This window comes from Ambystoma mexicanum, chromosome 1p, assembly GCF_040938575.1.
Source record: "Ambystoma mexicanum isolate Mex_15411 chromosome 1p, UKY_AmexF1_1, whole genome shotgun sequence".
Lineage (NCBI taxonomy): Eukaryota > Metazoa > Chordata > Amphibia > Caudata > Ambystomatidae > Ambystoma > Ambystoma mexicanum.
This window is the reverse complement of record NC_090921.1, coordinates 1,314,132,894-1,314,277,072: the sequence shown is the minus strand read 5'-3', so window position 1 is coordinate 1,314,277,072 and position 144,179 is coordinate 1,314,132,894. Positions and strand designations below refer to the sequence as shown.

Sequence of the window (144,179 nt, the reverse complement as noted above, 5' to 3'; positions counted from 1 at the left end):
TATTGTTATTTATAGTTTTTTCGAGAATCCTCTTTCTGTTTGCCTCAGTAATTTTCTGTTTGTCCAGCTCTTCCTTAATCTTCGTTTGAGCATGTAAGAGTTTCTTAGCGAAAGCTTTTTGGACATTATCACAGTCTTTATTTGTAGGTTTTATGGTTTGATCAAGGGCTTTAGGCTTCTCCCATTATCTGAACAACTTAAACAGTTCTTCCGTTTGAGTTTCTGCTGAACCAATGCAGTCACTGAAATAATTTCTTTTTGCTTCAATTATTTTTTCTTTGAATTTTGAATTTTTGAATTTTGAGGGATTTATACTGCACACCTGACAATCTAAATCGTATTGGGCGCTGCTCTATCACGTGCCATTATAATGCCATATTTACATTTTCATCATATTATTGTTGATGCCATATCCTCTGATCCTAATCTCTAACAAAACAGATGGGTCTTCAGGGCCTTGCGAAATCTTGGGAAATCTCTCAGGGTAGTTTATTCCATAATCTGAGGCCGTAGACACAGAATCTATGTTCCCCTTTGTTCGCGCACCCTATGCATGGTACTTGGAGCAGGTTCTTATCCCCTGAGCGCAGTTGCCGCATTGATACATGACTTTTGATTTTGTCTGATGGGTATCTTGGTGCGGTTTTATTAACACATTTAAATACCAGACAAAGAATTTTAAAGTCAATTCGCTCTTTCACCGCTAGCCAGTGTAGGGATCTTCTTAGGTCCAAAATGGGGGCTGATTTGTTTGCCCTACTTTGGACTGTCTTTTCCTGGTTTTCCATAATGTTTTGTTTTTGGCAGTTCTATCTTTCATCCATACATGTTCTGCCAGTCTTTTACAGGCTTTTAGATGTCCGGAGAAAACCATTTTTGATTATTAGGCGTATCTCTGACTTTACAAGTTTTCAACCGGGCCAGTGTGTCAAGCATGATGCTCAGGTCATTGTTATAATGGGTGACCAGGGTGTCTGGGTCATCTGAGTCATGTGTTTCCTTCATCACTTTACCTATAAAGTTAGTCAGTTCGACAGCCGTAATAGTCTGATCATTTCTACATTGGATTTTACGCAGGGGTGCGTGCTGTATTTTTATGGGTTTCGGGAGTTGTAAGTGACAGAATATGGATGAATGATCCGACCATATGCATGGTTTGGTGACAACTTCTGTCAGTGTTGTGTGGCTACATCCCACCCAGTCAAGGACATTGCCATTTACATGTGTTGGCTCAGTATTAAGAATAGTGATGTTGTCATTTTTTAGATATTTTCTAGCTCTAATGCTTTCTTATCCTTCGGGTTCCCCTTCCAGAGATTTAAGTCCCTTAACAGTATGATGGCAGAATTAGAAGTGTGTAAAATGAATAATATGTGAGTGATATTTTCATTGGAATTTCCCGGGTCTCTTGGTGGTCTATAGATCAGTATAATATTTATACTGAAGTTAAAATTGAACATCAATTTAACATGCAGTATTTCATAGTCCCCACAATTTATCTTGACCTCATAGATGCCTAGTTCCTCCTTACAGATAATGTCAATTCCACATCAAAGTCCACTCTCCTGATGTTTACCAATAAAAACATATGCAGGTGGAGTTTCTTGATCAATAATGGGACCATGTGCCTCCGAAAGCCAAGTTGCGGTTATGGACATGATATCAACCTCATGCTCTAGGATGAAATCATGAACATCTACGGTATGCTAAACAAGTGATCCTGTGTTTAATAGGGCTATGTTCAGATGTGGCACTAAGAGCCATGTAGATAACAGGCCCTTTACCTGTGGCTTTTATTTTGTTATGGTGCCAATGGGCTGGTGATCAAGTAAGTTCAGACTACTCACAGTTGTGGTTTGAGAGCAGAAGGCAGTGGTACTGCATCCAACCACAGCTGCGGGGGTGAGTAAGTATTCCGGCGTAAGATTTACAGAACTATTTTACATATCAGTCTGTTTCTTTTCAAGTAACAGAGGGACAGCGTTGCCGGTCGGCAGTATGCCTCCCTGACAACTCTCTTCTATTCCTATGGACGTACTATGGTCCCTCTTTATCTTTCTTCCAGACGGGGAGGGCTCGTTCTGAACTGACTTAGTGCCTTTGGTGCTTGTCATATCTGCCTGCTGCATCCTTAGGACATCATGACCGAGATGGCTGGTAACTGTATTGTCACATTGGGAGTGTGACACAGTGGCCTTCTCCCACATCATTGTATATGACCTTGCTGGATGTTCTCTTCTCTGGAACTTTAAATGGAGTTAAGGTACATCATTATCTTCGTCCAGGGCTTATGAATAGGCCATGTTTTCGAGTTATGAATCAAGTGTGAAGTGACCATGATTTTGTCAATTTTGCCTTTTATTTAATGCTATTTGATTTAATTATCTCGGGCGTCATTACCCTCTTGGGCCTCAGGAGACATGGTTGTTCCATCTCACACAGGCTTTTCTGCATCTTTTGTTGTCAGTACTTGGCACCCGTAAATATTTGCTCATTTACTTAATCTAAGAGAAATCCTCGTTAACTCCCCTTGCACCCTTCAGTGGCTTCTTGCTGTGGCATCCTTGATCTCTGGCCAGCAGCTATTCTTTGTACATGCATGAAATTGTATTTGCAGCCTCTGTCAGCTTTGCAGCTCTGGTCTCTCTCCTTCAAGCTCTTTGTTTACTATCATTGAAAGCTGGTGTCCATCTTTTCCACATGGCCGCTTTACCCGTGTTAGGTTTTCTACTGCAGCAAGCTTCCATGTGACTCATCTACCTTGTGTTTCTGCATATATACATTCACTACTTATCTGGTAATGTATCTCTTTGTATATGTGGTTTTGTCTTGCTCGTATATTTGTTTACTTTGTTTCTTCATTTACATATTCATTCTTTAAGTATGTTCATATAGTTTCAGTGCATGGTTGTATCTTCTCCTTATGACATCACTTTGCAGCTATCAGATCTTCTTTACAACTCCTTGATATTCAGTGGTACCTGTAGATCTCCTGCTTTCACTTTAGTTCAAGGGTACATTTGGTAGGGTTGTCTGAGTGCATAACATCTCTCATACACTTAATGTGGTATTGGGGTGATACCTGGTGTCATGCACACTGTCTTCCTATTATTCATCCAATATGATGGAGGTGAGGGGGCGGAGTCTATCGGTGGCACACACATCTGCTCTGTTACAACATACATGATGTCACCGCAGGGATCAAGACTGACATCAGAATGACATCACACGGGACATTTACCAGGGTGACTCAGAGTTAAGGTTTTCGTCACTTATCACATCTGCCAAATTGCATGTTTTTTTGTGATGAATTGGATCATATTAACTCCGTCTTACCTAAAGTTTTTTTTTAAACTAAATATATATACTATATATTAACATATACATGTGTATGTGTGTATGTATATATATATATATATATATATATATATATATATATATCATGTTTTCTGCGTATGTGGGCACCTAAATCACTATTTTCAGGCACATATAATGGAGAATCAGTATGTCATTCTGGGCCAACTAGACCGTGATCACTGGAGCTATAGTGATGACAAGTAGAAAGAAGGCTGTACTATTGTAAAATGGTGCGCAAATAGCAAAGTGTTGGTGGTATTCATTCTACAAATGACTAAGCGGACACCATGCCTATAAGTAGGCTGTGATCAGCAAGTTAGGTTGCATCAAGAAGGCCTTGACGCAAAGCATTCCTGCTGGGAAGAGAGGATTGCGTGGGCCCCTTAAAGTGAATATTTCATTTTCGTGACTTTATATTGAAATAATAGAAGTCGTGAGTTGGTTTTTTTTTATGTCGGTTCTATTTTTACTCTTCGCATTATTGCACAGTGTCTTAAGCGACAGTTGCCTTGAAACCACTGCAACGTTCTGTGTTATTAGTGTAAATATATAAAGGAATCAGCCATAGCTGCGCCGAAGTTAAGTTCCATTCCTGATTCTAATGATGTGTGCAGATGTGTGGCATTCTTCCTTTAGGTTCCTCCTGAGAACAGTGTCGGAACAAGGTCTTGGTGTGTGGGAGAGGGTCAGGTGCGATGTGCGTATGCAGGGGGAGAAAGGCTGCCACGGGGACACCGTGGTAGTAGCACATGCTTCCCCTACGCTGCTCTATTCCTGTGCACCTCTTTTTGTATTTGTATCTGTTTAATATTCATAACGCGCACCTCACCCTAAGGTAACTGGGCGTTGCAAAGGCTTAACATGTTACAAATAGTACATACATAGGTAACCACAGTTGGTACGTTACAAAGAAGTAAATACATAGGTAAACACAGTTAGTACGACCAAGGTTACAGGTAGGTCAAGCGCAATAAGAAGGGGATTAGGTGATGGCATGGCAAGAAAGAATAACATATGAACATAGCTAGGGACGGCAAGAATATGAGAGCCAGATATAAACATCTAGGTAGGAGTGCCTGATGGGCCTCAGATGTTAGCTTTCTCTGAGAGCCAGCTTTTTACTTTTGTTCTGAATATCCCAATGGAAGGTTGCATTCTAATGGACGGTGGTAAAGAGTTTCAGAGTTTGGCGGCTTGAACTGGGAGCTAGCGCCACATGCGTTTTTTATGTTGAACCTCTGGACTGTGAGGAGATGGGATTGGGAGGATCTAGTGGGACGGGCTGGTTGTTATTTGGAGAATTTGTCGGCCAAGTAAATGGGAGCAGAGTTAGACAGGCATTTGTGGGTGATTGCTAGAGCGCGGAGAGCTATTCTGTCGCTACCCTCCTCTTCTCCTCTGTGCAACTCACTCCCCAATACCGCTGTCCCCACAACCCAGTCTCATCTGCCCCACTCGGTCTCCTCGTGCACCTCTCAGTCGCGCAGGCCTCTCCCATACGACTTTCTCTTGCTCCCATCCCAATCTCTCCTCGAGTGCTGCCTGACAGGTAATCTCACCGTGTGCAGGGCTGTGCATTCATGGGCAGTCTTTCTCTCTCCCTGCCCCATTTCTATGTCCTTGCTTCTGTAGCCCCTATTTCTCCCTGAACACCTCCGCCTACATCCTTGCCCCCTTGAGACACCTCCCTCTACTTCTCTCTTCCAGAACCTTTGTGTCCCCTGCACTCCTCTGTCTCTCTGCATTGCTCCTTTCTACCTGTTCCTCTTTCTCACTGATGCCCCTTTCTCATCTGCCCCCACACCTTTCTACCCTTAACCAGGTGCCTGATTTCGCTGTACTTTTTCCCTGCAGCTTCCGGCCCCCCCTCTCTTCCACATTTTCTGGCTGAAACCCTGAGTGGATGTTCTCCCCTCCCTTGTTCCAAGTATTCTCTGTACACGCTTATGTCTAATTAACACTGGTTTAGTACCTACATGCTCCGAGTACAGGGCGACAAAAGGGCAGCTGCCCCCATACTATTTTAGCAACGGGGTTAGGAACCACGCGTTGCCCGTCGATATGTTTGCACTTTTCAGCTGCCTACTGTTCCCAAATGAGACTGCACACATTGTCAACGCTGCAGGAGATAATACTGAATTCCATTATAAAGTTCAGTGAAACTCCACAAGGCAGAAAGCTGCAAAGAGGGAATGGGAAACTGGGGGAGGGGAGGTTAACACGTGGAATGGGCAAAGTTGTGAGCGTGGCCTAAATAGTGGGGTGTGTGCATTCCCAAAACATACCAAATAAACACAAAAGAACTAGTGGTTTTCAAGGTCAGAACATTGTGTTACTTTGTTACGTAGTCCATTGTACAGTATTCTGCTTTTTTAGGGAGTTGCAATACAGTATTATCAAGATGAACAGTGCACAGTTAATATATGTAATTGCATTTCAAAAGATTAACTCTGAAGAAACTGCTTTTTAAGCAAACATCTCTGCAATGTTCATATTGATAACACGTATTCCAACATCTTTTTTTTTCAACAGACTAATTAGCTGACCAAGTAAAACAACTGAAAGCCAGAAAAATTGTGGCCTGGAGCAGACAAAACAGAGTCCTCAGTGGAATGATGGGGCCTAGCAAAAGCAGGTGGGAATGCCACGCCCCATCACGCTGCTGAGGGCTCTGCTTTGTGTACTGCTGCCTGCAGTTAATTACTGCCTTAGAAACCAAGAGGCAGCCACATCCCCTGTAATCCATGACTGCCTGTTGCTTGTTCATGTATCCTAATAAATGTGAAGTAGGATTCAATACCTAAGCACACTTTCAATTTTAGCCACGGGATGGCGATATATATCTTCTTTCAGCATTGTCTTTTGAAGACATTGGTGCTAGTGAGTGTTCGAGGGGTGCTCAACAGACCAGGCTTCCCTCCCTCCCTGCTGAAAAATAGATTTTGAGACTGCCAGGCACAGCCTGGCTAGCCCCTGCCCACTTAAAGCCCGGAGTTCAGCATATAAAACCTTTAGGTTTTTGGAATTTCTTCTGTATAAGGTGGTCTAAAATGTATCATTTACACCTGAGAAGGTACTTGAAATCTCTCCTTTCTGCATGTTCTGCCAGCCTCTCACTCTCTGCACTTTCTCTCTGTTGCACCTCTCCTCCTATATATGATCTCTGTTCAGACATCATGGGCCAAAAAAAAAGGATGCAACCTATTGAATGCCTACTTCAAAACACCAGAGGAACTGGTCCGTAACTTCTTTTCTGGTAAGGATTTTTATGTAAATATTAACATACAATGCCACAAGACAATCATGATCTGTTATACAAAATAGAACATGTATTATTATGTGTATTATTTAAAAATATTCAGAACAAAGTCTAAAAGACACCATATCCACAAAAAATACTGATACGTCAATTGATCAATTTAAAAGATGTCGACCACTCATCCTGCAATAACCTCATAAAACATTATAAACAGACATAGCCCCTTCACCACTTTGTGTTGTTCCGTGATACATAGTCTATCGTAGTAAAGCTTTCAACCATTTATTTAAAAAAAAGTCTCGGCTTTTTGTGCAGCTCTTACACACAGCTCGATTAGCTGTTGTGATAACCCTGCATGCACACGTTTCTGTCCTTTTAGCTTTCATTTGCTGGGCATTCTTCAGGGGGTGAGCTCCTTTTCCAATTTTTCATTGAGGCTTGCAGAGACGAATGCCATGGTATGAAAGGGAGCGTGGTATCCCAATATGTATAACTAGTAGTCGCTGTACTGTTTGGGGATGCATAAATGCACCTATGTCATTTTGTCACGTGAATGTATGAACATTCTATGTTCACGCAGTTACTGCTACATTGGGTAAATGGAGAGCATTTTGGCAGTTGAAAACGCAGGCCTCTGATAAACAGAGGGCAGGTAATATGAGCTTGCTGCACATTGTTGCTGAGGTGCCAAATGACACCTTTTGCTTCTCGGTTTAAGTACTCCATAAACGAGGTGCATATTATACCCCCAAACCCTTATATCCAAGGAAAGGATTGGAGGGCAGCGAATGGCCCGCCACACATTGGGCCAAATTCGCAGAAGTGTTTAATAATGGCAAAACCCCATTGGAAAACGCTCTGTGAATTAGGCCCAAGGACTCTTAAGCGTCGGTACAGATGGAATTAACAGCTTGTTTTTACAGCACATGGCTTGTAAGTGGGTCTGATCTAATGATTGCGTTTTTGTTTGGGCATCCATAGTACTTCACATCTGTTGGCTAAACCATGTATTTTGTTCTAAAATGGCTGTTGAAAGTGCTCAGCAACTTAAGCACACTTTTAAGCACACTTTTAAGAGTGCTGTGTGTAAAGTGCAATCACAGATTCCTTTCCCATCACGGAAGACTTAGCCTGTCATTATAATTTATTTATTTTATTTTCATATTTATAAAGTTCACTGCAGCCCTGTAATCTAAGGTCAATCGAATGAGTACAATTGAATTAGGTTAAAAAAATACGTATTATGCAGCCCTGAGAAGTGAGAAGAAGCTAGCATGAAATGGTGCGCAGTTTATTAACATGATTTTACAATAAATATATCAGTTCTTTTCTGAGATGTGCTAGGTAAATGTTTCTCCCGGAGCTTTTACACAACTAAATCTGTTTTTCATCAAGGGGCCTCATTACAAATTTGCAACAAAGATACCAGTGATTCCGTCGTGCCGATAGCAACATTTCCGGCTATCAAAGTGATGGAATCCCTGGCATATTCCAACCTTGTGGGCGTGCAAAGCCCTTATTGTCGGAATTGTTGTTACTGGCATTATGGAAACACTGGCAAACCAGGAAATACTGGTGTTTCCGGAAACCGAAATGCCGGTAACAGCAATTCCGGCATGTAGAATGACAGAAACACAGGAACTGGCGCCACCAGTGACAGAAACACCAGCAATGGTAAGAGCAGAACCAGAAACAGCGGCATCACAGGAACTGGAAGTTCACCGGTGGGAATTTTGGAAAACACAATCCATTCAAAATTGGGCACTTCCTGTTGCCATCCATTCACGCAAACACCGGCAGCATGGCAGGTCTCGTCTTCCTGACGTCCGACAACGGACGCCCCTTGACTGAGCCAGAACTGACAGCATTGACATATAACTTGTGGCCAATGCAGATGACATTTTTGGGAGTGACAATCAGCAAACCAGCCAGCGGCGCAAGACTGCCATATGGGAGGAGGTAGCCCAGAAGGTCACGGCAGTGGGTCCCATCCCCCACACACCCCAAGACTGCCATAAGAGGTGGTATGACCTCTGCCTCCGAGTGAGAAATATCATGTTGGTACATCAGAGGGAATACCTAGCCACTGGAGGCAGGACAGCCTCATCCCTTAAACTAATGACCTGGGAGGAGACCTGTAGTTCAGTGATGCATATGGAGGGGATCAAGCAGAGGCTGGAGCAGGGAACCAAGGAGAGGGCAGTGAGTAAAACAAGCCACATCCAAATGCCAAACATGAGACAAACGTGAAATGCAGCATACACATTAGGGAGACATGTCCAGGTAGATGTGAACAGCTCTTGATGACCACATCAATATGGTCCCTGCATAGACAGATGCCAGATGTGGGGACCAGAGTAAGACATGCACAAGCATTGTACTCAAAATGCATCGACACACGCATGGGCACATGAGTACTGGTTATGTGCGCAAAGGGATGACATGACAATTATCACATCCACAATGCACACACCACTGCAACCCAGCGTGGCAGGGTAACAACCAATGTGTACTCATACCATCACATCCGCATGCACGCATCAGAGCAAATGTGACTACCAGACATCATGCCCAGGCCATGAAACACACAATGTTGTATCTGTATAATGCAAGTCTGCTGATGTGTCACACAGGTGACTGACTGCATGCTCATCTCACCCTAACGGTCACATCCTCTGACAGTGACAATGCTGGACCCTTCACAACCCGTGCAACCTCACATAGGATGGCTAAACCACCACACAACACCACATCCCAGACAATGCCAGCTCCAGCACAACAGCCAATCCGGCCCAGCACCACAGCTAACCAGCCGAACACCACAGCCAACCTGCCCAGCACAACTGCCAGCTGCTGCACCACAGCCACCCGCCCTGCCAATGCAACCAGTGTATGCACCCACCCAACACCAGGCACCGGCCAATCCCGGCACCTCCACTGATGTTGATGAAGTGGTGGATGGAGGCAATTGTACGGATGACTCTCAGGACCACAACCATTACAACTGCCCTACCTTCAGCCCCTCAACTCTGCACAGCCCCTCTCCACCACTAATGCCCAACTAAAGGGAAATGGACACCAGCATACTTGGGATTGACGCAAGGCACAGGGAGATAGTGGGCATGGCCTGTCAGCAACTGATGAAATCCTGCAGGCAAGCAGCTGGTGCTGTGCAGATGCTCTGTGCCGTACAGCCTCCTCCCTAGTGGTATTGTTACAGAGGATCCAGAAGGGAAACAAGGGGGTGTCTGCATTCACAGAGTCACTAACACACACCCTGCAGATTGCCCTGAATCGCATGGAGGACCAGGGATCTGACACCCACTCCAAAGCAACCACCCGGCAAGCTACCACCAGGGCAGTCAAAGGCACTGCTACCAGCAGCTTTCGGGTTAACCTACTCATGCCAAGGGCCTGACAACAAGAAGCACAGGAAATGACACTGATGCACAGCATTTATGACACTTCTTTATGGGGGGGGCAAGATGTTTGGGGAGGGGGGTTGGGTGTTTGAGGAGGGGAAGGTAAGTGTTTGGGGATGGGGAGTTGGGTGTTTGGGGAGGGTGTGTTTGGGGAGAGAATGTGTGGGAGAGCAGTTCAGAGGGTGTTTGTAGTAGATACGACATTTAAATAAATGCATCTTGTTTAACACTTGGAGCAATGAGTGGACATTCCTTATTCAAGTGCCAGAATGTATTGATTGTGCACTTCAGATGCAGTAGAGGTCATGGTAAATGTAATGTGGTGGGGGACTCAAAAGAAGTTGTCAGTGAGATCTCAACAGGTAATTCGCCCATCACTGGCATCCATGCACACAAGTCCATTCCTGGCTGATGCAGCCTCACCATCTTCACCATCTTCACCTACTGGCAGTGGCATGTCCAGATCTAGGGGCAGGGGTATGTTGTGTCTGACACATATGTTGTGCAACATTGCAAAGGCCATGACTATCTCCCCCACCTTCTCTGGCCTCTACATCAGTGCAACCCCAGACCTATATAGGCATCAGAAATGCGCCTTCAATAGCCCAAAGGTCTGCTCAATGGTTGTCCTGGTTCACACATGGGCGCGATTGTAAGCCATCTCATCATGCTTCTGGGAATCTCTCAGTGGGGTCATCAGCCATGGAAGCAGTGGATATGCAGAATCAACCGCATGGGGGAGGACACAAGGTGAGCCATGTCATGAATGTGGCAGGACAGAGTTTTTCACTAAGCACGCCCGTGTCTATTGTCGACATCATTCATCTGGTACAGTGGTATGGCCATGCATCATACACCCTGCTACACCCTGGACAGCCACTGTGTGACATCCATTCTGTGCTGGGTTCTGCTCCCTGGTATGGATTGCTGGGGGTATGACGTGACTTGCTACTGACGGGCCGTAGTGAGGACTCCCCAGTCTGCACATGTATCATCATAGTCTGGTGTGGACATCGCCATACCCCTACTACACCAGTGGCTGCACACACTTCTTGACACCCGCAATGCAGTCTTGACATCATTTCACCTGCATCAATGCCAGGTGATGGTTCACATGCACAGAAGGCCCGGAAAACCGATTACCAGTTTGGCAACACTGAAACTGGCAATGGCACAGCATGGACATCATGCCCCTCTCCCTTCCAATCCCACTGACTTTCAACCCCTTTGCCCTTTGCTGCTCACATTGCAGAACCACCTGAGCACCAACTTTCTACAAAGAGGAAACAGTGCACCTTGTGGTTAAGAGTGACGTTCACAATGACAATGACACTGACATCTGTGAGCGATGGTGCACGACAGTGAAGAGGCCTGTAACTGCACATTCTACGCAGTCATGTGTGCATGCATGCACCATGTCTAACCAGGACATGCACTACATGGGTTTAAGTGGGACAGTGTACTCAGTGGAGTGGTGGTGTTGCATTCTGGTACCTGTAGTGCATTGCATGTTTCAATCCGTATGGGTTAGGAATGGATTGGCCATTGAATAATACTACTCCAGTCTTATGGTACTTCTTTGAGTTGTGGCTAGTCAATTGGGCATGCTTTGGGTGGTCATGGATATGCAGGGTGATAATGGACATGCATTTGTGTCATCACCGCCCACCCCCCTTATCCTGTGACCCATGCAGCAATCATTTCTCCTCTGTAACGCCCCATGTATGCCGGAAGGGTACAGTTCCGTAAGAAGCATGGAGTCGTGGGTTGATCCTGGGAAATGGGCACAGCATTGCGTGATGGTATAGTTGGTGTCAAAGGTCACCTCGATATTGAGTGAATGGTACTTCTATCGGTTCCTGTCTACCCTCTCGAAGGTGTGGGGGCCACCAGCTCTACATGTGTGCTGTCCAATGCCGCCAACACATTGGGCATGCCCACACTTGCATGGAAGTGGCCCTTGGTGGCATTTACCTACGCCTGGGTGGTTGCCAGGGCAATGTGCTGGCCCACATGGCACAGGATGGCATCCAGTACCTGCACCAGCACTCTGGGGAATGCAGCCTCTGATATGCCATGCAGCTGGCTCACAAAGTGCAGGAACATGCCTGTGGCGAGGTAGTGCAGGCATATGCCTGTGGTGAGGTAGTGCAGGACTGACACCAGCTTCAACAGAGTTGATATGGCTGTCCTGATGCCAATCCTGCTCCCAATGTCATCCTGGATGAGGTTCAGCAGTTCTAGTATTGTCTCCCTATTAAGCAGTACAAGGTGTGAATCTGTCTGTCTGGTGTAGCCCTTGAGCGGGGAATCACACATGCCTTTGCATCACCACTTGCATCCCAATCAACATCCTCCTCCTCATCCTCCACTCCCTGTGCTTGAGTCGCCACTGATACAGCTCCAGCTCAAACAGCTTCACTCCAGCATGCAGCTCCTCCATGTCCATAGGTACACGAATGAGTGTCAACACGGTTGTGTTTGGGAGTGTTCTTGGGGTTAGTGTGGCGTTTTAATACTGTTTCTGTGTGTATTGGGTGTGCAAGGTTGGACTGGGTGCACCTGTGGCCTTTCTTTCCCCACCAGGGCCCATTTTCCAGCTGCTCTGTGGTGCCAGTATTTCCAGCATGGAATTGCCAGTAGTACCAACATTTTTCTTCCTGTATTACTAACATGTACATGCTCAAAATAGGACTGTGTTTCCCTGATGCCAGCGTTACCGGCAAGTGCCTGAGAAGGTGACGCTACTACCTTTGCATGTGCTACCGGTAACGGTAGCACAATGTGCAGTATTACCTGTGCTGGTGTTACTTTCAATACAACTCAGGGTAATCTGGTCCAGTAATAGTGCCAGTATACGGTGTTACCGGCACTTTATTAACAGACTGTCACATGTGTAATAACCCCCAGGGTGTTTCTTTGTATTTGTATGGTTGCATTGTGTATATGTGTGTGTGTATCTGAGGGATTATGTGTGCTTTTTTGTGCATACATGTATTTCGTCAGATAGTTGCAAGTTGTGTGTGCCTGGGATTTATCTGCCAATTTGTGCACTTCGAGCAAATATGTTTTCCATTTTTTGCATAAATATTTTGTGCGCACATGCATATATGTGCATCCGTGTGTGTGCGTGTGTGTGTGTGGTTGGCTTGGGTGTGCTTCCATATATGAGTTTCTGTGTTTAATGAATATGTTCACTTTTGTCGATACCTATTTTGCTGACATTTCATTTCTATGCCTCCTGCTTCTAAGTGCTGTAATAATGGTAACTATTAAACACTCTAAACATTCTTCTTTTCTTATTCCTCTTGATTTATCTGTTGATCACGTTTGCTCTTGGACTCTCTTTCCTCTTTTGGTCTTCGCGGTTCTGTTCTTTCATGGTTTTCCTCTTATCTATCTAATAGAACCTTCTCAGTTTCGTGGGGTGGAAAGACCTCCTCTACGTTTCCTCTTGAGCACGGCGTTCCCCAAGGTTCAGTCTTGGGTCAGTTTCTTTTCTCACTCTATACTTCTCTTCTTGCTCCTGTGATATCCTACTTTGGAATCTCTCATCACTTCTACGCTGATGATACACAACTTTGTCTATCTTTCTATTCTTTCACACCTGAAATCCACTCCACTCTTACTTCTTGTCTTTCAGCTATTAAATCTTGGATGGCTTTGCACTTCCTTACTCTTAATGCTGCGAAAACGGAGGTCTTATTTTTCCCTGCCAATACATTCTCTCCACCACCCTCTGTTTCCTTTCCACCATCAACTCTGTCTATTTCCCCCAATGCTTGTAATCTTGGTCTCTATCTTGATTCTAATCTTTCCTTCACCTTTCACATTTCTTTAACTTCCCGTTCTTGTCGTTTTCACTTGCACAACATTCGCAAAGTTCGTTCCTCTCTCACTTTTCATGCGACTAAATTGCTTATCTCAACACTTTTACTGTTCTGTTACGCTCTTTGGCATTCCTTCTTTTCGTCTTGCTCCTCTGAAATCTATTTATCATTCTTCTATTTGCGTACTTTGCCTTCTCTCTTACTGTGATTCCATTTCAACTTCACTTGCATCCCTTGGATGGTTGCCTTTTCAGTCCCAACTTAAATTTAATTTTCTTTGTCTGGTTTTTAAATCTCTCTATGGGCTTTCCCCAGACTATCTTGCTGCTCTGCTCAACTTCTATACTCCTTCTTGCTCTCTTTGTTCTTCTTCTCTTTTTAAGTTGAATGTCCCTCGTCCACCCTGTGCCCAATCTCGTTTTCGCTCTTTTGAAGTTCTATCCCTGTTTATTCTTCTTTCCGTGTCTCTTTGAAAAATCACATATTTCACTGGTCATGATTGTTTGTTTTCTGACTTGATATTTGTATTATCTTATTTCAATAATGTTGTACCGTTGTTTTTATACTATGTACAGCGCTTTGGATAAAAGCGCTTTATAAGAATGAATAAAATACAAATATTATTAACCACTTTAATGATGCTCAATGGATCTGAAAAGGGCAGAGGCAGAGGATGTAGAAGTGGAGGGCGGAGACAGAGGATGGGGAAGATGAGGGACAAGGCACAGAATGGAGAAGAAGAGGAACAAGGAGGAGGATATCAAAGAAGAGGGCAGAGGTATAGGATGGGGAAAAGGAGGGTAGAGGATGGGGAAGACGAATTTAGAGGATGGGGAAAATGAGGGCAGAGGCACAGGATGCAGAAGAAGAGGGCAGAAACCGAGGATGGGTAAGAAGAGAGCAGAGGCATATGATGGGGAAGAAGAGGGCAGCAGCAGGGGATGGGGATTAAGGGGCAGAGGGCGGAGAAGAAGAGGGCAGAATCAGATGATGAGAGTGAAGGGGAGAGGATGGGGAAAAGAGGGCAAAAGATGTGGAAGAAGAAGACAGATGCAGAGGATGTGGAATAAGAGGGAAGGGGCAGAAGCTGGGGAAGAAGAGGGCAGAGGCAGAGGATGGGGAAATTAGGGCAGAGGTTGCAGAAGAAGGGGGCAGAGGATGGGGAGGAAAATGGCAGAGGCAGACAATGGGATGTAGGACAAAGGTAGAAGATGCAGAGGATGAGAGCAAAGACATAGACTATGGGGAAGTAAAGGGTAGAGATGCAGGATGGGGGAGGAGAGGGACAGGGCAGAGGATGCCAAAGAAGAGGGCAGAGGTAGAGGATGGGGGAAATGGGACACAGGTATAGGATAGGGAAGAAGAGGGCAGTGAATGCAGAAGAAATGGGCAGAGGATGAGGATGGGGAAGAAGAGGGCAGAGGCAGAGGATGGGGAAAAGGAGGGTAGAGGATGGGGAAGACGAATGTAGAGGATGGGGAAAATGAGGGCAGAGGCACAGGATGCAGAAGAAGAGGGCAGAAACCGAGGATGGGTAAGAAGAGAGCAGAGGCATATGATGGGGAAGAAGAGGGCAGCAGCAGGGGATGGGGATTAAGGGGCAGAGGGCGGAGAAGAAGAGGGCAGAATCAGATGATGAGAGTGAAGGGGAGAGGATGGGGAAAAGAGGGCAAAAGATGTGAAAGAAGAAGACAGATGCAGAGGATGTGGAATAAGAGGGAAGGGGCAGAAGCTGGGGAAGAAGAGGGCAGAGGCAGAGGATGGGGAAATTAGGGCAGAGGTTGCAGAAGAAGGGGGCAGAGGATGGGGAGGAAAATGCAGAGGCAGACAATGGGATGTAGGACAAAGGTAGAAGATGCAGAGGATGAGAGCAAAGACATAGACTATGGGGAAGTAAAGGGTAGAGATGCAGGATGGGGGAGGAGAGGGACAGGGCAGAGGATGCCAAAGAAGAGGGCAGAGGTAGAGGATGGGGGAAATAGGACACAGGTATAGGATAGGGAAGAAGAGGGCAGTGAATGCAGAAGAAATGGGCAGAGGATGAGGATGGGGAAAATGAGGACAGAGGCAGAACCTGCAGAGGAAGAGGGCAGAGGCAGAGGATGTGGAAGAAGAGGAAAGAGGTTGAGGATGAGGAAGAAAAGGGCAGAAGCAAAGGATGGGGAACAAGGGGTAGAATCAGAGGATGGTGAAGAAGAGGGCAGAGTCATAAGATGGGGAAGAAGTGGACAGAGGCAGAGAATGCGGAAGAACAACGAAGAGACAGAAGATTGGGAAGAAGAGAGCAGATGCAGAGGATGCAGTAGAAGAGGGGAGAGGCAGAGGGTGTGGAAAAAGAAGGCAGAGGCAGAAGATGGGGAAAAGTAGAGCAGAGGCAGTGGAAGTGGAAGGACAGGGCAGAAGCAGAGGATGGGGAAGAAGGGGCAGAGGATGGGGAAAATGAGGGCAGAAGATGGGGAAGAAGAGGGCCAAAGCAGAGGATGGGCAAAAAGAGGACATGCAGAGGATGTGGAATAGAGAACAGAGGCAATGTATGGGGAAGAAGAGGGCAGAGCAGAGGACGGGGATGAGGGGGCAGAAGCAGAGGATGGGGACAGAGAAGACAGAGGCAGAGGATGCGTAAGAAGCGGTTAGAGACAGAGAATGGGGAAGAAGCAGGTGGAGGCAGAGGATGCAGAAGAAGAGGGCAGAGGCAGATAATGGGGAAGAAGAAGGCAGAGGATGGGGAGAAAAAGGGCAGAAGCAGCAAATGGAAAGAAGACTAATGTGTTAATTACAAATGGAACAAGATCTATTTTCCAATGTTAAGCCTTGAGAAGGACCTAGATGGGTCGAAATGGCTAGGACAATTGGCTAGGGCCAAAAACTGTTTGGTACCACTATTCTTTATATTAAATTATTGTGTCATTTACGACCTGAGTTTTGGTATTAGTAGGATATGCGCAGAGGCATCAGTGTGTGCACATTCTCACGTTATATTAAGTAGGCGCTGGGCTCAGCCCATCACACACTTCACCACGCTGCATACCATTTCTTCATTGATTAGAGCAAGTATATATATACATATATGATCACACACCCTAGGTGCAATCTAGCCTCATTAGCCCGTACCTTTTTCGACTTAAGTTATTTATGGCTGGATATAAAATGGTAATCGCCTTTTCTTTCAACTCCTCTGTCAGCAAGCTTGCCTCCAGCTGTGTACATTCAGGGAGATCCCAGCTATCCTGAAGTTCGGAGTTCGCTGCATGCCTTAAACGTATATAAGTGTATGTATCTTTATTGATCAAGCTGTATTTGATCACTAGGCTCGGGAAGGGTATTAGCTCCTTGCATTGAATGGTGTCCCCCACCTTTCTTGTTCCCTTACAAATACAGCGTGGCTGGTTGCCTAGGTTCTTCATTGCAGGCAAATCGGGGTTTTCCCATCAAGGTGACACCAGCGTTGGTTTCCCCTTCCACTCTCTTGCCTTAGACACTTCCCTTCTTATCTGAATTCTCTGTCCTGCAGATGGCAACCCTTTCCGTTGGGGGCTTCCATGCAGTTAGGGGGTGATCTTTTATCAGTTCCATCTCCAATCTTGTATGGGCTTTCGCAGGTCCCCCAAACACCCATTAATTTGCTGTCAGAATCTGCGATGCCCAAAAATACCTCTGCATGTCTGGTAGTCATAGCCCGCTGCCCAGACTGATCAAGTCAATGGGCCTCATTATGAGCTTCGCGGAATGGGTTAACGGGTCTGCTAATGGAGGCGGACCCTTTAAACCCGTTCCGCGAAATTACGAGGTCCCCTCGCGGGACCCGGTAAGGACGCCTGGTAAAACCAGGCGTCCTTACCGGGTCCCGCGAGAAGAAGAGGGAGCTAACAACGTGACGGTCGTAATCGGCCTGTTGTTAGCTCCCTCTCCCATTCCCATTGAGCCCTATGGGGGCTCAGATGGGAATGGGGAAGGTCCGGGCCCGGGTTCCCCGAGGGAGGAATTACCGGGCCCTCTGAACTCGAAATGGCCCGGTAATTCCCCATTCTGGGAACCCGTTAAAGGAGCCCGGTTTGGCGGCAGCCATGGAGCCAATAGCTAATAGCTCCATGGCTACCACCAAACTCGTAATGAGGCCCCATGCCTTAAGAGCCATTTTCAGAGGTTAAAAAGGTTGACGCTACCAATGAGCGATATAGGTAAGGCAGCCCAATGTTTAGTGTCGTCCTGTAATTTGGAGGGCACCAGCTCCAAATTCCCCCTGAGAACATCAGCCTCATCTGTGCCTATATTAATGCCCATGTATCAAAAGGGTGCCATGGTGATTTTCAACTGGCAGTCTTCAGGGATCGCTGCTGCAGCTCCCGTAACCATGAATAGTACCGATTTCCCACAATTAATCTTTAGTACTCTGTGTATACCCAAATCGTGGATTATCTCCATCGCCCTTGGTCCGGAGTTCTTCAGGAACCCTAGGTACATTAAAACATCATCTGCGTACAGTGATATGTGGTCCTCACTAGCCCCAGGCCAGAGGAAGGGCTTAAGGATCTGGTCCCCTCCAATTGTCTCTGCTAGTGGTTCAATCACTATCAGGAGCAACAGCGGTGAAAGAGGGTATCCATGGCACGTGCCCCTTTGTATTGGGAATTTGCTTGGCATGTACCGATTTATCCCAATTTTAACCATGGGTTTAGTGTGGCTCAAATCCCAATTTCCCCATGATCACCCAGAGAAAGTCCCATCTAATGAAATCAAATGCCTTTTCTGAATCTAAGACTATGAGAGCATGAGGACCCTGTAAGAGCGAGTGCCTGCCCGGTGGATTGCGTACTCTCTGTATGTTCACCCTAGTTATCCTTCCCAGGACAAACCCGCATTGGTCTGGGTATATCAACGGGCCAATCACTCTGATCATCCTGTTTGCTGGGATTTTCGAAAGTATTTCTGTCTCTCCATTCAGGAGGCATATTGGACGATATGCCACACATGAATGTGGGGTTTCCCTGCTTTATGAACGACCACTATCGTGACTAGGTTCAGTTGCCTCTTTTGGTAACTTTCTTTGAACATTTTTAACATAGCATTAAATAACTTTTCTCCTGCCTTTTTCCAGCACTCCATTGGGAGGTGGTTTGGGCCAGGGTTCTTCCTGGACTGTAGTTGGGTAATCCCTGTTGGAATTTCCTCTATGCTAATTTAATCTTCTAATTCCTGTCTTGCCTCCTCTGCTATAACAGGCAGGTGGATTGCATCCATATATCCTGCACTGCACCCCATGCTGGGGCCTCCCATGTCCCTTCTCGGTAGTACTGGGCAATTACTCCTGCAATCTTATTTCCCCTCCTACTGCTCACATTATCCATATTGATCATCTTTCCTACCCCTATGGACCCAAGATCTCTCTTTTCTAGCCAAGCTAGCATTTCCCAGACTTATCTCCTAGCTCATATAGTCTCGCTCTCTTGTCCCAAAAAGCCTGCCTAGCCTCGTCTGTAGTCACTGTCATGTATCAGGCTGTTGCTTTAACTAGTTCCTTTTTAGACTGTTATGTATTGTCCCTTATATTGTATTCCTCCTTTCTCCCAATTTCCTTTTCCAATTCAGCTAGTTCAGATTGTCTCTCTCTTTCTTTTTGTCCTATTGCTCCCATTATTGCTGTCTTTTACGACTCCCAACTGGTGTTGTGGCCGTTGACCATCCCCTCATCATTCAAGGCTAAATATGTTTCCGTGCTTTCCTGTAGCCTATCTATAAATATGGGCTTGTCATAAATAGGGGTGCATGGTCTGAAATACATCTCGGTAGGTACTCCGTCTCCATCACCCTCCCGATAATTGTGCCGGGAATAAAACGATAGTCTAAACATGGTAGCGACTTGTGAGCGTTAGAGTATAAGGAGTATCCCAGTTCAATGGCATGAAGCTCCCTCAAACGTCTCTCATCCCTGTCACCTCTACAAATGTTTTGAACTTTGTGCTAATTGAGTCCGGACTCCCTTTGTGTGTGGATCTATCATTTCAGTTTACATGGTGTCATTGAAGTCTCCTCCCACCACTGTTATATCTGCCCCATGTTGTGTCAGTAGTGATTGTATCGTGTGTAGCATAGCTCCATGCAGTGGAGCTGGCGTGTACGCTTTTTAAATAGCTACTGATTTTCCTGACAGTTCCCCCCCGACCAGGACATAACTCCCCTCTGCATCCTCTTTAGCCTTAGAAATCCTCTGGGGCAGTGTTTGTCTAAGAATTATGGCCACCCCCTTGAACCGCTGTAATACCCTGTGTGTTCTATCACATTATACAATGTACTGCCCAGAAAGGCGTATGCTGTTCTGTTATATGAGCCTCTTGTAGTATCACTGTGTCCTCCTTTTGTCGGCTGAGGAATTTAGTGACCAGTCCCCTCTAAATTTTAATGTTGAGCACATTTACATTGCAGGTCCGGCACTTTAGAGAGATTCTAACCCTGTTTTCCATTCCCATTTCCTATTTTCCGATCCAGGATCTTACCCCCTTTGTTATCCTTTCTAGCAGTGGCAGATTTATTTGGGGGTTCCCTAGTCAGCTGGCATAGGATTTACGAAACCTGAACATTTATAGTTTCCCTTTGAACTCACCCCTCCCCATACTTCCTCCAACTAGAAGCATCTGTCACCCACAGAACATGAAAACCTTCATCATCACTTGTAGGTGAGAGTCTTGGAGGATGACTGCTTGGATCGTCCCGCCCTGCTTGGACAGTCACTGAGTTTCTCGATAAATGTCTAAACCATACATATTGGGTGTCAGACTGTTTGTTTCTTCTCTTTGCTTCATTTAATTCCTGTTCTGCAGTGTCCCCATTTCATCTCTTTGTGATAACGTCCCCTGTCTCTTCTAATGTGTCATGTTGTTGTGGATCCAGGACAATTTCTGCAGCATTTCCCAGAGCTCTGTGGAGTTTACTTTGTTCTTCCCACCATTTTTATGACATAGTGAGTCAATCCATGTCCCGTGCCTTCGCTGGATCAGTGAAGAATCTTACTCCTTATGGGCCTATCACCTGAAGCGTAGCTGGATGCAGCATTTCTTACTTTCTATTGTCACGTAACCTCCTTTTTATCATTTGAAATGATTGTGTGCCTTCTGAACAGTTTTTATGTAGTTGGGGTATATGGCCACTCTTGCTCCATTCACGTTCAGTGCCCCTTTCTGTATTATCATATCTCGATCTCTAAAGTTGAATAGCTTAGTTATTATCAGCCTTGGGTCTTTCCCTGGCAGTGGTGCCCTGCCTGATACTCTGCGTGATCTTTCCACTGAAAAAAAGTTGGAGACGCCATTTGTGCCCACCCATTCCTTTATACAGCTCTCCAAATACAGCTCCATTGATGGCCCTTCTATTTTTTGGGGGAGGCTTGTTATCCTTATGTTGTTGCGCCTGGTCCTACCATCCAGATCCTCCTTTCTGTCTTCCAATACTTTCACATTGGAGCGTAAGCCTTGTACTTCCTTTTCAGAGGTCCCAGTGTATCTTCCATTTCTGAGATCCTCTCCTCAGTTTCCCCATCTCTGACAGATACTTCATGCAGGTTCTGCCTCAGTAGGACCACATCCAGTTCTATTGCATCTATTTTTTGTTCCAGTGTGTTCATCGATGCCTGGATAGCATCCACTTTGAGAGAAGCTGGCATGGAGCTTAATCGCTGCTGCACCTTGATCTTCCCGACCTGATGGATGTATGTACGAAATCTTGGTGACGAACATGTTGATAAACAACGCAATACGGAAGAGGTGGTGAGAAAATATAAGGCAGAAACAAAAACGGTATAAAGGAAGTGACATGTGGAGAAAGTAAAGTTCCTGCTGTGAAAAAGAAAGCTACCACCCCAACCGTAAGGAGCACGGAGAGTGGAAAAACGTTGACAGATGACCCGCGTTAAGACGATAAGCAAAACAACCAGGTAAATCAGCAAATAATCACTGTAAATAAAATTTAGAAAAACCGGGGTAGACAATGTAAGAACAGCGGGCCATACTTAAACAATAATGTCTAAAATAGTCCCCATGTTGTTTTACAAGACAGGACTTTGGTATGAGGCAATCTGATGCCCCATAGCTGACCCACCAGTTAGATTGAAGACCAACATCTATGATAAAGAGCGGTGTGGTTTAATGGTCTCAACTGCCCTTAGTACAGTCAAAAGCCAAAGTGTCTTAACATTGTTTAGCATGTGGTGACTCTTAACATTGTTTAACATGTGGTGCCACATCTCCTCAAGGGGAAACCTCCTCCTTTGAGGCTAGGGTGGTGAGCCCACTTCGCAAGACCCTCCCTAGGGTTCTGAGCATCTGGGATCTCATGGGAGAGACCTTGTCCCTTAGGGGATAAGGACTCTCGTTTCTGTGAGTATCTTCCTGAGTCATTTCCCATGGTGACATACATGGTACTTTCAGAGGTGAAGAACAGTATACAATACAGAGACTGGGCTGGAGATAAAGCTGAAGATAAAAACTAACATATAATGTTATGAACAAGAAAGAGGATCTGTCTCTTTAAAAAGAGAACTCCCTTTAACTGAGACATGAGACTGCCAAGGTAGCACACGCTGAGATGAAGTAGAGAGATACCTACGCAGGCAGGGGAAGCGCCCTGACAGCCTAACACCTGAGAGAACGGGTCTGAGAGAGAGTGCAAAACTCTGGAGGACTAGCATTCACGGTAAGAGAGAAATCGAAGATACAGGAACACAAATCCTGGTTGAAGCATGACCCCAACAACTTTGTGGTGGGCAGTGCGCCCATCAAGTGATCACGGCACCACAGTGCTGAGAGGTCAGTGAGCCCTCCAGTTACTGGCAGCGTTACCTGGCCGCACAGAGAGAAAGGACCAAGAGCAGGATGCTCGCGAAAGCGAGAAGGTGGAGAAGTGGAGAAACTGAAGAGAAACCGTGCAAGCACTGGCCTCAGAGACATTCCCCCACCGGTTCCAAGGTAACATGGGAAATGTGAAAACCGGGAGGGCACCAAGGTATCGTTACACAACAAAAGAAACTCATCATGAAATTAACAAGACATTTAATGTAAAGTCAATTGGGCCTCATTACGACCCAGGCGGTAAGTTACCGCCTGGGTCGTACCTTTACCACCATGGCGTAAACTATGTTTACGCCATGGTGGTTGGTGAACTTACCGCCCCATTCCGAGGTGAGTGGGGCGGTAAGTCCCCATTAACCCATTTACCCTTCCCCATTCCCATTTTTGCCCCATAGGGCATAATGGGAGTGGGGAAGGCGTTAATTACGCCACCGTAAATTACGGTGGCGTAATTAACAACAAGGTCCCTTAGCGCCATGGATTTTAACACCTGCTAAAAGTAAGGGTCGCGCTGTTTACGCCGCCGTAAACCCCTTACCGCCTGGGTGCTAATGAGGCCCAATGAAATGGAACTGTAATAATGTGAAAAAGAGAACAGTTATTAAAGCAGGGAAAGAGGTCATTAAGACTGAGGCACAAATAGCCCTCGGAAGAGGGGAAGGTATTCTAAATGTTGGGACTTGAAGAGGGGTACAAATCAGAGAGAGAGAATATCTTATTGAGAGAAAGTCAATTCTATGCAGTGAAGACAAGTGAAGCCCATACAAGAAAAGAAACACAAAGCAACCCACCCCAGGAGAGGAGGAGTATTAACTGCCAAGAAAGCAAATCCCAACTAAGAAAGTGTACGTTACAAAAGTACAAAAGGCATACCAGTGTGGAACACAGAATAAGACAGAGAGTTGTTATAGATTCCTGGAAAATAATCCCTAATGAGGAGGCAAACCCCAAATAACTTGTGAAAGAGTTACAAGAACTTGTAGCGAATATGATCAGAGACTATTTAAAATTAGCCTACTAACAAGAAGGTTGATCAAAGGAAAAATAACTTGAGAAAAGACAATCAGGAGATGACAGACATTCTCCAGACCTTATTTTGTTGGAATAGTGGTAGGGTCAGTTAGAATTCGTTTTTGGACAGGGGGCTTTTTCGTTTACAACTTCCTGACTGTACAGGAGCAGATGTACACTTCTGCAGGAGATCGGACCCCCCCTACCTCTCCTGTATTAGAGCCATGAGACCATGTCCTGTCGAACCTCAGCTACTATAACAGTAATATAATAATACAGCGAGCATATGGAAGTTGGTATCCATTAAGACGACCATATCGAAAGTACCCTTGAGCTAATGACAGACTACAGGAGGTGCTGCCTGAAGGAAAATGAGAAAGAGCTAAGAAAATGAACTGATGACTTCATAAGAAGAGTGTGCACAAAGTCCTGAAATACCAAATGAAGACGATGTATAGATCCTAGAGGAGAAAGGACAAAGTAAAGAATCAAGTGAACTCTCAAGAAGAAGAATATTACACGGTAAAAAGCTCTGCAGAAATCAGAAGAATGAAGAATGTACAGATGCTGATACGCAAGATTGATGAAGTCATCGTATAGGCTAGCTATAAGTAGTAAATAGAATCCACGCATAGCTACCATTGAATAGAAACTGGACATTGGTATCATGAAATAGTAAGCCAAAAAATCATCGAGAAAGAATGAAAAGCTGTGTAACAGTAGAATAGCACGTTAGTGGAGCTGTGTTGATAGGCTGTCTGGCCTGAAGTCAAGAACTGAGAAGTCGAGGTCAGCTATCTACGCTGAAGTAGAAAGTGTTTTCGGAGGATGAATCCTCTAACGTTAAGGTGCAAGAAAGAACACAAAGGTTGCCAAGTCTTAATTCATATAAAACATTTAAAAGCTTGCAGAATGAACAGAATCGTGATCTCTTGTCATGTGAGTCAAGGATGGAAATTGGGTTTGAACTTGGAGTTCCAGATATGATAGCGGGTGCCCGCACTCCTGTTGCATTCCCAGGACGAGAATACTATGCAAGGCCAAGTATAAAGAGCATTTCATGGCAGAAGGCATGGCTGATGAGAGATGCTGGGCTAATTGGGTGGTAGTTCAGCCTTTGGTTCTATCTACTTGCACCTGGGTCTTGGCTAACATACTGCTAATTTAACCAAATGTTCCAGACATGGCACAAGCCTGCCAAACCAATTGTTTTAGTCTGTATGACGAAGGACCTTATAGCTTAAGAAAACAATGAAACTCTGTGTAACTGATTTTTCTTAAATGACACATATGAAGAGGTAGGCATAAGTTGTCCACCTGATATCGGACAGTCAATAACAAACCTAGCCCTTATATGATTGTATATCTCAATGCGTCCCTTAACCAATCCCAACCCCTGATAGGTTTTTCACTACTGCCACATAGTTTGTCGTCACTCTGACGCATAAAGAAGTATATAATTGTATTGTTTATGGAAATCACTGAGAGAATGAGCGTACGTCCATTGATGTTGGTTGTAAACTCTGTGTTTAAGATAATTGCTAATAAAACAGCAATTTTCCATCTTCTTGATTTTGTCCGCATTATTTGGACTCACAATTACTCTGGTGTAATCCCATCCAGCCATAAATGCATGTTCCAAGAGCCACAAGCTCATGAATACTGACAAGCCCCTTAGTTATTTACATAGGCAGGGAACACGCACATAGAAATACAGAAAGTTAAGTATTTTTCTGATTATTTCATAAATAAGGAGTAGAAATGTCAACATAGAATTTGTCTCCTTCTTCTGACCCACCAACCTTGGCACCATGAAAATGCAGTTAGGAATGAGGAAAATGGCCGCAGGAATTTGGCCCACTGCGAGTAAATCGAGGTCCATTTTAATGAAGGTTAGCCAGGGCCACCTTGGTGCTAAAGCATAACCAACTCTTTCTTTTACTGAATAATGGGGTAAAGTCAATATTAGAGTGTAGGTGACATAATTGGTTAACATCAATGAGTTATCCTTGTAGAAGGGCACGAGATTGAAGAGTGTGCAGCTGGCACTTTTATAGATGCATCAGGCAGCATTGGCCTCAGTGTCATTCTTGGGTAATGGTGTGCCACAAGCTGGCCAAAATGTAGGATGGGATTTGAGTTGGCCACGATCATTAATTTCCTCGAGTTGTCCCCCATTCTTCTACCTGTAACTATATGAATACACCAGTGTGCTAAGAAAGGCATGGTGTTTTGACAGTTGGTCTATTGTCCCCAGGATGGTTGCATATTTTGAGATTTTTAAGGTATTTGGTGAGAGAGCGAGCGAGAGGGATAGAGAAAGAGAGAGAGCAAAATAGTGATACAGAGAGGTGTGGCATTGGGAGCTAGATAAATTGGACCTGTCTGCAAATAGCCAGTGATTGGAGTGCAGGGTTGCAGGTTGTTTTGCTTTTAAGGTCTACTCCTGCTTTCCCCCGACTAATTGACACCTCTCTACGATCTCCTACCACCTTACACTATGCACACAAACCCTCCATAGATGGCCACCACAGGCCTATGCGGTAGCACTTAAACACTAACCGAGCCACTACAAAGCTTTCCAGTTTAGCCCTTTTGCACTCTCCCACAACAGTGTCTAACCAGACCCAAAGTGCTATTGTCTATCAGATCTTGGGCTCTTCCCTATGGATAACATACTTCCATATTTCTGCAAGAAATACATAGAAATCAGATTGGCACTCAACGAACCGGGTACTTCTGACATGCACCCATTAACACCACAGGTTGAGCATCTGCCTTTCTTACTGTCCCACTAATTTACCCCACCCCCTTTAATCTTACAGACCAAGCGGGCCGATGCCACCAATAGTGGCAGATGGGAGCTGTACAAGACCACTTTCATTACAATGCTCTGTTTAAAAACTTTAATTTCTCTCTAAGATTTGTTGAAGGTTTCATGAATGATATTGCTGAGGCTTTGTCTCATTGCGATGGTGAAGGAATTTGGAGATTGTTGCGAGAAGCAAAAAGGTTGATCAAACTACCTCCCCACGCACAACCTCTGGAACAATGGGTTTGTCACCTAAATGTCTTATGATTTATAGCACTTTCAAAAGCCACTAAAATGAGATACAAAAAGCTTATACCTATGATATCAGGCAGCGGTGATACAAAGAGAACCTAAGAATATATCACTGGTTTGACGAGGGCATATAGGCTGAATGTATTCAATGTCAAGGGAAAAGAGGTCATTGAAATTGTTGTGGGCTGTTAGGGTTGTGGCAGTGACATTCATAGTGAAAGCATGCGAAAGAGCATCTGCATTGTGGATTCCTAGTGAAAAGAGATGATGGCTGGATGGGCAAGGTTTGGTGAGAAGAAGCAGTTTAAGCTGACAGAGCCATACCAGGAAATTCTGGAAAGGCTTCGGCACACCTTACAGGACATTGAGGAGGAGGTTTGTGAGATCTGATGCATGTGGGGTACATCTATAGGCCCAAGACAGAGGCCCCCCTCACCTGAACAGCAGCATTTAAATACTGCCCCAAAAACGGCCTTTCTTTGCTTTTATTTCCTTTGAATGACAAGAAGTTCTACATTGCAACCAAAAAAAACTGCCTTGCTTTACTCTCTTTTCACCTGAATGACCAGAAGTTATACACTGCAACCAAAAACAGCCCTGCTTTACTGTATTTCACATGAGGGGCAAGAATTTCACATGAACAGCAGCACTTTAAAAACTGCAAACGGAAAATGGCTTGGCTTTTTCTTTGTGTTTATGTCAAATTAAAGACGCATGGGAAAAGGGGGCCTACCCCTCATTATCAATGGACCAACAGCAAATGCAAACTTACTCAAAAAGGAGAAATCAATCAAAGAATCCTGTAACCTGCAAGACAGGATTTTAAACATTAGAAGCAAAAAGTCTGCACACATGTGAAAATAAAAAGAGCTTTAAAAAGCCACAGTGAAAAGATGGCACTGTTCACGCAGAAAATGGCAAGGAAATATGATGTGGGCGGTTGACCAGAGCCAATGTACATTATGTTCAAACCCACAAAACTCCAGTCACCTTTGCAGAGACACTTACTGCCAGAAAAAAACAGTTTAGGCTGAGGCAAAGCTTCAAATGAAAAAGCCCCACTTCCTGCTGAATATCAAATGTATCCTATAACCATCCCACCATAAAATGTGATGCTGGAGAGGGCATCATAATTCCCTGCTCTACAGACATGAAGGCAGGAGCCCAAATATTTCAAAGGAGGCAAAGTGTGGCTAGAGCCTGACCAGGAGGTGTGAGCTCCTTGTTGCACCCCCTTCAAAAGAACCTGCACCACCTCAAAGAGACTTAGAAACTGATGGCTGTGGGTGGATAAAGCAGCCGTCCCCCCAGGTGGAACAAGACCCTCCCAAGTTACATTAAAAGACTGATTTCATTTTAGGCATTTTCGCAGCAATCAGAATAAGATTCAATTTCCTTTAATGCTATGTTTTCATGTAATTTCCAGGTGGTTTTAAAGAGACTAATTGCATTTCCCTAGGACTTTGGGGACTGAAATGCCCAGTTAAGACTAGTTGCTGGCTGATCTGAACAGGTGACAAATATGACTGTTGATGAAAAGATGGAAGATGAAATTAGGAACATGCCGGATCATTTACAGAGTCATAACAGTTATACATTGTATGAAAATGACAAAAATGTGCCAAAGGGCCATGCTACCTCGTACGGAATTGTCCATCGGCTTACCTAATTCCCTATGAGCAACGGAAACCACACATCTATGTCACAAGTCTAGGCGGAGAGTACAGGGCAGAGGCTATCTCTTACTGTATGCAAGTAGATTAAGGGAGATTCCGGAGACAATGCTAGAATATAACAGATTAAAGGTACATACCAAGCTGTTAGTTGAAACAAATATTCACAGGAACTGCAGGAGCAGGCTGTAAACAAAGAGTCAGAGAAAAGGCAAAGACAAGCAAGTACGCTGGGCAACTTGGATTAATCAGAAATAAGGGTGTACTGGAATATGATAAGGGGTCTCCAGGGATTAAGGAAAGTCCTTGGGATAGGTACCGGCAGATTACTCTTAACAGTCATATAGCAACGTCATGACTTAGGCGTGCCGAGGAAACTGTTGTACTCAGTGCAAGGGTAAAACTGAAAGACCATATACTGAGGCAGGTACGACTTCAACGGACTAGGTGAAGGCAACAGAAGTCTTCCCTTATCTGACCTGAATGGAGAGCAACCCAGGGTGGCTCTGTAAAACGGATTCAAGTGGAGACACCACAGTGGACCAAGATGTATACAAGTAGAAAGCAGTGTTGAAAGAAATAACCAGGTACACACACAGGACAGGATATCAGAAGTTGGAACAGGCAGGAAGCAAGGCAAGGAACCCAGAGGAACAGGGCAGAAGGCAGAGGAGTGTGGCAAGGCTGCCAGGCAGGGAAGCCCAGAGGAGAAGGGCAGAAGGCAGTGGAGTGCGGCAAAGCTGTCAGACGGGAGCCCAGAGGAACAGGGCGGAAGGTAGCAGAGTGCGTCAGGCGGGAGCACAGAGGAGCAGGGCAGAAGGAAGCAGAGTGTGGCAGAGCTGCCAGGTGGGAGCCCAAAGCAGCAGGGCGGAAGGCATCAGAGTGTGGCAGAGCCACCAGGTGGGAGCCAGAGGAGCAGGGCAGAAGGCTGCAGCAGACTGGAGAGGGAGCTGCAAGCATCAACAGCAACAGGAATCAAAAGGCTAAAAGAGGATTTCCAGGAAAGGTCAAAAACTGGTAACAGGAGCAGCAGCACGAACTCCCAGTGGAAGCAGCTGACTGACAACTGCTTCTGTTCAAAATGAGCTCATAAAGGCCCACCCAGCCAACAGGCCAGCAGGGTGGAGCTGATTGCAGACTCTGGCAGCTGTGTTCAATTAAGTCCAGCCCTGGCTTCAGTAGCACGTAGCAGTAGCAGCAGTGGTTTCTAATCAAGTGCTCTCCAGCCCTCTGCAGCCTAGCCTGCACTAGCTTGGAACAGGTGAATGCAATCAAGCCCTCTGCAGCTCTTAGCAGCTTGCTGCAAACACATGTATTTATTAAGCCTCCTCCAGCCCTCTGCCTTTTGGACAGCATAAATGTCCCAGAATGCATTTGCTGGTTTAACCCAAAAGCCGGAATGGAACATGCAATTAGATCAGTCCAAAACTGCAGCGGTAAAACAAGGAAATAAAGGCAGAGACGCATGTAGCGGTGCTGGGTGACAGGCGGGTAGGATCGTGACAATCTATTTCATATGGTCGAGGCTAGTATAATTATGAAGTTATGAGGCATAACTAGTTTTTGCCAAAAAGTGGTCATGAGAACAAGAATTGTAATAAATCCAAAAAGACAGATGGTGCTCTCTTCCCTTGAACCAATCATGCCAGGGGGCTGAGAGAGGAATGGTAAACTGTCCTATCTGAGCGGCAGGGAAAATTACAGGCTACTCCCCCTAGATTGTGAAGTTAGTGATGTCATTCATGCTATATAAGGGGGAGTGTACTAGGTTAGACGGAGACAGACACAAATCTGGGGAGACAGGAGACGGAGGACGGAGAGAAGTCATCTGAACCTTACCATCTTCGAGAGTGCAGTGACCAGATCCCTTGCCATAGCTGTCCAGAGTGTCCTAAGATCCAGCTGGCTTTCGTGAATGCAAAACCAACTTGCTTTGTAAGTAACATATACCCCAGCCCTAAATTACATAAGCCCTTAATTTTTGTAGCATTGCATCCAATATTTCTCCCATTATAAACCCCATTGAAAACCCCGAAAATTGCCAGTGTAATTCAGTGACCTTCCCATAGAAGAATCTCTTATTTGCTTGTGTATAATAGCATCTCTATTTTAAAAAAAACCTCTCAGTTGTCTATGTAAATCCTTAGTATTTTCTTAAGTAAATCAATTCATTTCCCTATTTCAAATTCACGGTGCAAGATCGTTGCCATTTGAAACCAGCCATCTTGTCCCTGGGGTTGTTTTTAATTACTATAGTCATTACAGTGTTGTCTCATTGTAACTGAAAACCAAATGTGTCCATGTATTGTGTGCTTTACCCAACGAATTCCTAGTTGCATCTGTCCTATCAAAAACTAAACCGTAGTTCCATTGTGAGCAATCCCTTTTGCCTACAAGTCTACCTGTATGTGCCTCTGTCCTTGTCATTGAAAACCGATTTTCCTATTGTGAGCTAAACCCCTTCCCTGAGCTGCCGTCTTTGTAAACCCAGTGTAAACGAATTTCCATTTGCCACTGTATTTTCCCTTTGGATTTGCTTTCTCCCAAACCGATTTTCCCATTTCATTTCCATTTTGGCCTGGTGTGCTGATTAGTATTTTCTAAACTTTCCCGATCTCCTAAAGTGTAAGGAATACTAATGTCCTTTCATTCTGTCCCCTAGCAGTTGTGAGTAAGAACCAAAACCCCATTCTGCCATTTTTCTCCAAAAACTGGTTTTCACTTTCTTTGCTAGCTTCCCATCTTGTGGTGGTGGGCTTTACCCAAAATCCTATTTTCTCTCTCTATTCCTACTTCTTGCCACTGCCATCTATTCAAAGAAATCAAGTTTAATTGATGTTTGGGGGTGAGTGCTAAATCTGTGGCGCTATCACTTTCAACCTGATGGAATTTTCCTGTTTTGTTATAAAAAAAGAAAGGGTGGAACGGTCCATTTCAACCTGATTGTATTTTCCTGTTTGTCATTATAACAAAAGTGAGTGTAACAGCCCATTTCCACTTGGTCACTCTAGATAGGATATTGTATTTTTGTTGCCATAATTGTGGTGGCTGCTGTTTGTTTTTCCTTTTCATTAAATAATAAATTAATAAATATCTTATTGATACACGCCGGCCTGGTTCCTGGTCCATTGTGACACAGGGTGTTTGTGGAGATTGGGTGCGAGACGGGTTGGAGGCCTACTCAAAAGAACCCGTAGTATATTAAAAATAAAAAGCGCTTTATTGTATGCCACATTCATTGTCGGGGAAGCAGTCACTAACTGGAGTATACCATGTAATAAAACCATGACATGCACCTTTCCACAGGGTTTTTTCAGTACAACAAGGATGAGAGAACTAGCTGCGCCAAAGCAGAAAAAGACAAGGAACATTTTCTTGGTTAAAAGAAGATATTTGTATTTTTATTTAGGTAGCAGTTTACGCCAAAGTGCTTTTACAAATTAAAAATACAGTACAAAAATAATGCATGAAAAGTATAAGGTAGGGAAAATGGTTCAGTGGAGATGATCTTTCAGACGAGTCTTGAAGAGAGAAAAAAAGGAGAGACATCTAATAGAAAGCGTTAGGGTGTTTCAGTGTCTTGAAGTCAGAAGCAAAAAGGAGCAAAAGCAGGAAGGTGCACAAGGGGGTGGGGGGAAGGGACTGAAAGAAGGAACAGAGATTGCGAACGAAGTGCGCGAGAGGGAGAATTAAAAGATACAAGAGTAGAGAGACAAGGAGGTTCCAGGACATGTAAAGATTTCAATACAACGCAAAGGCAATGAAAAATTAGACTGTCTCCGAACAAAAGCCAATGAAGTGAGGAAAGGGCAGATGAGATAGAGTGACAAGGAGATAGGGCAAGAGGGAGATTAACTGAGAGTTGTAGATCGCATGTAGGGCGTGAGTTGATGGGCAGGAAGCCCCAGTAACCAGGAAAACAGTTATGTAATCTGGGGAAAACAAGGGAAGTAAGCAGGAGTTTAGTTGCTTGGAAGAACAGATAGGGATATGCTTTCCTGATTGTATAACGATTGTAGCAACAAGTGCGGGCAATGACAGAAATTAAATCCGAAAAAGAAACAGAAGAATCAAAATGAATGCCATGATTTCAAGCAGATGACGATAGAGGTAGTTTGACAGGAGGAAAAGGTATAGAAGGTGGAGGAATAGGGGGAGGGATAGAGAAAGAGGGAATGCCTAGAACCTCTGTTTTGGTAGGATTATGGTGAAGATTATTAGCTGACATTCATTGTTGGTTGGCAAGTATACAACCAGAGAGAGAAGAAAGAAGAGAGTCAGTTAGGAAGGAAAAGGAGAATAGGATTTGTGTGTCATCAGGTGAAGAGAAAGGCCAAAAAACATGACTATGGAGCAAAGAGGAATAGTGTACAGAGAGATAAAGAGGGGGCCAAGCACAGAACCCCGGGATACACCATACTGAAGAGGGAAGATAGGAGAACTAGAGTTAGCCCAAGAGGCAGAGCAGGTGTGGTTAGAGAAATAAAAGGGGAACCGATCAATAGCAGCATTGTGAAAACACAAACGAGAGAGTGGAAAGAAGAACAAAGTGGTCTACAATGTCAAATGCTGCAGACGGATCAAGGAATACAATGTGGGAATACTACTTAGCCTAGCAGGAGGATAGGCTGGGGTTTAATATTCTTGAATCAAAGACCAACCAGAGTGGTATCTTTTTTTAAAAAAACTTTTAGTTTTGATTTGCGTATCACATCCCAGCTGTTACATATTTCAATGGGTTACAAGGCATACAGTGTTTGAATGCACTACATTCTCACGCCCCATGTCTAAACAATTATCTGGTATAATTACACATTACCAGAGTTCTCTGTGTCAGAGAGAAATACACGTACGTATATTCTAAACAAAGTCCAAATGTCTTTCGACCTACTTGTAGTAGGTGTCATTCCTACATAGTTTTCTTCACATTAATTAACATATGTTAATTCTTTGAGAAATTGCTCTATGCGTGGGGCATGAACGCTTTTCCATGATTGAAGAATACATTTCTTTGCTACCACACATGCAACATTGAACAGTCTTCTAGTTTTCTCCGGTACTTCCCTATGTCCCCGAACAGGAATGTTTGGGGTGTGAGGTGAGCTGGGATCTGTGTTATTTCCTCCAGTATTCCCGCAACCTCCCGCCAGAACCCGGAAATCAAAGGGCATGCCCAGCACATATGATATGCCTCCGCACTGGGACTTCTGCATTTCTGACATTTCCCAGATATTGGGGGTCATTACAACTTGGGCGGTAAGGAATACCGGGCACCAGTAAGGAGACCGGTGCCGGTAATCCCTTACCACCCAATTCCGAGATCCCTTAGCGGGAACCTCAAAGAACGTGTGGTCTGACCACACGTCCTTTACGGGTCCCGCTAAGGGACCAGGGCGCTAATAATGGTACCGCAAATTACGGTACCGTTATTAGCTACTTCCCCATTCCCATTAAACCCTGTAGGGGCTCAAATGGGAATGGGGAATGGTTTGTTCAATGGGGACTTACCGGTCCCTCCAGGGTCAGAATGCACAGGTAAGTCCCCATTGAACAAGACCGGTGGTGGACCCGGTATTGGAGGCAGCCATGGCGCAAATAGCGCCATGGCTACCTCCAATCTCAGAATGAGGCCCATTGTGTCATGGAATTCTGCCATTTTAACTGGGGTATAATGGAGTCTATTTAGTATTTTAAACTGTATCGGCCTGAGACCGGCATTCAGTGAGACCTTTTTAGATAGAAGGCAGTACCTTGACCATTTCCCTTCTATAGTTATGCCCATGTCTGTCTCCCAAGAGGTTTTGATGTTGTTCAATGGTTGTGATTGAGTTTGTATAATATTGTATAACTTCGATATGCCTGTACCGGTCTGTGAGTATAGTGACTGGAAACATGCATGCAAGGGTGGTTCCTGAGGGAATGTTGGCCATCGTTTCTTAAATTCTGATTTCATGCAGTGGTATTGTAGGGTGGCCAACTGGTCTCCCCCCACCGTGTCTGTGAAGTCCTCTGGCGTGACGAACCTCCCATTCGAGAACATGTCTCTCATTTTGATCTCATATTCCGGAACCCATGTCTTGTGTATGCTAATATCATATGTGGGTTTAATGCCTGGGAAGTTCCACAGCGGGGCCTGTGAGTCATAAGGCGCGTCTATTTGTAATCCTTTACAGATCGTGGCCCAACCAGTGATCGTGGAGGTTGCCGGATCGAATCTGCATTCATCCCTGTGAGTTTTCGTAAATATTATGGCACGCAGGTCAGTCGGCCGGAACGAGTGTCGCTCGATGGGGACATGTGGTGGTCTCTCTGTCGGGTCTTGCCAGTATTTAGTGTATTGTGCTTGAGTTCCAAGGTAATACAGCCCGAAGTCGGGTGCAGCTATGCCCCCCATTTCATAGGGTTCCACCGGTTTCTCCCATTTCATTCTATTTGCTCCGCCGTTCCATATGAATGTTGTCGCCATGGATCATAGGTTATCAAAGAAAGGTCTGCCTGGCCATATTGGAATATTGCCAAACACGTATAGGAGCTTGGGAAGGACTACCATCTTGAGTACCGCGATACGGCCGATGAGTGATATAGGGAGTCTAGCCCATATTTGTAGTTTGGCGTGGATTGCCTGTAGCAGGGATTCGTAATTGTCAATGTGTAGGGACTTTCTGTGTGTCTTGATACAAGAATTTTCAGATATCTATTATTGTCAGGAGACCATCTAAGGCCGTTTATATGCGCTGGGCAGGTGGTAGCAGGTGTTAGTGGAAAAATCTCAGATTTTGTAGTGTTTATTTTATAGCCCGAGTGCACAGTGAATTTTTCCAGTACTTTCAGCATGGGAGCAAGATTCTTCTCTGGTTCGCGTATGTATAACAACGTGTCGTCTGCATATAACGATATGGATTGGGTGATTCCAGCCATCCTTATGCCCCTCTGTTTCTGCTCTTGTCTGACCGACGCGGCTACAGGTTCTATAGTGAGGGGAAAAGGGATGGGAGAGAAGGGGCAACCTTGCCTTGTGCCTCTGCCCAGTGTGAAGCTGCTGGACAGAGTGCGGTTCGTAAGGACCTTGGCTTTTGGGGAGGCATATAGAAGTTTGACACACTGTATGAAGTATGGGCCAAATCCAAATCCTTCTCGGCGTCCAATGATACAACGACTGCCTGCGCATCAGGTTTCATCTGTGCCATGACTCCAAACAGTCTGCGCAAGTTTAAGGCTGTGGATCTTGTTGGGATGAAGCCACATTGGTCGGGGTGTATCAAGGTAGTCATCTTGGGTAGCAATCTAGTTGCGAGTACTTTTGCATAAATGTTAGCATCTGTGTTGATTATTGAAAGAGGACGATAGGAGGACATTTCATGGGAAGGACGTCTAGGTTTTAACAATACAGTGATAATGGCCTCTGTCATTGTGTCTGGGAGTGAGCCGCATCTCATTGCTTCCTCCCATACAAGAGTTAATATTGGGGAGAGTATCGCAGAGTATTCTTTGTATAGTTCTGTACCCAATCCGTCAGGCCCCTGGGCTTTTCCAGGCGCCAGTGATTTGATCGCTTCAACAATTTCTTCACTGGTTATCTGTTGTGCAAGGGCCAAGTTATCACCTAGTGAAAGCCTGGAGAGTGTGATATTGCTTAGGTAACCCATCAGGTCTGCTTCAACACATGTGTCGTGATTTGAATATAGGTCATTGTAAAATTTGGTGAATTCGGCATTTATTTATTCTTCTCCATTTACAATCTCCCCAGTTCCTGTCATAATACTTGTGATAGGGGCACGGTTTTGTTCACTTTTTAGAAAGCATGCTAGTAGGTGCCCTGCCTTATTGCCTTCTCATACCTGTGTGCCCTGACTGGTGTAGCCATGTACTTTTGTTCTTTTATTGCCAGTTTGTTACATTTTTGGAGGTATGTGTTGATTTTGGCTAGTGTCTTTTTGTCGTGTGTTGTGCTGTAATCATTCTCAAGTGTTTTCAGGTATTTCTCAGTTTCTGTTAATTCAATTCTGACTGATTTTAGAAGTCCAGTTGTTTTAGACATTATGTTACCCCTTATCCACACCTTGAAGGTTTCCCATATGGTTGACCATTTGTCCACCGAACCTCTGTTCAGCTGGAAGAATTCTTCCATTTCAATATATAGTGACTCCACCACATTCGGGTCTTTAAGGATATTTGGGGGAATTCTCCATCGCCTGACTGGGGCCTTATATTCTGGATCATCACTTCAATGGTAACTGGGGAGTGGTCAGACAATGTACGGGGGAGTATGTCACATTGTTTCACTGAGTTGACTAAATGGGAGGAGATAAACCAGTAGTCTATCCTCGACTCTGTATTGTGCACTGATGAATAGAACGTATACTGTCTTTCCACCGGATGTATCCCCCTCCAGGCATCTACAAGGGCTAATTGTACCATGGTTTGGTGTAGAACAGTGGCTGATCTAGTGAGGTTTCTTTGTTTATCAGAGGATCTGTCCAGGGAAACATTGAGTATGGTGTTGAAGTCTCCTCCCCATAACACATATGTGTTCGATACCGGGCCAATTTCAGCAATCACACCGACATAAAAGTTGGGGTCGTCTGTGTTTGGCCTATAGGTATTAACTAGGATCAATTCCTCACCCGCCACATTGCCCATACGATCACATATCTACCCTGGGGGTCAATTTGACTTTTCTCGGTTACAAAACCCAGAGCGGGATGTATCAATGTGAGGACTCCCCTGTTCTGAGATGAATATTCAGTGTAATGTCTATTGCTTCCCCATTGTCGTAGAATACTATTGTTAACATTCTTTATTGCTTGTGTTTCTTGCAGCATAGCTATGTGTGGACGGTGTCTGTTGATATAAGCCCTGGCTTTGCTGGCTTTTGATCTATTGTTCAGCCGACATACGTTCCACATAAGCAATGTAAGCTTCAGTCCTGTATCTGGACTTGTATTTTGTGCCATTTAATCATGATTAAGTAATACGTGAAAGAAGGAGCTATTTCCTTGTACAGTACAGCTTGTGATAGTGTGATCGCAACTTTTAAACATTTCAAGCATGTTAACTTTGACTGCTGGTGCCCAATTGGGGGTCTATTAGGAAGTCCAATTATTCTCTCAACTGGAGGGGATGGTCCTGTATGTTCCAAGCCCGATATTCTTTTCCCCAACAAACAACAAAACAATACTCTGTGCTCTGGGCCCACCCCCACCTACACCATCAGCCCCAACATGATGATGACCCCTTATTGCTTACTTGTGGACCTCGCCCCCTAGTCACCATTGTTACACAGTTAAGTTAATAAAGGATATTGTGTAGTTGCCTTCAATAATTGGGATTCCTCATCTCTCCCACCGGTTGCTGTAGGCCGTTTTGATCGTGGTCGCCCCTTCCCGGAGGGAGGGCAATAGTGGCCTCCACATAGGCCATTGCCGCAGCAGGAGTTTCGAAGAAGTGTGCACAGCCACTGTGTTGTATTTGCAGCTTTGCAGGGAACAGCAGGGCGTAGGGGACTTTCCTCAGTCTGAGTTGACGCGTCATCATTTCGTATGATCATCTTTGAGTTTGGACTCCTGCCGCGAAGTCGGGGTAGATGTGGTTGTTGACATTGCCGTGTTGCAGGGAGCCCATTTGTTTTCTAGCTAATCTTACTGCAGCATCTCTGTCTCTGTTATTGAGTAGTTTAGCAATGACCGTGCGAGGAGGGGCACCCGGTTTAGGCACCGGGGCTAGGGTGCAGTATGCCCTTTTGGCACAGAATTGTGGGGAGAAGAAGTTTCACCGAACAGGGATTTCAACAGGGATTCAATGTGCGACTCCATTGGGCCCTTGCAGAAGGACTAAGAGAGCCCAAAAATCCGTATGTTATTGCGCGCCACCTTGATTCCAGGTCATCGCATTTGCCCCGGAGCTTAGTCATCTCTCCTTTTAGAAGTGTTATGTCGTGGGTATTTTGATGAATTGAGTCTTCGTTGGAGCCGATTCTGTTTTCAGCTTCCGTGATTCTGGCACTTTCTTTATCGACACATGCTTTAAGTGAGCCTAATGTTGAGACAATATCGTCCAGTTTAACATTGACCGCCAGGAATCCATTTTGCACAGTGGCAAGGAGATGGTCGAATTTAGTGTCTTCTTAGGCCGCTAAGGAGGTGGCAACTGGTGGGTCCGGGATGTCAGTTGAGGTGTAGGAGCTTGTATAAGAATCAATTCGGCCCGTCTTCCTGCTCTTTACAAAGTTTTTCCCAGACATTTCCAGAGTGTCAATATTGTGTAACACTGTCTGGCCGGTGAGTCAGGTCAGCTGATCTGTTCTAGGAGCAAATGTACCAGAATCAGGGTCTACGCAAGTGTGAGCCGGGGATGCAATGATGTTAGGAGAAACACTGAAGGAATGTTATTTGCCTCCTTGTCTTCGATGAATAGGTCTCCCAGTTGCCGACCTTCCCCAGCTTTATGTGCCCAGCGTTTGATTTCAATCCGTGAACAGTTGGAGATATCGGCTTGGATTATTTCTGGGGGTTTTCTTTCCGTTGGGTGGTAAATGTTAGTATTCCATTTATTCGGGCCTTTAATTCTTGTGTCATCTGGTTGTTCCCAAGGATGGACTGTGTCCTCCCACGTATTTTCCCCTCTTCAATCTGCGTTTGGATAAGGATAAATAGTACCCACATGTGGGGCCTTTCTATGCCGTGTTGCTCGGTTACTGCTTTGTGTTAGAGCAGATATGTGCCCAGTCCTGAATATGGCGTGGGCGGTAAATAGATTAGTGGGGGGGCAGATCTGAGGGCAATTTTGACACGTGGCAACAACAAAGACCAAGGCTGACGTACCCGCAAATGAAACAACACAGTCCTGTAATGCACAACTAGCAGTGCCCATCCAATGGCATGAACATAACCAGAAAAGGCAGCCCAGGCAGGCGCACACTAGGTTCAAGCTATGGGTGTCAGGTTAAGACCAAGTGAAGGGCAGACAAACTACAATGCCACACATGGCATGGCCATTAGACGAGGCACCAAATGACTACACGGAATGAGACACGGCCAAACAACTACTGAAGGACGCCACCCTACAATCAGACCTGGCATGCACTCGGTACAGCTGAATTGGCACACACCATCATGACCAACTGACCACCTGCAATTGCAACCCAGACTCCCATCAGGTACCATACATGGGAGCAATTCACAGCCCGAACACCCCCCCCCAAACTCCCTGGAATGCCACCCTCTCAGTCAGATACCTAGAACAGTTTGAGTAGTGGCCCTGAGCGGCGTCTATGTTTTACCATGTCACTCTGGACAACACCCTGAGCAGTGCAATACGCATGCAAGGATTGAAATGTGAAACAGTGTAGCACAATGTGAAATGGGACATTCATGCATAGACTGACCATTGCAATGCCACCATCACGGGCAATGCTGTTACCAATCTACAGTACTCACACCTTTGTCTCCCCACCTTTTAGTTGACTCTGGATGGCCATTACTTCTGTGGCTGATGACCCCACTGAGGGATCCTCAGATGCTGGAGGGGATGGTCTCAACTGGAGGGGATGGTCCTGTATGTCCCAAGCCCGATATTCTTTTCCCCAACAAACAACAAAACAATACTCTGTGCTCTGGGCCCACCCCCACCTACACCATCAGCCCCAACATGATGATGACCCCCTTATTGCTAACTTGTGGACCTCGCCCCCTAGTCACCATTGTTACACAGTTAAGTTAATAAAGGATATTGTGTAGTTGCCTTCAATAATTGGGATTCCTCATCTCTCCCACCGGTTGCTGTAGGTCGTTTTGATCGTGGTCGCCCCTTCCCGGAGGGAGGGCAATAGTGGCCTCCACATAGGCCATTGCCGCAGCAGGAGTTTCGAAGAAGTGTGCACAGCCACTGTGTTGTATTTGCAGCTTTGCAGGGAACAGCAGGGCGTAGGGGACTTTCCTCAGTCTGAGTTGACGCGTCATTATTTCATATGATCATCTTTGAGTTTGGACTCCTGCCGCGAAGTCGGGGTAGATGTGGATGTTGACATTGCTGTGTTGCAGGGAGCCCATTTGTTTTCTAGCTAATCTTAGTGCAGCATCTCTGTCTCTGTTATTGAGTAGTTTAGCAATGACCGTGCGAGGAGGGGCACCCGGTTTAGGCACCGGGGCTAGGGTGCGGTATGCCCTTTCGACCAAGAATTGTGGGGAGAAGGAGTTTCGCCAAACAGGGATTTCAACAGGGATTCAATGTGTGACTCCATTGGGCCCTTGCAGAAGGACTCAGAGAGCCCAACAATCAATATGTTATTGCGGCGCGACCTTGATTCCAGGTCATCGCATTTGCCCCAGAGCTTAGTCACCTCTCCTTTTAGAAGTGTTATGTCATGGGTATTTTGATGAATTGAGTCTTCGTTGGAGCCGATTCTGTTTTCAGCTTCCGTGATTCTGGCACTTTCTTTATCGACACAGGCTTTAAGTGAGCCTATTGTTGAGACAATATCGTCCAGTTTAACATTGACCGCCAGGAATCCATTTTGCACTGTGGCAAGGAGATGGTCGAATTTAGTGTCTTCTTAGGCCGCTGAGGAGGTGGCAACTGGTGGGTCCGGGATGTCAGTTGAGGTGTAGGAGCTTGTATAAGAATCCATTCGGCCCGTCTTCCTGCTCTTTACAAAGTTTTTCCCAGACATTTCCAGAGTGTCAATATTGTGTAACACTGCCTGGCCGGTGAGTCAGGTCAGCCGATCTGTTCTAGGAGCAAATGTACCAGAATCAGGGTCTACGCAAGTGTGAGCCGGGGATGCAATGATGTTAGGAGAGACACTGCAGGAATGTTTTTTGCCTCCTTGTCTTCGATGAATAGGTCTCCCAGTTGCCGACCTTCCCCAGCTTTATGTGCCCAGCGTTTGATTTCAATCCGTGAACAGTTGCAGATATCGGCTTGGATTATTTCTGGGGGTTTTCTTTCCGTTGGGTGGTAAATGTTAGTATTCCATTTATTCGGGCCTTTAATTCTTGTGTCGTCTGGTTGTTCCCAAGGATGGACTCTGTCCTCCCACGTATTTTCTGCTCTTCAATCTGCGTTTGGATAAGGATAAATAGTACCCACGTGTGGGGCCTTTCTATGCCGTGTTGCTCGGTTACTGCTTTGTGTTAGAGCAGATATGTGCCCAGTCCTGAATATGGTGTGGGCGGTAAAGAGATTAGTTGGGGGGGCAGATCTGAGGGCAATTTTGCATTGATTGTGCGAGTTGCTTATCACGGTGCTTGATTATCTATGTGTGGTACGCGACTCATTGGCCTGTTTTGCGGTGCCGTGGGCGGCCTCCGTGCGGTGTGCATGTTGCATTCAGTGCACTTGTAATAACTGTTTCTGAAACCCTGAGTTTGTTTGCTGCTTGTCGGGTGCCCCACTGGGACACTTCAGCAGGATTAAGGAGGTCTCACGCTGTCCGCCTGGGCCCTCAGTGTGATCAGGGCCTGTATATGGTGTGGCCTGGTGGGGGACAGTGGGATCCCTCCTCGTTCTGGTGGGGGCAAGCAGGGTCCCGAAGATCTGTTCCCCCCCAATGCACTCTGCTTAGCGGGGGGTCCGATGCTCCCGGCGGGGCTGCACACTGCTTTGTCCAGGGTCACCGCCACTTGGAGCAGAAGCCCCGAGACAGTGTGTGCTTTTATGGATTCGGGGAGATAGGGAGGGTGGTGGTGTCCTTACCGGGAGGTCCGGTCACGTGGGTCGCTCCCTAGGTGTTGCTCGTTCCCCCACCAAGTTCAGAGGTTTCTTCTCTGTCCCACGGCGGACACCGACCAAGGGAGCAGCGGCAGTGGCTGACCTTTGTTGCAGCAGTCCCACGGCTGCAAAGCAGGCTCCTCCCACGTCCGGGCCTGTGAGTATCTCTGGAGCCGCAGTCTCTGTGTGAGGGTCCCTGGTTCTCTGCGTCAGCTCGCTGTTTCTCTCCCGCACCTTCGAGCGGAGATTGGGTAATATGCCTCCGATTTTCTCTGTTGTTTCTCTCAGAGGTTTCGAGGGGTTGTATGGTGGCAGCTCTGCAATTTTCAGCGCCGCAGAAAGTGCAGGTGCCTGATGTATTTTCATAAAGGATTTCTGCCGGATAGAATCTCAGCTCTTAGGCGGCCATCTTCGTTGGGCAACAGCACCCCCTCCAACCAGAGTGGTATCTTTAAAGGTCAGCACAAAGAAAAGCAATGGGACTTATTACTAGTTTTATGCTAAACTTTAAAAGTGCCGGTAATTCTGTTTACCGGCACTTTTATAGTTCTGGAAAATTACAAGTAGACGGAAACATTGTTGCCGGTAATACCGGCAATGGAATACAGGATATTCAAGATCCTGAAGCCGGTATAACCAGCACAACATCAATACCGGCAAATTACGAGTATGGATTTTCAGGTAATACCGGCCAAAATTGGCCAGTGTTATCAGCAAATCTCAGGCGGAGATACCAACACCTCAGAGCAGCCGGTAAATGGACACAGGTGATGTCGAACAGGCCACTGGTGCACCGTATCCACCCATGTGCATCCAATTCACACAGGAAGATTACTAAAGGGTCACACCTTCCCCAACACGACCAAGCTACCCCTCAGTGCTCTGTGCTGATTTATAGCTGCTGGGGCTGGAGTACCTGCAGTAGCAACAGGAGACAAGGGAGAGAAGGAGGAGGGGTATGCTGCATATGGGGATACAGGTGGTGAGGAGGAGGCATGCAGTGATCCCTTGCACAAAGGCCACTCCATGGACCTTCATGGACACACAAATCCTCAAGCTGTACTGCCTTGACAGGGAGACCATCAGAGAACTCCTTAACCACATCTAGGAGGACAAAGGGAGCAGTATCAGCATCATGAGAGCCATTCCACTGCTGGTAGAGCTGGTGTCAGTCCTGCACTTCCTGGCCTCTGGCACATTCCGCCACTCTGTAAGCCAACTGCATGGTGTATCACAGCCTGCATACTCCAGAGTGCTGGTGCAGGTGATTGAGGCCCTCCTGCACCATGTGGGCCATCACAATGACCTCTGTACCACCCTGGCACAGCTCAATGCCACCAAGGCCAGGTCCTATGCCATTGTGGGCAGACCGAATGTGGTGGCAGCATTGGATTGCACGCATGTGGAGCTGGTGGCCCCCCACACCTCAGAGGAGGTCTGCAGGTACTGGAAGCAGGTCCATTCCCTCAATGTCCAGGTGACCTGAGAAACTGACCTGGCCATCACTCGCTGCTATGCCCAGTTCTCAGGATCAACCCACAATGCTAGGATCATGTGGAACAGCACCCTGCCCTCGCACGTCACAGAGGAAAAAGGACCTGGATGTTGGGTGAGTATATAGACACTCCCATCTACCTTGCAGCTTGAGTGACAGGCAATGGGGCTAGGGGTGTAACAATGTAATTAATCCATGTCCGGAATGCGCCCTGTGCATGTATGATCCACCAGCGCACCCCTAAATTGACAGGCCACAACACACAGGGGTAGCACACGACTTGAGATGTAGCAGCCACTGAGCAGGCCATTGCAACCCCAACAGGACATACTCACACAATGCACTACAGGCCCCTGGATGCAACCCCTGCCTGAAGATGACATGTGGCAACAACAAAGACCAAGGCCGACTTACCCACAAAGGAAACAACACAGTCCAGTAATGCACAACTAGCAGTGCCCATCCAATGGCATGAACATAACCAGAGTAGGCAGCCCAGGCACGCGCACACTAGGTTCAAGCTATGGGTGTCAGGTTAAGACCAAGTGAAGGGAAGACAAACTACAATGCCACACATGGCATGGCCATTAGACGAGGCACCAAATGACTACACGGAATGAGACACGACCAAACAACTACTGAAGGACGCCACCCTACAATCAGACCTGGCATGCACTCGGTACAGCGGAATTGGCACACACCATCATGACCAATTGACCACCTGCAATTGCAACCCAGACTCCCATCAGGTACCATACATGGGAGCAATTCACAGCCCCAACCCCCCCCCCCAAACTCCCTGGAATGCCACCCTCTCAGTCAGATACCTAGAACAGTTTGAGTAGTAGCCCTGTGCTGCGTCTATGTTTTACCATGTCACTCTGGACAACACCCTGAGCAGTGCAATACGCATGCAAGGATTGGAATGTGAAACAGTGTAGCACAATGTGAAATGGGACATTCATGCATAGACTGACCATTGCAATGCCACCATCACGGGCAATGCCGTTACCAATCTACAGTACTCATACCTTTGTCTCTCCACCTTTAAGGTGACTCTGGATGCCCACTACTTCCGTGGCTGATGACCCCACTGAGGGATCCCCAGATGCTGCAGGACGTGGAATACAACTGGGCCGATGTGAGGGCCAAGCTGGTGATTGAGCAGACATTTGGCCTCCTGGAGGCCCGATTCAGGTGCCTGCACAGGTCTGGGGGTGTACTCATGTACAGGCCAGAGAAGGTGGGACAGATTGTATTGGCCTGTGTAATGTTGCACAATATCTGCATCAGAAGCAACATAACCCTGCCCTCAGATCTGGACATACCTCCCCCAGAGTATGATGAGGCTGTGCCAGTCGGTCACATACACCTGTGCACTGAACACATTGAGGCCAGGGATGGAGGCATTACCTGGCAAGAAATCATTTTGAGTTCCCCCTCCACTCAGCACTTCCCTTGCACCTTACTGTATATCATGCCCAATCACACTAGTTTGAAAAAATGTAATGTCCTGTCATTGCTTCAGGTGAGAAGGATGGATTTGAGGATTTGAGGTAAACGTGAATGCACCCATACCTTGTAACCCCCCTCCTCAAATACTCCCCTACCCAAACACCACCTCACCAAAACCCCTCATCCCTAACTCCCCCTCCCCAAACACCCTCCTCCCCCAAACCCCCCTGGCCCAAACACACCCTCCTCCAAATAACCCTTCCCCAACACTCCCGCCCCAAACACAGGCAGTGGAGCACCCTGTGGTATATTGTCACTTGAGGGGCCTCTTAGCCATGGGGCTCTTTGCAGACTCCTGTGTGGGACGTAATCTATGTGACCAGCACCTTGGGCTGCTTTGCTGGGAGCCCTCATTGTTGGTCACAGATGTGGGTGGGTATAACCCCTTGGCCTGAGGCAGAGTTGGGCAGCATGTTTCATGACCTATACCGTGGAGGAGGTGATCTCATTCCCCACCTCACTCTTTGTGCAAGGGTGAGGAGGGCAGCGGTTGCATGGCCTTGGCACTTGGCACTCCTGCGGCCGGATGCCTGGATAAACTCCCTCATGAGTCTCATCACCTGTAGCTGTTCCTGTGCTATTGCAGTGAGTTCTCCCTTATGGGCCTCTATTGCACGCAGGTGTGCATATATGCTACGGAAGCGGGGCAGTGCTAATGGTAGGAGACTATGGGGTGACGTGGGGCTGTAACAGGCTGAGGGGTCTGTGGTGTCATCATTCTCCTCCTCAGTGGCAACCCTACCCTGATGGCTGCTGTACCCATAGCGGTGTGAAGGGCACAGGAGGAACAGTGGGGCCACTGACTTCAGGTGTGGTGGTTGCAGCTGTGCAACATGCAGCAGTTGGTGCCGATGGTGGGAATGGTGCTGGTGGTGGAAATTGTGGCAATGATGGTCGTGGTGCGGCTGATAGTGGCTGTGACGTGGCAGCTGTACTGCCCTGCTGCATGTGCCTGCTTGCCTTTGAAGGTCTGCCTGCAGCTGTTTGCCCTGATGACGGTCCTGTGCTATTACTGTCAGAGGACTCTGTGCCTGTTGGGAAGAGATGAGCATGCTTTTAGCATTCTGGGTGTCATGACTGCGGCCTTGCATTATGATTATGCCACATTTTGTATGTCCTGCACTTGTCATGAGGCTTGTCTGGTCTGGTGGCTCTGATGTATGCATCTACATGTGGGAGTACACATTGCATGTTGGTGCCAAGGTGGCCTGTTGTGTGTGCGATGGGCCTACAATTCATGTCCTGTCCTTGCTTGACACACATGTGTGGGACTGTACATTTTGGCAGCAGTGCTTGTGCACGGCTACTTCTACCTGCATCCTCTTGCATGTGTCTTTGATCAGGTCATTTGCTGTGTCTGACATGTATTGGACTCTACACCTGGGGATGCATGCATTTGGAGACAGGAATAGCATGTTCATGTTTTTTTGTACTTACCACCATCATCTTGGGTCTCGTCTCCTGTCTCTGCCATCCCAACAACCTCCAAGTGCCCTCCAATTGCAGGATGGAGCTGCACATTTCCTCCCAGGGCATGAGGGTAAGGGGTTCCACGTCCCTCCCCCTATGGCTCAGGATTCCCTCCTGTGGGTGGCAATGATTTTGTGCACCCTCAGACGCAGGTCGTCCTAGCGCTTGTGGCAGTCCCTGGTTGTGCAGGGAACAGAACCCATGGCTGTCATGCTGTCCACAACCACCCACCATAAGGCAGTCTTCTGCTTTTGGCTAGTTTTGCAGTATCCAGACCCAAAAAACTAATTAGCATGCTGCACAACTGTGTCCATAAATCATGTCATTTCTGCCTCAGAGAACTTGGATTTCCTGATGCGGACATCAAAGACACATGCCTTCTTTTCCTGTGACATGTTTTGTGGCTACTCTCGAACTGGATGTCAACAGGAAATGGGAGATTAAGAGTGTATTGTGTTTTTCAAGATGGCCGTCGGTTAGCTTCCTGTTCTGTCAGTGACACTATTTCCATCACCGGTAATTCTGGCAGTTTGGGTGCCGCTATCAGTAATACCGGCAGATTGCTGTGGACATTGGTAACACCGTGATGCCGGTATTAGCATTTCCGGAAGGGGGGGTGAGGACTTGCAATGTGCCAGTATTTCCAGCGGTCGACCTGCCGGAAACGGTAATACCGACACAACAGTATTACCAGCTTTTAGTGGCAACCTTGTAATGAGGCCCATTGTCCAATGTCAGCAAAGATAGAATGCCTACAGGTAAGGCCTGAAGGTGGAGGAAATCCACCCGTACATTAAAATGGAACTCCTCTGTTTATCAGTTCAGCAGAATTTTGAAAAGTGTGCTGTCACCATGTTTTAGAGATCCTCACTTATGGAACTGACTCATTCAGAATTGGAGAAGTATCAGAGGCAGTAACAGTAAGACAGGGGGTGGAGAAATCCCCAAAGTAGGATGCTGGCACTCAACCTACTAGATGGGGTACGTATTCACCTTGTCCTAACTACCACAGGGAATGCCTCAAGCTGTGGTACAGAAGCACATTTTTCTCCTTGGGTCAGCTAATCATCATTAGCAAGTCATGGGAAATGTAACCATGCCCACTTTCCACTGGGGTCTTTTCAAGTTGTGTGGTGTTTTTTAGATGGGCACTAGACCAATAAGTGCATAAGGCAGGGCATATGTGTAATTCTATTACCAGATGGTGTTATACACGCTGGATATAGTTTTAAGATGCTTAATGTGCGGCGTAGTTAGTGTTGCCTGGGGACTTGCAGACTTAGGTTAAATGTCTTATGGCTGTTGCAGTATGAGAGAAGTACACAGTGACCCCAACTTCTCTGTAGTCAGTTACACTTATATAAGATCCCGAGCTCACTATTATGGTGGCAGGTGAAAGCAGGTAATCTCTCCATCGGGAGTGGACCAACCATCCTAATGTGTAGATGTTTTCCTGTATCTGCAAGGATAACTATTTCTGACAAGGTAGTGCTGAATCCCATACTCAAACTGGACAGTCAGTCTATCACCCCAAATGGAGTGCTTGATGTTGCAGTCCTTTCACCCTCACATACAAATCCTGAGGTTGTCCAAATTAGTACATAGGCTTCATTGTTAGAAACATCATAGTGCTAGGGTGAGTATTTTGAAATAATGAAATAAACATATACTTTGGTGTGCATTTGATATTTATGAATGGAATCATACGACCTTTTATCACAGACATATGTGGAAAAATACAAAGATCACAAAATTCTGTTTGTTATGCAAAGCAGCCAGGAACACTCATCAGTGCTATATCAGACGGCCCATCTTGTAATGATTACCCTGCATGTTTGTTGAAAAAAAGCTTCTCAAGAAAACTAAATAAAAGCAATGCAACATAATTTAGTCTTGGGAGGATAGCTCAGGGGCAACGTGCTCACCTTCAAAACAAGCCACCACGGAGCAACATAGGTTCCATCCCCAGGGTCCCCTCGGTATTAAGTGCATTAGAAATAACCTATCACAACTTCTATCAAAAAACCTTCTACGAATTCTAGAGTTAGTCTTTTATTGTTAGCCATCCATACCAGGGGTTCATGATCCATAACCAGCTTAAACTTTGACCCAGCCAGGTGATATCTCAGACTGCCAACAGCCCACTTCGACGCCAGACGTTCTAGTTCAATGATAGGGTCACTGCGATCCTGAAGACGTAACTTACGGGTAATGAATAAGATAGGCTTTCTTTGCTGTCTCTCATTTGAGACAGGACTGCCCTTAGCCAATCAGTTAAACCATCCGCTTGTGGGGTGAACTCTTTGGAGAAATTAGGAATAATCAGCACTGGACTGTTACAGAGCTTGGATTTGAGTTGCTCAAATGCCTCCTGGGCCAGGGGTTGCACAGGATGAGCTTTGGCTGATTGTTCTTTAGTTTTTCTGTTAGTAGTGCTGCAAGTGAGGAACAGTTTGGAACAAAGCGACGGTGATACCCCACCGACCCAAGGAAATCCCTGACGTTGTTTTTGGCCCCTGGGCAGGGGGCACTCTGGGCATCTTCCATTTTGTTCTTGCGGGGAAGGAGAAGTCCATTCCCCACCTGAAATCCCAGATACTTTACAGAATTCTGCATTGGTTACCGGCTGGCCAACACATGGTTTTCAAGGTCCTATGTCTACCATTGATGGTTATTCACAATTTTGCGCCAGCCCATCTCAGAGCCAAAGCTCTGCCCTGCACCCCAGTATGAAGCTGCGCTCAGCGAACACACACTTGTTGATCATCCCTACTCCTACCTCTAGATGTAAATGAAGAAAAGGTAACTCTTTCTCACTACTTGGGCCAGGATTATGGAATCAACTCCTCTTTGAAATTGGTCAGATTGAAGCCATGTGACTGTTGCTTAGAAACTGAAAGCCCGCCTGTTCCAATGCATTTCAGCACATCTGCTACCGCTTGAGTTTGGATTCCTCTGGGCTTGGGTGCAGGTTCCCCTGCCAAGTTCTCCTCTTTTGGGATAAGTGCAATTCAAATCAAAATCTTCAGAGATGGAACTGGGCTCTTGCTCGGAAGGTTAGTATCTAAGACTTCGTAAATGGCATGCAGGGGGCGTTTTAGGAATTCCACAAGAATCCAAAGCCTCACTGCAAGCATCAACATAGATTCTTTGTAATGCACGCGGATTTGTATGACGGAGAAGCTGGGAGTAGGAGAAGCGGCAATTACACTCCGCTTCAGGAGCAAATCAATGAAACTATGGCAGAACATGCCAGGGATGCGAACACACAAAGTATGCGTACAAGCTTCACGCATACTTTTTACGTTCTGCCAAGGTCACCATTGTGTGCATTTGCACCTATTTATATTGCATATTGCAACTATTTGCACCTTGCCCCCCTCTCTCTCTCTAAGAGAGAGAGAGAGAGAGAGAGAGAGAGAGAAAGAGAGAGAGAGGGAGAGAGCGAGAGAGAGAGAGAGGGAGAGAGGGAGGGAGAGGGAGGGGGGAAGGGAGGGAGAGAGAGAGAGGGAATGAGGGAGAGAGGGGGGAGAGAGAGAGAGAAAGAAAGAGAGAGAGAGAGTGAGAGAGAGAGAGAGAGAGAGAGAAACAAGGTGCGAATGCACACAGAGGTCATCTTGGCAGAAAGTAAAAAGAGAATAGGAGTGACAGACTGAGTCTTAACATGCCATGCATGCCCATTCATTGCTTGACCTACCCCTCTGTCTCTCTCTCACGCACACACACATTTGCCTCTCTCACCAGAATTTGCCTCGTGTCTGGGGGTGTGTACGGATATTTTCGTTGAATGGCATCTGGTATCCATATTTGCTCTTTGGGAACGATACACGTCAACTGACACATAACTAGACCAGCAGCGCCCTCTAGTGCAAATTCAGATGCATGCATACCTTTTCAATTGTACAATACGAACTTTATCAGCACAGAACCGGATAGATTCTACAGTACTCAGCGCAATGGTTAAGAAAAGTGATATCCATACGCTGCAAGCATGGTGGCCACAGTGTCAGGGAGTGATAGGCAGTGCTTTAAGTGGGGTGAGAATTTGAGGGGGTGGGGGTTGTAACAAGGGCGTGTGGCCTAAATGATGGGCATGGCCTGAAGTGGCCCCAACATGGTACAATAAAAAAAGTGTCTTTCCTCACTTTCATGTTTCTTTTTGTATTGTCCAGTGCTGAGGATTCACGCCTGAGCCCTGTTTCAGTCAATAGCCTGCTTCACACAGGCTTTATGTGTCAAGCAGTCAATTGAATGATAGAAACGAAACCCAGCATCTCCCAAATAGCACAGTGTGATGTGGTACTGGCTTGTCATCAGGTAGAGCTTGGGTTTGAATCCCCAGCACAGAACAATAAAAAAACATATTTCCTGCCTTTTATCTTTTATTGTCCCATGCTGGGGATTTGAACCCCAGCCCACCTGCTGAAATGCCAGTATCACATTGCACTGTGCTATTTCACAGGTACTGATTCACATTTATTTGTTTATTGGATATTTATAAGGCACTTATACAAAAAAGATAGTGTTTCAAAGCCCCACAAGGCATAAGGAAAGGGAACAAGGGAGCAAATGTACAATAAAAGTGACAATGAATAAATAGAAAACGAACAGCGGTCGTAGTAGGCCTTGTAACATTCACAATGTGCAAGTGCAGTAAAAAGGAAAAAAGAAAGAAAAGGGGTGTAGGGTGTGGGTAAGTGCTATTAGGGTCCCTCAGGTGGGGAAGTGCCACAGGTGCCCGTTGGGGAGGCAACAGGTAAGTGCATGGGTGGAGACATCCCAGGCGAAGAAGGAGTTCTACCGCCCAACAGATATGTGCAGGTGTCGGAGGCAAACCACCCGTCAGGTGGGTGTGGGCACAGAGGGCAGTGCGGGGTGGTGCTGGTGGCGATTGGGCAGAAGGCCAGGGCCCTATCGGACTCTTGAGGGGACAGGCCATCAATCTCAGTGACAGAGGGAATGGTTCCACGGATGGGGAGAGGGAAGTAGGAGGAGAAGAGAAAGGTCTTGAGTTGTTTGCGGAACTTAAGGTGGTCTGGTTCAAGACAGAGAGGGAGGGAGACTGTTCCATAGGGGGAGCCAGCTGAGGAGAGAGATCTGCCCCCAGCTCTCTGCTTGGAGAAATGTTTGATCAGCAGAGAGTTGGAGCAATAAGATCGAAGGGATCTGGAAGGAGAGAATTTAGTAAGAGAGAGCTGAAGGTAGCGTGGTCCCAGGCCCCAGACAGCCTTGTGGATGGTACAAAGGGTCGTAAATTTGATCCTTGCAGCAACTGCGAGCCTGTGGAGAGATTTTAGAGCTAGAGAGATGTGGTCCATGGGCTTGAGGCCAAGGATAGGTCTCAGAGCCCTATTCTGGATTAGTTGAAGAGGACGGGGTGAAGAAAGAGGCAGGTTGAGGAAGAGGCTGTTACAATAATCCAGCCTAGAGAAGACCAGAGCTCTAGAGACATTGAGCTTCTGGGGGAAGGTGAGGAAAGGGAGAATGCCTCTGAGGAGGTGAAGTTGAAAGTGGGCCTTCTTGGCAAGGTCCAGGATGTGAGAAGAAAAGGAGAGAGTGGAGTCAAAGATGACCCCAAGGATTCTGGCTTCAGTGGAAGGAGAGGTAAGTGAGCCCAGATTGCAGGAAGGAAATAGGGAACAGTTGTGCCGATTGGAAGAATCTTGGTCTTACTGGCATTAAGACAGAGGTCATTGGAGGTGCACCAAGACTGAATAGAAGACATGCAGTCAGGGATGATAGAGGAGGAAGAAGAGTGGGAAGAAGGGAGCTTGAAGAAGAGTTGTGTGTCATCTGCGTAGCACTGGTAATGAGGCGAGAAGGCAGAGATCAGGTGAGCAATGGGTGCAAGGCAGATGTTGAAAAGCCAAGGTGATAGGATGTCCGGGGGAACACCACAAGTAGAGAGAGTGGTGGTGGAGGAGGAGTCCAGGAGCACCTGGGAAGAGCAGTCAGTGAGGAAGGAGGTCAACCAATCAAGTCCCTGGTCTGAGATATCAAGAGTATCTCGGAGCCGCTTAATGAGGACAGAATGGTTGACCTTGTCTAAGGCGGAAGAGAGGTCAAGGAGAATAATAACAGCAGGAGAGTTAGAGTCAAGATTTGCAAGCAACTCTTCACAGGTGCTCAGGAGAGCAGTTGCCATGCCTCTGGGTGCTCAGAATCTAGATTGTTGGTCATGTAAGCAAACAACTAGCACAGTGTGTTGGGTCAGTTCGGGGGAGACCAACTTCTCCAGGTGTTTCCCAAGGAAAGGTGCAGTAGAGATAGGGCGGTAGTTGGCTGGACTCAAGGGGTCGGCAGTAGGCTTTTTTAGGAGGGGGTGCACAAGGGAGTGCTTCAGAGAAGAAGGGAAAGAACAGGCTGCTAAGGAGTCGTTGCCGAAGTCAGTAAGAGCCAGATCGAGGGAGGAGATGTTGTCCTAAATGGTTCTGAAAGAAGAGGGAGACACCTGTATGGATGAGACCTTCATAGAGCGGACTACTTTAGAGATCTCATCTGTTGTGGTAGGTGAGAAGGAGAGAGTGGGTGGGGGTGGAAGTAAGGCCAAGGGAGGCAGGGGGACAGGGGAGGAGTGGAGGAAGGGGGAAAAAGAGAGAGAGGTCAGAATGTCCTGAGTTTTGGAGATGAAAGGGGTGGCCAGAGCAGTACAGAGGGCCTGAAAAAGAAGAGGTATGGTGGAGACTCTGGATGGATTGGCTAGTTCCTTGCAGATTTGAAGAGTTTAGCCATGTTGTTAGAGGCTCCAGTGATATGGGCCTGAATGTGAGCCCTTTTCTTGGAACAGATAGAGAAAAGGTTTTGCCTTTGGAGTAGGCGACAGGCCAGTTTGTCAGAGGATGAGCCCGAGTTCTTCCACTTCCATTCAGCAACTCTGCACTTGTGTTTCCAAGCGGCTAGATCAGAGTTGTACAAGCTGTTACACGTGGAGGCAGGTTTTAGGTGGATCCTCATGACAGGGACAATAATGACAAGAGTGTTAGTGATAGCAAGATGAAGATTGGCAAGGGCAGAGTCAATGTGAGAGTCAAGAGGAGGGGAGAGGGGAGGGATGAAGGTGGAGACAAAACGCAGCAGCTGACACTCGTTTCATCAGTCGGATGACCGCAAAGGAGGCTGGCATTGCTGGGGGTGGCTCAGTCAGAGTGTTGAAAGGTCCCAGCTGGGAGGAGAGGAGGGAGTGATTAGACCAGGAGTGGTGAGAGGGTAGGTGAGAGGAAGATCAAACAAGATGAAGGCACCAAGAGTGCATCCGGCAGAGTGGGTAGGGCTGAAAGGGAGAATAGTGAGGGAGGGAGAGGTACAGAGATTGCAGAAGAGTGAGGTAGGGGTGGCGGTGGAGTCAAGGTGGAAGTTGAAGTCTCCAAGGAGGAGGAGTTTAGAGGTAGATGTCAGGAGAGAGGAGGTGAAATCAGCCCATTCCGAGAGGTAGAGTGAGACAGGGCCTGTAGATGGTGGCAAGGGTGAGAGAAAGAGTAGGAGAGACACCAAGTTTGCAAACAAGGCTTTCAAAAGAGGAATAAGGCAGAGTGGGTATGATGGAAGCAGGGACCCACTCAGGGAAGATCAGGGCTACTCCGGATTGGTTGGGGGTGAGGTTTGGAGAGGAATCTTGTAGCATTCAGGGAGGAGGGAGTCAAAAGCATTGATGGATCTGGCATTGAACCACGTCTGGGTAAGAATGCGGCCGCTGAGATCAAAGTCTTCAGGAAGGAGGCAGATGTCAGAAGAGTGTCAGCAGATGGAGCATTCAGAGTGGCTAAGTGAAGCTGGATACTGCCTTTGAAAGTTTTCTGAGGGAGGGTACAGGAGGGTGGTACACCCATCGGAGGTGGTGAAGGCGGTGCAGCGAGAGAGAGGAAAGAGGAGTAGAAGGAGAAGGTATGATTTTGATGAGGGCCAGCAGGCGCCGGTAAAGGAGAAAAAGATTGGGTTGAGGCTAGAGGGAAAGGGAGGAAAGAATCAGTGGTAACCAGGCAGAGGGCTGTAGTCCAGGGCAGGGCGATTCAGGGTGCTAACCAGTACAAAGTAGAAGCAGATAGTTCATGGTCAACAAATTGAAAAGTACTATAAGTTTGTTCATTCGGAAATGTGGGCTGGGGATATGTTGCTGGAGCGATGGCATGGAGAGGGGCTCCCTCCAGCTATGGACAAGTCCAGACATGAGCCTTAGGTGTGGACCTTAGTTGGGGGCTGGCTCAATGCCTGCCGGATCCGGGATTGGCCAGATGAAACAATTGAGGCCCAGTCAGGAGCAGAAGGTCAGACAACAACGAGGCTCACCTCAGATGAATATGGTGGCTGCCATGTTGAAGTGTGTTTGGGACCCAGCAATTATTTAGCCCCACTGGGCTATGCTCAGACTGGGCGCCTGCGCACTACCTGCCCTGTGTGTGCAAAGACCCAGTGTGAAGTAGGGAGCAGCCCTTGTGCAGCCCACTGCAGATGCAGTGTGAAATGTAAAAATGTCACAATCACAGTGAGCGAAATGCGCACATGTGCCAGACTGCTCCTCACCTCGTTGTTGGCAAGCTCACTGGATCCTCGTGATCTTGTGGGTGCGACCGCCAGAAGGAGGAGAGGAAGGAAGAAGAGATTGCAGGCCGAGACAGGGCCTAGTGTGGGCCTTGGCTGGGGGACGGCTCAATGCCTGCCGGCTCCCGGATTCGCCAGATGAAACAACTGAGGCCCAATCAGGAGCAGAAGATCAGGCAACAACGAGGCTCACCTCGGACGCTCTTGTTTCATTCTATAGACTGTTTGACACATAAAGCCTGTCATGGGCTTCATGTGTCAAGCAGTCTTAAATGAAACAAAAGTTATCCAGCACCTACAAAATGGTACTGTGATTGTTCATAGCTGCTGGCATCTTATTTGTTTCATTCAATAGACTGAAACATGAAGCACGCCATGTCAAGCAGTCTATTGAATAAAACAAAAGAGATTCCAGTAGCTCTGGAGCAGCACAATGGCTCTAAAAATGGCTTGATAGCTGTAGAGCTGAGGTTCAAATCCCAGGGTTGTGGCAATGAAAAATAAAATAAATGAAAAGGTTTTCTTGCTGCTGTTGCGGAAGGATCCCTGGCAGGGCCCCACCTCGGCCATAGTTTTGGGTGACAGCTTGGGCCCGGCTAGCCCCAGATCACTTAAAGTTCTGCTGACTGGGTACAAATAGGTCATGGGCGGCGCCAACCCCCGACTTGGAAGGTCTTAAGCCCTCCCTCTTTGGGGCAGAATGTATCCCTCTGGTTTGATGCCCAGCCCGGGGATCCATGACAAAGGACTGAGAGGAAAGAGTCTGTCAAATTTCTTTCCTTATGTCAAAACTGCTTATATTTTCTATTAAACACAGTTGCCATCTTCCCATTCGAAAAGGCCTTCTCACATTCCCAACCAACCCACCCCCGGACATCCTCTGCCTCCCTCCTAAGTGGGCCAGCCCCACTGTTTGAATAGTACTGTCTTATAGATTGGAGTATGTACACGTACACAGTCATTCAGTAACAGCAGCTGCAGCACATGCAAAAACAGAGGACATTAATATACCCTCAATGATGCGGCCAAAGAGTTAACTGATTTAACTGCTGGGCTCAGCTTTTAGATGCTGCATGCCTCCAATAATTAACATCACTTTGGGGCCTAAATAGCCCGCCAATTGGGGTGAAAGAGGCATCTAATGGCCCAAAGGAAGGTGTACTAAACAGCCTTTTGGGCTCTGAGGAAGGGTGGGGTGGCAGATAGCACAATGGGTTTAAGGCATCACTCTAGACCAGCTTTCAAAACTGTCCTCCAGCCCCCAACATTTTGAGGCTGGTTCCACCCCACAATAGGTACTATTGTCTGTAAGCTTAGGAATTTGTTAATATGTATAGAATATCAATTTAATTCTCTCTAGGGACTGTGCCCACCTTGAAATAGAGCAGAAGAAATGATATTCCGACTAGAAAATAGGGTGAGCGTGAAGCTGCCTTAAAAAGAGCCAAGGGGCTAAAAACCAAGTGGGCCAGTACGCAGGTGGTGGGGTCATCACAGTTGGGACCATGGCCCAAAACATCCACACATTACAAAAACAAGTGTCAGGTCTTTAGGGGGAATGGCCATCTCTCTGAATGGTAGTTTTGGTTACTGGAAAAATCAGAGCGACAATGTCCCTCTGATACAGAGGGGAGGTCAATCTCAACAAAGACTACAGATTGTATGCCGGGTTCCAGATACGATAATGTAGAGAAGCAGATATACACGTCACTCATGGAGCCCACACCCTCTCCTCCGGCATATTGGAAGAATAGCAAGAAAGCATTTTGCATGACACCTGGTATCATCCCAATACCGCATCAAAGATATGAGAGACGGTATGCACTGAGACAACCATACCTAATGTACCCTTGAACTGACGTGGTTGAAGGAACTCTGCAGTCACTACTGGACATAGAAGAACAAATAAGTGAAGTCTAAAAGATGCAAAGTGACGTTGTAAAGAGAAGACACGTGGACACACTGAAAAGATATATGAATATCTAGAGAATGAAGATGTGACTAAAGTAATGAATTAAACATATATGTAAAGATGAAGAAAAAACATATACACTTAGGAGATAAGTAACAATAGGTGTATATACACAGATTGAAAGGCAGATAAGACAATGTAGAAGCTTGCTAACATAGGAAATATATCACAAGTAAACCAGCCATGTTGAGAAGATGGACGTCAGCATCGTAAAATAGTAAGCGAGAAGCCTCGAAGAGAGAGACCAAGGCTGCAGAGCTGACAGGTGCCGGAATACAGATCTGTGCAAGAACAAAGGATATTTGCTTGGCTCAGGATCAAGGATGCCGCAGCAAGAAGCAACTGCAGGGCACAAAAGGTGTTGAAGAGGATAAGCCATGTGTGTAAGACATATTTCTCTTAGATTAAGCAAATGAGTGAACATTTGCAAGTGCCAAGTATTGAACAATCAAAGATGCAGAAAGCACATGCAAGATGGAACAACCAAGTCAGAGGCCAAGGAGAGTAATAACACCCAATATAATTAAATCAAATAGCACTTAAAAAAAAGACAGAATGCACAAAATTATGGTCACCTCACACGTGGTGCAAGACCAGAAGACAAGGCCTATTCATAAAGCTCCAGATGAAGATAGCAATGCACCTTCACTCCCTTTTAAAGTTCTGTGGAAGAGAACAGTCAGCCAGGTCAAGTACAGAGAAGAAGCCTTGGCTTAGGGCCTAACTGATGAGAGATGGTAGGCTAATTAGCTCAGGAGAGCAATTGTCTGACATTGTTCTCCTTCACCTGGTTTTCGTTGCTTACGTGCTGCTAACGAGCCAAATGCCCAAGGATGGAGAACCGTGCCTCCCAATAATAAGGGCCTATGTAATGGTGGACCATACATTGTTGTAGAAGCCTATGCGCCGCTGCTGTTATGTTATTATCTGTATTTTACGTAGTTAGAGGTTGGTCAAGGCGTGCCTACTAGTTAAGGGGCAGCCAATGATGATACTAACACTTATATGAAATATAGGTACATAGGTTCCCTCAACCCATCCCTCCGCACGATAAGTTTTTAGTATTTGCCACATAGGATGTCGTCTACATCAAAATATAAAGGCTTTTGTGTGATGGAAATGGGTTGAGTGTGTGAGCTACAATCTGCTTGTTCGCCAGATTCCACTATAGTATTGAGCTGATAATAAAGTCGTATTTTGCCATATTCGTTGAGTATGTCTGGTTATTTGGGCCTGAGATAATTTTTTGATAATCCCATTCAGCACTTGGAAGGCTCCTGGTTCTACTGCACAATAATGAAGTGGGAGTATTTTAATATGTATTTTTTGAAGTTGGGATTAAAATGACTTTTGGGGATGAAAAAATGAATTCCCATTGCCAATGGAGGTATTTCTTTCAAATTATACGAATGACATTTACCTTAAAGCCCTGCTACAGATCAATCAGCAATAATATTAATGCACCTTCCTGTGGCACTGCTCTTCTGGTACCACTGATCCAAACAGTGGAGCTGGGTGGGTGGAAAGGGAGAGGTTCCCTCCTACATGTTATTTGGCAACATAAGCAGGTAGGGTACCAACACGTCACTCAATGCACATGTCCTTGCCAAGGACATCGTAAAGTCTGCTAGATATATTGTACCTTTGCATGTTCATGGAAAACCAAAAAACAGTTTGGTGGAAATACACCATAGCTTTATCAAAGTTCTCGGAACCAGTAAAGGGATACCAAGCGGACCATAGTTAGTCTATCAAAGACATCGCAGAAGATGCTAAACGGCTGAATATTTGCTTGGTGATAAGCATCTGTTAGCCTCTAGAGCTTGCAGGTGTCTGTTGTTGGAATCTTGGCGGCAGATTTCTTGAGCAAATGGCTAGGAAACAAGCTGCAGCGTAATTGGCTGACAAATGCCTGACACATTCTAGCCGTTTCCGCTCAAGCAGCCCCATTAGGCACACCATCTATCTAAAGAAGGGTCATGTCAAGGACTAAATTGCCCTGCTCCCCTGCACTTCTAGTAAGGAGAACATGGGCTATCTCTCAAACCTAAATGGCATGCTTCCCAGAACCGAGAGAAGTAGAAAGAGAGAGGGAGAGAGAGGGAGAGAGAGAGAGAGAAAGAGAGAGAGAGAGAAAGAGAGAGGGAGAAAGAGAAACACAGAGAGGGAGCAAGAGAGTGAGATAGGAGAGAGAGAGAGAGAGAGAGAGAGAGAGGGGGAGAGAGAGGGAGAGAGAGAGAGGGAGAAAGAGAAACACAGAGAGAGAGCAAGAACAAGAGAGTGAGATAGGAGAGAGAGAGAGACAGAGAGAGAGAGAGAGAGAGAGAGAGAGATGCATAGAGAGAGGGGGAGAGAGACTGTGAATAAAGACACACATAAAAGGGGGGTTGTAGGAGCATGTGTGGGTGATCGGGGAGAGGGCAATAGAGGAGATAGACAAATCTCAATATTCGTGTTTCCCTGTCCAGAGCTCTGATATGGCCATTGCCCCTGCAAAAGCCTCTAACTCTCAGCCATGTTATTCTAATACCCACAATCCTCTGCACTAGCACCCCGCATAGGCCTTTCATTACTAGCATGCATGTTACTGACTCTGATTACTCTACCTTGAAGCATGGCAACTTCCAATATGGATTCCGACCATGACACTGCAGCAAGACATCCCTCTTTGATGCCTGGCATGGCATTCTAGCCTGGGCCAATGAGGGCACCTTCTCAATTCTCATTAAGGTGGCTTTTGGCACTGCGAACCATAGCCTCATCTTGGATCGCTGTCCAGAGTGGCCCACGTGGAAGGACAACCTTTATGTGCTGTCTGTCTTTCTTATATGATTGAGAAATGAGGTCTTCCCTATGATCTTTAGTCTATAGTCTCTAAAAGTGAGTTGAGGGGTCTCTGAGGGATCCCCACTCTCCCATGTAATGTTTATAAGTATCTCGTTTTAAATTGTTTCAGTCCTTGGGCCTGTTCTACAACTCAAAGGTGGGTGATACGCAAATATACATGCATGTCTGCGAATGAACCCACTGAAGGTCTCAACGCCCAGACTTCTGAGCTACAGGTTATTCTCTACTGAATGGGGGAACAGTCGTTCTAAACTTGTATGCCCCATGATGGATGTCCTCCACTGTGGCCCCCAACATCTCCTTCATATTAACTATCTCCTGCTACTGCCCTCCATAGGTTGTTGGCTTGTAATCCACCTTTGCCACAGAGAGTTCTGTAGTTGGCTGATCTCACTCTCAGCACTGAGGTCAGCTCCTCGGTCCACAATGGCTATGTTAAGTATCACCAGTTGCGGGGGGCGCTGTTGGGCGCCGAGCAAGATGGCCGCCTGATACGTGTGCTCCGAGGCGGGCGGACCTCCAAATCCTGATTTAGGAGGTTTCCACGGATTACAGCCGGGCGCGGAGCACACGACTTTTCCCCCGCTGCTTCTGGGATCCTGGGGATCTGATCCCACTTTGAATCGGAGCCGGGAAGTGCATCCCCGACTCCACGCTGCCCATCCCCCTTCCTGCGGCGCTCCTCCGCGCCTGAAATCCAGCCCCGGCGGAGGGTGGTCGTTCCCGCCGGGGGCCTGCTGCGCTCCTCCTCGCGCTCCTCCTCGCATTTGCCGGGCATCGGTGGGAGCTGGCGCGCCTCGACCTTCCTGGCGGCGGGGTCGTCGGAGTCCTGGGACCGTGTCCCGCCGGCCAGGCCGCTGGTCCTGCTGAGTCGCTGCTCCCGGGTCCCTGGAGGGACGTCGGCCCAGCGGTGCGTCCACCCTGCCTGCATCCGCTGCCTGCCTGCGCTACATCGGGGCCTCCCTGCCGCCCCCCGCGGCTCCGCAGCCCGTGGTGAAGACCCAGGGCCCCCTCTTCCCCCCGACAGCACACGCCGCGCTGCTGGAGCGGCGCGGCTCTCAGGTACGTGCTGCTGGGGAACTTCGCTCTTTGCTGGCCGCTCCTCCTTCCTGTGGCGACCCCGCGGAAGGCGCACAAACTCTCCCTGCATCTGTGCTCGGCTGGGGGGGCCGTGCTTTTATTCTCGCTGTTCCTGGCCTGCCTCTCCCCCCCCAGCCTGGTGAATCGCCGTGGGATCTCCTTTCTTCTCCTGTGGAATCCGGCGGGGGGGTTGTGGAGACCCTTCCCCCCCAGCTTGCACGCGCCTCGCTGCCGGAGCGCTGCGGCCTCCTGGGGTGCGCAGGGGGGGCTTCGTGGACTGTTGGGCCTGGATACCTGCCTCCCTGCCTTGTGACTCCGGGGTCGCCCCTCTCTGGTGGGACGTCCCTGCGGCGTTGTTGGAGGCCCACGGTCGGTGACGTCTGGATCCGCCTGAGGGGCCCTGACTCTCGTGGCTCCTTGTCTTCTGGCCCAGCGGCCCTCTCCCCCCGCTGGGAAGCCACTGGGCCCTCACTGCCCTCGCACGTCTGGAATCCCACGCCCTGAGCGACCCTACCGTTCACTGGGGGCTTGTTTCTCCTCGCCTCGCCGCCTTGAAGCTGCTGTCCCTACACCCGGATTGTTACTTGGCGAAAGGGTGCCGCTAACATCGCTGCTTCCTACCCTCCATCTTTAGGCACCCCCGCCCTCAAGGCCCCCTGCCGCCGCTTTCAGCGCCCTCCCAGTCGGGCTGTAGCCTTGCGGTCTACACTTCGGGACCGCTCCCCGCTCCCCTTTCGCTTACGCACCCTACCTGGAGTATCGGCTCTCGCGGCCTGGGATCTCCCCGTCTCCTACTAGGGGCTGCTAGCGATCCCCCCCTTCTTTACCCCACACTACCATCACCCTTGTCAAAATGACTAAGGGAGGCGCGAGGAAGCAAAGCTCCATTAACATGTTTGCGAGGGCGGCTGTGAGAGCTCCGGAGGACCCTACTGAGCAGCCACCTGTTGCGTCATCGTCCGCGGTGACACCTGAACCCCAAAACATGATGGACTTCATCAGGGAGGGCTTCACCGCCCTACACTCAAAACTGGATGACATGAACGGTACAATATCCTCGATCAAGGCCCACATGGAGAGGACTGATGGTCGCGTGTCTGAGGTCGAGACACGGGTCGGCTCTGCCGAGGAGGCATTGGGAGCACTGCGCTCTGAGTTTGTCGCTCTCTCCGGCCGAGTCCTCGAGGTGGAGAAGAAGAACGAAGACTTGGAATCCCGCTCGAGGCGCAATAACCTGCGTATAATTGGGGTCCCTGAGGACGAAGTCCATGAGCCAATGGAGGACTTTGTTGAGCACACGTTAATGACGCTTCTGGACTCACCCAAGCTCTCCCCTCATTTTGCTATCGAGCGTGCACACCGTGCCCTTTCCGCCAAACCCAAGCCTGGGGCTCCACCCCGCCCCATCATCGCTCGAGTCCTGAACTACCGGGACCGGGACACCCTACTCAGAGCCGCGAGGGTCAAGGGCGAGCTGCTACTGGGGGGAGCGAGAATTCATCTTTACCCCGACTACTCGACTACCGTCCAACGGGAACGTAAGACTTTCCAAGCTGTGAAGCGCAGGCTACGAGATCATTCCATCAAATATGCCATGCTCTACCCAGCTAAACTGCGCATAGAACATGCTAACCAGGTGTTCTTTTTCACGAGCCCGGAGGAGGCTTCCAAATTTATGGATGAACACTTCCCAGGTTGACTTCCCCCTTCTATCTACAGTCTTGCAGCTTCCCCCTCTGGGCCGTTTGGGGGGCGGCCGGGCCCGGCCTTCCCCCTGTACTGATGCCGCATTGATCCTCTTTCCCGGATTCGACTTGTTCAAGATTCTCCTCTTATCTCAACTATGTGCTATACTGCTAAATGCAAAATGCCTTTCCTAAGTTGTATAAGTTATTGCAGTTGCACCTCGAGCTATACTGGTTCCGCTGCAGCCCGGAGCGCTGCGGTCAGCACGGCCTGCAGGCCCCCAGGCGATGATGCCGCTAGTTTGGTTTTGGCTGAAGGGGTTTGGGATTGTCATTCCTCTGTTTGGGAGGGGGATGTGGGTGGGGGTGGGACATGTTAGGGGTGTTATTGTTAGAAAATTGGCACTGGCAGCGAAGGCGGACCGTGGCGCAGCACACACCCACTGGTCCTGGTCACCTTTTTCGACTCTACCACTACCACATCTATGGCTGAGGGGGACTTAACCTTTATGAGTTGGAATGTACGGGGGTTGGGGAATTATAGAAAGATGAGACAACTCCAGCTGCAGGCCGAGCGCCATGGGTCCAAGATCCTCTTTTTGCAGGAGACACACGCTAGATCAGCCCAATGCGTCCGATTTGCCAGGACCTGGGGCTCTCATAGATTCTTCACCGACTACTCGACTCAAAGTCGTGGGGTCATGACTCTCATTCATAAGAGTCTCCGGTTCACTCTCTTCTCCTCACACGTTGACCCCCTGGGCAGGTATGTTCTGTTACACGCTACGCTTCAGGGGAGGGAGGTGGTCTTGTTGAATATTTATGGCCCCAATCTCGATGACCCGGAGTTCTACAGACAGATCACGTCTCTCCTAGATGGCTTCCCCCTTGTACCAATTCTCTGGGGGGGTGACTTCAATACTATCTTCGATGTAGCCCTTGATAGATCTGGGTCCAAGCCCCGTCATCTTTCCAGGGCAGCCTATGCTGCATTATCATCCCTGCCCCGGTTGGCCATGGTGGATGCATGGAGATTCTTCTACCCCGATTCCCGCATCTACTCATTCTATTCCTCAGTCCATGACTCATACTCCCGCATTGACCGCTGGGTGATCTCCAATGTCTTGGTCAAGGACGTGAAACAACTAATGATTTTACCCAGAACCTTGTCCGACCACTCTCCAGTGACCATCACCGTGAGTTGGGCCCCTGATCCTGGCCGGTCCCGCTGCTGGAGATTGAAACCCCTAGCCCTGCTCGATCCAGAGTTCCACTCCGAGCTCGAGGACTCAATCGTGGAGTTCTTTGAGCTGAACACGGGCTCGGTATCATCGCTTGCCACACTGTGGGAATCTTTTAAGGCCTATGTCAGGGGGATTGCACTCTCCAAGGAAAACGGGGTTCTTAAGTCAATTCGGAGAGATATAGCCTTGAGTGAAGCTAGGTTGTCGTCACTGGAGGCTGCATGTTCACTCGATTCTACCACGGGTAACCTAGCTGCCATCGGGGAGGAGCTGGACACGTTTCGCTCCCTAGCCGACCGTGAACAGAAGTTTCTGGATAACCCAGGCATCGCACGGAAATACGGTGAGGGCGAACGCCCTGGCCGCTTCCTCGCGAGGTTGATCCGACACGAGACAGGTTCCCCACACATTCCCGGGATTGAGAGACCGGACGGCTCTTTGGCTGTCTCCTCCCGGGACGTCAACACGGAATTTTTCAACTTTTACGGGTCCCTATACTCCAACTCAGACGAGGTGTCAGTGGAGGAGATTGACTCTTTTCTCGACTCCCTTCCGTTGGCAACATTATCCCCTGAGGCCTCGGGCTCTCTCGACTCTCCGCTTACACAGGAGGAGCTCTCCGACGCTATCGATTCCCTATCCTCTGGGAAGGCTCCCGGGTCGGACGGTATCCCAGTTGAATTTTATAAGTCCTATAAGGCACTTCTCCTTCCCCACTTGTTGGCAGTCTGGGAGGAGTCGGTGGAGACAGGCGTGTTCCCCCCCTCACTGCGTGAGGCCACGATCACTGTGTTGTTAAAGGCTGGTAAACCCCCTTCACGTTGTGGTTCGTACCGCCCACTCTCCCTCATAAATTGCGACGCCAAAATATACGCAAAAGCCCTGGCCCTAAGGTTAGCTCCCATCCTTCCATCCATCATTCACCCCGATCAAGCGGGCTTTGTTCCAGGGCGGTCTACCTCCTTGAACCTGAGGCGTATATTCAACATAATTGACAGAATTAGCCCGGAGACTTCGGCTGTGGCGGCCACGTTGGATATGCAAAAGGCCTTCGATTCGGTATCATGGCAATTCCTCTGGCGGGTTCTCGAAAACTGTAAATTTGGTCCCTCCTTTCTCTCTTGGGTCAGGCTACTCTATTCGCTTCCTGTGGCTAGAGTCCGCACGGGCGACCACTGTTCTCCTCTCTTTGGGATCGCCAGGGGAACAAGGCAGGGGGGGGAACAAGGCAGGGGTGTCCATTTTCTCCCTTGGTTTTTGCGGTTGCCATGGAGCCGTTTGCGGACATGCTTCGTCACCGCCATGCTCACAGAGGCCTCCGTTCTGCCGGGAAGGCAGACATAGTTTCCCTATACACGGACGACGCGTTGCTGTTCATCCGCTCCCCATCTCTTAACTTGTCTCCGGTCCTTGAGGATATCATCTACTTTGGTCGGGTCTCGGGCCTCAGGGTGAACTGCTCGAAATCCACCCTCTTCCCACTCACGGAGTGCACTCTTCCCCCTCCTGACATTCTGGGATTCACTTGGGCTCAATCTGCATTCACCTACCTGGGAGTAGAGGTGACGCGTCAACAGACACTGACCCTCGAAGAGAACTTTCGGAAGTACCTTTCACATCTGTCCGTTAAGGTTGCAGCCTGGGACAAGCTCCCGATTTCTCTTGCGGGCAGAATGGGTCTACTGAAAATGGTGGTGCTACCTCAGTTGCTCTACAGGTTTGCCAACGTACCCTTGTGGCCAGGCGCAGACTTTTTCCGAGACTTGACTCGCACAATTACCTCCTTCCTCTGGCACTCGGGGGCGGTTCGACTTAAATATGAGACCTTGTCCACCTCCATGGCTAGGGGGGGCTTCGGGGCTCCAGATTTTCTCAGATATTGGTTGGTATCTCAAATTCAATATGTCTCTTATTGGTTCGACACAACTGACCCCCCCCCTCATGTCCGGCTCGAGAAGTTGGCGGTCTGTGACCGCGAAATCCGCTCCTTACTTATTCAACCCGCTCCTCAGGTACTGGACTCACAGAGTCTGGTCGCCTGCACATCCCTGGCATTGGCCAAAACATGGAAACAGCTCGGAATAACCCAGGCTTTCCACGGCAACCTTCCCCTCTGGAACTTCCTCCCGGGGGTTCCTCAGGTTGCACCATCTACCGTTCGTCGCTGGGCCGAGGCAGGCTACGAGCTGTTGCGGGACGTGTTTGACCAGGGCACATTCATTGAGTGGGCTGATCTCCCCCTACCCTTGAGAAGTGACCGGAGCGTCTGGCTTCACAACGCGTCTCTCCGAAGGACCCTTAAGCGCAACTATCAAACATTCCCTGCGTTACCGCCAGACGACCCGGCCATTGAGGAGCTCACTTCCCCTTCACCCATGGAAGGCAAAATCTCCAGGTTGTACTCCATGCTACAGTCCAGATCCTTTCCAGGATTTGCTAAACTTAGGGGGTCTTGGGAGGAAGACTTGGGGGTAGAGATATCGGACGATCGCTGGGCACATTTATGCGACCGCACTCACCGGGTGTCCTTTAACTCCCGATTTAAACTCATTCAGTTTAAAGTGTTGCACAGGTTCCACTACACCCCGGCCAGACTGCATCGCATGTCCAGCGGGCGTTCGTCTAGCTGCCCCCGCTGCGGGCATGTTGATGCGGACTACATCCACATGATCTGGTCCTGCCCCCGCCTCTCACAGTTTTGGGGTATGGTTTGTTCAACGGTTTCCGCTGTGCTCGATCACCCCATCGATCCTTCCCCTGCATTGTGCCTTTTTCACGACCTCCCGGGCCTTCCTCGAAACTCCAGGAAGCTGGCCGGCCTCTGCATGCTCTTAGCGGTTCGGTCCATCTTGCTCTGCTGGCTTCGCCCCTCTCCCCCCACGCATGCCCAATGGCTGAGGGCGGTCACTTGGGCCTCTGACACCGAGGAAACTTGGGCACACATGCAACCCACTCACTCCAGGCCTAGGGACGTCTGGCTTAGGTTCCGTTCCTACATGTCCGACTTCGTCACCTCTCCGGTGGCTTCCCCGCCTGCTCCTTCTCACTAGTCTGGCATATTCCCGGTGGATCCCCCACCACCCCCCCCTTCTCACTGGTCTGAGAGCTCCTCCCGTATCGTTTGGTTTAACTACTTTCCCTCATATGTGGATTGAATCTCTGTGCCCGTATCATATTGTATGTAATCTTTATGTGACCATATCATGAACTGTAATGCTAATCTATATTTGCTGGGCGCTGTTCGCCTGTTGTTATGCTGCCATGCTGCCTAATAATAAAAAGAAGTTTAAAAAAAAAAAGTATCACCAGTTGCACAGAGTTCGTTTTTTCTTTCCTGCAAATCTTCCCTCAAAGATATTCAGGTTTCTTATTAATTCTGTACAAGATTGAGCAAACACCTTCTACACCGGCCACCAGAAGTTCACATCAATAACATGCAATATGGGCTTAATGCTGCTATTTGGCTGGCGATTGTCCTCATGAGGAGAGATTTCACTATGCTGCATCGACAACCTTCCCATTGACTACCAGTTCAATACCAGATTACCTGTAAAATCTTATGCTTGGTGCTTGGGGACTCCACCGCCTAGCATCCTCAAATAGGGTCCATCACTAGTCCTTGACTAGATCCTTGAGGTCTTGGGGACCTCACCTCTTAGTAATGCCCCCTGATAAGAACAAATCAAGAAGCGACAAGAGATTCTCTGTCCATGCCCACATGATTTAGGATGGGATTACAGTTCTGATGTGTCTCCTCTCAGACTTTACGTTCCTCAGGAAGGCAGTCAAGGCTCCTGAATTCAACGAAGCATTCCCAGCCTCCCCATAGACTAGATTACTGCACCGAGAAGATGTTGGTTGCAGTGCAGCACGGTGCAAATTCCCAATAAATCAAGTATACAGTCAGCGAAAATACTCTCTTTTGACCCTCGCACCGGACACTGACAGATATGCTGATCACATCTCCACAATGAGGCTCACACATGCTTGGAAGATGCCCCTCGGTGCATTGTAGCATGGAACAACACGGCCAATCTGAGATCTCACCCTGCAACACACATCAGCACACATTTCTGCATACGTAGATGTAACAGGGCCTGTTCCGAGGTCCGGTCGGTGTGGGGATGAGCCCCACCCTAACACCTATAGGAGACACAACAGGAGACCAGGGAGGCCAGGCCATGCAAACCGGCCCAGTGCAGCAGCGACCCAAGGGACGCCGCCTAGGGACGCAGCATTTGTGGTGCTTCCGCTGAGGGAGTGGTGTAGGCAACGCCAGGGTGGAGGAGGATGCTGCAGTAGAGCCGCAGGCACCAGCAGCAACAGGAGAAAGAGCGCGTCTCCGGCCAGCAGCTTGGCCGAAGTAACACGCTTACAGGAAAACCCACTAAACCACCAAGGGTGCTTCTCTTTACAAGAACCCACTTGCCCACCACGGAATATTATATAAAAAATAATCCCAGAAGGGTACCAGCAAAACAAGGGATAACAGCACATTGTGGACTATTTTGGTGTCCATTTCCTAAACGTGTTAGAAAGGGTGTGGGGGTCATGAGCCCTTATGAAAGCTCCCCATGGCCATCCCCTGTCACACCCCCAGGAAAAGTGATGGTATTAAGTGGTAGTAGTGATAGGCAGTAGCAGAGGAGTAGTGGTAATAGCAGAGAGCGGGTAGTAGTAGCAGGGAAGTTGTAGTGAAAAGAAGCTGCAGTAAGTAGTAGGAATTAGGAAGGAGGGAGGGGCGGTACACTTGGAGGGAGTAGTACGGCGGTAGTTGGCTGCAGTCTTAGGTGCAAGTAGCAGAGTAGAAGATGGAGAGAGGGAGAGGAGGAAATAAGGTAACATCAAATGGTGGAGGTAGGAAGGCAGAGTGTAACATCAGAGGGATATTAGTTTATGGTGGGGTACACCATGTTACACCAGAGTAAAAGAAGGCCAGGTGAGACTGCGTGCCAGCTGAGACATTGAGATAGAGCAAAAGAAAGCACCATCCCTAAACTCCTGACAACACTAAATGGGGCTAGGAGAGGGGCAGAGAGAAGGCCCCTATGGAGTCAGTTAGCCCATGGCTCAGGGAGAACATCTATTACCAAAGATAGACAACCGACAGTAGGGGTAACCATGCCACAGAACTAACACCCATTAAGGACCAAGAAAAAGAGAGAGAGAGAGAGAGAGAGAGAAAGAAAGATAGAGAGAGAGAGAGAGAGAGAGAGAGAGAAAGAGAGAGAGAGAGAGAGAGAGAGAGAGAGAGAGAGAGAGAGAGAGAGAGAAAGAGACCCTACCGCCGAATTCCTCCAATTCCCCGTTGGTTCTGAAATCTCAAGTCCTGTAGCCAATCTGTTTGTTGTGAAATAAACACCCTGGATCAACAGAAAAGGCCTCAAGAGTGGTTATTTGTGGTGACAGTGTCACAGGGAAAAAGACCAGAAAAGGAGCGTGGGAACCAGCATTGTAACAATAGAAAACTTGCTCTCCTCCCTCTACTGCTCTACCCACCACACCACCCTCTCTTGCAGGGCCAAAATTGCCAAGAGGCCATGTAAAGGGCAGAAGATGCACTATATATGTTTTTATTTTATTTAATTTCGTACAGTTTATATAAACTTTTGAAATATATAGCATGATAAGCAGTAAGTGGACAGTCATTGGGCTGTTGGACTGTATATCACTGCCTCCAGGAGCAAAGAAGGGGCGATAACCTCAGTGCAGCTTTGCTTGTCGAAGACATCAGAGAAATAAAGGGTAAGGAAAAGTCAACAGAATTTCAGAGAAGTAGCAATCACCAACAGGGATATATTCCACTGAGGTCTTCTAAGGGGCAGCTGTTAGATAACGAAAGCGAAGCTCATGCTTTCAGTTTTGTCATTTGGAAACCCAAGGTGAAATGCACCCCATTATTGACAGTAACTGATCAACAATTTGATATTGTGTATGCACAACCCTCTCCTTTCCCTACACATCCTATTTTCACACCCTGCGCCGCCCTTTTGGATCTACAGTGAAGTGGGCGGAGATGAGTGGCAAGAGAGAAACAGACAAGGAGGTTGGGAACCATTCCATCTTGCCGTTCCCCGTCCCGCAGCACTAAGAAACTCTGGCCATAGGTTTGATCCCTAAGGTCCCCAAAAAGGAAAGAAAACACCTGGTGGATTGCGAGCCCACCCAACCTCTCTTGTTTACCATTTCCATATATTGGAAAACAGTAGCTGGTGTCTTGCCGCCCTAGGCATTCACCCTCCCTTTTAGCGGATAGCACATTCCAACCCTTACAAATAGCTACAAATGTGCGCTAGCAAATAGCGTTACTGCAACTTGGGCCGGCACTATTAGAACTTGATCCCAAGTTGCACTAAGGCTGTAAGTCCCCAGTTGTTTAAGAGTCTATAGGACCCCATGGGGCATGCTGGGTGCTATAACCGCGACACAATTTGCGCCGCTGTAATAGTGCCACTAATGGGTGTAAACGGGTGAATTTTACATCCAGCAAAAAGCTAGAGGTAAACCTCCCACTTTACGCCCACACTCGGGATTGGGTGGAGCAGTAATGCAGCGGTAATAGCATTACTGCCGCAGTTTTACCGCTCTGCCCAACTCTTGATGACCCCTCAGTGGCTTGGCTAAAATCGACTCACAAGCTATCTCTATGACCGCTCAAATGGCTTGAACTGATTCAAACCTTTTCTTCAAGCCAGTTTGAACTGGTATTTAAGTTGGACACTTCCAGGCTTCCCCATCCTTAAGGTGCCCTTGGAGATGAGAACTTCAGGGAAAGTGCAACCGGACAGCCGGGAAGAGAGCAGGAGACTAACCGCAGGCAAATGGACTTGTTTTGGATGGATTTGCAGTGTAGGGTGAATCAGTGCCGGGCTTAGCGGAAGTAGTGCCCCGGGCAGAAAAATAACTATTTGGTGCCCCCTCCCGCTGCATTCCCTGGTCAACTCGGAGGTGATGGGGGTTGCAGTTGGTGGCTCCAAATGTTTTTTTGTGGTGGGAGAAGTTTCATTTTAAAATTAAATGTGCTCGTGGGAGCCGGCGCATTTAACGACAATAGGGTGCTGCGGCACCCTATTAAGATGATTATCACCCCAGTCCCATGCTGGAGCAGGGTGGTAATTATCTCAATAGGGTGCCAGCACCCTATTGTTGTTAAATGCGCCCGCTCCCACAAGCACATTTAATTTCAAAATGACACTTCTCCAACCACGTCAGCTCGGCGGTCGCCCGGCCTGCCCTGCCCTGAGGTCAGCTCTGGGGTGAGCAAGAGACCAATGGGCGGTGGAGAGGTGCTGGAAACCTCTGAATGGAGGGTGATGCGTAGGGCAATGCACAGAGCTGACAGCCAGCTCTGAGCTCTGTCTGGGATCAATAGTTTTGGCCCGCTATTGGATTGAGCTCTTTTGCTCCCACACACACTCCAGTTGCTAATTAAACAATATGACCCGGCGGCGGGGGCATTACCGACTCAGGTAATGCCCCGGGGCCCATAGTTATAGGCCCGAGCGAAGGGGGGAGGGAGGGAAGGGGAAAAAAAACATTTTATAAAAAAAAAGCTTACCCGAGTCCCCAGCTGGGGGCGGAGGCAGCCTCTCAGCCGTGGGGAGGCTCGGAGCAGGGATGGCCCCGCTTCGAGCCTCCTCATTGGCTGAGGGGCTGCCACGCCCCCCCGCCGAGGACAAGGCAGCTGGAGTCCCGGCCGAGAATCAAAGGATTCTCGGCCGGGTAAGGACCCGGCGAGAGCCAATCAGAATGCGTGTTGCATTCTGCTTGACTCTCGCCGGGTACTAATTGTTATTTTTGACTTTCTTAAGAAGCATTAGCGAACACAAATATTTCTAAATGCTGTTTCCTCTGATTATGATGTCACACCACTGAAATATGGAAGTTCCATTGGCATGACGTCATGACCTCGATAATATTTTCCCTGCCTTCCATATCTCTCCTCTAGCCCGAGGGAAGCAGAAGAAGCTGTGCCAAACATGAAAGCAGGTCTGCTGTCCTTGTGTCTTTCTGACAACCTAAGCCTCCGAAGGCCAATTAGTGACTGAGAAGTTTTGTTGCAGATAAACTATACACAGATGTGCTTTTCCTATTTTTGTGTTGAATCACTGATGAGTTAGGGCAAAACCCTGTTCATTCAAAGTCTGTGCCCGTCAGTTTGTTGGTATTCTGCTATCCAGAGAGGCCAGGTTCTGAGTGGAGAGCTGCTCTCTGAGAGCGCACGGGGTGCACGCATGACAATAAGCCAGGACTGCGACTTCTGAACTGTCAGAAAGCAGCAACTTGCTCTGCAGTTTGCCTTTCTTTCACAGGCATACTGAATACACAGTGTTGCTTGCTGGCTGGTCACAATGATAGTCTTGTGGCTCCAGAGCTATGTAGATGCTGGGAGCCTGTCGTACATTAGTGTCGGAGCCTGCTCACAAAACGAATGTATGCAAGGGAGCTGGCCAGCACATCAATTGAGTAGCCGCACAGCCTCCACTGAAATACGCAGGGCACCTGTGTGGATAAAGTGATCTTTTCTTTAGTGCAGGTGATGAGATATGCTTGTTCATCTCATCACTTGTGTCAAAAAAACATACACCCTATTCTCAAAGGGAGTCTGAAAGTGCGGGTCACAGGAGCACCCATTCAAAGGACCTTTTCAACCCCATTTGCGTAAAGGGGTGATTATGTGCATTGTTAAGCACATCCCAAATACACAAATGGAATGCTCTTTGAAATGCACAGAAAATTGTAATTTTCATCCAAGCCAATTTAGAATAGGTGTAAGGGGATGCGCAAAACATGACAGGGTCATGGCAGACCCTGTCATGAATTTTCTTTCAAATGTTAAGCAAATTTTAAAAGTGCGACGTTCACCCGAAGGTATCTTGCCACTAACGAGGAAAGTAAAACAGGAAAAGAAACAGACTAGTAACAGAAAGTTTAGAAAAGATAGGTTTTTAACGACAGACGAAAAAACAAATGATCCCCCATTGGGCACAAGCATAGGGTAGGACATTCCAAGCTTTTGATGCAGCCTCACAGAAAGTGTGTCCACAAAAATGGGAGGGCTTAGTTCGGGAAGTTCGGATGGTCAGGGAGTTTTGGGAGCGAAGTGCTATAGATGGAATATAGGGGGGATATGTAGCTTGGAGATATTCGGCCCCCTGTTTGTAGAAGGCTTTGTGTACAATACACAGAGACTTAAACAACACCCTCTTCACCAGTAGAAGCCAGTGGAGTTGGCAAAGAATAGGGGACATGTCAGCACCATAACGTGGATGGGTAACTGCTCTAGCAGCCATATTCTGTAGTAGCTGAAGTCGACGTGTTGGATAGACAGGTTGTGCTAAATAGAGCGCATTGCAGTAGTCAATACCGCTCATTACCAAAGAGGATACTACAGGAACATGAACATGTGGTGGGATATAAGGGAGAACCTTACGAAAGACCATCAACTAAAAATGACCTGATTGGCAATCAGACATACCTGATCAGACATTGAAAGAGTGGTAAGAGATTTTAACACCTAAATCCAGCTAGGGGCCAGAACACAGAGGTCCAGTGCAGTAGATGATCAGTTGTACTCACAAACAGCACCTCTGTTTTTCTCAGCATTTAACTTCAGCCAGTTCCTGGACATCCATTCACCCACAGCCTGCAATTCACCCACAGCCTGCAAGCAACCCCTAAGCGGAACGGCAGTGTCGGGACAAGACGATCTAGACGAAGGAGGATCTGTGCGTCATTGGCATAGGAGTAGCATAGGAAGCCATGTGACAGCAGCGGCATAAACCCCTGCTGTGTCACTTGCATGTCTATCTCTCAAACAGGGATAGATTTGCTTTAGCATTTCAACAAAGATGGGCCCTTTAGTCGAACCATCAAATACACATATCTGTAACTGTGACTCGAATTTCTGGTTTGAAAGTTTTGAGCCATTTCAATCCTCCCGCTCCAAATGGTTTGAATCTTTCGAGCAGAGTCGAGCTCCCATTGTTTAGAAATGCTTGAATCTTTATCGAGCTGGTTAACCCATCCCTAAAACGCCTGCCTCACATCCACATCACACCTGAACCTTAGGCTAAACTACGAACACCAAACTGACTTTGTATGGAAGTCTAAGGATCCTGTCAGCCCTCTTGATTCACAGACTCATCTTTGCCTGCCCCCCGCCTCCCCACTATATATCCCTGCACTGAGCAGGAACTTCACAGTAACAATTAATGTATCTTTTCATTGGCTGGATTACTGGGTTAAGCAAGTACGGATTACAAAAATATATCCATTTTAGAATTTAAATATAATTGTACTCACCTAAACAATACCCCACTGGGAATGGGAATTTCCCCATTAAAAAGTATTTCACTCCCAACTTCTAAAAATAGGAAGTAAAATACACCCACTTAAAAATAATCTCATCTGGATCCCTGCCAGCACTGTCTGGCAATTCAAGTAATTTTCCTTCTTGACTCCCTTGTACTCGAACAAACTTCCCTTGGACCTAAGGGCTGGGACCTTATTGCACAGCTTCAAAACAGTCCCCAAACGCCACCCCAGTCATCTAAGCACAACCTCGCCTCTAAGGCCTCACACAGTCAACTTCTCTTGCACACAGTATATGTGAAAGTCACTCCTTAGACACTTGGGTAATTTGTATGTATGCATGGGTTTTATGTAGTGGAAACCTAAATGCACAGCAACAGAGCCAGTAGAACAAGGGCATGCAGCAGGAACAGGGCACAGTAATATGGCTGGAGTATTAAGGGTACACTTGTAAGGAAACAGAAAGATGGGATATTGAGGAGGTTAAAGGCAGGGGATCGGGACTGGGAGGTAAAGGCAGACCCAGACGTAATTAATGTGTTGGGATATCCACAGATGTGCTCCTTTTGAATCTGTGTTCTCGTCTGTTACATGCAATGGTTCCATGTGTTAATATCCCCGCAAAGATACTGCAATACAAAATATCGCCTTACTTTTGCTGCGATATGGAGGCATTGACCCTGCAGGGGACACCCCCGCAACCCCTGCATTATTTTTAAATGTGCGGGGGACACCCACGCAACCCCTGCTCCCACAAATTACCCCCCACAAAAATATTGCCTATGGCATTCCAGACACCCATATATATGGCAATATTTTTGATGGGGATAATGTGTAGGGATACCCATGCAATATGGGTTTTCTACCTGGTCTTTTGATACCCCGGGTCTGCATCAGCGAGTCTCTCCCTTGCCTTATTTGGCTATTAGAGAGGAAGCAAAATGTGTTTCATTTGAATTCCCCCCAGAAGACCCCACGGAAGGCACTAAGTCATTAGGCACCACCTCCCACACTTTAAAATAACTGCTGCAGCCATCTTGAAATGCCTCACTCGGGAATGGCCTTCTTCCCAAATACTGGTTTTTATTATCATCCACCACTAACCTCTTATCATTTAATGTGACCTCTGAACAGATAAACAAAAAAATACAGAGTCAGCCTGACCCTGGGCTGCACCCGCCTGTCATCTGACTAGATTTGTCAATATCCTAATGGCCTAGGAGATGTAGTGGCCTTAAATTAACTACTCAGATATTCACATTGACCAGGCCCCATCTTTGTATTATCTACGTTATTGTGGGCACCTGTTCAAAGTGGTCTGTGACTACGTCACACTCATCAAGGTCCATCATAAATCTCAAAACCCACGTTTGCACTTGGTTTCCAAACAAAAGCGAAACAAAGAGCTTTATTGATCAAATATACAGTTTCAGGAGCAAACACTAGGAATTCTCCTCTGCAGCCGCCCACCCAACAGGACCAGCGCTCTGTTGGCTAGTTGGAGTTGACCACAAGGAGTTTTTGCATGTACGAGTTCAGCCACTTCTGTCTCTCCATGGCCGTCAGCATTTTGCTTTTCTCACGGAAAGCCGTGTCATCAGCCAGGACTATGCTCCTCTTCCCTGTCTCCTCACTGGGAGGCCAGTCAGGAATCCAGCCCTGCCCCAGTAAGATACGGCCCAGCCCAGTCTCCCCGCTAGGAGCCTTCCGAGAGTCTGCGCTATCTGAGGGACTGAAGAAAAGCTGCCTTGGGGAAGGCTGCGGTGGTGGCTTCCCACGCCGCTCTGATGTTGATGGCTGATTGGACGGAAGGCCAGATGACATCATCTTCATGCTCCAGTCGCGCAGTGTGAAAGAGGGAAGCTGCAGGCCCCAGGTGGATGGCCTCAGGAGGAAAGGGTCCAAGGACTTCGGGCTGGATGGGTATTCAGCGACCTCTCGTTTCCAGATTCTAGAAAGATTTGGGAAACAGAACATAAGACAAGTCCTATAAGTAAAGTCGGGAAGAAGTGTTAGGAACCATTTTCCTGAATTCCTGTCTTGCTTGAAGATGGATCAAAGGCATAGGGTCATTACAGTTTTGTGGTAAAAATGTCAGTAAAATTGCCAGTAATTCTGGCACCTGCACTTTTACTGCACCGGTAAAACACAAATTTTCCGGTGGGGGCACTGATTGACCTCCAGCCCTGAGCTGCTGGTAGATCAGGCCCCCACCAGCAAGAAAATGCTGCAATCCCGGAATGCGGATTTACCAGTGTTTCCACCACCTGGAATATCCCAGGAACACCGGAATATCAGACGGTAGAAACAGTAGGGTCAGTTTGCCGGTACCCCGCCGGAATTACCGGCAGGATACCGGCAAACTTATAATGACCCCATAGGGATAGTTGTGGTTTCCTTTTGAGTGTGCCTCACTAAACATTGCGTATCCTTTATATATGTCATGCACTCCCACAATTGTCTGACGGATGCCTGATCAGTTGGGCTAATCTCTCATCAAGCTGTTACCCCCAAACTATCATCACACCCCATTGAATTCCCCACAAACAGGCACTGAGCAGCGGAACTTGCATTATTTAGATCGATATAACTTCAGATCTAGGCGGCTCTTGGGGACCCCCAGCACAAATGAGCTGAGATATACCCTTCTCTTTCTGACCTGCACAGACTCCATTTTCTCAGCCCTGTGGCTTCTGTGTGCCTTGGGGACCTATCACAACTGGATGTCCGTTTGAGATTATCAACTGCCCACTAACAACAACTTTACATGGGGTTATTTTATTGCCTGCTAGCTCATTTATTGATTTGATTCTTAGCAGTAGTACCACATCCATAGGGTCACCTAGCTGAAGCGTTTTAAAAAGTGGGTATACGAATTTTGGGTACAACGCTATAGATGGTTGTATTGACAAATTATAGGGCTCCGCTGTACAGCTGAATGCACACTGCCCCAAACCAAAAAGCTGGGATCTTAAGTTTCGGTCAGCGTGCCTTGAGCTAATTGATGGCTTCCCTGCATGTGGGGCTGTGTTACCCAAGTTGATGCTTTGTGGTTCAGGGAGAGAAGAGTTGTACTATGTTTAGCAGGGCTTGCAACCCGTGTCAGTTTCAAAGGCAGGTGGACCACTCTCAATGAGCACGATGTGGAGCAGGTTTGTTTGTGTTGCGTGAGGAGTTGTCTTTAGGTGGCTGTTTTTACTGAGTGCAGTAAGTTTGTTGGTTAAGTATGTTTTGTTCCAGCATTCATGGCTTTAGGGGTAGGGTGACCAGATAAAAGAAAAATTGGACATAGAAGAGAAGGACTACAGTAAACACAAACAGGACTCGAGAAAAAACGGTAGTCCTACTTCTATGTCGCTGGCCTGTTGCAGGAGAACGAAAAGGGAGGGGAAAGTGGAGGTGGAAATGGGGGCGAGAAAAGCCTTCATGAGCTGGAAGAGTCGCACCGGGGCCCGATTTCAGGATTTCTGAATCGGTTCCTGGCAAAAACCGGGACTGCGGTCACCCGCCCATCCAATCCCAGGACAGGATTCATTCATTTAAAACACTCTCGGGACCCCGGGACGTAGGGCGATTTCCCCGGACTGTTCCGGGAAAACCAGGATGTCTGGTCACCCTATTTAGGGGTGCTGATGCATACCTATTCAAATTGTATTTGTGAGCTGATGGTCAGTCACTAGAGTCGGTGTAGCGCACATTAGAGATTTGGTCCATGTGCATCAGGACATCATTTTGAACCAGATGTAAATCCTTGGAGGTCAGTTTCATTAAGGCCCTTGGCCAGCTAGTTGCAGGAAGAGAACACGGGCCTTGTTGGATGCTTAGAATTCGTTTTGTGGGTGAAGGGGCTATTATTCTTTCAGTAATTACAACATGCTAAAGCATTGGTTAGTGATTTTTTTTTTATCTGCAAAAGAAAAAGAGAGTCAACATTTACAATGTGCACATTTAGGTGCAGAGCTACTTTTTAGGGTGTGGTATTTGGGAGTTATTGAATAAAGTCTACTTGATCTTAGGTGTCTTTGTGTGATTGCGTCAATATTCCTAAATTAATGCCCTCATATAGCTGACAGGCTGTCACAGATCCTATGTCCACTTGATGTACAGCAAGAGATGGATGCTCCCGATGCTTATGGAAACTGAGAAATCAGACTAAGATGCCAAAGTGGGAAGAGGTATTGTATATGCAAAGAATACTACGGTCTAGTGGAGGGGACCCTGGCGCATCCCACAGGCCACAAACTCTTTAGATCACTGTATTATCATCTAGGTTATGCCAGGGTCATGCACTGTTTTAGAATTTCTGAGAAGGCCTGAAGCATTCAATGAGGATGAAGCCACCTTATCTACCAGAGGGGCAGAAGACCTCATGGTTTCAATGCTTTGGGAGAGACAATGAACCCTTTGTCAGTCGTCAAGGAGTTGAAGTTGACAAGTGATGTTTTCATGGAAGATTTTACACTGGGTGAAAAATCCATCTGGGTGGATGAGTCTGTTGACGGCTCGTTGAATGGTGGCATTATAAAGGCTTTTCTTGTGGCCTTTGCTGTGGTGTCAGCAAAGAGGATGTTTTTAGGGCAGTTCAGATTGCTGAGGATAGGGCTATCAGGGTTCGTTTGGGTAAGTGGCGAGGGTAAGGGTCTATGGGAGTAAGAATGCAAATGGTGGATCACTGACCTCGTCACACCTGCATAAGTCTCACTCTCATTAAACATCTTCCTTGGTGACTTCATCTTATTAGAAACCTGGGCCACTAAATGCACCATGGAAGTTTGCGTTAGTCTCACAAAAACATTGCAATGGATATAAATCAGCATATATTAAACCTTACTCAAGTCAGGAGCAACACACCCAACCTCATCTTCTTCACCTTTCCACTAGTCGAATGACTCAACCCTCTCCCACTCAACTGGACAGTCCATGCCACCATCTTCATTCATCTCACCTAAATCCTCCCTACTAAATATTTACAGGTTAAGCCCACCAAGTCTCCATGCCACTCTGTCAAAATGTTCACCATGTGAGCTCTAGGACAAAGTGTGGCAACCCTGCCTCCATTCGCCCCATCAACTCTGACATTCACACCCTACTATTATCGTTTAATCACACCACATAGATCTGGTAGATGTACATGCCACCGTGAAACTATGTCATCCCAGAACCAAACTCCCAACCCCTCAGTAGGGCCTCAGGAACTAACAAACAACAAACATATTATCTGAACACAATAAAAATGATTGCCTAAAACACAAAAAATGCCACCTATACGCCAAAATGATGGAATTGGAGTACAGGTAGGAGGAAGATGGCATGTGAGAAGGACACACACATTGTGGGCCTTATTTGGTTATTTACCCGCCCAATGATATCCCATGACCATGCTAAATCCTATGTCCCTTCCCATCCACTACCTACACCTCCCCGCCCAAAACACATCCCCCTGGGATCTCTTTGCGCTTGCTCTATCAAGAAGTAACATCAAAAATCAAAATGCCTGTGTTTTTTCAAAGTAGCCTGCTGAGAGTAAATGGCTTAATTGTAGGTGTAAATGGTGAACGTTTTAATAAATATGTCCTAACCAATTGGGCCTTTAGCCACTCAGTTTATTTCTCTTCCATGCACTGAAGCCCTGTTAAAGTCAAGCCACCTCAAAGCCAATGGTTTTAGCTTCAGGTATTAAATAGGCATTTGCTAGATACTGACATCATATGCCCATGTAATTACTCAATTTTCCAGCTTTTAAAAACTTATGACCACTTAGAACCAGTCTCCAAGCACCTGACCGTAATTCTAACCCGTGTTGCTCTGTGTTGTCTCTCTTCCAAGACAAACATATTGCCCCTGAGCTTTCCTCCCGGCCCTGTTTATCAGTGCTTAGCAAATGCCTATCCCATGCCAACATAAAAGCCCAAAATGTTGGCTTTGCCAGTGCTTGTTTGTTATGCACGAGTCTCCTAGTATACTATTCTGGTTGAAATTGCAAGAGCCACAATGCTCTTGCAGTTCAGAAAGCTCTTCAAGGTCCTTTGCTTCATTGAGTAGTTGGGGTACATCTAGGACCCGCTGCTCCTTCTCAATGGAGAAAACCATAACCAAGGGCCAGGAAATTCAAAATCCACAGCGAGAACTTTTAGTCTCTAGGGGCAGCTTAAATTGTTGTTGGAATCATCAACCAGCATTGCACAGTGCTCTTTTGGTCCCTAGCTAGGATTGCTCTATATAAACCCAAATATAAATATATATATATATATACAGATGGAGGCTGAGAATGATTAGAGGCTGAAACATGTTTGGGGATGCTCACAGTCTCTTGCAGACGGGATGTGACCAAGCAGTTTGGGCTGGACTGCCCCTTTTTGGGGTTGGACCAAGCCTGATTTGCATATGGTCTTTCTCCTTTTGTAATGGCTTGGCAGGTGAAGAACGATGGTCTGGAGGGTTGCCCAGAGCAATGCCAGAGGTTAAGATTCATAAAAAACCTTCCAGCCATCACCTCTTTTGATATGATTAGATTAGTGCAGTGTTACCTACTGCTGGTAATTTGTAGGAGATGTTGCTTATTTATTAACATAGAAGCAAATGTGGTGCTTCTGTCTCTGGGGGCAGGGGCAGGACAGTGGCAGTGTAGGTGTTGATGAAATGTTGATTGATGGTCCATAGGTCATGGGATGGGGTGGGGGAGGCACAAGGGTATTTGTGGGGAAAAGATACTACCTGAAATGTAATATATGTCGGCATTTTGTTGAAAATGATGGTTTACTGTCAATTGAAATGTATACTGGGCCATGTCATGTTGTTTTTGTGTGATCGCGGTCATATGATGGAAATCTGCCATATATATAGATGCATTGCCATTTGTTATTTAACGTCAGACTATGGTCTATCTGAACCCCACAACCATGCAGTGCTGTAAACCCAGACAACCCACAGGGCCACGTGGGCACAGCAATGCCAGATCAGGAATCCCAAAATAGGCTACGACAATAAGAGGGTGGCCGTGGACTGCTTCTTGCTCCTCTGGGAACTGTGAGTTTGAGAGTACAAGGATCCATGGCGAATAGAATTTGGGTGAAGTTCTGGTTTATTTCAGCAGGGTAATTGTTACCAGGGAAGTCAACAGAAAATGTGCTGGCTTTACTTTTCCCTCAACCCAATGGGGAGTGGTTGGAGGGGTCTTGATGGTGGCAGAGTACTGTGTGGATAAAAATGGCTTGATATTTGATTTGATTTGATTTATTGATTTATAGAGCGCTTTACACCATATTCTGGGTGATCTTGTTAACTGTTTTCTTAGTGAGTGGTGATTGCTCTCTGAATGCATCTTAGCCTAACTGTGATATCTCAAATCTAGGTGTGTGTTGACCTGCCCTGTGCATTCTAGCCTAATTGTGATATTTCAAATCTAGGTACTTCCCTGCTCTGTGCATTTTAGCCTAACTGTGATATTTCAAATCTAGGTGTTGCCCTGCCCTGTGCATTTTAGCCTAACTGTGATACTTCTGCCTAGTGCATTCTGCACTATTGTATTTGATGCGCCTGACATTTGAATCTAGCTGCGCTGTATCTTGCACTGCATTCCCGATATTCCTGATATCTGAATCTAGCTGCGCTGTATTTTGCACTGCCTTAATCTGTTGTGCCTGACAAATGCAGACTTTTCACTGTGCCTCCCTGGTCACCATATGATTGTTGTTATTTAGTCAATGTTAGGCATTTGCACACACTGCACACTGAGGTCACTTATGATTGCTGACATTTAGTCATATCAAGGCATTTGTACTCGTTGTGCCGCTCTGGTCACTGATACCTCAGTCCCATCTAATGAGACCCAATCTAGACCCGTGTGAACAATTTCGTAGGTATCCTACTCAGGTAGCTAGTACTACCATCATGCACGTCAGTGTGCTCCTTCTACTACACTACACTCTAGCCCCACGGGCTGTCCCAGTCAATCAGCTACCCACTGCAACAACCCTCCTCCTTTGGGCTAAATTCGATCAGTCACCTAATAGTCTGGCCTGCCCGAACCCACACCACCCGACACTGCCGACTGTGACTCCTATAATGAGCCCCGCAGAAACCACCGTAGGTTTACACTACTCTAGTAACCATATTAACCAATACCTTAATAACCCAGCTCTCTGGCTGGAACACTTCGCCAGGAAACCTACTCCTAACCAACCTTGCCCCCTTTTTCTTAGAAACAAGAGACTAGGCACTAGATTCCGCCTACGACACTCTCGCAACAACGCCACCAAGCAAACCTCACATACACCGCCTGGCTCACCCTCACCCACCGCTACATGCAAATCCACTACCACAGGGGTTAAACTGCCTGTGTTCAAGGGCGCCCTTATCAACGGCAGATCTCTCACAGAACACGCATTAGACATTGCTGACCTCATCACCACCTCTGACCTTGACTTCATCGCTATATCCGAAACCTGGCTACATGCTGCATCTGGCCCCTCACTACCCTGGCCTTACCGCCTGACTACGGCATCACGCGATGTGACCGCACCACTGCCTAATCCAGAGGCGGTGGCGTGGCCTTCATCCATAAAAACTCTCTTGACCTAAGAGTGGTATCCGACTCCAAACTCGAATCAGCCTAGTCGTTGTCAGTCAAACTATCACTAATGCCTAACCAAACGGCCACCCTCCACCTTATCTATAGGCCCCCAGGTCTAGCACCGACCTTCGTCTGCGAAAGATCCACTCTCCTCCTTGACAAAACTAAAAATAACTCACAAACAATCATCCTAGGCGACCTCAACTTAGGTCTTGGTGACCCAAAAGATCCCGTAGCAATAGATCTGGAGAATGTTCTAACTGACCTCGGCTTCACCTTGTACATTCAAGAACCCACCCATATCAAAGGCAGGACCATTGACTGGTTAGCAGGCGCTAACTGCAATATCAAGGTTCTCGACAATACCCCTTGCTTATGGTCTGACCATCACATCATAACTTTCAATATTGAAGCAACCCTGCGAGCCCCGACACCGATAGGCCCAGCACTCCCTACTAGAAGTAAAAAGGACTTAACTAAGGAGAAACTCCTCACACTGTTACTCCCGTCCCTCAATGCAGCTACTAACACCTGTTCTGATCCCACCTCCCTAGCAGACACCTATAACCAAACCATGCTCACGGCCATAGACTCTATAGCACCCATCAAACTTAGGAAGGCCAAACCACGAGCACATCTTAATTCATGGTTCACCCCACAGTTAAGAATACTCCGTAAAGCCAAACGCTGTGCGGAACATCGCTGGAAAAGCCACCCTTCTGATGAGCATAAAGATGGTTTCCTTCTTGCCTCACTCACCTACAAAGATGCTATCATCACCGCTAAAAAAGAGTCGCTTAACAATCGTATTCTGCAAGCTGATTCGAATACAAAGGAACTTTTCAGAATCCTAAAAGAGCTAGAAACTCCAGTCTCCCCCCCAGACACTTGCACGAAAGATAGTAAATGGTGTGCTAACATTCAAGCAGCCTTACTAAATAAAATCTCTATGCTACAATCTAAAATTAAAGACAAGCAGGACAGTCTGAAGCTCGACAACCGCTCACTCTCCCCTGCTAGGGCCCACCCTCTAGACACTGCTAACACCAAACCATTTGCCTTCTCACCGCTCACCGTTACCGAGGTAGAAAATATCATCTTGAGAATTAAACCATCCAACTGCCAAGGTGACCCTTGCCCAGCTCCTATCATTAAGGACTCTGCCCATGTTCTGGCCCCATTCATTACGGCCTTCATCAATTCCTCCTTTAAAACAGGTATTGTCCCAGACAACCTTAAGGACGCTTGGGTGATCCCACTGCTCAAAAAACCTTCCCTAGACCAAAGTATACCTACTAACTTCCGACCTATCACCACGGTACCGTTTTTGCTTAAGATTCTAGACCACGCAGCATACCTTAAGATCCAAGACTACTTGGAATCTAACAATCTGCTAGGTCTACGACAATCCGGATTTCGGCCCAGACACGGGACGGAAACTGCTTTAATAGACTTAAAAACCCAAATTGAGGTATTGAAGAATAAGGGAAAACTAGCAATGCTACTACTCCTCGACCTCTCTGCCGCATTTGATCTGGTCAACCACCAGATCCTATGCAGACACCTCCACTCTGCTGCCAACTTCTCGTCCTCTGCTGCGGCCGGGATCAAATCCTTTTTGAGCAATAGATCCTTGAGGGTCTTTGCACCATCCGCAGCCTCGGACCCCTCCCCAATTCACAGCGGCGTACCTCAGGGATCTTGCGTGTCACCTACACTTTATAACATTTTCACGAAACCACTCTTTCATGTGCTTGACTATCTGGGTGTCTCCTACACTAACTATACGGATGACACCCAGATCATTCCCATCACTGGTGATTATCTAGCTGACACCAAGGCCCTTAACGACGTCTACCTGGTCATCCAAGCCTGGATGGCCCAACACCAGTTATACCTAAATGACGATAAAACAGAGCTCCTTATCTTGGGCACCTCACAACGCCTGAGAAAACTAGAACTGCCCTATCAGTCATTCACCATAGACGGTAATACCATACGAGTCTCGAAAGATACCAAAACGTTAGGTTTCTACCTTGACGCCACCCTATCCTTATCTAGACAAATAAAGCAGTCAGATCTGCCTCTGCATACACGTGCAAACTTATTGCTGCCTGCCGACCTTTTCTTACCACCCCTAACAGTGTCACACTAGCTAGAACTCTCATTATGGCTAAAATTGATTATTTTAGTGCTCTTTACTTAGGTACTAGCCAAGAGAACCTGAACAAACTCCAAACAACCCAGAACAATGCCATACGAGCTGCCCTTAACATCCCCCGCAACCACCACATTTCAGAATCCAGAACTAACCTAAAGTGGCTACCTGTCAAGCAGAGAATCTCACTAAAAACACTTGCCCTCACGCACAAATGCTTGGCTAACAAGGCCCCTCTCTACCTCTGAAGTTGGCTGTCTCGCCATTCGACCGCCCGACCTTTAAGAACTGCCCAGACTCACTGTCTATCGATCCCTAGGTTTAAACTTCAAAAAGCGGGGGGCACTAGCTTCCCTGTCCTAGCCTCAAAGCTATGGAACTCCCTCCCCGCTACAATCAGAGATGAAGACTCTTTCAACACATTCAAGGTCAAAACTAAATCTTGGCTTTTTGACCAGCACTAAGACATGCCCTGCGCCCTTGTCTTACAGACTCTGGCCCGCTGACCTCCGTTACTACTTCTGCACACCCTATGGGTATATCCACTGTTAAGCCTAGCGGCACTGTAATCACTGTAATATATGTAGTTAGAAACACTGTTGATATTCTGTTAATGTCATTTTGTCGGTATATATGCATTATTGTAACTTTGCACAAATTGCGCCCTGATGGCTTGCGCGTTATGAATAAACAAATACAAATACAAATACAATGTGACAGGAGAAGGGGACAAGGATGAGCGTGGCCCTTTGAGGTATTGTAAGCCTGCTACTACATGTAGGGTGTGTTGTAGGTGATAATTTGACCAAAAGTGTTTCTTTCTAGGCACCTTTGCACTATTTGGACTGTTATGTGGCATTCATGGTCGAGGCTTCAGTGCCAGTGCCTTTCAAATTAACTTAGGAAAAGGAGAGGCGAGGTAGGTATGGGGTTAGAAGGGGCATTGTTGGTATCTTTTGCCTCACAGTAGTTTTTGGAAACTCGAAATGTACACGCAGAGACTGTGAAGGCGCTATTTGCAAAGGGGGTGTAAGAAGGGCCAAATAGATGCATTGGACGATGCTCATACAGTTTTGAATTCTGATTTGAAAATAACCATTCGTCATTGCAACTGCTGTCTGTGATTTCTGAATGTATGACCCATGAGAATCACAAACCTCACTGAACGCGATTGTACTTGGAACCAATTTACACACGAAGATGTGATATGAGGATTTAGACCGACAGGGTTGGCAAAGACATATACCATCCCTTTACCTGACAAAGATAACCAGTATCGAGCTAAAACATTTTATATCACACTCGCGCATGAACGTTTTGCATGCAAGGGAATTTATAGGAGCATGGTTGGATATTCCTTATGCAGAAAGATTATGCAGATGGTGTAATGAAGAAATAGAAACTATTCGTCATATCTTGTCGCAATGCAAAGCCTTGATACCCATGTGTGTGAAGGGTTACGGAAAACCTTTGAGCAACCTGGAAGACAGTTCAAGAGACCAATTCTGGTAATGTATATATGGGGCAATTTCTGTGGTAGCAAGTACAGCAGCACGTGACATATGGAAGGAGACTAAAAAAAGAGGGATGAATTCCCAAATTGTACATCTTCAGAGATTATGTATTTAAATTGAATTCTAAATGTGTTGGAAAATGTTTCAATCACGTGCATTTTGTTGTAGCTAAGTGACATTTTAGACGTGAAGAAAGTGTTAGAATGGTGTGTATGTTGATCATTTTGATATGTATTTTGATATGAAATGTGCTTAAAGTTCTAATGAATTAAACTATTTGCACAATAAAAAATAAAAAAACTTGGACCCAGTACATTGTATTTTCCCTTGATGTGAGCCGGGAATCAGAAGCACATTCCTAAGCCTGCCTCAAACCTGTAGCCTGTGAAAGTGCCTCAATTTACAGAAAAAAGGTACACAGACATTAAGGCCAATGTTAGCCAACCCCATCTCCCGACAGTTGTTTTGGCAGCAACTTCCATGAACCCCAGACATCGTAGTCAGTGTTGAAGGATCCAGGGTGTTGTTGGCCAAATTATTATGGGGGAAGACAGGGAACACCAAACCCGCCCTTTCAGCCCATACCCCACTTTTGGAACGCAGATCTTGGGTAGCTTCTAGCTTTTCCCTTCCACCCAAGGTTGATTTTTTCAGAAGAGGGGACGGCCTCTAGAAAAAAGGACCTGATCCTCGTTACAAACATAAAGAAAGACGGAATGGAAGAGAGAGGACCCACCTGTCTGAGCTTCTGAGATGGGGAAGAACAGAAGCAGAGGACAGCAGGAGGCAACATCCCATGAGGAGAGAGAAAGACAGCAGGGCCCTGCTGGAGGCACATCCTTCCATCCCCTGCAGGAGGGAAGAAGAAGGCCATCAGAGCCACGTCAAACAAAAGGCAGAGAGAGTAATAAGAATTGATAATGCACACCCCTAACAATAAGCCATGTAATAGTTGCACGTTGTAGTATAGAAAAACCGCCTCACTGGACATATTAGCTGATAATAAGAGTTCTAACATTATAGATCGGTTCAAGGGACAGTATCACTCATTTCTCAGGGACGGTCATTGTGTGTCAATGAAATGTTCGACAGAAGTTCGACCATTTGAATACAAGTGATGGAGGCCCCTGGACTTAATATACCATAAAAGACGATAAAATGTAAGTTAGGTGTTTTGTCCGAGTGTGCTGCTGTTCTCGGTGGTGCACCTGACAATCCGGCTGTACACTTGCTGTATTGAACTTGTATGGTCATGTCAAGAGAGTTCCAAGGTGGGGTGCTTTCATTCATTGTTTTGATAACCTAGAGAAGTATTTTATGTTAATGTTCATGCATTTAAATATATCTATTGACCCCTAAGTGGTGCTGGAACCAACTCATGGTGATAACAAACTTTATAGCCTGAAAGCAGGGCTGTAAGTGGGTTGGGGCTGAGTCCCGGCAGTCTCCCAAAACATCAATTTGAAAGGCGCTGGCTCCCACCACCCAGACGGCAAGGAAAGCAACTGTTTTCCCCCCAGTCCACCGCAAGAGGACCAGAGCCCTGCCAGTAACAAGCCAGTGTCACATCACACTGTGCTGTTTCGTAGGTACTGGACTGCATTTGTTTCATTCAATAGACTGCTTGAAACATAAAGCCCACTCCCAAAAAGCCCAACTCAGCAGAAATCTGGGTTGGGCGGGTCGGGGGGGTGACACTGGTGGCAGGAACGGGTGGTTGCCTGAAGCAGCCGCCTGCAGCTGGTACAGGGCGGCCTACACTGCAGAGACGAGGCAGATCCACGGCAACGCCGGTGGCTGGTGGATGGGCGGCATCAGTGGTAATAATGGAGGATAAATGAGGGCAGTGAGAGCATTGGATGCCCCCGTCCTCCGCCTTGTGTCCTGCCGTTGCCAGTTGCCTTGGGGTTTCACATTCCGACACAGGGAATGGTTATCCCACTGATTCCAAAAAAATCATTTTTCAGCCACCAGTATTCCAGGGTTCTTGATCGAAAAACTAGAGAAAGAAAGGAAGTTGGGAAGAGTTGGGGGTCCTTTTTCGCCAACCCCCTTTCCCTGACTCTGTTTGATCCCCGTTGGGCATAGTTCCTAAGAAGGAGGCGGGAAAGTATAGGTTGATCATAATCTGTCCTTTCCCAAGAGCTCGTCGGTGAATGAAGCAATACATGATGGTGTCTGCTCAGTGAGCTTTGCCTCCTTCGATGAGGCGCTCAGTCAATTGCATATCCTGGGCAGAAGGGCACTGCTGTCAAAGTCAGATATCGAGTCTGCATTCAGGCTGTTCGCGGTGCACCCAGACAATTATCGGTTGTTGGGTTTCCAGGCAGAAGCGCAATTCTACTTCGATAAATGCAGGCTCATGGGATGCTCAGTCTCCTGCAGCTATTTCGAGACATTCAGTACCTTCTTGGAATAGGTCACCAGGCGCCAGAGTAGGGGGGGATAGGGTTGTACATTACTTGGACAATGAGTTGTTCTTGGGCAAGCCCGCTCCAGGCAATGCCTGGACACGCTGCATGCGTTCCAGGCAGTGACTGAGAAACTTGGAGTGCCCTAGCCAGGGACAAGTCGGAGAGACCAGTCACTTCCATGACATTCCTGGGAATAGAGGTTGACTCAGTGCAGAGCATATACCGTCTTCCAGCGAGCAAAGTAGAGGAATTCAGAGATTCCGTCAGCCTCTGCTTGCTCGCAAACAATGTAATTGTGGGTTGCCCTGGTGTGGACAGGCTTGGGGGGGCCTGTGATTGATATGCAGTCCTTCTGGGTTGGGGCAGTGACCACAGCAGCTGGTATGGGCCTCGAAAAGGACCAGATTATAGGAATTGGGAGATAGAGGTCTGGTGCATTCAGGGCTTACATAGGGCCTCACCTGGCTTGTTAGCAAGGGCGAAATGAGGCGGGGAGTGCCAGGGTTTCTGTAATGCTCATCATACCTTAGTGTTTGACTAATTTGCTCTCTCGCTTTCTGTTGATCATTTTAGAGGATGCCTCCCGTGAGAGTGGTTTGGGTGATTGGGCACTCATACATCAAGTGGATGGAAAGGAGGGTGAGCATGTACCCGGCATTGTTGAAGTGCCAAGGAACAGTCATACACTGGATTAGTGTGTGGGCATGTTGATCGGGCAGGTCTGCAAGACTGAAGCCAGGCACAGCATTGAACGGCAGCTGCCGGATCCTGCTTTGGTTATGTTGCACATTGGGAGAAACAATTTGGTCTCATTGGGGAGGAGGAAAGGGTGGGAATCCCTGGTTTCCCTGATTGGTTGGCTGGGAAGGTTTGCCCGTGTGCTCTGATTGCCTGGTCCCAGATCATCCACAGGACAAGATGGGGTGCGCCTAGCCCCAGATGGCCGCTGAACATTTCTGCGAGACAACTGAACAATGAACTTGCTCAATTGGCATCCGGCCGCGGGCATCTGAGGATTGTGGATAATGGTTTGGTGAGAGGGCCCGAAAATGTACCCCACGACAGAGTTAATTTGTCTGTGAGGGGTACTGACTTTTTGCTCAAGAACTTCTTGGTGCTGGTGCGCACGGCATGAATTGAGGGGAGTGCCCCCAACCAGGTTTTCAAAGTCCCTGTGGCGGGTGGGCGAGGACCATGTGGACATTGAGTTGCCTTTTCTGGGGGCCCTGAGGCCGATAGGGTGCAGTGGCAAGAGCAGGTCTGCCTCTCACTAAGAGGTTTTTTTGGGCTTGTAGGGTTCCGCTGGAGAGGGCAGGATCAAGAGGCGAAAGATGCCAGTCCGAAGAGGGGTGCCTCCCAGTATCGCTCCAAAAAGGGCATGGGGGAGGCCCGCTGCGGTAGTGGGCCTAACGGCTGTGCGGCGCCCACGGGGCAGAGGTCATGGTCAGCCTGGACCACCTGTCACATGGGGGTTTGTTCACTGGAATGTTGTTGTTCAGGCAATATTGTTATTTGGATATAATTGTGTGGTCTTCATGTTTTTTCAGCTGCACTGTGTAAGCATTCTAGATGTTAATGTCGCTACAGTGGGCCCAACTAAATTAGCTTCATGCCCCACTTGCTAGACAGTCCTGGCTACGCCTCTGCCGGTGAGATGCTGAACATAGTACGCTTTCCAGTTGTTTCTGGTAGCTCAGAGTAGCTGTCAGCGAAGGGTAGCAATGACAATACTTAGGCAGGCCCCAATAATCAAGTATGTCCAGGAGTGGCTGGAGAATGTTTGCCGCGTGTGGTACGTGACAAAGTGTTGTCCTTTACCCTGGTAATGGGGAAATGCTGCTTTTAGGAGCATTCTAATTTCTGACACCCAATTAACGTGGGGCCTTAGGTGGCAGCAGCAATATTCCCTTGCCCTAGAACACTCCCATGGTACACTGCTGCACAAAGAGACAAATTATGTTGTGCTTTTTAGGCCACCTTCAACCGAAATCCCCACTTGAGCTCTGTACTATAATAATAATAATTGGTTATTTATAACGCGCTTAATACCCAGAGGTTTCAAAGCGGGAACCGCAGATCGAACCTCTGTTGCTCCACGTCGTCTTGCTGCCAAGGCGAGCGCGGTGACCTTGAGCTATCCTCCCGAGATTATTGTCACAAACTATTCTTGTGCAACAGATGGGAATAACATGATCATGGGGTCTACCCAATAGTGACCCCTGCTTAACAAATGTAACAAGCATTGGCAATGCCAACAGTTTGGGCATTGTGTGGGCATGGGAAAGGCACTTGCCAGGTACTGCCGTAGTGGTATTCGCTGGCCATTGATGATAATAGGTACACAATGCTGATTCTACCTGGGCAATTAATACAGTGCCTTGCAAAGGCCTAATACTGTGCACAAGCAAAACTGTTAGATTCGTCAATGCTTGTTTTTTACAGGGCTTCAGTGAAGGACATGCAGAGTGCTTATAAATCGAGTGGCTGAAGGCAGACCTGGTTAAAACATTTTTATGATACCAGTATAACAACTCAAACTAAGCCATTAAGTCTCAGGAGGCTGATTTCAAAAGACACGGGCAGGCACTTAGAGGGCAAAGTTTGATGGCAAGGCTTGAATAAAGTGATCTCAAAGAGTACCCTTAAGGCAGTGTTTCGGGCGGGAAGGGGCAGGAACTGGGTGGTAATCGCTGTAGAGATCTGCATGGCCATGGGCAGTCAATAGGTGGGCAAATAACCAAACAACACCTTCAACCTTTGTGTCCCTCCTTATATGCCATGCCTCCCTATCTGTACGCTAATGCAATAGTTTCGGCTTATAGGTGGCGCTGCCACCTAATAGCCCAAACTAAAAATGATGATCCGGTGATCGCTTCTGCATGAAAGGAGACCTGTGCATAGTGTTAAGCTGCTCCTCCCAGAGCCCTATTCTTTCCTCAGTGGTCTCACACACATCTTTGGTGTTCGCCCATGGCACACAGAAAATGACAGAGGGTATTCAGAGCATGGTTATGCATGCACAAATCATGCCAGATGCTCTGAATTGTAGGTTGATGGCACACAGTTAATACGTGTGCTGAGCACGGCTGAGGTGGTTTGCAGAGATCAGTGGGTAGGTTTGCGGAGTCTTGCATAGGGGGTGTGCTGAGCCAGGCTGAGAAGGAGTGCAGTGACTTCCTGGAGAGGTGCCAAGAGGATGGTACAGCATGTGGTGAGGAGGTCTGTTGAGCATGCAGTGCAACATGGTTGCAGATGGTCTCCATTGTAATGGTGTCTAGAGCGAGGCTGAGGGTCGGTAGAGAACCAAGTCGAATATGTTTAGCGTACATTTGAATGCCTGCCGATTGTCAATGTTGCTGAGTTTATGCTGGCCATATCATAGGGTGTAGGGTGTGAATTCTAAGGAAAGGGTGGATATGGTAGGGTGGGAAGAAATTGACCATGTGCAGAGCAGGTATGCGTGTGTGCAGAGCATGGTGGAGTGTGCAAAGTATGGCAAAAGGTGTTCTAAGAATTACTAGATGCAAAAAATGGGTGCATAGTGTCTAAGGGTATCCAGACATTAGCTGAAGAAGTGTGGAATGTGGATGATAGTGTGGTGACCTTGGCAGAGGATTCGTAGGGTCAAGCCAAGTATATGCAAACCAGGACAGAGCGTGTGCACTGCGTAAGTGAGGGTTTGTGGTGACCATGAAGATCAAACTTTTCTAAGCTTTAGTCAACAACGAGAGGGGGGACAAGCATAATGTTCACCACCATAATATGGAGGGGGCTCCTTAATCCTTTTTATATCCTTAGGGTGTATTGAAGCATTTAAGAACCGGCAGTGACAGGGTTAACAATGATCTGGTCTATTAAAATATAGGAACAAGAAGAGGAAGGACTTAACAGGAAAATAGCGTGATCTCTAACATTGTTACAAGAAGCAATAATTCCAGTTGCAAGCTACTAGCCAGCCATAAAAAGTCACTTGCCACCTCAATCTTATACATGCACACAGCACACACTACATTTCTTACTTGCCAAGAGTCAAATATCACTAGTCAGTGGCTAGCGCAAATTGTATGCCCTGATTATAACACTGGATTAATCCAATATAACATTTAGAGAGGTACTGTACCACAACTTCGCTGAATAAACCCAAACGTAGGCCTGGTGTAGCAGTTTTACCACACCTGCCCAGTCCCATTCAAAGCAATGCAAAACAAGGACCAGCACTGAATGTGCACTCGCCCATCCCACTATAAAACAAAAACAGAGAGAGGTGTCATAACCACTGTGTCCTCTAGCCAAGGTGGGCATCCAAGAGGGGTACTACATCACATTGCATGTTCCAACCTACTACAGGAATCATAGAGTGGCACTGGGCCATGCCTCCCCTTTCTTGTGGAAAGCTAACAGTGTGGGATAGGCACCATACTACCCCCCCCGCCCACCTCGTGTCACCCAACTCTGAGACACAGAGCAAAGTAACATACCACATCTGCCCTATCCCATACAACCCCCAACAATCAATGAGCTGTATGTTGGTACATATGCACTGTCTCAAAAGAGTCAAGGAATCAGAGAGTGGCACTACAGGCCACCTGCACTAATCATGTAACTCTGCTTCTACCTTCAACCCAAACTAGGCTAATGAACCTGCTTTGTTTCAACCCACTCCGGAGATCAGAAAGATACTGCACTGGGCATTTGTTGTGCTAAAACGTACAGGGAATCTTACTGAGGTACCATGACATCCCTGCCCCGCCGAAGCCCAGCGATCCAGCATGTGTAGTGCACCATACCTGCTCTTTGATTGGCCAATCTAGCAATCAGTGGGAATTATTGATCTGCATCTCTTCGCTCCATCCCACAATAGGAATCAGAGTTCCTGCTGCACCTGCCCTGGGCAAAGCTAGAGACTGGAAATGTACCCAACCATTGCTGTGTAAGCCTGCTCTTGGAATCAGAGGGGATCGCCATAGCACACCTGCCTTGTCCTATCCCATGTTAAGAATATGTAAAGGTTGTGTACAACTGTCCTGCAGAACCCCACTATCGAGATCAGAGAGTCACACTAACACACCAGTCTGTTTTTCCAAATCAGACAAACAACCAGAGATTAAGACTGTACTCCTTCTGCCCTGCATCAAAATAGGCGATGGAATAGAAAAATGGACTGGGTCAGACTTGTACTATCCCTGCCTAGTCTAGAGATCACAGAAGTTCTGAACACCCTTGCCCTGAGTCAAAACACTTTAGGAATCCACCTGAGGTGCCATGCCACACCCCCCATCTGCTACCCTGAACTAAGAATCAGAGAACAGTGCCATGCAACACCTCTGTTCCCAAAGGCAATCTGCTTTTCAGTGAAAGACACCATAGCACACTTACACCATCCAACTCCCCTGTAGTCTTCCAGTTTAGTAGTAGCCCATTAAACTATCCAGCTCCCTCTGTCCTGAATTAAGCAGGATTTAGACCTAGGTATTGTAAAATAAATGCACTGGCGTGCGGAGAGATGTACTGTACCATACAACCATTGACCCAACTAGCTCTACCAATCAGTAAGAGGTACCACACATGTCTTGCTTCACCCAATGCTAGGTATCAGGGAAAGGATCTGTGCCACGCATGCCACGTCAAAACCAAGAAAGACATCCTAAAAAGGCACCACAGAGCGCCTGCCCTGTCCCTGGCGGTGCTAGAGGTCAGAGAGCAAGCTTTCCGACTAGAAATTAGAGAGGTACGACACAAGGCTAGAGGTACCTTACTACACCTGCACAACCCACACCTTTGGTAGGAATCTGAAAGAGTTTTCATACCCCACCTGCCCAGTCGCAGCATTCCCTAGTACAGAGAGAGGCACAGCATGTCGCGTCAGACTGATTTTAGCCAAAGCTGGGGTTCCGAAAGCTGCACTGTGACACCACATGCATCTCTGAGACAACTCTACGTATCCGAGAGATTTCCCAACCACTTCTGCACTCGCCTAACCCTGGCTAGAAATCAGAGAAAGTACTAGAAGAAATGTCTGCCCTCAGGGAACCCATTGCATAAGCATGAGTGGGTGCCATGCGACCGTGTGAAGGAATCAGATACTGTCCACACCCCAGTACAATCTGGGTATGAGATAGTGATATCATACCACACTTGCCGTGTCACAAGTGGTAACATCACAGCTATCCTGTCCAGCATTATAGCTAACCTGTCCCAGGCTAGGAATCATAGAGTCGCACTGTACCACAATCTGAGTGTCTCAATCTGAACTACGGCATAAGAAGGACGGATGTCATAGCAGGAGTGCTCTGAACTAGCACACGCGCACACCTAGATGCCATGCCACCCCACCCTGCACTCACCCACTTTAGGAATCAAATACAGGCAGCAAGCCACACCTGCCTCATTAAAGTCCACCCTTAGAAGAGGCAGGAGGCTCAATACCACACTTGGTTCCTAGTGATTGCATAGAATGCAAAAGAATTGAATGCAAAATCGTCTAAATAAATGCATCGAAAAAATGCATTTTTTAAAAAAAAAAACATTTTAATGGGGGGTCCCGCCTAAACTCCTGTTTTTTTACCCCTTAAAACCCATTATAGTAAAAAAAAAACCTTTACCTACAAAAAAAACATTTTTGATGCATTTTTTTCGACGATTTTGTATTTGATACTGTGTATGTATTCGATGCAATGCCTGGATACCACCACACTTCTATCCCACCCTGCTGTAGGAATGCGAGAGCTGTTCCACGCCAACCCTTCCATGTCCCGGAAATCTTCAGGAATGAATGAAAGGGGCCTACAACGTGTGCACTGTGTCACTTTCTTACAGATCCCTGAGATAAATATTTGATCCTATGTCCTCCGTCGTAAAACCCCTGAGAGTGTCTCCCTTTCCATGTCAGAGAGACAAGTATGAGAATAGACCCGCCCTACCCTAACATAGACTACGGATCAGAAGGAGAGCGCTAAAACACCACACGTGCCCTCAGATGTATCAGAATCCGATCAGAAGAAGCTAGGGCAGGACACTGTCCCTGCCCTAACACACTCTAGAGAGCAGAGCGGGCCTGCACCTCCCGTGAGCTCACATATTTTAAAGATGGGAGACATATAACAGATAGCATATGCCCTGCACACTCTGCAGATCAAATAAAGAGGCAAGGCCTGGCCTAACGCGCTTACAGCTAGGTGAGAGGGAAAAGCCCACTGCTGCCCTAACAGACCCCAAAGAACTAACAGACTACATCTGCTCTAAGGCACTCTGCAGATCACAGAGTTAGGAGCCCACACCTCTCCTGTGCATAGAAACTCTAGTCTCTGAGGGATAAGAGACTACACCTGCTTTGCCCAGAGACACTCTAAAGATCATGACAGCAAATGGCCAAGGACAAGACAGAGCTGAGCACATATTGTTTTGTCAGAGCACCGTTTCACCATGTGGCCTAAACCTCCACCTAGGCCTCCCACCCCCAATATCTGCTTCTGAGCCAAGAGGGCAGGAGCTCCCACACAAACAGGCCGCAGGATCTATACAAGGAAGACTGAATTGTTCAACCCCTGAGCTCTGTGCAGAAAAAGCCTTACATACTTTCGAAAAGTGGTCCCAATGGGTGTATATGCATTGCAATTGTTGAGGGCTGGGGCTCGGCCACCGAGCCCCGCACCCCCCATTAAGGGGAAGGAGGGTTAGTAGAGTAAATCGTTTTCATGTACATCGCTGTAAGAGACCACGCCTGCCCTGGTGCACCAGTGGTCACCTAACACATCCGCCCTGTAGGAATCCATAAAGAGAACTGCTATCCTAACCTGGTCTAGATGTTAGAGAGGGTTACTTGCACACCAACCACGTCACCAGTCCACACCCTGACCGCAGTAAAGCAAGCTCTAGAACAAAAATACACGCTATAATACACATCCCTGACCAAGGTGAGCCTTCAAACCAGAGTGATACCACAGCACAGGCTTGCGCCTTTCATGTCCCACACCGAGCCAGCAATCAAGCAATGGGCCCATACTTGTTCAGAGTGCTGCAGCTACCCTTTCCCAGGCCGCTCTGGAAACCAGAGTAGTATGATACCATACTTGCTTTACCCCACCGGACCCAGGACTAGTAAAGCGGTGCTGTGGACAATTTCCTTCTTCCAGGCCACACAAGCGATTGCAGGGAGGTACCATACCTGAAGTGGCAGTCCTGTTGTTCCAACCGTGCCGACGCGGAGTGCACCTCAGGGGGGGATTATCTGTCTGTAGTTGCTGCCCGGCCCCCATATTTATACGATTGTTTCTCGGGTAGTGACGCAAATCATGCTCCGAGACGCTGCTCCCCTTGTTTTTTGGATGGCGCTGAGCTGACAGGGCCTATAACCTCTGTCCGCAGACACTAGGCCGCCTGATACATGTCTGGAGTAGGGGAGGGGCACTAAGAGAGAGGAAATATACAAAACCGATGTTTTAATCGTTATATCCCTAGGGGAAGCGTCTGCCCTCAAAGGCAAACCCGAAAAGCGATAATGAACCTGTAATCAAACGTCAGCCTTGGGAGAGGCCGCGCACTGGGCCCGTCGCCTGCGTTGGCGGGGCAGGTATTTTTAATTCAAAGTCGGCGTGGCGGGTCATTATGGCCCCCTCTCTATTATCCGCCTTGGGCGACTGCTGTTGTTTTCATTTTTGACGTAAAATCAAATGTCCGGAAGCTGCTGCCCCCCTCCCGGGCGGCGCGAGGCGTGAAGCGGGTCAGCGGTTGCTCGTTAAAAGGCCGGATAATTGTTTACAGGACAAGTGGTCGATGTCTTGTTAGGGAGATGTCCAGCGAGGCTTCTGTGGCGTGAGTCACCCTCGCTCGCCCATCACAGATGGACGGGAGGGAAACACGAGGACAGCCCCTTTCTTGAGGGGACAATTTCCATATGCTGGTACACCCCCTCCCGTTCCAGACAGTCCCTCATCTGCGGCGGAAGGTTGACCCCGGCTCGAAGCTAATGACCAGCCCAAAGCAGAGAGAAGCCAGCTTCACTTATGCAGCGCCACAAGCGAGCTCCAGAGCACCGTCTCACTTTCTGGGAAAGTTGCATGCAGGCAAAGCCAGGCCTGAAAAAGAAGCCCAGGGAAGAGCGAGCGGATTTGGAAAGGCTTCTTGTTATCTTGAACTGTGCTGCAGCTTCTCTCCAATTTTGAGTGAGAAAAGGAATTTGATGACAGATAAGACCCGCAAGCCCTCTCCTGTCCGGACATTCTCACCTATTTACCACAAGCACACGTCGCCCCCAGCTTCGAATTTATCCATTGGGCATCAGTTTAATGTTCATTAGAATTGTACATTGCAAGTAGTGGGCAACTCCTGTTTGCTCTACGGTGAAAAACGTTCCACCTGTGCAATTTTAAAACTTTCAAACACGCAGTGCTAAAGTGCAACACACAGACGACACTGCTTTACAGTGGAGTAACTTTGCAGACAATTTCGGGGGGGGGGGGGGACATGACATCTAAAGGAAAGGATACTCTGCCCAATGAGGGGGACCAAATGATGTGTCATGAAAGTTGGGGACACATACACACTTGTCCCCTCCCCATTAAAATTACGCCCATGTTGCTTTACACCTTATGTTACCATTACGAGGCTAATTGTCTTGTCCCCCTTATTTTTTTTAAATGTATTTATGTATTTAGCATTTAGTTTCAATTGAAACTTTTTAGCTGTTACATATATATTTACATGATCAAAAGAAAAAGAGACAAGAGAAGGGAGAAGAAATAAAAAGAAGAAAAAGGAAGAAAGAACAAAGAGAAGAGGCAAGACAGAGAAAACAGAAGAAAGAGAATAAAGAAGTCATTCAAACAAAAACATACTTTAAGCAGTGATAGTTCAAGGAAGTCATTAGTCTTTCTTTTTCTCCTCAAAATGTTCAAATATAATTGAGATCAATTCTAACAGAGCGAATGTTAATGAGAACCTGGTCCCCTGCACCAAGAGTTGCCAAATGTCCCCTTTAGTTAGAGTTCTATTTTCAGCAAAAAAAATTCTCATCAAGTTGAATCTGGTGTGATCCACCGCCGGGCAGCTCATAATCAAGTGACACAGCGATTCTGCTTTATGGCCACACAGTCTACAGCCATAATCTCTGAGTTTCTTTGGTTTCCTTAGAGCAAGGAGCTCCTTTATCGAAAACAAATTGAAGTGCAGTTGTAGGAACGGATGCCGTAGGATTGCCGAGGGGAACTTACTCAGGTAAAGAGGAATAGTTCCTCGTTTACTTGCTGCTGCACAATGCTTCCCATAAAGTTTTGAAGTAGACACTAAGTCTAAGGTGTCAATCCAGTTTTGGTCGTACAATCGCCGTTTACCTCGTCCAGATTTTCCATGAGTAATTTCTCTATGGCACCAATTGACTTTAGTCATCTCTTATATTTTTCGCTCCATTCTTCTAGTATCCACTCCCTTTTCGTCTTAAGTGCTTGACCAAGTAAGGTAAAGCCGCCTTCTGATGAGGGCAGCAGGCACTTCCGATAGAAGGATAGCGTCTTCCAGATCGTGACTGTAAGTAATGAAGTAAGGGCTAGTTCTTTTCTGATCACTGCCACTGGCATGCAGTTCGGTAGTGCAAGAACATTTCTCCAAAATTGTCCCGATTGCACTTGTCACACTTTCCAGCTCAATTGGAGAGCGGACTCCACCCCATAAATCAGGATAGGAAGTGTTTTCATGCGATAGAATGATATTAGTAGGACGAGTGAAAATGTACAGTATTTGGTCTTGATACGTTTCGCCTGTGCTGATAACATCTTCACTTGCCGTCTCAGGTCAGCTTCTCTATGAGCGTAGTTGCTACTGGCATTTATGGATATCCCTAGATATGTCATTTGAGTAAACACTTGGATTCTCTCTACGCTTATATGCCATCTCTTGAATTTAGCTGCTTTGCCCGCTGGCTTACCAAAAATGAACACAGCGGATTTGGATGTGTTTATCCGGAGATCATTTGCAGTTAAGTAAGAAGCCAGGGCATCTAATTGACGCAGAAGACCAATGGGTGTTTCGTCAAGTAATATTATGTCAAGTAAACAATAATCTGTTTACAGGTGTGCCAGAAATGGTAGGAGGAAAGCACCTAATCTCTTCAGATGTTTCTCCCATATCTGAAGTATACAGATTAAAGATAGCAGGTGCGAGACGACAGCCTTGTTTGAGGCCTACTGTTGTTTTTATAGGATTTTTCCGGTCCCCCAAGTTGTTCAGCTTTATTTGGATCATTGTACCGGAATGCAGTGCTTCAATGGCTTCTCGCAGATCGATAGGGCAACCCCATGGTTTTAGCTATGGTCTGTCTATGTACTAGGTCAAAAGCTTGTGACAAATCCACTGAAGCTAGATATAACATTTTGTGTGGATCTCAATTTCATGTAGTTGATTAGGAATACATTCAGAGCTGTACCGATGCCTTTCTTGAATCCGGCTTGCCAAAGGTCTCGATGATTGAATTCTCTGCTCCAGTCGATAAGATGTTTCAGAGTCAGGGCTGCAAAGAGTTTGCCAATAACGTCCAGAAGGGCAATAGGCCTGTAATTTGTAAGAAAGGACCTATCGCCCTTTTTAAAAATTGGGGCGACGATTGAGGTGGTCCAAGAGGCCGGTGTTTTTTTCCTCAATTTCCTAGTGTTAGCAAATCGTATATAAACGATGCCCATTCCTCTGGATTCTTTTTAAGAGTCAAATTGGTCAGGCCGTCTGGGCCAGCCGCTCTGGAGTTACTGGAGTTTTTAATCAATGTGAGGATGTCATCTCGTTCAGTTTCAAATAGCCAGTTGTGTATGATCGTGTCTGGCTTTTCTCCTTGATGCTCTATCATGCTGGAGAGGAGAGACGTAAAGTATTCTGCCCAGTCTCCCGCTGGAATTGAGTTGGTTAGAATACTCTGCTGTGGAGCATACATTAAAGATTTGCAACATTTCTCTGAGGTTTTTAGAGGCAACAAGCTTTAGCATACGCTCAGCATCATGTTGGGTTAAGGTGTATCTTTTGCTGTTTCAGCCAATTGGTGTATGCCGACTTGCCTTTCTTAACCACATCCAAGGATTCAGGTGAAGGATGTTTTTGTAGGCTCTTATTAGACGGTTTAATTATTTTTTGCTCCAGCAGTCAAGTGGATAAAATTTGTGTGTATGATTAACATTTTACTTCCAACTGAGAGCTGTCTTTTCTGTATATACGGACAGATATTTTGTGTAGTTCAAGTCAGCAGAAGTCCTGGAAGCACTCAAAGTTGTTATCAGAGCAGTTACGTTATCACCTGACAGCCTCAACCTGTTTCTCCCAGGTTGGTGTTCTAAATTGTTTGTTTTCTTCTCTGGATCTTTCATAACCTCAAGTAGGTGACGTAACTTCAAGAGATTGTGGTCACGCTGATCTGTGTCAATGACCGTCATGTCCATTATGTTTGTATATAGGTTATCTGAAAGGAAAAATAATCCAATATTTGGATGTCTCCTCCTCTTTTCCGCGTAGGATTGTGTGGTTTGTCACCTACTACCGCTCCATTTAATATTGAGATGTTTCTTAGCGACAATTCCTTTCACCACAACATGCCTCTCAGTTTGGCTTACTGCAGGATGGTTATCGGACGCTCTATGAGGGTCAAGGTGTTTTTGAAGCAATTCATATTTCGGTCACCACATAGTATGATGTTCGGGTTTGGCCTAGAAATAGTTGCATTATCAATCTCCTCCTCTCCTCGAGTTCCCCTTAATTAGGCGGCAGTGACCTATTATGTTTACACTTTTGTGTAAACAGGTCCCAGCGTGTAATTTTCCTCATTTGCACTCCACCCTGCAAATGAAGTAAACATTTACAATAGATTCCTATTAAGTCCACCTGCTTTTTGCTGGTTCAAAAAGCCGACGGACTCCATAGGAAACGCCAGCATTTGTGCCAGCAAGGAATTGCATGAAGCCACACATGCTGGTGTATCTGTTTGGCAGAGAGGAAGGAGGTGGTGTAATGGTTACGATCCGCCCATCCTCTCTGACGTACAAATGTATGAAAATGGGATGTAATGTAAAAGAAATCCATAAAAACCATACACAAGGTAGAGCTGGGCGAGCCCGCAAGGGCTCGGTCCGGCTAGATTAACAACCTAGGCTCTGGCCTGACCCTCTTCTCGGGTCAGTTCCTGCCCAAAGCAGGGGCCTGCCACAAGCCCCTCCAGTTGCCTGCAAACTCAGTTTTAGAAAAAAAAGTAAATCAAAAACAAAAACACACGGATGAAGTGCCAACCGCACAAAAGGAGCGTGTTCGCCTGACATCCTGTCCGTCCCGGCTGCCAGACTTCCTGTCCCACCCCAGCCACTCATTGATTGGCTGCAACAGGACAACAGGAAGTCAGGCAGATAGGACGGACAGAAGTCAGGCGAGCGTGCTAATGTTATGCAATGGCGCAGTGGCAAATTCAAATGTAAGTGATTATTTTTTGGCCCTCAGACCCCTCACACTCTGTTTCTCATCCCCAGCCCCCTCAAATCCCTTGTCTTAGCCCCCAGGCCTCTCTGGCCCCTTTCCTCGGCCCCCAGACCCTCACACCTCTTTTATCTGCCCCAAGCTCCCTCACACCTCCTTTCCCAGGCCCCAGGTCCCTTGCCCCCCTTTTGGAATATAAATTAGCGACGAGGAAGATGACTCAAAATGCTACTTCACTTTGGGGTCCCGACCCCAGTACTCTTCTTTGCCTGGCTTGTTGGTTCAGTCTCATGGCAAGCACTGTGTCATGGTTTATTGGACGGTCACTCTCAACTCAGCAAGTTCCTCCCTCCTCCCCCAATGAAGGTGTCGTTCAATAAAGCGCTTAGCAGATTCAAATTTGGTTAGGCCTCCAACCTGTATAACACCATTCAGCAGATACCCTCTGTATCACCAATAAGCTAGAAACCCGGCCGGTGTATAGAAATAATAGTGTATATTTATTTAAATTTCCACAATGAATAATAACTCACGATAACGCCAGCCATCAGCTCTGTGGCATAACACAATAATTTGTTAAAAAAAAAATTCAAGTGCATTTTGATTTACACTAATCACAATTATTCCACTAATTAAAACATACAGTATACAAATAATTATTAAAATATCATTGAAATCTCATAAAAAAATAGAAGAAAACAAACATAAAATCTATAATCACACAAAACAATCAATCAGGGGCTTACCAGTGCAAGGCCAATTTCCTGGCCGGCCGTTGCCATACATAAAATGGTGCCTCAGTGGTCACCAGGTATTCTGCATCAAATATTGCGCCCCAGAATTGATCTGAGGAGTAGGTGTGAGCTTCACTGTAAGCCCTGTTGTATTCTGTGCTAAGTGTACCACACTGAGTCAAAATGTGACGTGCCGTTTCCACCTGCCTAGAGCATAATCTGCATAATTTTTCGCCTCTAGGTAAGCCGGTCCATACTCCTGTGTGATCTAAAGTAGGAAGCGTTTGAAGGCAAACTGGCAAAATTAATCTTATCAACATGGGAGGCGAATTTTTACCGTGTAAGACTTTGGCTGATCAAGTGTAAAAGCCTGGTGGGCACAGGACTTACATTTTTGAAGGCCGGCCAGATGGTCTAGGGCAGTGCCTGCGTTGTGGCGAATTCATTTCTTTTAAATCCTTGCCAGATTGAAATCCAGCCAAGACTCTGGAGCATTACCCACCCCAATCTCCAATAAATAGCATATCACGACTGCTCCAGGTCCCTATACCATACACCTTTAGAGAATCTCTTAGCGTGCCCCACCACCCTGCCCAGAAGAGTATCGACAGCCATAATGCATCTTGGCCCAACATTTACTGGCTGCCGTTTTCCATAGCGTCAGTAGAGATGAAATGCCCAACTCCAACCTGATCATCTCCAGAGGTACCCTCCCTGGTACTCCCAGTAGGGACCGCAGAATGTTTGCCTCCAATCTAGAAAGCCACTCTACTGCCCTTATTGGGAATACCTCCAGTGCATAAAGTATGCCTGGAATGATTGAGACGCTATAGGCGATAATCTTTGCCTCTATTGAACGGCCACCCTGAGAGTTAACAATTATTTTAAGAGGCAGCCATTTGTACCAGGCCCTGTTTCAGATCCCCGCCGCCAAATATGCCAAGAATAAACAAGGTCTAATGGGGACACCCAAGTACTTATACTTTGGAACCTGCTTTAGCTTCACTCCCACCAGCCTCCATTTAAAAGAAGGAGCTCCATATGCTTCTTTCCCACAAATCAAAATTTTTGTTTTAGAAGCATTTAGGTTGAGGCCATGGTTATTTACAAAGGTGTGTAGAGCATTAAGTGAATGCTGCAGACCAAGCCCTGTATGGTCTAATATCACTGTATCGTCATCGTAAAGTAGGCATGGGAGGGGGAGCATGGTGGATGATTCTCAATCGCGCTAAGCACTGTGGGTAGCTCAGATGTATACAAGCTATATTATAAGGGGGCCAAGGGAAATCCCTGTTTCAACCCCTGCATGGTGCAGATTGGACTCGGCAGATCCCCTTTTTGAGACAATCTCACCCTAACGTGGGTGTCACTATAAAGTGCTTTAATAAAATACAGGAAAGATGGGTTTATACCCCATGCTTCCCGATTTCACCAGAGTTTCGATCTAATTACGCTGTCGAAAGCTACAGAATAGTCAATGAAGCATAGGTATAGCACCACTCCTGAATCTGATTGCGTGTCTGAAATAAGGGTTAGCAAGGTCCATATTGAATGGGAGCTCCCAGAACCTTTTCTAAAGCCTGTCTGCTGATAACTCATTAGGCACTTCTCCCGGACCCATGCCGACAGCAGCTCCAATAACAGGGTGGTGAAGAGCTTGGAGCTGCAGTCCGGCATTGCGAGGAGCCTAAATTTAGATGGAAGACTCTGCGGACCCTTTCTATGGACAGGAATGAGTATAGATGTATTCCATGAGGGGGGAATAATGAGGGGGAAATAATCCCAGAGTTGCAGACCTCTGGATAAAAAGGAGTGAAACCCACCATTGCGGATCACCCTTTATGACCAGGTTGCACAGGCCATCAGGTCCCGCAGCCCTAGAAGCCTAAGACCTCATTATGCAGGACACTAGGTCAGCCCCCCCTAATATGCCTACTTACCAGGGAATCAGCCATGGGGTTTCCCAGCCCTGCCCCAGTTGGTTCCCTCTCTCACCCATAGAGATTTTCAATGTGTTGGGACCATTCCTCCTCTGAAATGCCCACCAGTTCCTTAGCCTCCATACACGCCCCATGACTCTGAATGAGGTGCAACAGTTTTTTAAGTCGTGGGTTTTTGTGAGGCAGTTTATACATTTCTAACCTTCATTATTTAACAGATGTCTGTGCCCTTTCACCCAGTTCTTATAACTAGCCCTAGAAGCTGAGATGGATTGAGCTTTTTCAACCTTGGACAGACAACGGCTTCCCTTTATCCTTCGCACAACCCCATTCAATTATTTTTTCTTTTTTATAAATGCCAGAATCAAAAACACTCCCTGTTTGGCTCTGTGTATTGTGCTTAATGATGTGTCTACGGTCTTCAGAACAGAAAAGGGACTGCAGCTCCCCCAACTCACCCTTGCAGTTCAACAAAATTTCCTGTGCGTCGTAGCCAGAAAAAACCCAAGGCCACATTAAACTTTTCAATGCTGCCCTCTGACCATCACAGCCTTTTCCCATGGATGGTTACGGATGGGTTGCACGTAGGTCTGGCTGTTGAAGATCTAAACAAACCCTCACAACTCAGAAGGAGCATGAAATGGTCACTGGCCACGTGGGCTTCAGCAGCAATTTAGGGGCACGAATGGACAGGAAAGGGTTTGTGAAAATGAAGTCAATGTAGCTACTATTGTGGTCATTAGATCAGGTATACTAATTTCCTCCATCTTTAGACTTCAGGGGCAGTAACTCAAACTCTGCCAGAGAAACCCTCCACGGCACCCCCCCTGAATCTAGTTTTCCACCCTCTGCCTCCTCAAATGTATCCAACCTGAGGTCAGATTTGAAGTCCCCTGTTAGTATTATTGAGCCTCTGGGGAATTGTAATCTCCAACAATGGAGGGTCTCTGTCACGATCTTGGCCTTGCGCGGAGGTAGCACGTACACCTACCTCCCCGTTGGGTCTTGGGGCCTGGGGTGTTGACAACACAGGCTTCCGCGACCCTCCGGGGAAAGAGGGTTAGGGTCCGCTGGTTGGTTAGGTTGGGGTGGTTAGGAAAACCGGATAACAAGGTAGGAAAGGGAAAGAAGAGGGATAAGGGAAAGCTGAGTGGTTCAGATGTGTTGCCCCTCCTGGGGTTTTGTTAAGCAATTGACACTTTGCCCTGCACTCCTTCACTAGATTACACCAATGACAAGTACGCTTTCTAGCAGTATGAATATTACAGCATACCCACTGATCTGCAGAACATAAGATCACCACACATTGAATCACATTACAATAACGTAACAAGGGAAAGCACTTAGCTTCGGTTGTCAGCAGGAGACTCGGGGTTAATTCACCAATGTTCTATCTTGCTGTGCGAACAACGGAACTCCGCTACAAGAACCAAAAAACAGGAGTGAGCGTACATATGCTTAAGAAACAGATCACACAATGACATGCCGGGTTCTCATTTAAGTTTAGACCAGGCATGAATAACTTCTGTCTGCGCTTCGGCTCGCAAAGCAGCGAATGAACAGTGCTGGTGCTCCGTTATTGAATTGACTGTGCCGGAATTCCGGCCGTAAGGTTTGCAAGGATTAAAGTTTCGGAAAACCGGACTCAGCGCTTCGCTACTTGGCGTGGAGCTGCGCGGCTTCAAGTAATCACAATGCCGGGCTCCGAAACGCCGCCTCTGACTGTGAAGCGTGATTCACTCTGAATGAGTGTTAGGAAAGCAACAAGGAATAAAGTGCACTTATCTGTAGGACTCAGCGGGGCCTGCAGCGTTCGCAGGCGGGGTGTGGCCCCGCTGATAGCTGCCTGCAGGAGCCCACTGGAAACACGTCTTGCCTCTTCAAGATCCTGTAGCGCAAGCGGCGCTCCACGTGTTCCTGGCGCGCATGCGCGTTCTGCAGGGCGGGGTCCAGAAGCCTCCCGGTGACTCTCCTGCACACGAGGCTGCTGGGAAATGTAGTCCGGTTCCTCCTTTCCTTGTTTTGAAGGGCTAGGGGGCTGGTTTGCCCACACCTAGCCCTTTGCCTGCAAAGGACACAAAGCAAAGTCCTAAAATAAAGGGGTTTTAACCTCTGTGTCACTCTTTTCCGGCGATTGCCACCACTCACATTACTTTGGTGCTGCATGCTCCCTCCAGCCACCTGGGGTATCCTGACAGTACTCCCCCTCCCAACAGGTCCTGGTTTAGAGGGATTGTTCAGGTGAAATGTTCGAATCAAACGAGAAGCATGGACATTAGTAGCTGGCTCCCATGAGCGCTCCTCGGGACCATAGCCCAACCAATCTACCAGGTAATGTAGAACTCCTCGCACAACATGAGAATCTAGTATGCATTTCACTTCAAACTCTGGCACACTATTTAACATGATAGGTGGAGGCTTACTAAGGCGCATCAAGGCCGAGGCAGGTTTTAACAGGGATACATGGAAAACCGGATGTACATGCATTCTAGGTGGTAAGGTCAGGCGAACAGCCACTGAATTTATGATTTTTTCGATGGGAAAAGGGCCCACAAATCGGGGTTGGAACTTCCTAGGGCCTTGCAAGAGTAAGTTTCGTGTGGCCAACCAGACCCGATCCCCAACTTTATATGGTGGACTAGTTCGTCTTTTCCGGTCTGCATATGTCTTATATGCTTGTTTAGCTTTCTCTAAGTTTGTTTTGATGACATGCCATACTTCTATTAAATGTTGCCTATGGTTCTGGACTGCTGGTACTGAGTCTGTAAATGGGCACAGGCTGGAACCGTGGATGATACCCATAGGTGCTATAAAACGGTGTCACTTTAGTGGAGGAATGCATAGCATTATTATACGCTAACTCAGCTAACCAAAGGGTTTCTGCCCAAGAAGAATCATTGTTATAGGTCATACATTGCAGGTATTGTTCTAGAGTCTGGTTTACTCGCTCGGTCTGCCCATCGGTTTCGGGGTGGTAACTGGTGGACAACCGCAGGGTAATTCCTAATGATTCGCAGAATGCCCTCCAAAAGCGAGAGGTGAACTGTGCACCCCGATCAGAGATGATGTGCTGTGGAATGCCATGTAGGCGTACTATATTCTGGAGGAAAAGGTCTGCAAGCTCTTTTGCCGTGGGGACCCCCTTGCAAGGTATGAAATGTGCTAATTTGCTCAAAGAATCTACTATTACCACTATGGTGGTGAAATGATGACTTGCTGGCAGGTCCACGATCAGGTCCAAGGAAACAGTATGCCAGGGTACTGGAGGAGTGGGTAGGGTTTGCAACATGCCAGCCGGTTTTTGGTTGTCTGACTTGTTTCTTAAACAGCACTCGCACGTATGTACATACTCTCGGATGTCTTTCCTCATTTGAGGCCACCAGAAATGACGCATTACCAATTCTTGGGTTTTGACCACTCCAGGGTGCCCTACAAAGGGCGAGTCATGACACCACTTAATGGCCTGTTTACGCGTTGCAGGTGTTGGTAAGTACAGGGATGACCCCAAGAAGGGTAAACCATTCTTAATTGTTTGTTTTTTCCCTGGATCATTCCATTGCACTAATTCCTGAGCTGACATGGCTTTTCGTATGTTATTGAACATATCATCTACTACAATACTACCCACAATACGCGTGGGTGGTACCATTGGCTTCGGTTCCTCTTTGTTATCCTGACTAGGGTCGGGTTCTGGGTAACGAGACAGTGTATCAGCCTTTCTATTCTCCGTACCCGGACGATATGTTACCACAAAATCGTACTCGGCAAAGTGCATCGCCCATCGAAGCTGTCGGGGACTCAAAGCCTTGGCTGATTTTAGGAACTGAAGATTCCTATGGTCCGTCAATATTGTAATCGTATGCCGAGCACCCATCAAGTAATGACGCCACTCGTCAAATGCTACCTTGATGGCCAGGAGTTCTCTGTCGGCTATCACATAGTTCCGTTCAGCTGGTAACAGGGAACGTGAGTAGAAGGCCACCGGGTGCAATTGTCCGGAATCGTCTCTTTGGGATAAAATTGCACCAAGAGCATAGCTGGAAGCATCTGTTTCTATGATATAAGGACGCATGGGATCGGGATGGAGTAATACGGGAGCAGCTGTGAATGCAGTTTTTAAAGCTAAAAAGCTTGCCTCTGCTGCCGCATCCCACTGGAAGGCTACGCCTTTCTTGAGTAAACGGGTGATGGGCTGTACTTTGGCTGCAAATCCTTCTATGAACCGACGATAGAAATTCGCAAACCCCAACACCGTTTGTACTTCCTTTACAGATGTGGGAGATGGCCACTACGTGATGGCTTGTACTTTCTTCGGATCCATTGTAATGCCTTTTGGCGATAAAATGAACCCTAGGAATTCTATTGAGGTTTGGTGGAACGCACATTTTTCCAGTTTTGCATAGAGCTGATGCTCACGCAACCGTAGTAGCACTGCTTTTACGTGAGCCTGATGTTCCTCGATGTTGCGTGAGTAAATTAGGATGTCGTCAATATAGACCATAGTGAACACGTCCAAATATCCACGCAAGACCTCGTCCAGAAAATGCTGAAAGGCGGCGGGCGCGTTGCAGAGGCCGAATGGCATGACTTGATATTCATATAGACCGAACTTGGTTCGAAAGGCAGTCTTTCATTCGTCCCCCTCACGCACCTGCACCAGATGATACGCTCCTCTCAGGTCTAGCTTGGTGTATATCTGAGCGTCCCTCACCTGGTCTAATAGAGTTGGTATCAGCGGTAAGGGGTAGCGGTTCTTTATGGTTATCCGGTTAATAGCCCTATAGTCTATACATGTTCTCAGGTCCCCGGTCTTTTTAGGAACGAAGAACAAAGGGGATGACACAGGTGACTTAGAGTGACGTATGAAGCCGTTGGCCAGATTCGTCTCAATATAGGTTTTGAGGTGCTCGTTTTCAGATTCTGTAAGTGCATAAATCCTACTACAGGGCAAGGCCGCTCCTGGTTCCAAATTTATTCTGCAATCGAATGTTCGATGAGGTGGCAAAGTTTCTGCAGCGGCTTTACTAAAAATGTCCCTAAAGTCCTGATAGACTGATGGTAGGCCAGTTTCAACACTCCCAATAACATGTTCTTCGTAGGACACTAAACGTTCGATCTTATCAAGGTGGCAGTTTGTTTTACAATGGTCTGACATGAAACGCACCGTTCCTTGGGTCCAATTGATTTCGGGATTATGGGTCCTCAACCATGGCAGACCCAGAATCATGCCAAACTGGGGCGCTGCTATCACGTCAAAGCTGATGTTCTCAGAGTGTTGTGGACTACACTCCAAACGTACCCACTGAGTTTGCTTGGTAATTAGGCCTGAAATCAAGGGTGATCCATCTACAGATTTCACCTCTTCACTCCGTTCCTTGGACAGTAACGGAATCCCCAATTGTGTTACTAAGACTTCATCGACAAAATTTCCGGTAGCACCTGAGTCCAGCATCAATGACACCGGTATCCGATGATCCTGCCAAGAGATATGGCCTGAAACGGTCACATGTGCTACTTTGCTTTGCAGGGTATTAGCTAAAGAACTAGGGGTGTTTTCAGATTGGCTCGCCGGGGCCACCCTCACTGGCGAGCTTTCGCGTTTCCCGACTGCTCACCTTTGGGTTTTGCCAAACAATCCCGAACAAAATGTCCGGCCTTCCCACAGTAAAGACAGAGCTTTTCTCGACGGCGTTTGTCTTTTTCTTCCTTGGTTAAAGGGCCTCGAACCGTCCCTATTTGCATTGGTTCATCTAGGGGTTTTTCGCTCTTGCCAGGTTTTGGTTGGTGATCCAGTCGGACCATGGGCTTGGGGTCCCACTTACGCTTCTCTAGCCTCCTCTCATACTGTCTTTGATCCAACCGTAAGGCCAGGTCGATCATAGCGGAGCATGTTTCGGGTTGGGGATCTACCTGAGCTATCAAGTCTTTTACCTCGTCCCTTAGTCCTTGGTAGAACAGAGCTAGGCGCTTCTCCTGGGGCCAGTCCGTCTCCACAGCCAACCGATTAAAGGTGGTTACATAGGAAACCAAATCCTTACCCCCTTGATGTAAAGTGAGCAATTCCCTATCCTTAATCAGAGTTGGAGCCCTTCGATTGAATATTTTCCCAAATTCCTCCAAAAACATGTCCCACTGATAGAGAAGTGCGTCATCTTTAGTAACCAGCGGAGTGGCCCATGATGCTGCATCACCCCCAAGATACAAAATCATAAAGGCCGTGCGGGACTGAGCCGTGCGAAACACAGTTGGTTTTGTGATGAAATGCAATTGGCACTGCATTACAAACTGGTTGAATTTTTGAGGATCCCCATGATAACGTTCTGGAGCTGACAAGGGGAGTGTAGGCTCGGTGGTTACCTGTACCTGGACTGGGGTAGGTGGTGCATGGTCCGCGGGCAATGGGGTGGCCTGGGCATTTGCCTGAACAGTTAACGTATGGACCTGGCCAGCCAAATTAACATAGTCCTGCCTTGTGGCAAGCAAATCAGTTTTCAAGTCTCTTAGGGCATTTAATACCTCCTCCATGGTGACGTGCTACCTGGGCGCTTAACGATACGTGGGCTTGCGCTCCTGTCACGATCTTGGCCTTGCGCGGAGGTAGCACGTACACCTACCTCCCCGTTGGGTCTTGGGGCCTGGGGTGTTGACAACACAGGCTTCCGCGACCCTCCGGGGAAAGAGGGTTAGGGTCCGCTGGTTGGTTAGGTTGGGGTGGTTAGGAAAACCGGATAACAAGGTAGGAAAGGGAAAGAGGAGGGATAAGGGAAAGCTGAGTGGTTCAGATGTGTTGCCCCTCCTGGGGTTTTGTTAAGCAATTGACACTTTGCCCTGCACTCCTTCACTAGATTACACCAATGACAAGTACGCTTTCTAGCAGTATGAATATTACAGCATACCCACTGATCTGCAGAACATAAGATCACCACACATTGAATCACATTACAATAACGTAACAAGGGAAAGCACTTAGCTTCGGTTGTCAGCAGGAGACTCGGGGTTAATTCACCAATGTTCTATCTTGCTGTGCGAACAACGGAACTCTGCTACAAGAACCAAAAAACAGGAGTGAGCGTACATATGCTTAAGAAACAGATCACACAATGACATGCCGGGTTCTCATTTACGTTTAGACCAGGCATGAATAACTTCTGTCTGCGCTTCGGCTCGCAAAGCAGCGAATGAACAGTGCCGGTGCTCCGTTATTGAATTGACTGTGCCGGAATTCTGGCCGTAAGGTTTGCAAGGGTTAAAGTTTCAGAAAACCGGACTCCGCGCTTCGCTACTTGGCGTGGAGCTGCGCGGCTTCAAGTAATCACAATGCCGGGCTCCGAAACGCAGCCTCTGACTGTGAAGCGTGATTCACTCTGAACGAGTGTTAGGAAAGCGACAAGGAATAAAGTGCACTTATCTGTAGGACTCAGCGGGGCCTGCAGCGTTCGCAGGCGGGGTTTGGCCCCGCTGATAGCTGCCTGCAGGAGCCCACTGGAAACACGTCTTGCCTCTTCAAGATCCCGTAGCGCAAGCGGCGCTCGACGTGTTCCTGGCGCGCATGCGCGTTCTGCAGGGCGGGGTCCAGAAGCCTCCCGGTGACTCTCCTGCACACGAGGCTGCTGGGAAATGTAGTCCGGTTCCTCATTTCCTTGTTTTGAAGGGCTAGGGGGCTGGTTTTCCCACACCTAGCCCTTTGCCTGCAAAGGACACAAAGCAAAGTCCTAAAATAAAGGGGTTTTAACCTCTGTGTCACTCTTTTCCCGCGATTGCCACCACTCACATTACTTTGGTGCTGCATGCTCCCTCCAGCCACCTGGGGTATCCTGACAGTCTCAGCCACAACTTCAATCAAAGCATTCATCATTTCCCCACCTGAAGGATCATATAGTGTGGCTACCAAAACCTCCTATCCTGGCCAGAAGTTCTTAACACATACAGCCAACAAGTTTCCATGTGGTCCAGTGGGTACATATTCAGAGGGATTGAAATTCCCTTTTAACCCTATGCATAGGCCATCGGGTGGTCCCTTTGTGGTGATAATGACAAATGGAAAAAAGTGAGTAGCCATCTAAGTTGAGTGGAGAATGTAAACAAGTTTCTTGCAGACAAAAACTCTCAACACTCCTTAGAGTTACCGGGGGGGGGGGGTAGAATTTAAAAGAAGGATTTATGCCCCCTAGTGTTCCAAGACAAGCAAAGATTCTTTACCCTCACCTGGGTAGGTTGTCAATGCGATTGAAAGCCCTCCTGAAGCCACTGCCCTTGTTGCCTCGGAGGGGGTAAACATTCAGCAGGTAGAATTGCCCCTTCTGGGGGCAATGGGCCCTGAGGATTAAACTTATGTTTGGGTATTTACCTTGCTGGATGGAATACCCCAATTTCAAATCCCAGGTGGCGCAGAGTTTCAACATTTTTACAGATACCCTCTACCACCACAGGGGAAATTAAGTTTACCAAGGACCAATTATTCACACTCTCCACCGATGGTAATTACAATTTGAGGACATCTTGACATCAGACAGAACCATAGTTTTTGGTTTAGGTAGGGAAAATACCTCTTAGAGTAGGGACAGTGAGGTATTTTTAAACGCTCTTTTTGTTTGAAATAAAAGTCTATAGCCAAAACTATGACCTCTCTGTGTCCGTGTCTCATTCTTGGCTCTTCACGTGTGGCATTGTATCGGATGCATGCCTTACCTGGTTCATTTATCTGGTTCTTTCAGGGTAGAGAAAGGGTCCGTCCTTTCCGTCAGCCACCTCGACCCCTAGAGGTGCAGGGGGAGAGAGTGACTGGCCCTAAGGAGTAACCCGAAGCCAGGGAAAACCCAAATTAAGGGGAAAACCCCTGAGATGCCTGAAATTGCTCCAGAAAATAAAGGCAGGCAGAATTCAATAATTCCAGGGCAAAATAAATAGGCAAAGGCTCAACAAGCAGCAAAAAATGGAGGACAATAAACAGGGCTAGAAGAATAATAGCAAGTCAGAGAGATGTCAGGGCTACAGGAAGCAAGCAAGGCAAAAAGCATCAAGGAAGGAAAAAATGGAAAGTCATGGAGCGTAGGTGCAACGTAAAGAAGTTGTCACGCAAGGCTAAGTGGGGCCACACTGGTCTTGTAGTGCTCATAAGTGGGGCATTGCTTCCGGGTGACAGAGACACATGTATAGAACGTAACCATGGCCAAGCTGGAATGGACAACACAGCATGGCCACCATATTGGATTGGGTGGCAGGCACTGCCATCAGAACCAGAGAGACTGGTGTGGACGCAATCTGACATCATGCCCCCTTCTAAGCTGAGAAGGACCGGGTTTCCAAGGATGACTTCAATGGAATCACTGCACTAGAAGGGGTGCATGCACATCGAGGCATCTTCCCAGGCAGGGGTGTTGCTAGGTCTGGAAAAGATCCAGCGCTATTCTAATGTTGGGGCTGTTGGGACTCTGGGCAAGCTAGCCTTTTGGTTGTAGCTGCTGAGCTTCTATATGGGGCTACAACCTAAAGACTTGGGGCTATAGCCCCTTCATCCCCCTCCCCTAGCAACGACTCTGTTCCCACTTTGTTTCACAAGGGGCATAGCCCTTCCAGTCAACCAGATATTGAAGGCGACCTCTGTAGTATCTAGAGACACAAAGCTGCTGGACTTCACATTCTAATTGTTGGTTAAGCATCACTGGTTGGGGTATTGTATTTTCTAAACGAAAGGAAGAAGTAGACATGGATGGTTTTAAAACAGAACTGTAAAAAAAAAGGTTGAACATGTTTCCAGGAGGATAAATGCAATGGAAAGTCAACCGGATTTATGACTTTTTTCAAAGGAAAAGGTCCAAAGAATTTGGGTGAAAATGTTTCAGGTGTAAGATGGGATGGTAAATGGCAGACCGATAACCAAATCTTTTAACGTCTTCTCTCATCCTTGAGTAGGTTTTGTTTAGCTTGCTGATGTATATTTTGATGTTCAGAAGGAAGGTTCTCTACTGATGGAACAGAGGAACCCAGAGGGAGGGTACCAGGAATCCAAATGGGATGAAAGCCAGATGCGCAATAAAAAGATCTCATCCCTGTAGCAGAATGAAAGGAGTTAATTATGAAAATTCTGTCATTGGGCAACAGGACAGACCAGTTATCTTGCATAGCGGTAACAAAACAGCAAAGATACTGTTCTAGGGTTTGGGTAACCCATTCGGTTTGCCCATTAGATTGAGGATGGCATCCCAAGGATAAATTCCTTTGTATTCCCAGTTTACAACATATATCAGACCAGAATTTGGAAGTATACTGAGAACCCCTGTCAGAAATGATTAATTCCGGTAAACTGTGTAAACGTAACACACCTTTTAGAAAGAGTTCACTCATATGATGGGCTCAAGGAATCTTGCCAAAGGTAATTAGCGGGTGTATTGCTCTCCCCAGAGTGCACGGAAAACATAAATCACCAATGCAATTATAGAGCAAATACTTTGAACGCAGAAAGACTCAATAACTCGCAACCACACACTCTTAGAAGATAATCAGCACTTATAATGCTATTTATTCAAAGCTTAGAAGCAACCAGTGATAACATAGAAATAACCCACAGAAGTAACATAGACATAAATCACAGAAGAAGCAAAGAATGCAAAAGGAAATACAACACCGTGAGCATAACTGGATTCCTCATCTCGCCCAGAAGCGGCTGGAAGACCCCGGGAACAGCCAGGCCGAGAGCACCACAGCTCACAGGAGTGCCGGACGTAAGCGTCTTCCTCCGGATGAAGTCTCACCTGACCACCTCCGGGTTTCAGCATATATACACACTCCGCAAAGGGGTGGCAGTTCTCGAACCTTCTGGAAATGGCACTTGCGCAGTTGATGAGCAGCCGTCGGTTGCCAGCTGGGTCAATCGAGAGCTACCCTCAAGGAGCAGAGTGCCTCCCTCCTCTAAAAACACGCTCCGCGGAAAGCAGTAACAAACCATAACAAAGTTAGCTTTCCCAGCAGAAATGTCCTTGACCGCATACCAGGTTTGGAAAGCATGTTTTCCTCAGAACCGTGAATCTAACACTCAGCAAAATGTGTGCAGCTTTTCACTGCGGCATGAAGTAAATATCCATCATGGCTCAGAGCACTCCCAGAATACACTGCGCACCAGCGCCATTTTAGTTCAAGCATAACAGCGGGCTATTTTAGTGAAAGTATCAATTGTTACCATTATTGCTGTTTCTCCTTCAGATTGTGGAATGCCTACTATAAAGTCAGTGGATATTATCTGCCGGACCTGGAAGGCACTGCAGGTTACAATAGCTCACCCATAGGCTGCTGTGTAAGGTTCTTCATTTGGTCACAAAGACAGTAGGAATTAATAAACCTTGTAGTATCCTTGTAGACAGCTAGCCACCAGAACTGCCATAAAATGGCTTCATGAGTGGTTTTAATACCCTGATGTCCTCTTACTGGAGTATCATGAAACAGGGCAAGGAGGCATGTGCAGAGATAGGTAACAAAGGAATGTATAGTTGAGTGTTCTTGAAAAGCAGTTTGTCTTTATACTTGAGAGACCATTTGCCACAATAATCACGAGTCTGTGGATTCTTGAGAAGTTCAGAGTTAATCTGCTGTATTGTGGATTAAATAGAATAAATACAAGATGAATTTGGCAACATCTCCCATTCAGCCAGTAGTTTATCGTGAACTTGGTCCGATTGGGATAAGGCATCTGTCACCAGATCTTTGGAGAATGGAAGGTGAGTTAGGAGGAACAGATGTTCAGAGAATAAATGAGGCCAACAGGATTGTCTTCTGTTCCAGCAGTCACATGATTGAAGCATTTGGGGATTAAAGTGGTCTGTCTTGATCTTGATAACTTCTGGGAGCCCCAAACAATAGATGGCTCTTACAGGCTAACCTAATGGCAAGAAGATCCCTTTCCTAGACTAGGAGTTGTGCTCAGAGACTGACAGGGTTTTGGAAAAGAAAGAGACAGGATGTTCCACATTGTCATCTTGTAGTTGTTTCAGAAATTCACCTACAGCCTCATCAGAGGCATCTGATTCCAGGATGAACTGATTTGAGGTATCAGGCTTTACCAAGACAGGAGCAGAAGTAAAGCAGTCCTTGAGAGCAGTAAAGGCATGTTCAGCTGATTTGTTCCAGTCAAATCCACTTTCTTTCTTTAACAATGCAGTTAAGGGAAAGATTTTTTTGGAAAAGGCTGGGATGAACCTGTGGTAAAAATTAGCCAGAACCAGGAATTGTTGGATCTCCTTCAAGTAACGTGGAGTTTTCCATTCTAGAATGGAGTTTATCTTCCTAGGCTCCATTGCTATACCATGACATGACAGTATGTAATCTAGATAGGCCATGGAGTGAGTGCCAAAAACACATTTTTCAGGTTTAGCTCATAGTGAATTTTCTTGTAAATGGCACGAACCCTCTTTCACATGTTGGAGATGTTCTTCTGGATTCCAGGAATAGATTAGAATATCATCCAGATAAACTATAACTGAATGTTGCAATAAATCAGAAAACAAATGATCCACAGATCTCTGCAATACTGCAGGTGCATTGTAAAGGCCAAAGGGCACCACACAGTATTCTAAGTACCCAAAAGGTGTCCTAAAAGCTGTTTTCCACTCATCCCCACTCTTGATTCTGACAAGATGATAAGCACTCCTTAAATCTAAATTTGTAAAAATAGCAGTATCTGTGATTACCTGGATGTCAGGTATGAGGATTAAGGGCTACTTGTCTTAATGGGTCATTTGGTTTAGTCCTCTGTAGTCAATACAGGGCCTTAGTCCAGTAGAGTGTCGCTTGGTGACACACAATAAAGATGCCCCCTCAGGAGAGGTGGATTCTTGTATCAAGCCATTTTCTATGTTTTCTTTCAGATAAGCCTGTGCTGCTATTTTTTCAGCTACAGACAGGCTATACAGCCTACTGAATTGAGAAAATGTGTCCGGTAAGAAATCAATGCTACAATCTTACACTTTGTGAGGAGGGAGTGTCTTGCTTTCTTCTTTGTAGAATATGTCATGGTACCCAGAGTACTGCATAGGTATAGTGCATACTACAGATCTGCAACTATCCTTGACTTGTTCTATCCCTTCTTTAACCATCTTGGGTGGAATACATCAGGTACATCAACTTGTGGAACATTGTTTGGATCCCAGGAATAGCGTTCTGGCTGTCCAATGTATATAGGGATTATGATGGGCAAACCAAGAGATGCCTAGGATCAAGCGCTTTGAAACACATTGTGGATAGGTGCTATATAAATAAACTATCATATCATATCACCGGATAGTGTGCCGCTTTGATGGTGTCGAAAGCCAAAACGTTATGGTGCTTAGCGATCTGCATATGAAGATCTATGGTGTTTTCCTTTATCAGACCACCTTCCAATGACTTGCCATCAACTCCCTCTACTGGGAGAGCCACGGACATTGCAACACAAGGAACACCATTTTGCAAGGCCCATGCACTATCCATGAAGACTGTGCAGGCTCCAGAATCAACCATAGCAGGAACCTCGCAAAAATCAATGTCAGAATGCCAGAGAGTTACCTTCAAGATCAGTAAGGGCATCCTATGAGATTGTACAAACCAAACGTGTTGAGGGACTTACTTCAGACTCCTGGACGGAAAAAAGGACAGAGTCGTGATAAATGGTCTGGTGAATCGCAATACATATATAGACCCTTAGTCTGACGACAAAACTTTTCTGTTTTGGACAAAGGTCCTCTTGTGGCATCTATTTGCATAGGGTTAGGAGAACCTATAGAATGACCCATAGATGTATCCAATGGCACCAAAGGAGCAGGTCGTTGAGCAAAGAGTTTTCCTTTTTTCCATTCTGTCTTCCTTTCTTGAAGGCCCAAATCAATTTGAAGAACCAGTTGTATAAATTGATCAAAGGAAGGAGGTATTGGAACTGTGTCCAGTTTATCTTTGAGTTCATCGCTTAACTCGCTGTGATAAAGGGTAAACCGCCTGTCCTCTGGCCAACTGTTTTCCAAATACATTTGTTTAAAACTTGTAGTGTATGTAAGGACATCCAGGTTATTTGTTGAAAAGACGTCGTTCATGGACTGTATGTGTCAGGTCAGGTCTGTCAAAATACGCCTTGAAGGCATTTATGAAAGCATTAAAGATATTCAACAAAGAGTCATTGAGACGGGGCACTGGAGGACATGTGTGTTATTAGGAAACCCACTTTGGCTCTATCCGTCTGGAACATAGCCTGATGAAATGAAAAAAACATTGGTGTCAAGAAATTCTTTCAATTTCTTGGGATCCCAGTGAAATGTATCATCCTGGGGACCTTAAGCAAGTGAACCAACAGGCAGGCCCTCTATTGTGATTAGGGCTTGGCTCAGGACGATATTTTAATTTTTTTAAACCTGGACCTCAGCTGTCAAGTTCTGGATGGCGACTACCAAGTTCTGGATTTGCACCATGTCTTCTTCTTTCTGGGGAAGGCATGGAGCGTTGGTGCAATGGAAAGAAGTTGTGATGCAAGGCTTACCGGGGCTACACTGTTCTTGTAGAGCTCGTCAGTGGGACAGTGCTTCTGGTTCACAGAGACGCACACATAGAGCGTAACGGTGGCCATGTTGGAATAGACAACATGGCACGGCGCATCTGACATTTTGGTGTGGGTGATAGATGCCACCATCGGAATGGCGAGACTACCGTGGACTCAATATGACACTTTGTGATAAAATGCTGCATTGCAGGGTCACTTTGCAGTTGGCTTTTCATCATCATCATCATAACGTTTTTGTAGAGTTTGGAAATTGGATGACAATTGTTTGTGGTCGAGTCAAGGGGCCTCATTACACGGACGGCGGTAAGGGTTAACGGTCACCGTTAATGGCAACGGTGACCGTTAACCCTTACCGCCGTACTACGAGGTCCCTTTGCGGGTTGGAGGATTTAACGCCTGCTTCTTGCAGGCGTTAAATCCAACCCGCTAAGGGACCTCGGAGCTAATTACGGCACCGCAAAATTGCAGTGGCGTAATTAGTGCCTTCCCCATTTCCATAGAGCCCTATGGGGCAGAAATGGGAATGGGGAAGGGCAATGGCGGAAAGGGGATTTACCGCCCCTCCAACCTTGGAATGGGGCGGTAAATCCCCTTTCCGCCAAGGCGGTACATACCGTGTAATGAAGCCCAAGGTCTTTCTTCAAATTAATGAAGATGCATGGGTTGTCAGCACAGGAATAGAAAATGAGAGAAAAAGTGCAAATGAGAGTGGGTAGGGGGCACACATAGATGGACAATAAGAAGGGTGGGAGGGAGAAGATTTGGAACACCACAAGTTAGATAGCACGGCTTGTACTGGAAAGGAAGAAGAGCAAGCATTTAGGATCTTGTGAATCTGAAAGAGGTAATCCATGAGAGTGTATATTTTACAATGCTAGCAGGTAGGAGAGGAAAATATGGTGTCGACTGTGTCAGAGGCAGTTGACACATCCAGAGTCAGAAGACACTTACTCCCCCATCGTGGGCAGGTATGCCCTTCTCAACCACAATGGAGATGGTCACAGATATGGTTTGACCTAGAGGACAGGAGCCATCCTGGTTGTCAGTGAGCAAGTTGTTGTACTTTGAAGTCTGATTGGAGTTAAGGATCACTGTCTATTCATGTAGTTCGGATGTGAAGGGGAGATTCGAGATAGGTTAGTAATTGATGGTATTGTGTAGTCCACAGAGGGAAGCTTGTGACAATAGGATGTTTGAAGAGAGAGGATCTGGTACTTGAGCCGAGGAAGGAGTATATTATAAGATGCAGCTTTTCGGTGATGAGGGACGTAATCTCCTTGAAGATGCGGATGGTACTGGAATCATTTGTAGATCCTGACACTTTGACTGAGGAAAGGAGAATGAGGACTCCTCTTTCGAGCAAAGGTTAAAGCAGTCATTTTGGGGCTGTGGGTGTTGAAGGCAGAAGGTAGGTTTCTGGTTTGAAAGCCTATAGAGAGGGCTTTGTGCGGGAGATGTTGGGGCACATGGTGGACATTTTCTTGATGTAGAAGCTAGAGACTTTCTTACAAATTTTAGTGAGGCTGTGAGGAACTGGGTGAAGGAGATGTTGAGTGGTTGGACAGAATTTGTCAATTTCTTTAGCAGCAAACATCAGAACTAGTTCTGCAAGCGGTGGAATGAACAATTAGGGTGTTAAAAATGACCCAAAAGGGCATGGGTGCCCAAATCACCATGTCCTTTCCTTATAAGGCACTGTCTAGGTCATGGCTGGGCTGTGCACTTCAGTTGTAAGGAACAAAGAGGGGGTGATGGGTGCTTTTTTCCTCTCTTTGCTTTTATCCTTAAGAAAGAAAACCTTTGCATGAATGAAATCTGAAAATGAATGCAGGGAAAAATAAGAAATTCCAAGGGGAACGTCTGCAAATTCTTCCATATGCTGCTGAGACGTATGTCAGACCTCTCTGTGTGACAATTAATTCTCTAACTTCAATGAGCTAGAAAGCAAAAGGACAATTACTTGTAGTGGATGTGAGGGTATGGGGCCTGTCTATGGGACCTAAACTGAAATCCTTCTCACTGTACATTCACAAAATCTGAATGGCATCTTAGCCTGGATGAACTATATCTGGCTTCATCTTACCTATCGTAAGCTGGAGGAGGTTCTGCTAACAATAAGAAAGTATCCCTCGCAACACCCCATCTCCCCCTGATTTTCAGAAAACTTGACTAGTTATCATCTCAGGTTAAATGCTTAGATGTTATAGTTGATAAAGTTCCAGGTCATTTCAAACAGGGTTTCTTTTCACCCAAGGTGGCTACATGTGATCTGCCCCTTCATGGCACTGGCAAGCATGCAGTTATAGTAGCAGTCTTAGTGACAAGTTAGTTGGACTACTGTAATGCACTTGTGTGGGATACTTCAGGACCACAAGATTTAATCCCTCTGACTCTGTCACACTGGAGGAGAGAAAAAATGTTCGGTCTTGTGACCCAGGCTTTGTATCAAAATCACCAAGTGATATTCATGATGGCACACATTTTTTTAGAGACTGGCCCCAAGTGGAACCAGCTGCTGTTTGGCCCGGTGTAAAGTATAGGGTCCATCAGGGTTAAGATCAGAGAGTAGAGGTGATTGAATCACAAAGGGACATATATAAATGTTCCTTCTGACACTACAAAGGACATTCTTCTTTTGCCAGTTCCACACACTTGGCTATCAACCTGGCCCATCCACAAAACCTTGAAAGATGTGTTGCATCTGGACCTCTCTCGCCAACCCCAACCCCTGCTGGATTCACAGTTCCACTACTTCTATTGGGAACTTTTATCATTGCTTTCGTCCTGTGACTCCTGTATGCCTGCTCAGTAGAGAAGATTCAGTTCAGCTGCTTAAAGCATAACCCTGAAGATACTGTGATGCTTGTCACTAACTGGAGTCTGTATCAGTCCCCTTTTCCTCAAAAGCAACTTTGATTACAGAAAGCTCTCAGCTTCTGGGAATCATTGATGCCTGCTCTATAATAAGAAGTGCTATCTTGTAGCATCCCTTTGCAATGTTAACCTCTGAGAGCTTTCTGCAAGAATAGTGGGCCTGATTAACCTTCCTTCTGTTTAAGGGGGGGATTATAATCCTATTGTTCGGCTCACCCACCGCTATCCATCGCATTGGTCCTTGGCTCCATAGCAGCTGATTGGACGTGAGCTGGCTGTGTGACTGCGTACTGGGGTGGGATGGGGAGTGGGAGCAAAGGCCTAAATCGGGGCAGGAGCCTGGCTTGACTTGATTTTTTATTGCATTTTATTGGTTTTGTGATCACAGTCAAACATCAGATAACATATGTCAGTCCAAGGGACGACCCCTATTAACAACAATACTGCCACTGTAACTTACCCTTACAACCCCACCCCCCCTACCTTTTCCTCCCTCCGTCCCGGCCTCCCTGTCTGCCCCCAGGTGAATAGTTCTCAATAGACCCAGTTCTTAAATTCACCCTCAAATAGTTCAATGCCCTAGTGGTTTCTGGGGTGCAAGTCCCAACCTATCCTCCTTCAGATTGTCTATCCATCCACTAATATTTGTCCGGGCCAGGCTAGGCCCTGTTTCCTGAGTCTTTGCCCTTACCCACCACACGCAAAGGTATTACTGAACTGTTGCCACACCATCTCTACAGTTGCACCCCCTCCATGGATCGCTGCAGTGATCTTTTCCATCAGGTATATATCCCTTGCTGTACTAGCACACTCTTTCAATGTAGGGAGGGCTGCCCTTTTTCAGTGTCTGGCTTGGTTCGCCCGGGCTGCCAAGAGAAGGAATTATGCCAACAGGCAGAGGGCACACCACTTGTCCTCCCTTTTCTCAAGACCAAAAGGTGTCAACATTGGGTCGAGCCCAAACTCCCCCTGCCCTGCATGCTTAATCCACCCAGTACCTCTGCCCAGTACATCTAACTCCACCACATATGCCAATAGTCTGTGGTGCCGCCACATCCATGCCAACATTGGGGGTTCACTGTGGGAAACATCCTCGATAGCCGCATCAGGTCGTACTGCCATCAGTGCAATGGTTTCACACTGTGAAGCATATATTGGCAAGAGATCAATGTCTTGAACGCTCTCCGGCACATCTGTTGCCAGAGGTGTCCATCCAACTCAATACCCAGGTCCCTCTCCCATCTATGGCACAGCCCTTGGATTCCCCCCCTTTGATTCTAGCAAAACCCCATAGAGACATGTAATAAGACCCTTCATCTCCTTATGTCCATCCAGGACCCCCCTCTGAATCAATTCCCTCCACTTCTTGGCTGTAAAAATACCCTTCAACCTCAGGTAGAGGAGCGCTGAAAGTGTGCCTATCGGCATAGCTTCTTCCAACTCTTGGATACTTACAAATTTCCTGTCCTTCCACAATCGTCCCACTCTGAAGAGCCCGCCCTCATACCATGGCTGGTACCTTGAAACCTCTGGTATAGCGTCCCGCACCAGCAGAGCCCATATATGGCTCATTGGTGAGGTCCATGTGGTGATCACACCCATTTTCCCTCCCATGCTCAATACCTCCCAATGGACCCCAAATAAATGGTGTTCATGGATTATTCTCGGGAGTCTTCTCTTAGAGACGCAGAGCCATTCCCCCACCGTTGCCGGGAGCATGTGCTGATTCTCTAGGTATACCCATTGTCTCTCTGGATCCTCCCTCAGATGCAGGACCAGTGGCCTGAGCTGTGTTGCCCTGTAGTACAGCTATAAATCTGGAAGCCCCATGCCCCCGCCCGATCCTTCGGTAGTATCAACGTCTCGTATCCCACCCTGGGTTTCTGAATCTGCCATAGAAACCGCATGATTAGAGCCTTCCCAAATGATGGGGGGCCCTCTGTCCAGGATGTGATTAAATAAATTTGGCAGGTGTTGCACGAGAGACCCTGCAAAGCTCTTAAAGTGTTAAACGTGATATCATATTGTGCCTCCTTTATCGTATATATTGGCCCAAACCCAGTCGCTCTGCGAAGAAATCCGCGTTGCAAAGTTCTGACCTTAGTATGATTTAGCTGCCATTTTAGGTTCATCCGCCATTTGGATTCTCACTCCAAAGTCACCCTGTGTTCTAAAATGGTGGACAGTGTTCTTCTGTTTGTAACTTGGCCGTCTTGACCTCTACATACAAGTTAATGTCTAAACTGCCCATAGGCCAAATGTTAGGGTCATGTAATGAGACCTTGTCCTTCGTTGACCTGTAGATCAAGGATTACCTGTGCCAACGAAACTGATCCGCGAGCATATATTAAGCACAATGTTGGTTAAATACTGAATGTGAACACTTGTTGAACTACATTTTATAAGATATGTACTAAGGCTTAATATTAGATCCAAAGCTACACTGTTGCCATTGTGACTTATTTGTGTATAAACTGGGAATAAACCATATGCATATAGATGAATAAATTAGAAGTGAACTCGGCACAAACCCCTAGTCAAAAGAAATGATTAACCCGTAGATGGGCTGGACATCATGTTAGAAATTGTATGAAAAGAGCAAATGTTCTGATGTACAGTCCCACTCACTTCTCACACCGAAAGGGCTGGTATTTCCTGTGATGTACTGAGGGCCAGATAGCTATCTGATACTTTGTTCCTTTGAAAACTGTTCAGTTATTGAATAAAAATCTGTGTATATTTGTAAGCCCGCGTTTGGTGTATTTCCTTTTGGGGTACTCAGCCTCGATATTCTCCTTTTGCTTTTACAGATGGCGCCCGAATAGGGCCCTCAAGATTGATGCCAGCTCATTGAAGGTTGACGCGGCTATCGGACCGGGATCGGACGGTGTAAAAGGGGGCCCCTTTCTTGGATGAGACGTGACACCTCAGCAGCGCTGCACGCACGACCCGATCCCTGGATGGTGAGCACGCGGTCCGAGTCGGCATCTTGACGAGGGTCCATATATCGAGGTGGGCAGATTTGCCGAAATCACCAAACACGAGGAAATCTTTGTTAGAAAACTTTGTAATCCGATCGGACCTCCTTAGGATTTGATCAGGTGAGTCGTGACCCGATTCTTAAGTATCCTGATAATTTGTTTTGGCGCATTGTTCTTGCAAGTACAATTATTGACCAGGTAACACCAGTATTCTGATATGCCTGGGAAATTGTCTACCTGCTTCAGGGCATTATTCCGCAAGGACAGACAATCTTTGGAATTTGGCCGACCGGCACCAATGGTGGGGACGCTGGCGTGTACTATTCACTGTAAGCACGGCATTGGTAGTATATGATTTAATGGTATTTGGCACAGACAAACTAGACATGCTTCCGAACTTCAGTGGCCAATCAATGGTAGTTTTGAAATCCCTCGTATTGAATACTTAGAATCTATATTATTGAAGAAAAAGGCTAGACCTGCAGCATTTGATGTATTACAGAATTGGAAGAAAGAAGCTTTGCAACAGCTTAAGAGTAGAGAAAAGCATGCACGCCGTCATATGACGAACGCCGAAAAAGCGTTGTTGTATGACCAGAATAAACAGCCTGAGTCAGCCTTGAATATGGATAGGGCTTTCTCACTTGGTATCCAGAAAATCTATCCTTCTAAAGACTCACGTTTCTGGTGAGCTCATTGATAAACTGTTAAATGAACGAAGGCCTGGTGACACTGGGCTACCTCTGTATGTTCCTCTTCCTGCTGCTTTGCCTCTCCCTGCTGTTATTCCTTCCTTCTATTGTTCCTCCTGCAGTTCCTCTTCCTCCAGTCGTTATTCCTCCTCTTGTCGTTGCTCCTCCACCTGATCCTCCACCTTTGCCTGCTGTACCAGTAATAGCGCCTCTATTCCCTGATGTTCAAACTTGCCTACTCTCCCTCTTCCAAGTGGTTCTACACCGCTTGAAGCAGATCGGGGAGCGGGATCGAGGGTTGTAACTCGTAATACTGTATCTTCAGAGAAAAAGCGTGAGTTAATTGCATGGGCTAAGCATTGCAAAAACGTTTTTATTGAGGGATTAGAAATTCATTTATGTGCAATGTGGAACAGGCTAAATGATATAGATCTCCCACAAGGGTTGAGGGATTTGAACATTTTAGCGTTCTCTAGAGATACTGCGGAGAAAGTGCAAGAGCATGTTGAGAGGGTTCTTGAGTATAGAAGGGAGCTGGAAAGGTTACGGAATGAAGATGAGGATGGTGATAGCTTGGACGTTATGTTCGTACAGAAACGGTTCCTTCCTTGTTGTAATTCGATAAATGAGGAAACATGAATTTGCACAAAAGATGCGATTAGATGGATCTCAGACACGTCGATAACTCCTGTTGAAGTATATGACACGTATAGTCAGTATACGCCAGAAATGCAGAGGAAAGTGATACATGTAATGGTAGAGTACCTACAGGATGAGTGTGTAAAAAGAAAGATTTGTTGCCCCGCAGAGTTATTTAGTATGTATAAGAGAGCTTTTTCGTTTGACACCTCTTCGACTGCTTTAGTGCTCGATCTGGCTCTGTTGCTTAGTAAGCGTTCAGAGTTGCCTACTTCTCAGTTGCCTATGAGAGAGGTCCATCCGACATTTGTCCCAAAATTCGAGGTTACAGCGGATACCGGAACAGGTGCACAAGCCTATGAAATTCCTGCACATTATGTGTCACAGTTCGTTCCCGTCCCGTTCTCAAGACAGGAAGTGAACAACATTAAACAGTCTATTCCCGACATTAGGAAGAATCCGACAGGGTTCTACAAAGAAATAGAGTCTGTTTTGCAATCATCAGTATTCACTCTAAGTGATATTGATTTGTTATTTCCTGTACTCCTGCCTGTTGTTTTGTGGAAACAGATTACAACTGTAGATGATGTACCAGGGCTAGAGGATACATGGACTAACATGGTTAGACTCGATGGTGAAAGGCCAGCTGGCGAAAGACCGCCTTAGGTAATACTAACTTTGCCTGACAGAATAGTTACGAAATTGAAAACTATAATTCCTAAAAAGAGAATTATTTGGGACAAGCTTACTGCCTGTGTCCAGATTTCAGTGGACAAGATTTAGGCACAGAGTCTGGGAAAAGATTATTCATGGACAAATTTGTGCGTGGATTGCTGCCTGACATCCAGTCGCAAATTATGTCCTCCGAGAGCGCTTGGCAAGCGAAATCCCAGTCAGAAGTATTGCACATGGCTCAGTACTACGAGAATCGTGTCAATAACGAAAAGGAAAGAGTTGTAAAGAGAAAAGGTGACTTAAAAACAAAAGTACTATTGCAGCAAATTGTTAGAGGCCCTAGAGGGGGTAGTACGCAATTTAGACGTCGGTATATTCCACAGGGAAATGCGCCATTGCGTCATGTAAACATAGACCAGTGTGCTTATTGTAGACAAGAGGGTCATTGGCGTGCACAATGCCCGATCCTCCAACAGAAGTCGAATAAAGGATTTGGGAATATGGGTAGATGATCCAGAGGTCGCCCAGGTGTAGGGGGTCCTGGTAGAGGTCAGTTTTCACAGGATTCACAGCAACCTTTTTCGCAGGACAATCAGGCATCGAGTGTGGACAATAGAAACATTTTTGATCATCCTTCTGCTGCTTACTTCTCTGAAGAACTTCCTTTTCGACGACATTCTGTTTCGTTAGGATTGCCCGAAGCAGGGTTTGGAACCAACACCTATTCCCGTTAATCAGAAAGGTCCCTACGTTGAAATGTTAGTGGGAAATAGGAAACATCTATTCTTGATAGATACAGGGGCACCGAAGTGTTCCATTGATCATTTGCGGGTTCCAAACATTCCACTGTAAGGGCAAACCAATGTTTCTGCAGGGTTTTCTGGCACACCAGTTGTCTGTCCGTTTCTTCGCCGGTGCCTATTTCTTTGGGTCCCTTTGTGGATCATTGTCTGTTCCTTCTGACTACGAATTGTGGAGAGAATTTGTTGGGGTTGAATCTGTTGAAGGAATTAAATGCGGTAATTCATTGTTCTCCTGATGGAGTGCGTTTGACGATTTCACCACAGCAACTTTCTGTCCCTCAATTCTTGACCAGACCTTTGCCGCCGGAATTTAGTGATGTTCCGGAGTGTTTGTGGCTATTGACGATAATGACGTTGGTGTTTTTTAAATTGAGCCTGTTAAGATTGCCTTGAAACATGGAGTGAAGCTGCCACGAATTCCCCAGTATAAGATCTCGGTTGATGGTGGGCAAGCTTTGAAATGCATAGTCTCCAATATTGTCCATCGAGGGGTCATTGAGGAAATTGCAGGTAGTTTGTGCAATAGTCTTATTTTGCCCGTGTACAAAAAAGGCGATAATGCAATTTCTTTCCGTTTCATAATTGATCTACTTGCCATCAATAAGATTGTCGCTCCACAATTTCCAATTGTGCCTGATGTGACGACGATATTAACTATGATCCCGGCTTCAGCTACTCACATTAGTGTTGTGGATCTAAAGAATGCTTTCTTTAGTATTCCTATACACAAAGAGAGTAGATACCTGTTCGCGTTCACCTTAGGGGGACGCTTGTTTACCTTCACCCGTGCACCGCAAGGTTACACAGAAAGTCCTAGTATCTATAGTAAGGCTTTGAAAGAGCAGCTTGATACCCTTGAGTTGCCCTCTACTTGTACACTGCTTCAATATGTCAAAGACTTGCTTTTAGCTGCTGACTCAGAGAGCGCTTGTAAGGAGGGCACTGTGTTGTTGCTTATTCACTTGGCTAAACATGGACACAAAGCTTCGCTTAAGAAATGTCAATATTGTTGTCAGGAGGTTGCCTATGTAGGCTATCAAGGAGGGAAGAAGGTTGACGCCAGAACGGATAAAACTAATTTCTAGCATGTCTGTCTCAAATACGCAAAGGAAGTTAGAGCCTTGATAGGAATGGCTTCTTACTGTAGGCAGTGGATCCCTAATTTCTCACTAGTGATTAAACCAATGTTGGCTTTGACAAAGAAGGGCATTTCTTCACCATTGCCAGCAAGCATTTGATCTGCTCAAGACTGCATTGTGTTTGGCACCAGTTTTGGGCACACCAAACTACGCAAAGGCCTTTGTGTCGTATTTACATGAATGTGATGGATGTGCTTTGGCTGTATTAACGCAGGAACATGGAGGGAAGAATAGGCCGTGCGACTACTTTTCTTCCGCCCTTGATCCTGTAGCATGTGCTTTGCCAAGATGTTTGCAAGCTGTCGCTGCTGCTGCTGCATCTGCAAAAACAGGCGCACAAGCAAGTTCATGGATAAGTTCCGCTTTGCCGCTCGAGAGGACTGCTCGTTTGCTTTTTCTGCACCAGTACTTTTTTATGGACTTTGAGGTCTTCGCTATACTGAATCAGGTGATCTGATTGATTGGAACTGAACCATTGAATCAATTGGAACTCGGTGGGCGTATTACCATCCAGACTGACCTTTGTTTGTTTTTGTTTGTTTCTATGGTCTAGCAGTGTGTGTTCAAGCGGATCGCTTTCTGTGTTACACCACTTTGACTGACATCGTTACCAAGGCCCGCCCAGAGCCCGCCCAGGAAACAGTGCGCTTCTTTCTCTATAAAGTGGGCTGCCACGCGCACAGCGCACAAGCAAGTTCAGGGATAAGTTCCGCTTTGCCGCTTCGCCGCGACACTGTGACCACGGCTTAGCCCCGTTTCGAGTGTCTTGTGATTGGGTTCTTATAGCCCACCTTTACTAACGTTGTTTAGAAGGTTGAAGTAAGGGAAATTTCTTCTCAGATTTGTGTGACTAGTGATTTTGGGTGTCTAAGGGTGGTAATCTGTTCTTGGTGTTTGTGCCTTATTCTTTGAAATCTAACATGCCTGATAATTTTGTAAAACTCAGAGAAACATGCACGACTCCAAAGATTTTTCAGACCCAATTACCCCCTTTCAGTATATCCCCTAGGCTGCCAGATAGCCAGCCCTCTGCACCTCATAGTGTATCGGCGCCTCAAAAAATTAATTCTGTACTGAACTTGCAAAATCCACGGCCGGAGGTGGCTTGTGATAATGCGGAGGTGGCTCTCAACCATGGGATACAAACAGCGCTATGGACTCCTGGCTTACCCCCTGTGAGATCCCTGACAGAGCAATCTATTTCTGACAAAACCATTCTTGCTTCTTTGAAATTGAAAAATGTAAAAAGAAAGTTCAGCACAAAATCTATAGTCAGTATGTCACCTATTTCTCTGATAGCACTGGACAGTTCTAGCATTTCAATATACGCTAGTCAGTGCGAATCTCCTACTTCTATGCAAACCGAGCATGTATGTGCCTCAATCGTGGACATTTCGCACAAATCCTCTTCTACTCCTGCGAATTCCGCCATTGCCTCTTTTGCGCTTCCCACACCGAGGGCTGTTAAACCGCCCTCTTGTGTTGTGCCTGTCTCAATGCCTAATATGTTAGAATTAGCCCTGAATGCAGTTAACACATCAGTTCTTGGGTTACATAAAATCTTTGAAATGTTGCAAGAAAAAATGAATAAACAAGGAGTCCAACTGGAGGAGATTATCCGATGGATTCATCTCCATGACCCCATCACTGGGATAGTCGCCTCACCTCCTGAGGCGGCGCTGGAGGACATGGAAGCTTCCATTATAACCTGTGGTAGTTTTAATGCTCTAGCTAATTATCCAACAGTATCCCCGTTTAGACTTGTTGAGGAGGCACCATGTGCTGATGTGGGTCAGGTTATCCATCTTCCTCAGTTCACTCATGTCATTCGTGCCATTGAAGATATCACAACTCCTGTGTTGCCCTCTACCCCTCCGGCAAATCATATCGTGGATCTTTTGCCCGGTGGAGAGGATGAGTCTGTGCCGCCCGTGCCCCAGTCCGGGCATGTGTTAGGCTCTCGCGGCAACAGACTGCTGAAACAAAAAGCTCAAAAACCTTATGCCATTATCAAAAAAACAAAGAATCAGCCGGCTTGAAGAGGGAGTAAAAATACCCTCAATGCATTTTTTTTAAAGCTATTGGAGGCTCGATCCCTAAAGTTTTGACAGAGATTGTCACGATCCCGGCTGATAGCAGTCTCCCTCTTATAGGGTGCCTGTCATCCTCAAAAACTATTCCTTCAATACCAGAATCTTTAAAAGAAGTTGCATCCAAAAGGCTCTCCCCAGCTCACATGCGACCTACATCATATGAACCATTGGATGCGCTTGTTGAATCTTTAATGCATCTAGAACAGGGGTTGCCTCAAGCGTCTGGTATTGATTTGATCAAAAAAACTGTTTTGTTTGCTCCTTCTGAACAATTGATTGCCTCATCTACCCTGGCCCAAAACCAGGGGGTGACAAATCAATTAAAACAAGCAGTTGATAAATATCTCCAAGAAAAATTCCCTGATGTAGCTGTTCGACATGGTCCTTTAGTACCTCACTCTCATGTGAGCGTTAACACCTAACCTACTGATGCACGTAGTTTTACAAGAAACTATCAGTATATTTTTGAATCTCAAATGTCAACTGAAAACGGGTCTTACACCCAACACACTGATTTGGGGCAATTCAGAAAGAACAGCTTTCCCACTGCTCAATCTGTTAGAACACTGCACTTTCCTCCGCAGGCCCCAAAAACTCAAAATTTCCGTTTCATTTTAAAGTGTTGAGAAAGGCCTATCCTTCGTATCACCTTAATAGAAGGAGTGTTCTGAACATTTTTAGAGATGGAGTGGAATTACAAGACGTAAGTACTAGGGACATCGAGCAAATTGAGTTTATATCTGACACCTATACTTCCATCATTCGGTTATGGATTCCTTCTGGAATTGTTGCCAACACAATCTGACAAGCGAAAATGTCCCATTTTGAAAAGGGTTTCTTATTGGCACAGGATCCAAATTTTACATCAAATCAACCAAAGGAACTCATCTCAAAACTGAACATATACGAAAGCTTTCAGTTAGCCAAGGCTTCCAGTGCAAAAACACAAGAGGTTAGCTCTCAGAATTAACCATTAGCGGCTGAAAATATAAATACTTTAAGAATTGGTAGTTGGAATACAAGAGGTCACAGCCATTTGCAAGCTTCTATTAAAAATTTTCCAGTTGTGTATCATATCTTGTCTTTACAAGAAACATGGCTCACGGGACCCCCCGTGTGGGATGGCTATGATGTTATTCTTCTACCTGCATTACTCACCAGGGGCAGACCATGTTCAGGTCTGCAAATCAAAAAGCAGGCTTTTCTGTCACATCATGGGCGACTTTTAGGAGTCATATGCAATTGGTTAAGGTTGCTACCGCATCATTATCTCTGGCTGTCTTGAATGTGTACAGAAATCCTGTTGCCTGCCCAGGTGAGGATTTTTACATTGGGTTAACATCAATGTTGGATGTTGTAAACATCGCAGCATCGACATCATACACCATCATTTTGGGAGATTTAAATTTGGATTGTTCTACCTCTAATCGATACTCTACGGGGGGTCGCTGATGGCGACACTTTATGAAGGAGAGGAATTTTTTCATGGTTAATGGAGCCATCAAGGGTGACATCCCGGCCCAGACAACTTGGTATCGTAATAGTAGTAGAAGTACCATTGATTATATATTTGTTGATCGGAGCCTGTTTAGAATGGCACAAGAGCTGCTAATCATCTCTTACCCTTGCAGCGATCATAAACTGTTATCTCTTTCCATTTCATGGCAACTACCGAAAACAAGAGCAACCACATTGCATTGTGGGTTGTAAATTAACAGCGCAAGATCTAGATTGAAATGGACGGATGCTAGATTTTCTGAATTTGAGAATTTGATAATGTCTAATTTGTCTAATGTGGGTGTTCAGTACACTGACATACTTGCACCCTTTGCTCTCACGATCACTATTCCAAGTAGTAAACAGATAAAGCATTGCCACACTTATGATCAGGTGGTCAAAGATCGAAAGACAGAGTTTAGACAAACCAAACAACGTATTCTCGCATCTGATGCTAATGATCGCTGGCAATTATTAAAAAATGCAACAACTTGCTTTAAGAATTGGCTAAAGAGTTATAAATCGATAATGTTTCAGAAAGATAGTGAAGCAATGGCCAAGGCACTGTCAAATAAGAATTATGCGCAACTGTAACTCCTTCTTGGAAACCATGCATATAATAGAGATGCAGATGCCCAACTAACTTCGGTTAATGAACGGCAGTGAGTTGAATACTATCAAGACCTTTATGCAGATTCCAAATTTGACCATAAATCATTTACTCATACTCGGACGACACAATGGCAGTTGGAGTTTTCCATCACGGACATAGAAGAAATCATTAAAAAAGCTAGTGGCTCAAGGGCCGCTGCCCCAGATGGTATCTCGAATGCAATGCTTAAAACTAATTGGGTGGAATGGGCACGCATCTTAAATTGTATATTCCGAGCAGTTGTCAACTCCTGCTGTATTCGAACTTCGTGGAAATCATCAATTATTATCCCGATTTTTAAAAAGGGTGACAGAAGCAAGCCACACAGTTATCGCCCCATTGCGCTCTTAAATTCCCCAGGAAAGATCTTCTCTAAAATCATCTTAGAAGAATTTAATAAATGGACTCTATTAAATTCCTTAAGAGATCCGTACCAGACTGGGTTCATTGCGGGGATGGGTACTCAGATCAATCGGCTTACATTAAATTCTATCAAAACTTATTGCCGACATACGAAACAAGCATTATATTTGGCATTCATTGACTTGCACTCAGCATTTGACTAAATTTCTCGAGTTTTGCTATTTGACAAATTGCATTTATGTTTGTCTTTCGCTGGATGGGGTCTTCTTGTCATCGGCCATACCTGCAGCTCGCGGGTTAAAGCAAGGTTGTCTACTGGTATCTTCGATATTTAACTATTACATTCATGACATGACACAAATATTTCAAAATGTGAGCTCCGATTCTCCTAAAATAAATAACCACCAAGTAAAAAGCTTGATGTACGCAGACGATATGGTTCTCATGTCAAAAACTCAAATTGGCCTACAAAAGCTCCTAACAGCATTTAACACTTATATTGTGCACAATGAATTGAAGATCAATACTAACAAAACCCAAATACTTGTGTTCTCCCCAAAAAGAAAATCCAACTCGTTTTTGTGGAGCATCAGTCAAACAAATCTCACAGTTGTTCCACAATACACATATTTGGGGATGTTATTTGAACTGATTAATCCAAAGGCCTATTTAGAAAGAGTTGAGAAGAAAGTTGAAACAGCTATTTCCCAAACTAGAATAATCATGTTTAAATATGGGAAATTCTCAGTTAAACCAGCTCTCACTTATTGGAATCAAAAGGCTGTTCCGGGTTTGCTATATGGTCTGGAAACATTACCTACGAATTCCAACTTCAAATTTGATAAATGGGAAAGCAAATTTTGGAAAAACATCCTAAGATTACCGCTTTCTATACCAGTTTCTTGGATTCGATATGAGCTGGGTCTAATATCCTTGGAAGCTTTGTATAACTGGCGCCTTTGCTCCCTTTTTAGGCAATGTCTAATATCTTATATACATAATACCCTGTTAAGAGAGCTTACTGTACATATGTTTACTTGAACCCATACCTTTTTTTGCCATGGATCAACTCTGTGTACTCTGCTCTAGGTACTGCAAATATTTCCACTGATACTTTAATTGATAATCCGGTTAAGACAAAAATGCAAATTTACTCTAATGATTGGATTGAAACCTGTGAATCATATGTCTAACCTATGTAGATGGGGATTTAATGTGATTTCCCCTGAAATAAATGCAAATTCCACCCTTGTACCTTACTAGAGCACCTGCAGTTAAAATCCGCTTAGCAATTTTGCGACTACGATTCAATATCTGGCCTACCAGAGCGATATTGAGGAAACGAAGGCTGATCTCTGCATCAGAAATTTTTGGTCGCTTTTGCAAGTTTGTTACCATCCCGGAAACACTGCAACACCTAGTTACTCAATGCCCGGCGCTAACCCCTTTAAGAGCTAAGCAATTGGGAAGACATTGTCGGTATTTGGGCTATTTAGACTCTGATCAATGTTGGTCGGTAATAATGAATTCCTCCTACTTACCTATTCAAATAGCAACAGTCAACTTCTTGGAAAGTTTGAATTTAGACAAGTCTGTTGTGAATAAACAAATAAATAAAATTTTATTTGTTATTCTTTTTTATGGCTAAATAAACTCAGAAGACATGTTTTAGTTTAGTTATCTAAAGTTTATAGTTAGTAGTTTATTAGTTGAGTTAATTTGATGCGTTGTTTGATTTGTTTTTCTGTGCAGCATGTTTTAATTTGTTTAAAAAATATAAATTTGTATTTGTTTATTGTTTTAAATTTGTGTGGTTATTATTAAGAATTTTGTTTAGATGTTGCTGTAAATTAGATAATATCACTCTGAGAAACAACAAGAGCGTCGCAACCTTTTAAATGAAATTCCTGTTGCATTTGTTATTTTGTTTTATAATGTTTGATAAATTATTTTTGAAAGGTTGAATTGCAGAGATTATCATGAATTGTGTTAGATTTTTGCTGTTAATTAGATAACATTATATTGTGAAATGATAGGAGTGTTGCAATCTTTGTAACAAAATTCTTCTGTTTAATTGATAGGAGTGTTGCAATTTCTGTAACAAAACTCTTCTGTTTTAATTGTCATTGTATTTTTGTAATCTGTGAAAAATGAATTTTGAAAGGTTGATTAATTTCAACCAATTCAACAAAAACATTTGTTTTAAAAACAGAGCGAGGGAATGGTCCTAGGCCATGCTTTAACCCTGATGGTACCTCACTCTGTAGATGTTCTACTGAACAAAACACAAACGCAACACCTCACCTCCGCACAATTAACTAGATATGAATTGATCTTGTTTGCACCACACATACAAATTAAGAGGCGTTGTGTTCTTAATCCGGCAGAATTTTTACCTTTCCCGCAAGGTACTGCTTGCAGTGACAAAGAGTCACATGACTGCCTTTACACTACCGAACAAGAGACAAAAGGTAGACTAGATCTGAAAGATACTCCTTTGAACAATTCACAAGGGGAGCTGTTTTGCGATGGCTCCTGCTTCAAACTCCCGATGGTACATCCACAGCTGCTTATGCAATCACTACATTGAGCACGGTCGTGGAAACCAAGAGAATCACGCATAACTCTGCGCAGGCCGCAGAGATTATAGCATTGACCCGAGCTTGTGAACTTTCTGAAGGGCTTACAGTAAACATATATACTGACAGTCAGTATGCATTTGGGGTGGTTCACAACTTCGGCAGACTTTGGTCAGAAAGAGGTTTCTTGACTTCACATGGTACAAAAATCCAACATGGCTCCATGATAGTGCGGTTACTCTCAGCGCTTGCACTCCCTACTCAGCTAGCTATCATAAAATGCGCAGTGCATCAGAATATTGAAGGTAATGTAGGAAAAGGGAATGCTTTCGCTGACCGGATAGTCAAACAGACTGCCACTGATCTCCCTTCAGAAATGTATACTTCAAGGGAAGCCACAAATGCCTGTACTTTGGCTGAGGGTATTGACTCTGTAAGGGATATCCAAGCCGATGCCACATTAGAAGTATCTAAGAAATGGGCTGAGGGCTTGGGGAAACTGGATGATGATGGGTGTTGGGTGGACAAAGTTGAAGGGAAATGGTTACTGCCTGACGCATATATTATGATGATGGTTGTTATGGCTCATGGTCCCACGCATATATGTGCTCGTAAAATCACTAAAATGTTGCAAAATGTGTGGGTAAATGACAAAATCCATAAAGTAGCTGAACGCTTCGTTCAGGGGTGCATGATTTGTTTGCAGCATAATGTGGGAAAGGGCACAACAACTCCCAGGGGTAGTTTTGGTCCACCGTCTGTCCCCTTCGGGATTATTCATTTTGATTTGATTGAGATGGAGAGATGCAACAATTTCATATATGTATTAGTCGTCATTTGTGCTTTTAGCAAATGGGTTGAGGTTTTTCCCATCAAAGATGCCACAGCTATGACCACGGCAAAGACTATGTTAAAGGAATATTTTCCAAGATTTGGGTTGCCGAGAGTTATCTGGTCGGACAATGGTCCACACTTTATCGCTGCTGTAATTCTGCAGACACACTCAGAGTGCTGGACTAGTAGAAAGACACAACAGCATCATCAAAAATAAGCTCGCTAAGACGTGTGCCGGCACCAAACTAAAATGGCCGGACGCCTTACCGATCGTGTTGTTATCTATGCGAACAACCCCTCAAACTAAGACTGGGCTCTCTCCCTTTGAGGTGGTTATGGGTGGGCCAGCTAATATTTGGAATGTTCCGAAGTCTTGTTCTTTACGAGACGTTGAAAATGTACTTCTCTCTGACTACTGTGGACAGTTAACTAAAAACCTGTATTTGATTTATCACCAGGTGCAAGAGGTTTACCTGTACGGTACGAGGACCCCGGTCACAGCATACGACCGGGAGAGTGGATCCTTACAAAATCGTTTGAGCAATCTTCTTGCCTTGCACCTCGTTGGCGGGGCCCCTTCCAAGTTTTACTGGTCACACAGACTGCGGTGCGGGTAGCAGGCCAGAAGCATTGGATACACGCGTCACATACCAAGAGGATTCCACACCCAGTGCCACACGATACAGAAGATGCAGAACCCCTCACCAATGCTGTAACCAATTATCACGAAGCAGCAATCAGCATCGAGGGTGCATCAGAGACTCTCCCTGAGCCTGTGAGGCCTGGGGAAACAGCCTTTTCATGTCCACACTCTCCAACAGTTTTGTTACCGGAAGTTGTTCCGAATGTTGTCTTTGATCTTGCTTCTGCTCATTCGCCACTTCCAGTGGGAAGTGACGACACGTTGTTCACAGATCACTCAGTACCAGAAATCACAAGGTACGATCTGCGTCCGAGGAAGTAGACTTACTGCACGGTTCGGCTGTGCCATCAAGGAAAAATCATCGAAGGGCTTGTCTTTTTGGCCCGATGATTTGTACATAAGGTGATTCTGTTGGCTAGAGTTTGTGGAAGGACTAAGAAAACGCTCGGCATGGAGGTCGCCAGCAGATAACATTGGTGCTTTCGTTTGAAGACTACAATGCCTGAAACCGCTTCCGCTCGCATGGAACAGATAACACAACGCGTGACCAGCTGTGAAAATGGACAATCTAACGTGTGGACCCCGAAAACGTATTGTTGTCTTGTGATAATGTTAATTGGTTTTACAATAGTCATTGTCTTAGGTTTCTGGTATCTAAAAGAAGTACATCCGTTTGAGAATTTGTTGCCTACTTAAAATGTACCTACTGTTTCTACTCCTTTTCGTGCATCTGCACACGCTATCTCCTAGAGACTCTCAGCACAGACAGAGTTATCACAACAACACACAATTACTCATCATGAATGCTACACATGCCATTTTTAACAAGTCTAATTGTTGGGTCTGTTCAGATTTACCGTAACATGGGGATAAGGGGATAGGTTGGTATATTCATCCTTTACCTTTGACAACTGCATGCTATGCCTCTCTTAGAGCACTATTCTTTGGCCGATGGAATGACAGCATCTCGGGGAACTTCGATGGGACTAACCTGAATGAGTTCGAAAAACGTGTTCTGATGCCCCTGGGATTCTTGCTCTTTGCAAATAGGAGTAAGCTTAATGTTGCTTCTATTAGGCGTTCTGATAGACTGTCCCGTCCTTTTCAATCTTTGATCTCTTTCAAGATGGCTCCTATAGGCAATAAGGATGCCACGCCAGTTTCTTTCTGCATACCCAAGGAATGATACTCAGTCAATGGGTGATTTTAAGGGTTGCGCCAACGTTGCGAATTTGACTGGCGAGGACAGACCTTTGTATGTAGGCGAACCTGTCTAATTTGTTTGCGGTGATGTAGCATTTCCATGGTTACCCAGGGATTGGCAGGGAACTTGTTATTTAGGAATTCTATTACCTGGGGTATTCATTGCTAGTACTGTAGAGATTTCAAAGGCTCGTCCGCGGCGAGACGAGAATGGTGACACTTCAGCACATGTTCTAGGAGATGTAGTTAAATCCTTTGTGCCATTTTGGGGACAAATAATGAACTCTGAAGATATTAGGAGACTAGCGAGAGTACTGGAGAGGACCATCAACCGGACCACTGACATACTCTATAATATGACTCTAGAACAGAAAGCAATAGGGTTAGTAGCACTTCAGAACCGGATGGCATTAGATGTCATCCTGGCTGAACGTGGTGGGGTATGTAAATTAGTGGCGTCCGCTTGCTGTGTTTTCGTGCCAGATTCCTCCCCAACTATCTTTAAGGCAATACAGAATCTGCATGTCCTTAGTTCAGAAGTGCATGTTCCAGAGGGAAACTGGGATCTTAGCGCTTGGTTCTGGGACTTCTTGCGATCTTGGTGATGGAAATTACTTTCGGTCTTGCTGATTATTTTAGGTATCCTGTTGTTTCTTTGCTGTTGTATACAATGTCTTCCTGGTATGTGTTTGGTGCTAGGGGGATGCTGTGCACAAGCGATGGGTGCATTCGGACACAAAGTGTACGCCCCAGAGAAGAACCCCAATGAATATGTGCTGAAAGAAATCTTAGTATCTGATTTTATGGCAATTGATATCTCCGACAGTGATTCAGGATGGACAGTGAGACGTGGAGTTACTCGTAAAGCGACTAGAAGTAGTTTAGCGCTTGGCTTAGGCCAAAAGGAGGGTTTGTTAAACGGGATATCAAATCGTGCCTCCTTTATCGTATATATTAGCCTAAGCCCAGTCGCTCTGCGAAGAAATCTGCGTTGCAAAGTTCTGACCTTAGATCGATTTATCCGCCATTTTAGGTTCATCCGCCATTTTGATTCTCACTCCAAAGTCACCCTGGGTTCTAAAATGGTGGACAGTGTTCTTCTGTTTGTAACTTGGCCATCTTGACCTCTACATACAAGTTAATGTCTAAACTGCCGTAGGCCAAATGTTAGGGTCATGTAATGAGACCTTGTCCTTCGTTGACCTGTAGATCAAGGATTACCTGTGCCAACGAACCTGATCCGCAAGCATATATTAAGCACAATGTTGTTTAAATACTGAATGTGAACACTTGTCGAACTACATTTTATAAGATATGTACTAAGGCTTAATGTTAGATCCAAAGATACACTGTTGCCATTGTGACTTAATTGTGTATAAACTGGGAATAAACCATATGCATATAGTTGAATAAATTAGAAGTGAACTCGGCACGAACCCCTAGTCTGAGAAATGGTTAACCGTAGATGGGCTGGACATCATGTTAGAAATTGTATTGAAGAGCAAATGTTCTGATGTACAGTCCCAGTCACTTCTCACACCGAAAGGGCTGGTATTCGCTGTGATGTACTGAGGGCCACATAGCTATCTGATACTTTGTTCCTTTGAAAACTGTTCAGTTATTGAATAAAGATCTGTGTATCTTTGTAAGCCCGCATTTGGTGTATTTCCTTTTGGGGTACTCAGCCTCGATATTCTCCTTTTGCTTTTACAAAAGAACCACGCTGTGTAACCATCTTCTCCAGGAGGCTAGCCCAGCTTCAACCCCGCTATTGCCCTCAGCACCTCCTCCTGAGTAATCCGCCTCTCCATTCCCACCTTCTCAATACACTGGAGACTCAGTAGGGGCACCTCTCCCATGTATCTATGCAGATCCTTGTTGGTTGCCTCCCCCTCTTTCCCGTTGAGCCGCTCATAAAAGGTGGCAAATTCATGGGCCACGTCTCCAGCAAGGGAACGCAGTCAGCCATCTGAACCCTGGATCCCAGATACCCACCTTTCCGCCCGTTGACCCCTCAGTCTGGCCGCCAGTGGTGCATCGGCCTTGTGCCCCTTCTCATAGTACCTTTGCTTCAAGAATTGTAAGCCGGCAATCACCTTCCCCACCTCCAGGTCCCGCAGCCCCTGACGCTTTTCCCTCGCTAGCTCCCGGTCTAACCTTTCTCCTCCTCCCCTTTACCCTCTAACCTCTCTAGCTTTCAGATCTTATCCCTAAGTTTCTAATTATCTTTTTGGCCACACCTTCCGGAATGATGAGGCCCCTTCATGTCGCCTTAGCTGCATCCCAGGTCGTGCCCAGTTCCACCTCCCCCTTTTCATTCAGAGTAAAGAACTCTTCTATTGCCTCCCACATTTCGCTCGCAAAGACCAGATCTTTTAACAGGTTATTGTTACAGGGCCACAGAGATTTTTGGGGTCTCGATCCTGCCAATACAATTCCCGTGACCACAATGTTGTGATCTGACCAACTAACCGGTGAATGCTCACTAGAAGTGACCCTGGTGACATTTCTCTGTTTCAGAAACCAATAATCGATCCGAGTTTGAGATCCATGGACTGGGGAGAAAAAGGTATAGCCTCTCTGCGGAATGGCCCTCCCTCCACACATCCAACGGCTTCTGATCTCTCATTTATCCCAGGAGTCCCCCATCCTGTTGCCCCGCATCAGCCCCCACCATTTCCTGCCCTCCACTGTGGTCCATAGCCCAGTCCACCCACATGTTGAAGTCTCCCCCGAGTAGAATTAGGACCTCTGCTTGAAGTATCTCTCCCATGGTTTCCTGCAGAAACTGCTTCTGTCCTGTGTTGGGGCCATACACCACTGTGATAGTAAGCTGTATCCCCTCCATGGACCCAGAGACCACCAGAGCTCTCCCATTCGCCCTCTTCCAAAGCAGTGGGCCAACCAACAGCACCCTGTGATTAAGTAGAATGCTCACACTCCCCCTCTTGGTGGGTCTGGAGGCCCAGAAAGCCTGTCCAACCTGTGCCCCAGGGATATGTCTCACTTCCCCTTGAACAACCATGTCTCTTGCACCAGCAGCACGTCCAAGTCTCTATTACGAAACTCCTTCCACACCAGTGAGGGCTTGGTGGGAGAATTCAGGCCCTTGACATTCAAAGTCCCCATCTTAAGAGCCTCCGCCCTGCCCTGACCTTCAACTCGTGCCATTTGGGTATGCACGACCCTGACCCCACCATTTCATCAATCGCAATGTGGTGTTAACCCAAGTTGTCTTCACCTTGGCTCCCCTCCCAAAACCCCCCCTTTGCTGCCCATCTCCCCTTCTTTCCCCCAAACAGAAACTAATCTACCCCCTGAGACGCCCACCATTTGATGGGCCACCAGGGATGAGTGCTTGCCCAGCCCGTCATTCCAGTTACCACCATACCTCCCCCTTCACACATCACTCAAATTGCTTAGCCGTTTAGTCTCTCTTGATAGTGCTGACTCTTCTCCTACCCCCACTCAAGAGTCTCCGGAGTTCTTCTGTGGAGGGGTGTTAAGCTTCTTAAACTTCCTGCCTCCCAGCATTTTCTTCTTTACATTCTGTAGACCCTCCGCTCTACGCTGTTCTATTGGTGCGAGCACCGACCCCTCCTGACCTTCCTTAGGGTCTTCTCCCTTGAGGACTTAGAGAACCTGATGTGCTGAGGACTTGGAGAACCTGATGTGCCTCCTGTCCGGGGGTTACTCGATAATCTGCTTCACCTTTCTCAAATGACAGTGCAAATGGAAAAGACCAACAGTATATTATGCCCCTTTCGGTCAACCATTGCGTTAGGGGGCGGAAATCTCTGCAACGGGTTAGGGTGAGTCCCAACAAGTCCTGGAACACCCTGATCCCGTCCCCCTCATATTGGAAACTCCCCAACCTTGTGAGGGGGTGGCAATCTCTACAACGGGTTAGGATGAGTCCCAACAAGTCCTGGAACACCCTGATTGTGTCCCCATTCACATTGGAAACTACCCAACCTCTTGGCTTTCTCCAGGACCTACATTTTCTCCTGATATCTCAGGAAGCAGACCATTATCGATCTTGGGCCCTTTGCTCCTCCGCTGCCTCCTCGTTGTGCCTTTTCCAGCTGTACCTCCACACCCCCTCCAAAGCGAAAAGCTGGTTAATCAGTCCTTGCACTTTCCTTCCAACCTCCACTGCAGACTATCCCTTCTGTTCTCTGACCCCCAAAATGCATAGGTTGTTCCAGCTCTCTCTATATTCCAGATCGTCCAGCTTCAAGATGGTTTCTTCCTCCCACATTTACAAGTCTGTTAGGCGAGCCTCATATTTCATGTCCAAGAGGTCTACCTGCAGGTGGTTATTTTACATCCCCTCTATTTTATCTTCGAGTTTGTCCACACAGGCCTTTAGGTCGCATATCGACGCTTGAATGTCCGTCTGTATCAACTTAATTTCTTGAAGTATGTCCTTGAGATCATTTCTCATTAGGGCCAGCACTGTTGTGATTCCCCTTGCTGCCATCTTGGCCTGGGTTGGATGGCTTCCTCCCTTGCCATCTGCAAGGCCTCACCAGAAGCGTTGATGCGACTGTACTCCCACCTGTGGGCCACTTCCATGTCCCGGTGGTCCCCAGTCCTCCTCCAGCGTGGCCCCAGGGAATGTACTTCAAAGTTCAGTGCGTCGATTGACCACCAATGGCTCCTCCTTTACTTTGCACTATGCCCTGGGTGGGCCCGTCTCTTCTCAGGGGTTCCACATGGCCTTCAAACACCAACTTCACTGTGATTATGGCCTCACTATCCTGGGGTTGCCCAGGGGGTCTCTGATCCTGCTTGCCTCACTTTCCTTGGCAGTTCACTCCTGGTCCCTGGACCATCAACCCCCTAGGCTCCTTACATCGTTTCCACAGACCGAATTTTGGGCCGTGTCCGCTGGGCCCCACTCCACTGTCC

At 46.6% G+C, this 144,179-nt stretch overlaps 1 long non-coding RNA gene across 1 annotated transcript; it reads right to left on the bottom strand.

Moving 5' to 3' along the window:
• Positions 1–76,160: 76,160 nt before the first annotated feature.
• LOC138575312 (uncharacterized) lies at positions 76,161–97,265 on the bottom strand. The gene is made up of 3 exons (XR_011303948.1): positions 97,140–97,265; positions 87,298–87,410; positions 76,161–76,268 (listed from the first exon to the last, which is right to left on the bottom strand). It is a non-coding gene; the product is annotated as an uncharacterized lncRNA (long non-coding RNA).
• Between the last annotated feature and the right edge of the window lie 46,914 nt (positions 97,266–144,179).